The sequence below is a fragment of the Panthera uncia genome, chromosome A2 (genome assembly GCF_023721935.1).
Source record: "Panthera uncia isolate 11264 chromosome A2, Puncia_PCG_1.0, whole genome shotgun sequence".
NCBI classification, from domain to species: domain Eukaryota; kingdom Metazoa; phylum Chordata; class Mammalia; order Carnivora; family Felidae; genus Panthera; species Panthera uncia.
Window position 1 is genome coordinate 53627452 of NC_064816.1, and position 143379 is coordinate 53770830.

Genomic DNA, 143379 nt, shown 5'->3' on the forward strand with positions numbered 1-143379 from the left:
TAAACAAATAAAAAGAAATGAAACTGCTTAAAAACAAAGAAAAAAATCTTAAAAGCAGCCAGAAAGTAGACAAATTACAATAGACAAAAAATTGTAAGAATGAAAGACAATTTACTATCAGAAATAGTGCAACCAGAAGACAATAACCAATATCTGAAAAGCTAAAGAAATTTTTTCTACAGATTTCTATACCCACTGAAAATAATGGTTAATGATGATAACATTAGTGATATTTTTCCAGCTATAGTAAAACTGAGAGCATTAATCACCAGTAGAAATAAATAAAATATATAATAAAAGATTCTTCACAGAATAAGTGATTGAAATATGGATCTACAGGAAGAAATGAATAATAAAAAATGGTAGATATGTGAAAAAAACCAAAATTATGTTTTTTCTCCTTTCTTAATTTCTTAACTAAAGAAAAAATAATAATACAGTAATACATTGTGGGATTTATAACATTTGTACAACTAAAATATAGGACAAAGGACATAAATGGGATAAAAGGAAGTGTAATGCAAAAGTTTTACATTTTATATATATACGTATACACATACACTTACATTAAATATTAACTTAGAATATGGGATAGGTTAAGGATACATATTATAATCCCTAGAGTGGTAGTTTCTGAACTTTTTGGTCATAAGAACTCTTTCCACACTTATAACTTATTAATGATACCAAAGAGCTTTTGTTCGCATAGGTTATGTTAAAAACTTAATTTTTTAGAAATTAAACTGAGTGAGTCTAAAAATATTTTATGTTAATTCACTAAACAATAAAAGATTTTAGAAAACATGTTAATTAGAAGGTATTTTAATAAAGGTAGATATATTTTTCTAAACAGAAACGAATCTACTGAGAAGACGGCCTTATTTTACATATTTACCAATCTCCTTAATGTCTGACTTAAGAGAAAAGAGGTGGATTCCTTTGTATATTACTCTCTGCAATCTTTTACGGAATAGTATCATGGCTAAAGTATAAGGAGAAAATTTGTTATATAGATATGTCATGGGAAATGGAGGAGTATTTTTTTTTTCAACGTTTTTTTTTTTTTTTTTTTTTTGGGGGGGGGGGGGAGGGAGAGAGAGAGGAAGGGGGGGGGGGGGGGAGAGAGAGAGGGAGACACAGAATCGGAAACAGGCTCCAGGCTCCGAGCCATCAGCCCAGAGCCTGACGCGGGGCTCGAACTCACGGACCGCGAGATCGTGACCTGGCTGAAGTCGGACGCTTAACCGACTACGCCACCCAGGCGCCCCTGGAGGAGTATTTTTATGGCCTTTTCCGTGTACATTGTTTTTGAAACTGCATCAAAACTCACAGTGGTAGTTTGGCTCAGGTCATGATCTCACCATTCTGGTGATGGATTCCCAGGTCGGGCTCTGTGCTGACACCTCAGAGCCTGGAGCTTGTTTCAGATTCTATGTCTCCCTCTCTGTCTGCTGCTCCCTCGCTCTCTCTCTCTCTCTCTCCCTCTCAAAAATAAACATTAAAAAAACTAAAAAAACAAAAAACAAAAAACAACTGGCTGCTACATGGGAAAGAGACACCTTACAAATAGCAAGCATGATATGTCTGAGATGTTATTCCGTTTGCAGATAAAATGGGGTATTTCATAATGATAAAAGGGTTAAAACAATTCAAGAAGACACAGTAATACTATGTGTACAACTATTTACAGAACTCTAAAATACATAAAGAAATAATGACAACACAAAAGGAAGATGTTGACAAATCCAGAATTACAGATTTTTAAAGTTTCCAGTTATTCATAGAATTATTTAAGACCAAAAAAATTAGTAAGAAAAGCAAAGTTTTGAATGACACATTAGTCACCTTGACTTGGCTGATTTTTATAAAATACTCCAAGAAGACATAATGATCCTTAATGTATGTGTGGCTAACAACAGGGCGTCAATGTATATGATCCATAATTGGTAGAACTGAGAAGAGAAACAGATGAATCCATTATTATAACTGGAGACTTTGATGCCCTTCAATCAGAAATGGGCAAATCCAGCAAGCAGAAAATAAGAAAGGACACAGTTAAACTCAGCAACATCAACAATCAACTACATATAATTGATGTCTATAGACTACTTTATTCATCAAGGGCAGAGTATACATTCTCTCAAGTTCACATGGAACATTCACAAAGACAGACCACATCCTGGCCCATTAAACACATCTTAATCAATTTTTTTTTTTTTTTTTTTTGGGACAGAGAGAGACAGAGCATGAACGGGGGAGGGGCAGAGAGAGAGGGAGACACAGAATCGGAAACAGGCTCCAGGCTCCGAGCCATCAGCCCAGAGCCTGACGCGGGGCTCGAACTCACGGACCGCGAGATCGTGACCTGGCTGAAGTCGGACGCTTAACCGACTGCGCCACCCAGGCGCCCCCATCTTAATCAATTTTAACAAGAGATGTCATACAATACATGCTCCAGAGCTCTGATGTAATTAAACTAGAAGCCAATAGCAGAAAGATAGTGGGAAACTCCCAATTATTTGGAGATTAAACAACTACTTGTAAATAACACATTGTTCAAAATAGAAATCTCAAAAAGTTAAATAGGACTAAATAAAAATGAAAATACAACTCATCAAAATTTGTGGTATGCAGTGAAATAAGTGCCAACAGAGGAATTCAAAACACTGAAGGCATATATTGGAAAAGAAGAAAGATGTAAAAACCAATAATCTAAGGCTCCATCTTAAGGAATTTGAAAATAATGAGCCAATTAAACTCAAAGCAAGCAGAAGTACAGAAATAATAAGTTAGAGCATAAATCAAATGAAATTGAAATAGAAAAATCAATACAGAAAATCAATGTAACCAAAATCTGGTTTTTTGAAATGATCGATAAAATTGATAAATCTCTTACCATAAATGAAAGAGAAGTCATCGCTACTGATCTAGGTATATAAAAGAATATTATGAACAACTCTAAACTTGTAAATTTGATAACCGAAATGAAATGGACTAATTCCTTCAAAGACAGGAACCACCAAAACCCACACGAAGAGAAACATAATCTGAATGGGTCCACATCTATTAAATAAATTGAATCAATAACTAAAATGCTCCACAAAGAAGAAAGCGACAGGTCTGGATCATTTCACTGGTGAATTTTACCAAACACTTAAGGAAGAAATTATACCAGTATATACCAATTCTTCACAATATCTTCCAGAAAATAAAAGCAGAGGGAAGAGTTTCTAACTCATTCTATGAGACAGAATTACCCTAATACCAAAGCCAGATAAAGATATTATAAGAAAGGAAGCTACAGAACAATACGTCTTATAAATATAGATGCGAAAATCTTCAAGAAAAGATGAGCAAATCAAATCCAACAATGTGTAAAACGATTTATACACCATGACCAAATGGGATTCATTCCAAGTGTGCAAAGTTGGTTCACATTTGAAAATCACGAAACAGGGGGGATGGGCTAAATGGGTGATAGGCACTAAGGATAGCACTTGTTGGGATGAGCGCTGGGTGTCATACGTAAGTGATGAGTCACTAAATTCTACTCCTGAAACCATTAATACACTATATGTTAACTAACTTGGATTTAAATAAAATTTTTAAAAGAAAAGAAAATCAATAAACACAATCCATCATATCAACAGGCTAGAGGAAAACAACATATAATTGTATCAATGGATGCAGAAAAAGCATTTGACAAATTCCAACACCCATTCATGATAAAAGCTCTCAACAAAGTAGCAATAGAGGGATACTTCTTCCTTCTGATAAACAGCAGCTACAAAACACATACAGTTACCATCATAGTAATGGTGAGAAATTAGATGTCTTCCCTGTACAATCAGGAATAAGGTAAGATGTTCCTTTCACAACTTCTATTCAGCATCATGCTAGAAATCCTAACTAATGCAATAACACAAAATAACAAATACATGGAAAGGCAATAAAAGGTATACAGATTGGGAAGGAAGAAACTAAATTGTCTTTGCAGATGACAGAATTGTTTGAGTAGAACGTGCCACAGAATCAACAAAAAAACCTCCCATAACTAACAACTGATTCAAGCATGATTGCAGAATACAGGGTTAACAGACAAAAGTCAATGGTTTCCCTATATATCACCAATGAACAATGAAATTTGAAATTAAAGCCACATTACCTTGGCACACAAGAAAGAAATACTTAAGTATAAATCTAGAAAATATATGTACAGGATCTATTTGAGAAATTCTACAATACACTGATAAAAATAAATCAGAGAAGATCTCAATAAATGAAGAGTCCAGGTGGATGGATACGAAGACTCAATATCGCCAAGATGCCAATGGTTCCCAACTTGATGTTTCCATTCAAAATAAACCCAGTCAAAATCCCAGCTACGTACTTAGTGGATATTGACAAATTGATTCTAAAGCCTATATGGAAATTTTTAAAAGATCCAGAATAAACATAAAAATACTGTAGAGGAACTAAGGCTGACACTATCCAATTTCAAGTCTTACTATAAATCTAAATAATCATGATGGCATGGTGAAAGAATTGACAAATAGTTTCATGGGAAAGAATTGGGAGCCCAGAACGAGACCAACAAAAATACAGCCGACTGATTTTTTGACAAAGGAACAAGGCAATCCAATGAAGAAAGAACAGTGTTTTCAAAATTTGATACAGGAACAAGTGGACATTCATATGCCAAAAATTAATTTAGACACAGACCTTACACCTTCACAAAAGTTAACTGAAAATGGACCACAGACCTAAATATATAAGTAAAAAATACAGAGCTTTGGGAATGCAACACAGGGGAAAATGTGATGACCTTGGGTTTGGTGATGAGGTTTCAGATTCAACACCAAAAGTGTAATCCATAAAAGAAAAAAAAAATTAAGTTAGACTTTACCGAATTTAAACACTTATGATCTCTGAATGATACTGTTAAGTGAATGAAAAATAAGCCACACCATTTTCAAATAACATAAAAAGGGACTTGGAACCGAAACATATGAGAATCCTTAATACTCAACAAGAAGATAACACAGGACTGTATATAGTTGACTTCACAGGATTATATATATTTGCATACTTTAAAAGCTGCTGTCTGAGAGTCTGGCTCCCAGTCAGCCTTAAACTAGGTGCTAAATGAGATTCCTCTCCCTGGGACACTCGACATCACTCATCATCAGAGAAATGCCAATCAAAACCACAATAAAATATCCCCTCGCACCTGTTAGAATGGCTGTCATCAAGAAGATGAGAAGTAAGTGTTGTCGGGATGTGTAGAAAAGGGAACCTTTATACACTCTTAGTGGGGATGTAAATTGATTCAGCCACTATGAAAATCAATAAACTTCCTTTAAAGTGTTCTTTATTTTTTTTTAGTAATCTCTGCACCTAACATGGGGCTTGAACTCAAGACCCTGAGATCAAGAGTTGTGTGCTCTTCTGACTGAGCCAGCCAGGTGCCCCAATAAACTTGTTTTAAAAAACTAATTTAGAGACTAGCTGGAAAAATTTTATTGTGACAGATTTGACAACTTTAAAACAAACGGACAAATGTTTTTAAAGACACAAATTACCACAGGTCACTCGAGAAGAAATGTATAAGTTGACTAGCCCATGGCTATCAAAAGGAATTGAATTAACAATGAAAACATTCCCACGAAGGAAAATTCCTCTAAGATGCAGTTAGTGGTTAACCATACCAAATATTTAAGGAAGAAATAATGCAAATGTAATAAAATATCTTCCAGACAATAGAAGAGTAGGGCACATTCTCAACTTGTTTTATTTAAGGCAAGCATTACCTTGATACAAAACCAAGAACATTCCAAACAAACAAACAAACAAAAAAACAGAAACAAAATTCCTCATGACTATAGGCAAAAAAAATCGTAAAAATAATTTAGAACACAGAATCCAGCAATACATATAAAAAATCATAACCTTTGAAAGTGCCATTAAAGAAAGATGACATACTTAGGAATTATTTTAATGAAACCTGGAAAATCTATACACTGAAATCTATAAAACTTGTTTAGAGATATTTGAAAAGACCAAAATAAATGGTGAGATACACCATAGTCATATACCAGAAGACACAAAATTGCCTAAATTTTTGTTCTCAAATTAGTTTAGAGATTCGATGCAATCATAATCTTAGCAGTCTTTTCCACATACATTAATAAGCTTCATCTAAAATGTACATGGAGGGGCACCTGGGTGGCTCAGTCGGTTAAGCGTCCGACTTTGGCTCAGGTCATGATCTCACGGTTCGTGGGTTCGAGCCCCACGTTGGGCTCTGGGCTGACAGCTCAGAGCCTGGAGCCTGTTTCAGATTCTGTGTCTCCCTCTCTCTCTGCTCCTCCCCCACTTGTGTTCTCTCTCTCTCTCTCTCTCTCCCCCCCTCTTTCTCTCAAAAGTAAATAAACATTAACCAAAAATTTTTTTTTGAAAAAAAGAAAAATGAACGTTGACCAGAACCTTACACTACAGATGAAAATTAACTCAGGATAGTCACAGTCTTCAAAACTAAATCAGCTGAACTAAAAAGTCTTTTGGAGAAAACATCAGACCATATTTGCAATGTTGTGTAGGCAAAGATTTCTCAGGACACAGAAAGCAATTACTATAACAGAAAAAATGATAATTAGATTTTGCAAAGACTACTCTTATTTATCATAAGTCAAAATTTCAAGTATTAATAGGAAAGCCATATACTGAAAGAAAATATGTGAACAATATTTATCAGCCAAATACTTGTATCCAGATTCTTTAACAACTACAACTCGATAACAAAAAGATAAACAAACCATTAACACTGGCAAAAGACTTAAGCAGACATTTCACAAAGCAAGATGTCTGGACAATAAACACTAGACAACACAAAATAAACACAGGAAGAATTGCTCACTTCGTCTTTAGAGACCGCAGTAAGTACTCCAGTGATGTTCCACTACACATTCGCTGGGATATTTAAAGTTAAGAACCAAACAACAAAAATGTGGCAAGGATATTAATCAACTAGAAGTCTCACATATTTCTGGGAAGAACACAAAATGGTACAATGAGTGACACTTGGAAAGTTTTTGCAGTTTCTTGCTGAGTCAAACGAACACCCTTTTACTCAGCAATTCTATGTGCGGATTTATCCGAGAAAATTGAAAGCATGTCCACAAAAAAGCCGAACTTAGTTGGCGGATGTATTTGCTAGCTGATGCTCACCTGACATGGAGGAAAGACCTCGGTCGTTGGCATCTGTGATCACCACCCCCCCCCCCCCCCACAGCTTTCCACTCTTGCTTGGAATGTCTGCTTAGCAGTCACAGAGAACACTTCCCTATTTCATTAAAAAAATTTTTTTTTGAGAGAGAGCAAGCGAGAGAGTGCTTGAGATGGGGAGAGGGGTAGAGGGAGAGAGAAAGAGGGAAAAAAATCTTAAGCAGGCTCTACACTCAGTGCATAGCCTGCTGTGGGGCTCAATCCCACGAACCTGGGATCATGATCTGAACTGACATCAAGAGTTGGCCATTCAACTGACAGCCACCCAGGCGCCCCAAGTTTCCATATTTCTGATCAGGGCAGCAAATGCAGACCTGAGGATGGATCCTACATGGTCTGGATTAGTCCACATCCATGAAAGACCTGTTAACGTTTAGGGCACTTTTTAAACGAAACCTTGATTTACTAAATAGCAATGGTCTACATTTAGTCTGGGTAGGAATATATACTCCTCTCCCCCCCCCCCCCCAGAGCATCTTATTTTCCTCTCTTTAAACTTCTTTGAATGTACAGAAACTTTTGTCTTCTTTCTGATTCCCTTTCTAATGAATTTAATTGGGGGAAAAATGTGAGAATCACTCAAGATCATATTGTGTAAGGATTCTGCTTTTACAGGGATGTCCTTATGAAAAGTCTGCAATGGCTTTACTGCCAGAAAACCCTCTGGTCAGCACCACACTGTTCCATCATGATGTGTTTCTCACCGGTGGTCTCAGAGGGATCAGAACCTGGATTTCTCAGTACCTCAGTCACAGAATGCAGAAGGTTCCCAGCTCTTTGCAGGCACCTGTTCCATCCCCCCAAAAATCTGGGGTCACCAATATGCAGGGGATGCATGTTTATAACCCATTGTGGGGCCACTGCAGGGATTCCTGGAAAATGAAAACCAATCGGCTCCAAATGGGTTTTGCTGCCTTCACCTGTTGCCATGAGGGATATTTTTATACCTAGTTTAAGTTGAGGACTTGTATGAAGCATGGAAATCATGGGATGCATGAGCAATGCTACCTAGAAACCATGAGTTTCATCTGAGAATCGACCTAGGGACGAGGGTGTCCATCACACTGTAGAGACAGGATGCTCACAGCCACTCTGAACTCACGGGAGGTGCAAGGAATCTCTTACCAAAGTAGTGGTATTACAAAGTCTGACGTGAGACCGTACTAACTTGATTTTAAGATTGAAATGAGAAAACTTAGTAAGTTCTACCATGATTGTGTTCTCTTCTGATCTCTCCACGCAGATGTGGCAAGGGAAGTGATTCGGAAAGTTTTGAGCTCAGCTCTTCCCAGGAGAGAATCAAGTAGAGTTAAGAGACAGGTAAAATGTTTCCACTGGGGACCCCATGGTTCTGCCCTCCCCCATCCTGTCCCTGTCACCTTTCTATAGACACTGAGATGACAGGCCTGTAGAAAGATGAGCTAATGACATCCTTGCCTTTAAACTGTGCAGATTCTTGGGGCGCCTGGGTGGCTCAGTCGGTTGAGTGTCCAACTTCAGCTCAAGTCATGATCCCACGGATTGTGAGTTCGAGCCCCACATTGGGCCCTGCGCTGACAGCTCAGAGCCTGGAGCTTGTTTCAGATTCTGTCTCCCTCTCTCTCTGCCCTGACCCCGCTTGTGCTCTGTCTCTCTGTCTCTAAAATAAATAAACAGTAAAAAAAAATTACAAAAATATTTAAACTGTGCAGATTCTTCCGGTGTGCACAGGTCACCCTATGTGTCCACCCAGGTAAGTGTGAAAAACTTCCCCAGACTTAGAATCAGTGTCCGGGTAGGGTCCTAGGCAGGTGGTGGAAGCGGGAAAATTGGGTGTAATAGGAAGTTTCTGGTAGCCTCTGATGAGCCATCCAGCTCTAACCATCTCCCACAGCTCAGAGGACTATTTTCTTTGCTGTGCACTGCGACCATTCATTTCTCGGAATAAAATGGCTTTCATTTATTTCCTTTATCAGTTCAGAAGGTACATATTATTATATTATCGACTCATTTTAAACTAAAACCTTACTAATTCATATCCATACTCATCTTGAAAGGGCACATTTCAGGTCTGGTCTTTATTTATTTTTTTGGAATGTCAGAAATTTCTTTATTATTACTTGTTCTTCTTATTAAGCACCAATTCAATACTGCAGAAAATTTCCAATTACCCTTCGACAATCCATTCTTCCCTCCCCCACCCAAATTCTTGATAAAGAGCTCTTCAAGCGAAGACACACTCTCTTCTCTCTTCTGTAAAAAACTGTATCAAATAAAGGCAAAGAAATGTGTTCATCTTGCTGTAAAATGCTGCCCATGGCTGTGGAAAAGTGTCTGCCCAGGCTCCTTTTATTGTCCAGGTCCTGAAAGACTCTCGTTCATGAACTGTCTCTTCACAAGCAAATCCACCATGTGCTGAGGGTCCAAAACTTTCTCACAAAGTCTCAGTCAAGTCTCTTGTCTCAGCTGCCGTAATAGGCCCTCATCACCTCATCATCCTGTTTGTTTGCAGGTTTGGCATAAATTGCATTAAGTGGAAAACCAGGCTCTCCAGGAATGGGAAAATTAGTGAATCCCAGCATATATATTTCTTTCTCACTTTGGATTTTGGAATTGCACTTTTGGAGTTTCTTTAGACACTCAGAAATGCAGACAGTTATATATATCAAGGTTCTATCAGCTTCATTCTTAATCTCATAGTTTTGGAAGAAGACATTGGCCTTGAAGTAATAAATGGTTTCATCTACAGTATCTGTATCTTTTGTCTCTCTAGGGGCAGGTCCTTTGAACTGATTTCTGATAGGCAACAGTGCCATGTTTCCAATGAGTTTGGTGTCAGGGTCCACGAGAGAAGAGTGGTAAGCGGGCATCTGGGCACCGCCTGGGTTTCAACCTACAGGAGGAGGTTGGGCATCAGGTCTGGTTCTTAATTACTCAGTTGACGTCTCTCCATGAGTCAACTATAACTATTATTTAATAAGTGTCTTCTATAATTTGTGCAATCAAGAAAACTCAGATTCGTTATTGGGAAATAAGGTTCTTTGTTCAAAAAATTGTTTTACAAAGCAAGTTTAACCTCATAGTACTATATGATATCCACCAGTATTTTCTCACGAAAACCTTTCTTGCCCCAGTTTTAATTTCACAGATTTCAAATTAATGGCATCAGCACTTAAGCTTGTGCCTTAACAGTTAGGAAATTTCAGATCACAGGACACTGGAAGTAAGGTTGCAACTAATTAAAAATAAAGAAAACAAAGTGATGATGATAGATGTCTCTTCTGCTTGTTTAAGAACACTATCTCCCAGTAATTTGGGAGGAGAAAGACTATTTGGGTCCATTTATCTTTTCTCTAAAAATTAGTTCATATTCATTTAACAAATTCCTCTACCCCTTCCATTTATGGATATGCCAGAACACATTTCATTAGGAAGAAAATTTACGACTATGATCGCTATGTTTGGGTTTTAAGTTATTTTTTCAAACTTTATCTTCTCACGCATTTATTATGAAGAGGTAAATGTGAACTGATCTCCTTTCTTGTTACTGAAATACAAAGATTTTGGTGATAAATAAAAGTGAAATCAGTTTAGCAAAAAAGACATACTGCTCTTACTTCACCACTGTTTGGTTGATCAGGGAAACCAATTCTCATGTAGGACCATTTGAGTTCCTGAGGTTTGACAACTCTGTATTTGTGATGTAGTTGCCTCTGGGATTTTAATGTTTCTTTAATTTGGAGAAATAATTACCCTTCTCATGATTCTTCTTCTTTTTCTTTTCTTTTCTTTTTTTTGAGAGAGAGCGAGAGAACACACACATGAGTGGAGGAGGAGCAGAGGGAGAGGGAGAGAGAGAATCTCAAGCAGGCTCCATGCTGCACATAGAGCTCCGAGTTGGGGCTTGATCTCACAATTGTGAGATCATGACCTAAGCAGAGATCAAGAGTTGGCCGTTTAACCGAGTCACCCAGGTGCCCCCAGGATCCAGTGGTTTTAAAGCAATGACCACCTCAACCATAATTTCTTGAATATTAGTGCAAGTTCATGGCAACTACACACTCCTGCCTTTCCTTCCTTAATCATTTCTATTTGTAGGACTGTAGTCCCCTTAATAACACTGAAAATAATGGGAGCCCTTCACCCTAATGCATATGATTGAAACTTGCTACTTGATCACTTTTATAATGTTACCTATTTATAAAATTCTATATTTTCTTTTTTAAAAGTCTATTTATTTTTTGAGAAAGAGAGTGTACACAAGTGGGAGAGGGGCAGAGAAAGAGGGAGAGAGAGAATCCCAAGCAGGCTCCACACTCAGCACTGGGCCTGACAAGTAGCTCACGATGATGCTGAGATCATGACCTGAGCCAAAATCAAGAGTTGGAGGCTTAAATACAAAGATAAAGAGAGAATTCTGAAAACAGCTAGGGACAAATGGGCCATAACCTACAAAGGTAAACACATATGGGTAGTAGCAGACCTGTCTATTGAAACTTGGCAGGCCAGAAGGGAGTGGCAGGAAATATTCAATGTGCTGAATAGGAAAAATATGCAGCCAAGAATCCTTTTATCCAGCAAGGCTGTCATTCAAAATAGAAGGAGAGATTAAACGTTTCCCTGACAAACAAAAACTAAAGGAATGCATGACCACTGAACAAGCCCTGTGGGAGATCCCAAGGGGGATTCTGGGAGTGGAAAGCAGCAAAGACTACAAAGGACTAGAGATATCACCACAAGCATGAAACCTACAGATAACACAATGACACTAAATCCGTATCTTTCAATAATCACTCTGAATGTGAATGGACTAAATGCCCCAATCAAAAGCAATCTATATGCTGCCTACAAGAGGCTAATTTTAGACCTGAGGATACCTGCAGATTGAAAGTGAAGGGATGAAGAGCCATCTATCATGCTACTGGAAGTCAAAAGAAAGCTGGAGTAGCCATACTTATATCAGACAAACTAGATTTTAAAACAAAGACTGTAATAAGAGATGAAAAAGGGCATTATATCATAATTAAAGTGTCTATCCATCAAGAAGAGATAACAATTGTAAATTTTTATGCTCCTAACATGAAGGAACCCAAATATATGAATCAATTAATCACAAACATAAATAAATCTATACATAACAATACTATAATTGTAGGAAACTTTAATGCTCCACTTACAACAATGGACAGATCACCTAGTCAGAAAATCAGTAAGGAAATAATGGCTCTGAATGACACATTGGATCAGATGGACTTAACAGATATATTCAGGTCTTTTCATCCAAAAGCAGAATACACGTTCTTCTCAAATGCACATGGAATATTCTTCAAAATAGATCACATACTGGATCACAAAACAGCCTTCAACAAATATAAAAGGACTGAGATCATACCATGTATATTTTCAGATCGCAACCCTATGAAACTTGAAATCAACCACAAGAAAAAGTTTGGAAAGCCTCCAAATACATGGAAATTAACATCTTACTAAAGAATTAATGGGTCAACCAGGAAATTTTAAAATATATGGAAGCAAATGAAAACAAAAACATGACAGTCCAAACCACTTGGGATGCAGCAAAGGCAGTCCTAAGAGGAAAACACATTGTAATCCAGGAATCTCTCAAGAAGCAAGAAAAATACCAAATACAGGATCTAACCTCACACCTAAAGGAACTAGAAACAGAGCAGCAAAGAAACCCCAAAGCCAGCAGAAGAAGAGAAATAATAAAAATTAGAGCAGAAATAAACAATATAGAATCCCCCCCCCAAAAAAAACCCCAAAACCCAGTAAAACAGATCAATGAATCTAAGAGCTGGTTCTTTGAAAGAATTAACAAAATGGATAAACCCCTAGCAAGTCTGATCAAAAAGAAAAAGGAAAGGACCCAAATAAATAAAATCAAGAATGAAAGAGGAACGATTACAACCACCACTGCAGAAATACATACAATAATAAGAGAATATTATGAGCAATTATAAGCCAATAAATTGGGCAATCTGGAAGAAATGGACAAACTCCTAGAACTGTATAAACTACCAAAACTGAAACAGGAAGAAAATCTGAATAGACTCATAATGAGTAAAGAAATTGATTCAGTTATTAAAAATCTCCCAACAAACAAGAGTCCGGTGCCGGATGGCTTTCCAGGGGAATTCTACCAAACATTTAGCGAAGAGTTAACACCTATTCTTCTGAAGCTGTTCCAAAAAATAGAAACAGAAGGAAAACTTCCAAACTCATTCTATGAGGCCAGCATTGTCTTGATTCCAAAACCAGACAAAGACCCCACTAAAGAGGAGAACTACAGACCAATTTCCGTAATGAACATGGATGCAAAAATTCTCAATAAGGTACTAGCCAACCAGATCCAACAATACATTAAAAGAATTATTCACCACGATCAAGTGGGATTTATATCTGGGATGCAGGACTGGTTCAATATCCGCAAATCAATCAATGTGATACATCACATTAATAAAAGAAAGAATAAGAACCACACAATCCTCTCCATAGATGCAGAGAAAGCATTTGACAAAATATAGTGCCCTTTATTGATAAAAACCCTCAATAAAGTAGGGATAGAAGGATCATGCCTCCAGATCATAAAAGCCATATGCAAAAGACCCAACTTTAATATCATCCTCAATGGGGAAAACCTGAGAGCTTTCCCCCCAATGTCAGGAACAGAACAGGGATGTCCATTCTCACCACTCTTACTCAACATAGTATTAGAAGTCTTAGTCTCAGCCATCAGACAATACAAAGGAATAAAAGTCATCCAAACTGGCAAGGAGGAAGTCAAACTTTCACTCTTCACAGACAACATGATACTCTATATGGAAAACCCAAAAGATTGCACCAAAAAACTGCTAGAACTGATCCATAAATTCAGCAGAGTCACAGGATATAAAATCAATGCACAGAAATTGGTTGAATTTCCATACACTAATAATGAAGCAGCAGAAAGAGAAATCAAGGAATCGATCCCATTTACAATTGCACCAAACCCCGTAAAATACCTAGGAATAAACAAAACCAAAGAGGTGAAATATCTATATGTTGAAAACTATAGAAAACTTATGAAAGAAATTGAAGAAGACATAAACAAAAAGGAAAAATATTCCATGCTCATGGATTGGAAGAATACTGTTAACATGTCAATACTACCCAAGGCAATCTACGTGTTCAATGCAATCCCTAACAAAATAATACCAGCACTCTTCACAGAGCTAGAACAAACAACCCTAAAATGTGTATGGAATCAGAAAAGACGCCAAATACCCAAAGCAATCCTGAAAAAGAAAACCAAAGTAGGAGGCATCACAATCCTGGACTTCAAGCTATATTACAAAGCTCTAATCATCAAGACAGTATGGTACTGGCACAAAAACAGACATACAGGTCAACGGAACATGCGTTTTCGACTGAGCCTATCAGATGCCCCAGTAAGAAAGTCTCTTGAAAACAGTAAGAGATAAAAGATACATTCCATTATTGGGAAACAATGATTTGGATGACCATGGATTTCTCATCAGAAATAACAAATGTCAAAAAACAGTGGGAAAATATCTTTAAGTGGTGCCAACCCCCCCCCCCCCCCTTCAAAAAACCCTCCCAAACCTGTTCTATATCCAGAAAAAATTTTCCTTCAGGAATAAGAGTAAAATGAATTAATTCTCAATTGAAGTAAAACTCAAAGAAGTATGTGCCGGCCAATCTGCTCAACGAGAAAGGCTAACGTAGTTCATCCTGAAGGGAAATGATCCAGAGGGAAAGTCAGTACTTCAGAAATTAAAGTAAAGCCCAGAAATGGTAAATAGCAGGGTAAGTAGAAAATACGACCTCTTATTTCCTCCTAGATTTTCATTAAAATATACAAGGGCTGTTTAAAGCAAAATTTATAACACAGGTTAGTGGCTGTTTCACTCCGCGTATGTGTACCACATAAGACAGAAGTGGGGTCATAATGAACCCACACGGCGTCCCAGTTCTGAGAATTTACATAAAGTGGTACTTTATTAATTCTAAGTAGATTCTAAAAAGTCAGATACGTATATTATAATTCTCAGGGCAGCAAGAAATAAAAATGTTCAAAGACATATTGCCAAAATGCCGTGTGATAAGTTAGAATAGTGATATTATTAAACTGATTCAAAAGAAAGCAGGAGAAGAGAAGAATAAAAAACAGGAGAGACAAACAGACAACACATAAGAAAATGACAGCTCTCAATCCGACTGTATCCATAATTATATGAAATGTTACTAATATAAACAATCCAAAGGCAAAGATGGAGAGTGATTTAAGAAAAAGAAGTCCGTGACAATAAATTATATTCAGAAAAGAAAAAAAAGAAAAAAGACAAACAAGTCCATATTATATGTATTCCAAAATAGGAATACTTTAAAACAGGAATTAAGAGACATACCATGTAAAGAGTAAGGAGAGGAAGTCCCGGGCGGTTATTCTAATATCAGGTGAAACAGACATAAAGGCAAAGCAATTTTTTACCTCTTCAAAAGTGGGATAAAATACATAAAACATAAAATTTAACATCTTAAACGTGTTTAAGAGGCACTAAGCCCACGCACACTGCTGTGCAGCCATCACCACTGTCCACCTCTAGAACTTTTCTCATCTCGCATAGTTGAACTCTGTCCCCATGGAACACAACTCGCCATTGCCCCTCCCCCAGCCCCTGACGGCCACCATCCTATTTTCCATCTCTGAATTTCACTGTAGGGACCTCATGTAAGTGGAATTGTTCAGGATTCGTCCTTTCGTGATAGGCTCATTTCACTGGGCATAACGTCCTCAAGGTTCATCCATATCGTAGCCTGTGTCACAGTTTCCTTCTGACCCTCAGAAGTCCCCTTCCTCTGTTTCCTCTGGCCAGAACAACATGGTTTCTACTATTCACGAGAGAAAAGAAATGGGAAACTCATCCTCATGTAGGATGCATCTTCTGGTTTTGGCTCGCGCCACAATTGGCCTGCTTTTGTTGACTTTTCAGAGGCCTCGGACAGTTGCCTCTTACAGTTCCCCCAAAGATTTAGCTGTCGTTAGCAAAAACAGCAGGTTTCAATAGCAGAATTGGAACTCTTCCATCAAATTTCAATTTCAATTTCTTCCACATTATTTTTATAATTTTCATATGGATATGATGTAATGAAAGTTTTCCTTCGTATTAGTTTGGACTTCAAATTCTACGAATGTGAGTGATTCGGAATCTATACATTCTCTAGTTATTTCTCAAGAACAAGAAGGAAGCAAATAATAAGTCATTCATAAAATAGTCCCAAGAATAAGATAAGCTATATATGAGTGAAAAATCTAAATTTTCAGAACATTCAGAAACCTAATTTCTGGTGAAATTAAGTGTCCAGATACTGTGAAAACCAACAGTCCAGATATTGTAATAACCACATATGTAATATAAGTATGAAAATATTAAAGACATAAATATAAGACTTAAAACATGAACAAAGATCCAAAATACTCTAAAAATGAACCAGATTTTATGCAGGGGAGCAAGTTTCCCATTTCTTGGCTCCCATGCATTTTTTTTCTCCTGAATTGGCCTGGCAGTAGTAACTAACAGAAACCACATCCATCTGGCCCATGGATACAGAAAAAGGACCTTCGAGGACCAGAGAGTGTGGGAGGGAACTCCAGAGGAGAGAACCAGAAAAGGGGTCCTAGTTCCGTGTAGGCCTGGCAGTGTCCCAGCCAAACCCCTGACCACGTATGGCACACATACAGAATAACAGAGCAATGTGATCTAGTACACAGAATCTGAACTAGACATATAGGTTGATGGACCCAAACCAGGTTGATTGCCTTCTTCAGCAAAACAACATCTCAAAAGGCATCTACCAGGCCTGAGAACACAGCATAATACTCACAATGTCTAAATATAATTCAAAAGGACTCAATATACAAACAGGAAAATGTGACCAATTCAAAGGGATAAACACAATCAACAGATGCCAGACTTATATAGATGTTGAAAATATATTACTATTTAAGTCACTCTGTTTGTAGTCATTTGTTAGGGCAACTCTAGAAATCTACCAGGGGTTTTCTTCTAATGTGGAATAGAGTGTGACTTCTTGAAGAATGCTTTACCACATTCATTGCTTTTATAAGGATTATCATCTCTGCAGAACTTCGCTAAGGAGTTTTAACTCCTGGATCTATAGCTTCTCACTTTCATTAAAATCAGAGGGATTCTTTATAGTATGACTTGTTTGCTCTCTTCCCTAGTGAAGGCCTTCCTACTTTTATCACACTTACGGGAATCTCTCCACTTTATTAATCCCTTGAGATCTTATGAGGTTTGTTATGACTGAAGGTTTTCCCATACTGATTACATTTTAGAAGTTTTACTCCTGCATGGCTTGTGCAATAGCACAGAATAATTTCCCACATTCGCTGTGTCCGTAAGAATTTACTCATGCCAGCAGTTTCTCTCATCTTCGCCTAAACTACGTTTGAAATGCCCTCAAACAATTATGGGATATTTTTCTTAGAGGAATAAGCTCTGAGCTCAGATGCAGTTGGGTTTCCACTTTGACCATATTCATGTCCTTCCTGCACAGTCCAGTGCTTTCTTGAAAATGAATACAACTGGCTTGAAATCTCCTTTTCCATAAATGGTACAAATAACTCTTCTTTGTGAATACTCTTGTAATGTACCTCGGCATATGCTTGGTCAGAAGAGCCCTGTTGACTGTTTGATACTCTGGTTTCAGATCTACTTTTCCAGTACTAAAACTCTCAAGTGCAAACAGTCCCTTCCCTGTCTGAAAAAGTACCCATCCTAAGCCAATTGGTACAAAAATGGACAAAGCGGGGAAGAGAACATTTGAATTATTTCAGATATGATCTTCTATGATGCAGCAAACCCATAAAGCACACACAAGAAGTTAGCAGAAAACTGGAGAGCTACTAGAAACTAAGGAGCTTAGAGAGATGTCAGGGAGAATGGCAGAGTTAAGTACCTCCAATCCCTGCTTCATAAAAGCAACGAGGACATCAGCAAAAAATAGTCCAAATCAACCCTTTCAGACTCTTGAAATTAACCAAAAGCTTGTAATAAGAGAGCATTTATTCAAGAAAGGCGGCTGGATGTGGGTTAAGCACAGCACACTCTGGGGCATTTAAATTGCTCTATTCAGACCCTCTTCTCCTTGTCTCTGGGTATTTTTGAAAGTCAAGAGCCAGCAGTCATGGTGAAAATCCGCAGCCCAGCAGCCAATGGAGGGGAAAGAACAGGATGGAACACATTCAAAGCCCCATTCCAAGAGAATTATCTTTATTTCATCTGTCTGGAAGTTCCTGAGATAACCCCACTCGAAAGCTTTCTCTTTACTTTATCTTCCTCAGGATTACCCACAGTGAGAAGCCTCTGTAACAGGGCCCTGGGTCAAAAACAATCAGCAGCAGTTCAGCTACGTGAGGTGGTGATAACAGGAGGAGGTAAAAATCAAGCTAACCAAAACCTTCGAAAAAGTATAATCTGGAGAAAATCTGGAGAACAAGGGTCAATGGGGGGCTCCGAATTCCAGGGGAATCTAAAAATCACGAGCACATACAGGGTATTGTTCACACTCAGGGCTACAGGTATGCCAGGAAAGGCATGACGAGGCCGAGTTCTCTCGCCTGTGGCCGGTCATGATGCTTTGTGCAAGCAGGAAGCAAAGACTAAGACAGTATTATAAAGTGACTTGCAGTGTTGAAGCCAATGCCCCAACACACACAGTGCCACTCAGTCAACTCTGAGACATATTAGCTCCATGCTTTTAAGAAAGTCTCTCTCCAACCAATTACTAGCTGACCGATGTGGTCAAATAGCCAGTATTTCAGTGGCCACAATGAGAAAAAAAATATTATGGACTTTACAAATTCAGCCGAATCCCACGGCTCCAATATTAGCAATGTTAACATCCTGGGCAGGTATCCTTTTATCCTGTTTTCCTTAGAGAAATACTACCTATAGTTGCTGCCTCTAAACTTAAAAAAAATTTTTTTTAACGTTTATTTATTTTTGAGACAGAGAGAGACAGAGCACGAATGGGGGAGGGGCAGAGAGAGAGGGAGACACAGAATTGGAAGCAGGCTCCAGGCTCTGAGCCATCAGCCCAGAGCCTGACGCGGGGCTCGAACTCATAGACCGTGAGATCGCGACCTGAGCTGAAGTCAGACGCTTAACCGACTGAGCCACCCAGGCGCCCCTGCCTCTAAACTTTCTAAATAATGTTTATTAATGTTTGAGGCTGGGAGGGGCAAAAGGAGAGGGAGGGAGACACAGAATCCAAAAGAGGCTCCAGGCTTGAGCTGTCAGCACAGAACCTGACACAGGGCTCGAACCCATGAGCCATGAGATCATGACCTGAGACAAAGTGGGACGCTTAACCCCCGAGCCACCCAGACACCCCTGATTGTTGCCTCTAATTCCTTCACTCCCATTCTCCCAAATCTCATCGTCCCCCTTGGTGTCTCTGTTCACTGCCTCAGTGAACAGTGTCTCATTTTGAGCACAAGGTGGTGTCACCCTTCTTGAAATCACCTCTTCCCTGAAATCCCTATCATTACACTTACCTGGTTTGCCATCTGCCAGACTGAATGCCCTTTCTGTCTCCTTCACGCACTTCCCTCTCTCTCTAAAGTCGTTGTGCCCAGGACTCAGGGTGAGGTCTCTATGCTTCTGTCTGCATCTGCAGTCTCATGGCATTAAATATTATCCAACTCCCATGACCTCCTGTCTTCTTCCTACCTGGAGGGCTCTCCCCACAGATATCTAAGAGTATCTCATGCTAACAATGCAAACATGGAAGTCCTCCTGCCCTGGGGAAAATGTCTCTGTTTTTCCTGCCCCAAGTCTCTTTTCCTCTTTGTCCAGGAGCAGGTGACATGAGTCTTCTGTGTTGTTGTCACGAGCATGCTATGAAGGCGTACGCTCAGAAGACACACAAGTTGTGTCTTTCCACGAGGCCAGTTTAAGTTAGTCATCAAGCAGGGTTAACATAATTCTAAAGCAGGTTCAGGATTCCCAACCCAGTGACATTGCACCACGTGATTCACTTGGCTCCTTACATGGCACACAAAGGAGAACACTAGACAAGTCACACAACAAACGAGCTAACACACGGGGGGTAGTAAGCTAAGGAACCAAACGCGAAGTCAGTGTGTGGGCTCACAGCCGAGATGAGGCCTCGGTCTGGTCCAGGTCAGCTCTCGGCACTTACTGCTTATTATGTTCAAGCAGTGAGGGATCCCAGTTCTGTTTGGAGATCAGTCAGGCGGAGCCTTCGGCATCAGCTACCTTTCTGAAGTGGTCAGGCAGGGGTCAGTGTCTGAGGAGTCCGACAGCTTGCTGCCAAAATCCTCCCCCTTTAAAGGGATTTCATCAGTGATGGGCCCCTGCAGACTTCCGCTGCTTCTGCCTGCTCTCAGTTCTGGGGTGTCATCAGCTGGCGCTGGTCTCAGGGATATCTGGTAGCTGCGGTACGCTTGGCTGCTTGTGTCACTGCTTGACTCAGGGACCTGCTTGCTCTCTACAATTATCAGCAAGGGACCTGCTTGCTCTCTACAATCTTGCTCTCTACAGTTATCTAAGCCAAAAGCTCAGGAATCATCTTTAGATGCTTTTCTCCTGTATCTGTCATACCTATCCATCAGCAAACCCTGCCTTCTTTAGAGCCAAAATAATATACGGTAAAACCTTGGTTTGCGAGCATAACTCATTCTGGAAACGGGCTTGTAATCCAAAGCACTTGTATATCAAAGTGAATTTCCCTATAAGAAATAATGGAAACTCAGATGACTTGTCCCACAACCCAAAAATATTCATATAAAAATGACTACAGGGGCGCCTAGGTGGCTGAGTTCATTGAGCATCCAACTCTTAGTTTAGGCTCAGGTCATGATCTTGTGGTTTGTGAGATCGAGCCCTGTGGTGGGCACTGTGCTGACGGTACGGAGCCTGCTTGGGATTCTCTCTCTCTCCCTCTCTCTCTGCCCTTCCCCCACTCACGCTTGCTCTCTCTCAAAATAAACTTAAAAATTTTTTAATGATGATAATAGTGTAATATAATACAAAATAATAGAGAAACTATAAAATATAAAGAAAAATAAATTAACCTGCACTTACCTTTGAAAAATTTCATGAGTGGTGTGAGGGAGACAAGAGAGAGGAGGGTTATTGTGTAGGACAACTTTCACTACCACTAATGGAATCACTGCAATCTATTGACTCGATGGAATCTTTTTTTCTGCATGGGGGCCACTGTATACGCTTGCATGAATGTTGACTACAGTACAGTATTAATAAACTCCTGTCAGATGCTGTATTTAATGTAACTGGCAACAAGGCAGCAGAGGAAAGGGTCTATGTCTGCAGGCAGCCTGACCTAGAATGAAGCAAAGCATTCCTAAGCTTACTCTTGTATGGAAAAGCAAAGGACTGTCCATAGGTGCTTTGAAGTGACAAAAAATACACAAGTTCCAGTTGTGGGCACCTTCCAATGTTCTGAAAAATCACGGATTTCTACCAAACATCATGGTGTGAGACTGAGCATCTGAGCATGGGAGATGATCACCCACAATCCTGCAGGGAGAGAGAGGGAGAGAGAGAGAGAGAGAACCACTGGCTCAGTTGTGATCACATGACATTCAGCATCACGTACTACTCACATTACAAGACATTGCTCGTTTATCAATTTAAAAATTTGGGGTGCCTGGGTGGCTCAGTCGGTTGAGCGTCCAACTTCGGCTCAGGTCATGATCTCACAGTCCGTGAGTTCGAGCCCCGCGTCGGGCTCTGTGCTGACAGCTCAGAGCCTGGAGCCTGCTTCCGATTCTGTGTCTCCCTCTCTCTCTGCCCCTCCCCTGCTCATGCTCTGTCTCTCTCTGTCTCAAAAATAAATAAAAACATTAAAAAAATTAAAAAAAAAAAGATAAAAAAATAAAATTTATTAGAAATGTTTGCTCGTCTTACAGAACACTCCCAGAACAAGTTACTCGCAATCCAAGGTTTTACCATCTACCCCAAATCCAAGCACTTTTAGTCTATCATCTAGTCACGTGCCATGACACAATATACATTCTACTGATACCCATATCTATTGTGGCAAGATCTGCCAGGTGCTCACAAATCCTCACTTCCCAGACTCCTTGAACTTACTTCAGACCACATGACTGGGTTCATGCTGGTGGAAGAAGGAAACAGGTAGCATATGCTGCCCCCAGCTTCAAATGTCCCCCTAAGTATTCCTCTCACAGGCCAGAAGCAGGGGTCGAGGAGTTGGCAGAGCGACAAGCTGTTCCAGCCCAGACCCCAAACCACCTTCTGGGGTTACTGCCCAGAGTTGCCTCCCGAGCACATCACACCATGCAGTGTGAGGAATAAACTTTTTTATGTTAAGCAACTGACATTTGGGAGCTTTCTGGGCACTGCAGCCGGCATGTACCCTAATGGACAGACACGTATAAAAAGCACATGTAGAGACCGATCCACGTGGACCAGTAGCTACCTCTGGGATGGCGCTTGAACTGGGTGCATCAGACAAGGTGAACCTCAGCCTGATCTACAATGTTTTTATTTTCACAAGGATAATGAATGTATACATTTTAGGTGTTGATAACAAATTTAAAAGACAATCCCTGGGGGCACCTGGGTGGCTCAGTTGGTTGAGCATCTCACTCTTGATTTTGGCTCAGGTCATGACCCCAGGGTTGTGGGATTGAGCCCCGTGTTGGGCTCTATGCTGAGTGTAGAGCCTGCTTAGGATTCTCTCTTCCTCTCTCTCTCTCTCCCCCCTGTCTCTTAGCCCCTCTCCCCCACTTGCATGTTCTCTCTCTCTCTCTAAAAATAAAAAAATAATAAAAATTTAAAAAGACAATCCCTGAATTCCCCTCCTCTTGCTCCTGGAAAACTCTATTCCCGAACTGCCTTTCCCTTACTCAGCTCCATGGTTCCCTGGGCTCCATGCCTTGGCTCAGGGCTAGGGCAGGAAAGGATGAGATACAGTCAATGAATCAGTCAACAGACACCAGCACCAATCCCTTGGGCCCTGGACTGTCACAAACTGGACAGGACGAGGTAAATGAGTCATGTTCCCTGGCCCTGGGCAGCTTTCTCATCAGAGTGGCCACTCTGTTGAAAGAACTGTGCTGTATTACAAGCTCACATGCTGAAGATGGGACCTGTCTGGGACACAAGGGGGCCAACTCTCTGGGTCTGTCTCTTCATCAGTGTCCAAAGCTAGCAGGGAGGCAGAACAGAAAGGATAATTGCATCAGGGCGAGGACAGAATGTGTACTCAGATCAAGGAGAAAGGCCACAAAAGTAGAAGTGATCAAATCAGGAGCACCTAAAGAAGACGCGCCTAAGGTGGGTCTTCATGGCTGAGCACAAGCTCAATGAGACAGCAAGAGTAAGGGAAGGAGCATGCAAGGCGGCAGGATCCACATGTGCAAAGCATAAGAGGTGAAATGATCCTTTACAGTCAAGACACTGATGGCCTCACTCTGTTTTAAACTCAGGGTGTGTGCATGGGAGAGGCACTCTGGGCAGGCATCCCTGTGTGAATTTGGACTTGATCCACAGGGCTGCCACCACCACTGTGTAGATTGCATCCTTGGGTGTCTGGCCACAAGGGCAAATGCGGCTGAAATCCAATCAACTCAATCCACCAAGCAATGCACCCTGGCACTGGTTTGAGTCTACCCGGAGAAAGGGATGGCTTTTTCTCACTTCCCAAATATGCTGTGGAGTCTGACAGCAGCCTTCATTATCCTGCCCCCAACACCACAGCTTTCAAAGCCTTTTCACTTGTCAGATCTCACTGAATGAATTCTCACAACTCCGTGGAATAGGGATTATGAGCACGATTTCACAGATGAAGAAATAAGGCTGAGAGGTGGAGAAGGACAAAACTCTCCAAAGAGGCACTACTCAATTCCAGGGAGTTTACTCAGGTCAAAAGATCTTGGGAAATGGGGTGCCTGGGTGGCTCAGTTGGTTGAGCGTCCGAGTTTGGCTCAGGTCATGATCTTACAGTTTGTGGGTTCGAGCCCCTCGTCAGGCTCTGTGCTGACAGCTCAGAGCCTGGAGCCTGCTTCCAATTCTGTCTCTCCCTCTCTCTCTCTCTCTCTGCCCCTCCCCCACTTGCAGTCTTCCTCTCTCTCTCTCTCTCTCTCAAAAAAAAAAAATAAATAAAAATTTAAAAAAATTTAAAAAAAAGATCTTGGGACAAATTAGTGAGACTGTTGGCCATTTGCCCTGTGCAAAACACAGGCTTGACGAATACAACTAAAGTTCATTATACACATTGTGCAACATGACCAGAAATAGAAATCTGAACAAGGCAAAATAATAGCTAGTTTAATAATTCTCATATTTCCTTTCATTCTATTAGACTGTCCTTGGTGGAAACTCATCTATAAAAGGATGGACTATCCCCTCACTATCTGGCAGCAGAGACCAGGTCGTGACTGCTTCATGACATCAAGCAAAAATCCATTTTGTGGCCCCTCCTACGATGGGGAGGGACCTACAATTTCACACATCTGAAATGTTAGATATTTCACCAAGAAACCAAGGCAATTAACACTATCTGATTTTTACCTAATATTACTTGGGTGGAAGATAAATGGAACTTTGCAGGGAAAAAAATCCTTCTGATGGAATTCTTTTTCCTGGTTTATGAAAAAACAGCCTGACAAAGGGAAGGGGATGTTCCCAACCTTGGCCAAGGTCCCTGAAGCATCCAGGCACAAAGGTTGTATGAAGAAGCTATGAGTGAATTCGGACCCTGAACTAGCTTCTGAGTACCACTATGGGGCTTGTTGTCCAAGGATAGATGACGGTACCGAAACACTGGGTAGGTAAGCGTTCCTGTTTCTATCTGGAACATTAATGAGATACATAAAATTCATCGAGAGTTGTACTAGAAACACCTAACCTAAGTTTATAAAACAAGTTGTCGAGGGTCTTTCTAAAAGTTCCAACAACCAAGCCAAGTTTACAGGTAGCCAGTACTCAGGGGCTACTGGAGAAAGCTTTGAATACAGTTTCGGCGCCATCTTGTGTCAGTATCGAGATCAGCATTTCTAAACAAGAAAAAAAAAAAAAAAAACATACAGCAGAGGTATGAGGGAGTTGATAGACTCTGGCAGGGGTGAGTAGCCAGGCGTTCCTGAAAATTTAGGGACGGAAGGGAGATGCCAATGGAGAAACAGGCTGGGGCCAGCTCCTGAAGGAAGCCTGTGTTTCACAGGCACTGAAGGGCTGTTAGCACCTCAGTGAGGTGATCAGATGTGTGTTTTAGAACACTTCAGGTGCAGGCATATAGACATGGGCTTCAAGAAGGCATCAGGTAAAAAAAAACAAAACAAACAAAAAAAAAAAAAAAAGAAGGCATCAGGTGCTTATGGGGTCAGCATGTCCAAGCCTATGCTTACTATCGGAATTCTTGGGCCAGATCATAGGAATAGCTGCCTTCTACCGGAACACGAGCAGGGATTATCGGCTGACTTGCTCACATCTCTATCCACACTGCCTAGAACCTTAAGAGTTCTTCTTAAAAAATGAAAGGGGCACATTTCACAATAGAAAGACGCCATGATAATACTGTCAAAGTGCAGATCCCCTACCCCATCCATCCCCCCCAGCACCTTTGTGAGAATAAGGCATCTCACAAGCCTGACCAGCAGGCATCAGTCTCCTAACCTTACAGGTGAAAACAAGGAGGCTGAGCGAGGTTGCCCTGCTAAAAGCAAAGACCCTCTCCCCATCTGTGACTCCTTCACTGCTCAGGCCCCAGAGAGCTCCTGTTTCATGTAACCGTGTTGGACTTTGGGACCAGGCAAGGCTTAACCGTGCATCAGCGGTGTCACACATGTACCCTCTGGACCTCCAGGTTATGCATCTACCGCACGCCCGGAGAATGAGGCTTAATTATGGCTCCAGAAAAGCGGTCTTTCAAGTGACATTCCCCAGGACGAACCCCAATGAGAGAGGGAACATTCAATCCCACTAGAAAATATGAAAAGTCCGCATCATCCTCTGAGGGGGAGGGCTTAAGAAAGGCTGCGTCTTCTGCCTCCCTCCATCACCCTAATTGTACAAGGGGGGAAACTGAGGCCACCAAAGAAGAGAGTCTCTCTGAAGCTACTTCGCAGGCTCGGGAAACCGGAGCGCACGGCTTTCCCATTGGTCCTGGAAAGGAGGGGTCCAGAGACGATGTGCTACAGGATTTCCGGGGCAGCCTCACCTCTGCACGCTCCCATCGCCTCCGCTAGCCGTGACCCACTCAGCTTCGTTCCTGTCACCCGCTCGGCTCCACGTGACTCTCTGCGCTGACGCTCGCCTCCTCCTGGCACCACTCGGCTCCACCCGACTCGCTCCGGGCACCAGTCGGCTCCACTCGGCCTCTCTCGGCTCCGCTCGGCCCGCGTCCGACCCCTTTCGGCCCCACTCGAGGCTTCGCTCGGCTCACACATGCTTAGCCTCTGAGCCAGTGGAATCTCATAATTTCTCACCTTCGCCGTGGCTAGTCACGCAGCCGTCTGCTGGGTCGGGCCAGGCCCACCTCGGGTTGTGTCACGCACAGCTCGGCTCCACCCTCCACCGGGCACACCTCGTTCCCTTCTTCAGTCGCCTACGAAGCTCCCCCGCACGCCCGTGCACTTGCCAACTCCTCACTTACCGGTGGTCCGCTCTGGGGGAATTGGTCCCAGGTGACCCCGAAAGGGTCTCCCAGGGTTTACATCATCGCGGTGGCCTCGCGGATTGAGGGACGGTTCTGAGTTTGGCGGACTTGGCGTCGCGTCCAGGGCCTCCCATGTCACAACTGGATGAACTTGGGGCACCTCCCCTCCCTGAGTCTCCGTCTCTCTATCTGCACCAGGAAGCTGTTGAAAATTCCGCTCTCCTGAGGCTACTTGGAGGATTCGGGAGCCAGTGAGCACGTGTGAAAAGCCATCTATGTGCTGAGTGAGTGTGGACGCAGGATGATCTCCGGCCCAGCATCCTCCGGGAGCACTCAAGACCAGACTGGGCGTGTTTTAGAAGACCTGGCTCTCTGCTTTGCCCCAGTGGTTTGAGCACATCGCTTAGACGCGCTGAATCCGTTTCCTCTCCTTAAGGTAGGCATAGCTCCTTAGCGAGCAAGAACCGTCTGCGCTTGCCCTGCCCTCCAGCCCAAGACAGCTCAGAAAGAGGCTGCACAGGTGTCAGTCCCGTTTCCCATCCTTTAGAAAGTTGGCCTGGGGCAAGGATAGCCTCTTATAACAACTCTGTGTGTGACTGAGATAGATTCATTCCAGAAACATTTAGTAGCTTTGAACTTGGTGCCGGGAAAACGGCAACAGTTGGCGGCTTGAGTTGTAGGCTGCAGAAGCTGAATTTACTAATTTGCGTAAAAACAGTTGTTGGAAGGATACCGGCGAGAAAGTGGAATGAGGGGTGCTTGAAGACAAGGGTCGGTAAAGCAGGAGCGGGGCTGTCCCAGGTGGTTTAGGTGCCCCAAACTTCTGAGCAGTCACTCCTGGACACTGCTGCTTTTTGAAGGCACTCTAACCTTTTCTGCTGTCTGAGCTGTCCCTGCTCAGAGTCTGTGTGTCTGGAGAAGGAGTCTGATTAATGGGGCATAGGTGTCAGGACATGTTTCACATTGGAGTAGGTTTTGAAGGATGAGTAGAAAGTTACCAAAGGAAAGGGGACCTTCTAGGTAGGAGCTGTGTGTACAGGGCATGTCCAGCACAAGGCAGGAATCTTGGGGCGGTCTCAGAAAGCTGCTTCCCACACTGTGCCGCGTGCTTGCCTGGTTATCTTGAAAACCCTACAGAAGTAGGTATGATTAATTTTTTGGAAAGTGATTTTATTGTCTTATAAAAATACGAAATGCTTTGTAAAGAATCCACACTATACAGCAAAATACTGCCAAAATGGGAGGGGGGATCACATATATTCAAGTACCCCAGATATGCAGGAATAATATTAGGCAACATCATTCCAGATATCCTTCTAGGCATATATATTGCAGGAGGGAAGAAGGAGAGAAGGAAGGAGAAGGTTTGGGTGGAAGGAAGGTAGGGAGGGTAGAAGAAAGGAAAGAAGGAAACGAAAGAATTTTATGAAGTGGGATCACACTCTGTATGCTAATTTTTTTGTTGATTTCCATTTGTAATGTTTATTTTAACAATTACAAATATAAACTTGAGTCCTGAGTTTTTATTTAACTAATTATGAAATAATGAAATAATGTTATAATGAATAATGAAATAATGAAATAATGTTAAATAATGAAAATTTTCCAATTTTTTTTTTTAAATGTTTACTTATTTTTGAGAGAGAGACAGAGCATGAGTGGGAGAGGGGCAGAGAGAGAGGGACGCACAGAATCCGAAGCAGGCTCCAGGCTCCGAGCTGTCAGCACAGAGCCCACGCGTGGCTCAAACTCATGAACTGATAGATCATGACCTGAGCTGAAGTCAGACGCTTAAATGACTAGGCCACCCAGGCGCCACTCCAAGTCTTTAAATATGCTTTGGAAGCAACATTATAATGGCTGCATAATATTCTATCAAGTTCATGAATTATAAATCGTAACTTATTTACCTAAAGTTGGACATTTTGATTATTGCTAATTCTCACTGTTATAAATAACATTGCTGTAAACATCTTTGCATATGCATATATCTGTGAAACTATCTCTGATTATATCTTTAGAAGTAGGATTACTCATTTAAGGACTATGAATATTTTTGAGATGATTTTCAGTTTGCTTTCCTAAAATTAGTATTAATTTATAGACTCAAATAATGCATGAGTGCTTGTTTTTTTGTTTTGTTTTGTTTTTATTTTAGAGAGAGAGAGCAAGGGTGGGAGCACGTGGGGTGGAGGAGAGGGGCAGAGAGAGAGAGAGAGAGAGAGAGAGAGAGGGAGAATCTTAATCAGGCTCCATGCTCAGCAGGGAGCCCGATGCAGAGCTTGATCCCATGACCCTGGGATCATGACCTGAGCCAAATTCAAGAGTCAGATGCTTAATGGACTGAGCCACCCAGGTGCCCCTCATGAATACCTGTTTCAGTGGGTGCTGAAAATTCACATTTAAAGTATATTTGGTCAAGTGTACAGATTATAAATAGTATTTTATTGTGGCTCTATTGCCTATTTCTCTAGCAATGAGTTTGGTGATTTTTTATATATTTGTGGTAATTAATGTTTTTTCAATCAAGAATTGGCTATCCATGTTCTTCTTTACTAGAGTAATCGTGATTTTTAGAGCCTTTTATTATGTATCAAGGATAGCTACCTCTAGTCAAAATTATTTTTACCTAACTGAATATGTACTTGAATATTTTGCGTATAGTTTTGTGTTCGCTTTTTATAATGTACAGAAATTTTAACTTCATTACATCATTTTTTTCCTTTGTGATCTCTTTCATTGCCTTTATCTTATCTTAGAAAAGATACCTTTTTACCTTCATGCCAGTTAAAAGACACATCTGTTTTCACCTAGTGTTTTAGAGTTTTGTTGTTTACACTAAAATCTCTAATAAAGCCGTTACTATGGTGTAAGTTAAACACTTAGTTATTCTTCACTAAGTAGTTTTCCAAAAATCTTTGTTGAGTCAATCATCCATCTCTTTTCCATTTGCCCATGATGCTTCTTCACAGTACACCTATTTCTTATTCTGTATGCTAAATTTTAAAATAACATATGGAGCTTACTGATTTTTGAATTTAACGAAAGAAAAAGAATTTAATGGAAATAAAAGCAGTTCTAACTTTACTCGTTGGTTTGTTACCGTATTGGATATTATTTCCTACAAGACCTCCCAAGATTATGAAGAATATTAAGAAGTTGGGAGTCATGTATTTTTTTTTTAATTACACATTTCACTCCACTCTATTTTTCCCTACCATGAAGGATGAGAAAAGTAAGGCCCTCACACTCTCTTCCTTGCCCACGCCCAACATTCTGCTGCTGGGCTATTGTTTTTATAATGCCAAGGTCTGTGATAATCACATTTACTCTGCCACCTCCCTTCCCTAGGATGTTTAGACCTAGTGCTGAGTTTATTTGGAAGCACTGCTTACCTCTGGTCCTGTTACTTTGTCTTTTCCTTCCAAGTTCCCTGTCTAACTGTATCTCTTGGTTGACATAGTCCCACTGACAAATGTGACATCAGGCTTGTTCAAAGACACTTTGCCCGTGGCAAAACAGTGCAACAGTCAAGATTCTCATCTATATTCTCCTGACTGCAGAGACAGTGCTCAGGAGAGCAATGGGAGCCATGAGTTTTTAGGTTTAGGGGGCATGGGGGAGGCACGCCCTCTTTCTGAACCTTCTGAGGAGGCCAGAGGAGCGTGGATAGGAACGCATGGCTAGCTCTACTCCAAGGGATCACATTCAGGACTGGGATTTCTGTGGTACCAGGAAGTCCTCAGCCCTCTTAGTGGGTCCTCTTGGCATAGATTTATCTGGAGTCTGATGACTATGGACAGAAAGTAGAAAAATGAGTGTGCTCGCTTTGGGGGCACATATACTAAGGTTGGAACAGCACAGAAATTAGCATGGCCCTTGTGCAAGGGTGACACACGAATTCGTGAAGTGTTTCATATTAAAAGAAAAGATAAGAAAAGAAAAAAGACAGTAGAACAATGAGGTGGTCCAAAGCATCTGTTTTCCTTCTATCAGAAACAAAAGTTCCCCAGCCAGAGGCCTAAACAACAAGAAGTCTATCTTCTTTTCACTTGGGGGAAAAACGAAAGCCCAGAGTTGCCTTCTGGGCTGCAAGGGCAGCTCACCCAGGCCGGTGAGTCCAGGATCCTTCTAGTTTTTCATTCTGCTGTTCTCAAGATGGCAGCCTGAGGACCACAAAGAGGGGAAAACGCAAGGGACGAAGAACCTGTGACTTCCACCTACATCTCAGTGGCCGCCACAGAGCCATGGCCACTCCTAGCAGCAACAGATGCTGGGATCTGTACGTTTTTAAGTCTGTCAAAAGACAGAAGTTTTGTCTCATGATAACTGATGTTTCTTATTTTATTTTATTATTTATTTATTTTTTGTTCAAGTTAATTCTAGGTAACATAAGGTATTATATTAGTTTCAGGAGAATTCAGTGATCCATCACTTCCATAGAACACCCAGTGCTCATCACAACAAGTGCCCTTCTTAACACTCATCGCCCATCTAGCCCATGCCCCGCCCACCTCCCCTCCATCAACCCTCAGTTTGTTCTCTGTCGTGAAAAGTGTGTTTTATGGTTGCCTCTCTTCTCTTCCCCCCATGTTCATTTGTTTTCTTTCTTAAATTCCACATATGAGTGAAATCATATGGTATTTGTCTTTCCCTGACTGACTTATTTCACTTAGCATCATACATTCTAGGTCCATCCACATGGTTGCAAGTGGCAAGATGTCATTCCTTTTGATGGCTGAGTAATATTCCATTATGTATCTAGATAGATAGATAGATAGACAGACATATATATAATATATATATATATATTCCAATATTCCAATATATATATAATATATATATATATAATGGAAAAAATATATATATTATATATATATTTCTCTCTATTTAAAATTAACAAATATGTATACATATATATACCACATCTTTATCCGTTCATCAGCCAATGGACTTTTGGGCTCTCTCCCTAGTTTGGCTATTGTTGATGATATTACTATAAACACTGGGGTGCATGTGACCCTTCAAATCTGTCTTTTTGTAGCCTTTGGGTAAATAGCCAGTAGTGCAATTGCTGGATCATAGGGTAGTTCTATTTTTAACTTTTTAAGGAATCTCCACACGTACTTCAGAGCAGCTGCACCAGTTTGCATTCCCACCAACAGTGCAAGACGGTTCTCCTTTCTCCACATCCTCGCCAACATGTGTGGTTTCCTTGTTTTTAATTTTATTCATTCTGGCAGGTCATGATAAGTGATATTTCTTCATCGCTTTTTAACCTATGGTGATAACACTTACTCACGTTCATATATTTGTTTGAAATGCCAAATGTGACTCTGGCACAGAGCCAGCTGTAGTGGGTACAGTGGTGAAGTGACAAGGTGCTTGTCCTCACATGGGTCGCTTGGGGTGCTCACATGTGCAAAGCGCATAATATGTGTTACTCCTTTTAGTTCTCATAACAGCACTGGGAAGTAAGTACTGTCATCCCGATCTTATGGGCAGGTAAACAGAGGCTAATAATCTATTCAAGGGTCCATACTTATATAACATGGCCAGAATCCAAACTCATGTTGGTCTCCTCCAAAGCTTTGGCTCTTAACAATATTCCACACTAGCGGTTTCCATCACTGGCTGCATCCAATGCCTGGGACCTATCCCTCAGATTCCGATTTAATTGGTTAGAGGTGAAGCACAGACATCAGTAAGACTGTATTATCTTATTTAAAGTGTACAACAACTGGAGATGGAGGTATTTTTCTCTCTACTTAAAATTAGGTAAACTAAGATCCGGAGAGGTAGATTCATTTGTCCAAAGTTACATAGCAGGTTCACAGTGGAGCTGGGATGTGGGTCCACATCTCCTCACCTTCTCCAAAGAGCTGTCTTTGGCTCCAGAAAAGGGTGACTTCCATTAAGTTGTGAGGCACACTGGCCAACCCCTCTGCTCCAGCCAGCCCAGAATCCTTCCTGGGAATGTGTGTGCCTGAGGGGCAGGGCACCACGTGGGAACTGGGTGATAAACAGGTCAGGTTAGGCCAGGATGTGCGGCGGAAGCCCAGCCTGCTGAAGGCAGAGGTGTGGCTGGGCCAGGGTGAGGGCCGGACGTGGGGAATGCACTTTTTCCCCAGCACAACAAGCTGTGGGCTTCCTCCGCCCTAGCTGAGCCCTGCCTGATATGTCAGGCCCAGAATGGGTCACTAGCCGGGGACTGGAGGGCTGGCAGGCAGGCAGGAGCCCAGGGCCAGTCCCCAGAGGAAGTCACATGGCAGGGGTCACAGGCCTGACCCAGGAATGGTGAAGGGAGGGAGATATTTCAGGCCTGAGAGGAAGGGCCCAGCCCACGAGATGAATCACCCGGGACAGATTATCCTGAGGAAGACCTTGGGGGTGGAATTGTGATAAGCACCGTCCTCCCAAGGTGACCAGGAGCCTGTGGTCAGCTGGCCAGTGATCAGCCAGGCCTCGTGTGGCTGGAGCACTCGTGTATCTAAGAAGGCCCACTAGCTCCAGATGCATTGCCAAAGTGACTTCTCAGAGACCTTATGCCGTGAGGAGGAGCATCTCTACCTTCAGGATGAGAAAACAGAACCTCAGAGCTAAGCTGCTCACTCAAGGTCATATGCCGAGATGGGATTTGAAATGGGAGCCTGCCAACTGGCCTCTCCAAAGCAGGGAGCTCAGATGGCGACCGTCTTCCCTCTCCACATGCTCCCTGTGTGGATCCGAAGTCTCACCAGCAAAACCACCAGGCTCTAGACGTATAACGGCAAGCCAGGCCTCGGGTCTTATGCTTGCTTCTGGATGAGGCGCTTGACTTGCCCAAACTGCTGAAGGTACAGAAGGAAAGGATGGATCTCAGAGAGGGCAGAGGGCTTGCCCAGGATTCCAGAGTAAGTCTGTCAGAGGCCGACTCAATCTGACTTCTGCCTCCCAACCCATGGGTCTGTGCACTGCACTAGTATTTGGATCCTCAACAGACTCTGCTCCGATGAAGCCAGACATGGTCGGTAGCTGGGGAGCTCCTTAGAAGCAGAAGAACGACTCCTACCTCTGCCAGGAGGCCCTGCTTGATCTGGAGGGGACCTGGGCATCTGTATTTGTAACCAAGTCATTCTGATGGATGAAGAAGTTTGAGAAACACTGGCACAGATGACCTTTAAGATTCCTTCTGGTCCTAAGGGCCGGGTTCCAATACATGTCATGACCATTGTCATCGTCATCATCATCATCATCAAATACCTGTCATATGTTGAGTGCATGATATATGCCAGATACTCTGATAAATGCTTTACGTGCATGATTTCATGTGACTCAGAGGTAGCACCATTATCCTCCCCGTTTTACAGAGGAGGTAACTGAGGCTGAGAGAGGCTAATTATTTTCCTAAGATCACAAAGCAAGTGGCTGAGCCGAGGCTCAAGGCTGGGTCTGCCCCAGCAGCCTCAGCGGCCTTTCACATCTGACTCTTCCCCTAACTGGCCATGTCTTGGGAGCCTCTAGTACCTGCTTTTGGATTCAGTCTCGCCATCTATGGGACGGACAGTCTCTTTGCACTCTTCGGGCTCTGCCTCAAATTTGCAAACTGGCCTTTGGGTTTGCCGCCCAGCCGAGCAGCTAACGGGACTCTGGCAGCAGGAGGAGTGAGGTGCTGCTTTTCCAGCCTGCATGCCCATGTTCCAGCTCCTCCCAGTCGGGGTGCTTCAGCCCTATTTATCCTGGCCCCCCTGTGTTAAGCACTGAATCACTGACCTGGGGTGAATGGACTTAGTGCGTAGCAGTGGGAGGGCTGGGATGGAGATGAAACCAGAGTAGAGGCCCCCGTTGTTAGCAGGGTGGGGAGACGTGGAGACAGAAAGGAAATTGACGGTTAACTTTTATTAAGCACTCACTGGGTGCCAGACACTCAGCGAGTTGCTGGACAACCGACTGAACCTCTCAACATCTCAGCTTTCTCTTCTGGAGAATGAGGTGGTTACAAGGGGTAAATGACACCCGTTCGATTATTCATTTATCCAACAATCATCCATCGAGGGCCGATTATTTGCCAGCCATCTTTCTCGGAAATGCAGCAGTGAAGCGACAAATACCTCCCTCGTAGGGCTAACAGGGCAGCCAGGAAAACAGGTAGAAATGAGTCAGCAAAGAAATACATCCTGTAAAATTGGAGAGTGGCAAGAAATGCTAGGAAGCTAAGTAAAGCCAGGGTAAGATGTGTGCGGAGTGCTGAGAAGGGACAGGATGAATGGGCAGGGGCTGCTCTCATGAAGTAAGCAACCACTGATAAAACTACCTGGGAGAAGAGTGTTTCCAGGGGGCAAAGAAATGGAGCCTGGCACATGGCGGGTGCTCAGTAAATGGTGAATGCTGTCATAGCTCAGAGGGAGGGACCCTGTCCTTACTGTAACAGGTGGGCGGTCTCTGTGTTGGGGCTGCTTCCTGGCCATGGGAATGTGGCCTGCGAGCGCCCCCCTTCTCGTCCCGCTTGCCCCCATCCTGGGAGAGTGGGCCTGGAGGTGGGCAGCCCCAAGCAGGTGGAGGAGGCGGAGCTTCCGTGGGAAAGGCTGCAGCACATCCACCAGCCTGACGCACAGCGGGAGCCCCCCCAAGTGGAGCCGGGGTGACAGTCACGAGAGGGCTGGACGCTGGGCAGCTACAAGACAACAGAGGCCCGCCTCACTCTCGAACACCCACACTGGGTCACCACCCTGCTCAGACACAGGGGACGTGGGCGTTTTCCCACATCTACATCTTCCCTCCACCTCTTCCCCCGACCCGGGGCTCCACAGGGGCTGGTCGGCCCTGGGTCCCGGGAGCTTCGCTGGAGCGCAGCCTCTGTGCACCCTCTTCTGGAAGTGCTCGCGCCAGGTGAGGGGGGCACACCAGCATACAGGCGAAGGTGATAGAGCAAGCTGGCTGCTGTGATGGGGGCCAGCGCGGGGCCCATGACGAATAATGGTCCTGGTGGAGGAATGTACCAGGGATGGCTTCTGGAGGAGGGGACTGCATCTCAAAGCGTGTCATTCGGTTCTCAGCGGAGAGGTCTGCTCTGGCTGCACTTGCTGAGAGGCCCCACCAAGCCACTTTCTCTCACACTCCTTATTAGGAGTGCACTGTGGGGGCACCTGCGTGGCTCAGTCGGTTGAGCATCTGACTTGGCTCAGGTCATGTTCTCATGGTTCGTGAATTCGAGCCCCGCATTGGGCTCTGTGCTGACAGCTTGGAGCCTGGAGCCTGCTTCACATTCTGTCTCTCTCTCTCTGCTCCTCCCCTGCTTGCGCACTCTCTGTCTCTCTCTCAAATGTAAATAAACATTAAAAAAAAAAAAAGGACTGCACTATGATGGTGAACAGGACCCTACACTGGCCCCTAACCTCGTGGAAACCCCTCCCTCCCCAGCATGAGGAGACAGACAAGAAAGAAACAGTGAGAATAAAAGCAGGGTCCATGAAGTGGCCAGTGCTGTGAAGGGAGGAGATAGGTGAAGGGAGGGCAGGAGGCTGAAGGTGAGGCTACTTTAGAGTGGGTCTGGGAAGGTGAGGAGTGACATTTCAGGGACTTTCTCAAAGCCACACAGGGTAGTGACAAAACCGAGGGAGAACCTCATTCTCTTGGCTTCCATAGAAGAGCTGCCTCATGCCCCATGCTCCCAGTATTCCCTCATGCTAAAAACCCACACACTTTTCCAACAGCCTTTCCCAGATGCCGATCACTGGGGGCCTGCTTCACGGGAATCACTGCTGCTCCCAGTTGCTCCCAACAGCTCCAGGCCTTTTCTCTGGTTTCTGTTGCTGAGGTTTTCTTAGAAGCACAAACAAAGAAACAAAAGAAACAAATACGAATGGGAAGACTCTACTATCCCAACCCTGGGAATCCGATGATGGAGACTGTTTTAAACGTGGACATCCTATCTGGATCGGTGGTGGCACCAAGCGGTGGTTGTGGCCTTTCCATTAGTTTAACGTTACAGCTGCACACGTGGTACTCGCTGTGTTCCAGGCAGCATCATAAGCACTTGACGTGTAGCGTCTCAAACCTCACAATAACCCTACGAGGCAGAAACTGTTAATAATCCCCAGTTTACAGATGAGGGAACTGAAGCAAGGAGAATTTAAGTAACTTGCCTAAGGTCATGGAGATAACAGAGTGGAGCCAGATTTGAACCAGTCCAGAACTAGCAGTGCTCCATGCATGTTCCTAATAATGCGGTCCTGGGGACCCAAGCAGCCTCTCCTTCTGCATCCAGCAGGGGGAGCCAAAGGCCAAGGCCCTCTGTGCCCCTGCCCCAGGCATGCTTGGCAGGCTAAAAAAGGTGCAGCATCTGCTGTAGAGACACCCTTTTCCCTTGATCCAGGCAGAAAGCGCCAAATAGGGAGAAAACCTCGTGGTTAGCATAGCTCTGTCAAAGAAGAACTTTCTGCAGTAGGTCTCACTGAGTCATGAAGCAGTTAGTCACAGCTGGTCTGGGGTCTTGCAATGAATCAGATACAGTTCCCTCTGGGGAAGCTGTCAGTCGAATGAAAGATTTTTAGCCTCAGTGAAAGCCCAACAACTCTTAGAATACACTTTTAAAGAAACTGCCCTGGATTTTGCAGCTATTAAGTGGCAGAGCTGGTATTCAGACCCAGGCCTTCTCGATCCCAAAGTCTGTGGTCTTTTTTATCAAGCCATGGTCCTCAATCAATGCTGGGGATACAGAGATGCAGGAGAGAGGGGCCTGTCTGCTAAGATCTCAGGGTCTAATGGAAAAGGAAGGCACGTGAGCCCAGCCATCCTTCTGGGAGGAAGGATTCTGCCAGGATCAGCTCAGGGGCCATGGAGCTCAAAGAGAAAAAATGTGTTTCCTGCTGTATCCCATACCCAGCATGGGGCCTGGCACACTTTAATCTTCAGTGAATGTTTGGTGGATGGATGGATGGATGGATGGATGAATGAGAAAGGGACTAAATGCCTAGGACAGAGGCAAAGTTAACCAGGGAAGGCTCTTCAGATGAGTTCACTTTGGGAGGGTCTTGAAGGATGAGAGGAATCAGCCAGGTTGGAAAAGGAGGGGGAAAGGCATTCCAGACATATAAAAGGGGATAACAGGATGGAGTAACAATCTCAACTTTTTTTTTTTTATTACAACCTACGATACACACACACACAATCGGAGCCTTATTATGTACAGTGCCCTATTATTTTCTGGTCTGTTTCCATTTTGTAAACATTAGTGGCAACCTGCTAATTTTTTGTGATACGGTCACAGGGGATTTGGGAAAAGTAGGGGCTGGAAACGTGATTTTCAGCCAGACTGTAAAGATCTTTGGATGTTCGAGTTGAGTTTGGACCCTTTTCAGTCCTTGCTTCTCCTACAAGCTCTGATCCTGAAAACTACTTGCTCCTTCTCTAGCTCTTTGAGTAATTTCCTGCCCACTCCGGCAGTCTTCTTCACTTGCTTCTGGCTGCTTTTCTCCCTACGCCCCCGCCCAGTTGGTTCTTTAAATCGTGCTGAACTGGGGCTCTGTGCTGGGCTGTCCTCACTCAGCCTTCTTGGCCTCTCTGACGTCTCACCCATGCCTTGGTTTGAAGGACTGCCCACTTCCAACTCTGGAGACCATCACCCTCAAAAGTCCACACGCTCCCTCCTGAGTGCCCAGCACACTCACTCAACTGCCCCTTCAGTGACCTACAGGCACATCAAACTCAGCACCTCCAAAACCAAGGTCATCACCTGTTCCTCCCTGTCCCATCTCTGTGTTGTCCTCACCAGCCACAGTGCCTCCAGGGCAGACTCTTGTCCTTGGAGATGCATCATTCTGTCTATTCTGCCTTCAGACCAGCTCTCAAATCCATCCGCTTGTCTCCTTACCATCTGCCACCACCCTTGTGTGGGCTGGACCTCTTCTGCCCTGCATGTCTGTGACACCTCCTGTCCCCATGCCCTGCCCCCTTCTCTCAATACCGCGTAACAGCTGCCATGAACCTTCTGAAGCATAAATATGACCGTATGACACCCCTGCCCAAACTTATTAATATGCTCTGTGTCCCCAGACTCCCTCTCTACCCCCATTCCCTCTGATGCTCCATTCATTCACCAGACCTTAGTGAGCCCTGCTTCCTCTGGCTTCAAAAACTCTGCCCGGTGAACCCCAACTCATTCTTTCTGGATCCCGGTTTAGGAACACTTCATCCAGGAAGCCTTCCCTGACCCACCCATTTGGAGCCCCCTTCTCTGTGTTCCCACAGTCCTTGCATTCCCCATCTTGATGCCTAATACCTTTTTTTTTCCTATTGCAGTGGCCCACGTCTCTCTTTTCCATTAGATGGGAGGCATAATTGAAGGATTAAGAGCAGATGCTGAAGTCAAAACTCCGTAAATTCAAATCCCAATTCTGCCACGTGGTAGCTGTGGAGTTTGGGATTTTATTTCATCCCTCCATGACTCATTTTACCCATACTATAAAATGATGATAATTATGATTATAACAAAAATATTAACAAATAAGAATAGTACCTACCTCATAGTATTATAAGAGGATTAAATGAGTCAATGTGCTACAGTTCTTGGTGACAGTGCCTGGTACATAGTAAGTGCCACCAGTGTGACTGATAATCAAATCAGCCCTCAGAAGAGTTGCTCCAGGAGGGCAGACACTGGATGTATTTGATCCACTGCTATGTCCGCAGCACTTACCCCAACATCCTGATCATGAGTGTCCCCCAACACTTGTGACACGAGTGAATCTTTTGTCTAAGAGAATGACAATGCATATAGAAAAGAAAGGACACATTTAGGTGATGCTTTGGAGGAAGACTGCTCAGAGCTCATCACTGACTGCATCTGAGGGTAGGAGAGGAGGAGGAGGAGTACAGGAGGAAAAACATGGCCAGGACAGACTTTGTGACTTTCCTCCCGAGCCCTTAGCTACTCCAATCCCCCTCCCCCACTATCACTCATGACTGCCTTCATCCATCCAGGACTCCAGCCATCCTAGGGGCTCACTGTTCATCCCTCTCTCCACTCTGTCCCTTCCCTGCCCCTCTCTCGGCCAGGCCCTTCCAAGTCCTGTCAGACCTTCTTGTGGCCCAGGCCCAGCATCCTCCATTCTCCCTGCACACCCCCCTTCCACCTTAGTTGTTTCAGTTACAATTGCTGTGTAACAAGCACCCTACCCCAAAGAATGGCATAAAACAATCATTTTATTCTACTCCCAAATTATGGGGCTTGGAGATTTAGACAGGGCACATCAGGGATGACCACAGAAGCCCCTGTCCACGGTGCCTCAGCCGGAAAGACTCAAAGGCAGGGATGACTTGGTGGCTGCAGGTTGGAATCATCCACATGTCTGGCACCTGGGCTGGGAGGACTCCGATGCTGAACACAGCTGGGACTGTGGACTAGAACACCCACATGTGGCCTCTATCGATGCCTGAGCTTCCTCACATCATGGCAGCCTCCAGACCCCTTCCATGGTGGCTCAGGGCTCTGGCAGGAGTGTTCCAGCCAACAAGCAGAAGCTACACTGCCTCTTATGACCTAGCCTGTGGCAAGTCTTGTGGCATCACTTCTGCCACACATACGGCCACCCAGATTTAAGCAGGGAGAGCACAGACAGCCCACCTCTCAATGGGAGGCACATGGAATAATTGTGTGGTCATGTTTTAAAACCACCAGTGTCTCATACCTGGACCATGGGGTAGTCTTCTCTCCGGTCTGCCTGGCTTCACTTTGCCCAGCCCTACCCTTCCCCCACTAGTGGATTTTCCACAGGGCAGCCAAGGGGAGCTTTTGAACACACAAATGAGATGAGTCATCCTTCTTCATATCCCTCCAATGTCTTCCCACTGAACTTCCCCTTAAAATCTAAGCTCCTTGACATGCCTACACAGCTCTGTGGGATCTGTGTACCCCCATCTCCTCCCTTCCATCCCACTGGCCGCCTTTCTCTTTCTTGAGCAGAGCCCCACTTCCCCTCCTGGTGCTCATGCCCACCTCCAACCTTCTGCACTGCTGTCCTCCTTCTTGAAGTGCTGGGACCCCAGATCCTGCATCCTTCAGCTCTCAACTCAAACACCACCTGCTCAGATCTCAAATAATCCCTAGGCACCCAGTGTTGTCTCCCTCATCATTCTGTTTTATATTATCTTCACATCACAGGAAGCTGTGATGTCTGAAATTATGTGTTTACCTCTCTCTGGTCTGTCTCCCTCACTAGCTCCAAGAAAGAAGGTCCCTTGTCCTTCGTGTTCCTTGTGTCCACGGGCCTGCCATGATGCCTGGCATAGACATTTGCGGAATGTGAATGAATGCATGAACAGCGGTTTTCAGGGAAGATTTAGAAAAGCAATTCTGAACGATAGGCAGGTCTGGCGTTGTGGTGGTTAGAGTGGGGGGTGGGGGGCGGTGTTTCCAATCTGCCTCTCCCACTCACTAGCTGCTGACTTTGGGAAAAAACCTTCGCGTCTCCGAGCCTCAATTTCTTCAGCTAAAACGTGAGTCCACCAGCCCCTAGCTCAACTGGACTCTGGGGTGTACATCATAGGAGGGGATCAGCATTTCTGCTCAGCTGGAAGGCTCTGAGCACCCCGTTTCAGGGAACTAGGAGGAGCTAACAGCGCCCACCGCGCCCGCCAGGTGTCGCCGCGAGCACGTGCTGAGCGGCCAGCGGAGCCTGGCGCCCTCGGGCGGCTCCGGAGGCCCACGCCCGGGTCTCGTGCCGGGCATCCTGGCCTCCGCCCGACTCCGACAGTCCGCTAGGAGCGGCATTCCAGAAGAGGCTGCCCTACCTGGGCACCCACCTGCCGCACCCCCTCTAATAGACAGGGGTCGGGGAGGAATATGCTGAATCAGTTATCCCCGCTCCGCGGAAGGGGGCGCCCTCCCCTGAAGCTGGGCTCGGAAGCCTGGGGAAAGGGGGAACCGGGGTGCCACCTAACACCCCGCCCCCCAGCTCTGAGCGTTCCACAGGGCGGGGAGGACGAGGAGGCGAGCCAGGGTGCGGGGGTTTTCGGTCGCGCTCGATCCTCTCAACCCGAGGGGCAGTCCCAGGGCGCCAGCTCGACCCGCAACTTGCGAAGTAGCGACGCGTGGGGGTCGAACTGACTTCCACCGCCCCCTGCCCGGCTCGGCGCCCCGGAGCCGGGAGGGGGCGCCGCGGGAGCGCGTGGGGCAAGGCGTGAGCGCGCGCTTGGAGCTGGCGGCCCTGTCCCGCGGGCTCTGGGGTGCGGGGCGGGCGCTCCGGGGAGGCGGGCGGGGGAGGGGGTGGAGGAGGGACAGGAGAAAGGAGGGAGGGAGGGGCGGGGGCGGGCGGCAGCAGCGCCCCCGCACTCCCCGCGCCTCACACACTTGCACCGGCCGCTCGCGCGCAGCCCGGCGTCGCCCCGCGCTGCGCTCGCTCCTCCCTCCCTCCTCCCGCTCCGTGGCTCCCGCGCTCCCGGCGAGGCTCAGGCGCCGAGCGCGCGGACGGGCGCACGGACAGACGGCCCCGGGGACGCCTCGGCCCGCGCCTCCCGGGCGGGCTATGTTGATAGCCCCGCCGGGGCCGGCCCGCGGGATCAGCACTGCCCGGCCCGCGGCTCCGGCGGCCAGCGGGGACTATGAACCGGAAAGCGCGGCGCTGCCTGGGCCACCTCTTTCTCAGCCTGGGCATGGTCTACCTCCGGATCGGGTAAGGGCCGCTCGCATCTCCTGCACGCTGTCCCGGCAAAGTTGGTGTGGCCTGGGGAGGGGGTCGGCCGCCGGCCACCAACTTCTTCGGCCCCTCGGGGAGGCTGGGTGGGCGCGGTGTGGGAGCCGTGGGCGCACAAAGGCCCCCCGCAGGCGGGCGCCCCAGGGGCGCGCACAGCCCTAGAGACTCCGGCAGAGGTTCGGCCATCCTGAGGATGTCTGAGTCTGGAAGCCCCAAGAACCAGAGACAACCAGCAGGGACGGTCCGGCCTGGGGGACTCTGAGCTATAGCTGCTGCAAAGGGTCAGCCCCTCCTAGGGACACTTCTGACCCAGGCATAGGAACAGCAGGTCCTTCAGGAGCTCCGGAGCCGGGAGCCGGAACGACAGCCGCTCCCAAGGAACTCAGCCCCCGGAGCCCGAGAAGAACTCTGTACACAGAGGCGCGGGCACAGCCACTCCTGGAGTCAGGGCAGTCACGGGGTGGCAGGTGGGGCTAGTCCGTGCAACAGGGAACAGGTACCTAAAGGGAGGGACCTTCGATGGCAAAAGCACAAACCCGCTGCTCAGAGCCCTGACACCACCGATTTCCGAGGACCCTCGTACTCCTGGAGCCCTTTCCTAGGCCAAGGGGACAGCTCCTCCCATCCCCACGAACACACACAAAGGTAGGACGAGAGATGGCCCTAGACACCCAGAGAGACAAGCTCGCAGAGCCAGCGCCAGAGAGACGCGGGCCACCCCGCCCCCTAAAACTGGGCACCCGAGTCCGCTGGCGCGCCTGCGGAGCAGCCCTCCCCGCTTCACTCCAGCATTTCTGTGGAGGTGGGGCCTGGGGCGGCGCTCTGGCTGGAAAGTGGGAGGGGGTGGCTCGGGACGCGTCTCGGAGCTGCAATTGCAGGGCCAGTCACCCTTTGTACTTCGGAGATAATGCGTGTGAAGCACGGAGGGGCGGGAGTGGGGGCTTTAGGGATTGGTAGAGGTTCTGACGCTAAAGGAAGGGCCACCTTGGCAGGTTTCACACAAGCTGCTTTCCCACCTCCAGCGGTGACCACCGCCCCCCCCACCCCCCCTCCCCCGACCCCGACCATTCGGCTTGGGGAGAGGGCGGACTGCGGGGGTTGCTGCGAGGGGGTGTGTGTGGCAGAGCCTTTGTGTTTTGCCACAACCACTCCTCCCCTCTCCCCACCCCGCGTCTCCGGAGCGAGCGGGCATTTCGCAAGTTGAACAGCCGCCGGTGCGAGCAGGTGCGCACAGAGCGGACGAGGCGGCCGCCAGCCGCTACCGCGGACCGAGAGGCGACCGCAGGCGGAGAGGCGGCTGCGGGGCTCGCGCTCTGTCTGCCTGCGGGTGTGTTTTAAGTGTTATTGATTCATCCGCGTCTGGGTGGCTTTTCTTTCTCTCCCTGCTTTAATCTTCATCTTGGCCCGCGCCCCGCCGCCCCGCGCGCATCCAGCATCCAGGAAGCCGGTCGGGCTGATTGGCGCTGGCCGCGTGAGGCTTTATCTTCTTTTTAATTAGAAACGGGGCGGAGGGACCAGGGAAGGGAGAGAGAAAGGGAAAACAACAGAAAATAACCTCCCCTAGCTGCCCCGCCCGCCAGACCTCCCGCCGGCCGGGAGACCTCACTGGCCCCGAGGGGGCCCAGCTGCCCTGCAGGGAGGGAGGGAGCTAGGAGGGCGCTGGCCTTCAGCACCGACGTCGCCCTTTGGGGCAGGGAGAGGTCCAGGTCAGGAGAAGAAGTTGCAGGGTGAATTTGGCCCGGCCCCACTGCTCCCTGAGCCTCGGGTTATCCATCTGTAAAATGGATATGAGGAGTAAAGTCCCAAGGTCCTTCAGAAGCCTTCCAGCTCCCAGGATGTGACTGGTTCCTCCCTGCTCAGGACTGATGCTAGGGCAAGTGTCTCAAGCACTATCCCCTTGTGACAGCAAATCCAGTAATAATCAAAACCACGAGAGCAGCATACTTACCGAGTACATACTATGTGCCTGGCACTTTCTATGTTTTAATTTTCACAGCCACTCTGAGAGATGAGGACTAATTATCAATATCCTCATTTTAGTGATGGAGAAGCGGAAGTACAGAGAGGGGATGTAACTTGCCCAAGGCCACAGAGCTAGTAGGTGAAGGAAGCTTGGATGGCACCCTAGGCCTGACCTCTTAGCTGCTAGATTATTGTTCCTATGAATTTTTGACCCTAATAAATCATTACAGTCTGCTGGTGTAGGAATTCTCTGGGGGTCACAGGTGTTCACAGGTTCCTCCCGACTTGGGGCCAAAACGTCTCCACTTGCCACCTCTTCCTCAAACATCTCAAATAGTCTGGCTCTAGGTGTCTTAGACTCTCTCTTAGTGCCTCGGGTGAATGAATGAGAGCTCTACTGAGTCTCCTATTTCAGATCTGTGACGCACTGGCCCCCAGATCTCAATCTCTGTGAGCCTCAGTTTTCAGATATGCGAAATGGATATGGTGATTCCTGGCGGCCAGGGCTGTTTAGGAAGGTCCCAGGTATCTAATGTTTGCAGCAGCACCGGCCACACTGCCTTGGCATATGGTAGGGATGTTGCCAAAGTTCACTGCTTCATTCAGCACGTATTTGGGGGGCACCTGCTGTGTTGAACACAGGTACTTATTCTGAGTGATATTTTTGAAGCTCCATAATTCATTCATTCAGTAGCCATTTAGTGAACCAGCAGACGGCCTCCATGCCCCTCCGAAGAGCTCATAGTCTAATAAGACAAGTGGGAACAAAGTGGGCACGCAAAACCAAACACATTTTAAAACATTTCAGAAGACCGTAAGTCATAAAGAGAATTAAGTAAACAAAACAGAGACTGTGATAGAAAGTTATAAGGGGCGGGATGTGGAGGCAGGTTCCCTTAGCTGCGGTGGTCAAAGAAGGTGTCCTTTGAAGTCACATGAATGATGGCAAGAAGCCAAGCCTGGACATCTCAGGGGACCAGAGAGATTCCAGGGAAGGGGACGGGTAAGGACCTGAGGGAGGAAGAGCCTGAGGCAGGAAGAGGGCTGGTGTAAGGAAGGAATGAAGGGAAAGAGGGCAGGAGTGGTCTGTTATGTGCTTGGAGAGGAGTGGGATCACCTCATCTCCTGGGCCACTGGTACACAGAGCCTCGCTTTAAGAAATTCCAATTCCAGAACAACTTCCTGTAGCTGAGCCCCAGGATGGAAAGTGTGAGGCACTTTGCCCAGGGCTGGCAGTGACCTTCAATAAATGGAAGCTCTTATTATTATAACCAGAGTGAGGCATCAGGGGTGAGGTCTTCTCTTTAAAAGCTCCAGAGTGCGGACCATCTTTGTGTAAAGGGAGGGCTACCTGCACCATCGCAGGGTTACCACTGGAGCTTGTCTGGGGTTATCTTGATATTAGGAAATGGCCCCACTCTCAGGCCAGACACCCAAGAGTCACACTGACGCCTGTCTTTCCCTCAGACCCTACCCCATCCCTCCCCTCAGCTCTGCCTTCAATCAGTCCATCAGCAAGTTTGGTCAGCCCCATCTGCAGCCTCCCCCACTGCTGCCAAGGCTAAGCCACCACCCCTCTTACCCGTCCATCTGTTCTCCCTTCTCCTGCCCTGGCATCCTGCATTCCTCCCCACCCCCGCCCCCGTGGGGCTGGAGGGAGGGGATCCTGTGGGTTTCCCTGCTTTCAGCCTTTCAGTGCGTCCTGATGCACCTGAGAAAATTCTACTCTCTACCAGATCCTCTCCCCAGACCCTCCCCTTCCCTGAGCCTGAGGCAACAGCCTCTGTGGGTTCTTTCTGTTCATTAGCCATCCCAACAAGCTTGCTCCCCTCCCAGAACTTTGTGTTTGCCATTCCCTCTGCCCAGATTACTCTTCCATGGCTGGCTTCTGGCCATTCAGGCCCTGCTGCTCTGCTCCTCCCCAGGGAGGCCCTCCTTGACCACCCCAGCTAAAGTGGGCCCTCTCTCTTCCCTCCCAACCACCCCCCAAATGCCATCACAGTGTCTTCATTTACTTTCCTCATAGTGCCCACCACTGTCTGCAATGGTCTGTTTTATTCATTTGTGAAATGGGTGTAGTCCCTTCCATAGCTCCTGGAGGGCAGGCTATTGCCTCTGTCCCAGCATGGTGCCTGGCACTTGATAGGGGTCCAAGACGTATCTGTGTAGAGAATGAGTCAGGAACGTAGGAACTGTAGACGGTTCTGTCATAGGCATCCTCTAGGTGGGTCATGCCTAGAATGGGATACACATGCTCTGTTGGCATGAAGTTCTATGTAAATAGAACTTCTATTTACAATTACTTTTTAAAGATTTTGTTTGTAATAGAACACATACATACATACCAGAGAGTATATATAACATGTACAAGCAGTTGGGTGGGGTTTTTTTAATTAAAAAACATTTTTTTAATGTTTATTTATTTTTGAGAGAGAGAGAGAGAGAGGGAAGGGAAGGGGCAGAGAGAGAGGGAGACACAGAATCCAAAGCAGGCTCCAGGCTCTGAGCTGTCAGCACAGAGCCTGACACGGGGCTTGAACCCACGGACCATGAAATCATGACCTGAGCTGAAGTTGGATGCTTAACTGACTGAGCCACCCAGGCGCCCCATTTTTTAAATGAATGTCTGTGTATGGACAACCTGCTGCCTGAAACTTTATAGTTACCATTCCCTGGCTTGACTTTGCAGTTTTACCACATAGAGATGATTCCTAGACAATATTAGGTTGTATTTTGCATGATTTTAAATTTCATCTCAATTGAACCCAACCATAAATACAAGGGCAACTTCTTTTGTGCACATTATGTTTGTGACATACATCGTCTTTGTGTGTGTATATCTTAAAAGGAAATCAAGCCTCACTGATATTGTGTATATATATATATATATATATATATATATATATATTTCAAAAGTGCCAATAGGGAATAAAAAAATGAATAAATGTGGGTTGGGGGTGCAGTGTCAAAAAGTTGGGACCCTTGCTGGGAGCAGTGGGAGGCGGTGGCCAGGGCCAGACACACTGGGAGGGCTTGCAAGCCGTGCCCTCCACCTTGCTGGCCTAACACTTCTTCTCTCTGTGTCCCCTGTTCCAGTGGCTTCTCCTCGGTGGTAGCTCTGGGCGCGAGCATCATCTGTAACAAGATCCCAGGCCTGGCTCCCAGACAGCGGGCGATCTGCCAGAGTCGTCCCGACGCCATCATCGTCATAGGAGAAGGCTCACAAATGGGCCTGGACGAGTGTCAGTTTCAGTTCCGCAATGGCCGCTGGAACTGCTCTGCACTGGGAGAGCGCACCGTCTTCGGGAAGGAGCTCAAAGTGGGTATGTGCTCACCCAGACACCTCAGGCAAGGTCTCACAGGCTGTGGGAGACCACAATCCCTCCGGGAGCCCTCTAGGACCTTCTCACCTGCCCCGTGTGGGAATGCTCCCTAATATGGGATCATGACTTGAATTCAGATCTCCTCGTGAGGGTTGGCTTCCTAATTTGAATCCAGATCACCCCAATCATTTATGGCAAAGTTGAAAAACAGCAACCAGTGGCCTGAATGCTAACTGGCTGATATAGCACTCTGCTGTTTCGTTAAATTGAAGACCAATTAAAAAAAAAAAAAAAACTGTTTTGCCTAGAAATATGAATTTCTGTCTTCTTTTAAAAAATCAGCAGATCTGATGACTTATACATGTGTGTACATAGTTATAATGGGGTCAGACTGAGAATGCAGCTTCTTCAAGTGGAGCCGGGGCAGGCCAGTCACTGCCACGGTCCCTACCACTCCCTATTACCACCCAGTCCCCTTACGTGACCCACCAGGCCACTGTGTGCATTTGCATTGGTAACCTACGATTTGTGGGGATTGTGAGTTGCTTGGACATGCACACACGGGCGTGCACGTGCACCTGCACACGTATACAGACAGACACGCACAAAGCGTCAGGCCATACATTTGGTTTTCAAAGCAACTGTGACAAAAACCTGGTAGAAAGGGGTTTGGTCATAGCACTTGTGGAAAATGTCATGGTGTGTGTCTTGCTTGGGGGCCAGGAATTCTGCAGGCTCGCTGCTAAGCTGTGAACTTCCCTGAAAATAAGTCAGCCTCAAGTGTCTTTGGGCTGGAGTGGTTCAGCTGACCTGCCGGGCTGCTCTAAAGGCACCCCTGAGTTCTCTCTCTCCCTCAGCCCCAACACCAGCAAATTCAGTGGACACTGATGAGATCCATCCCAAATCCAGCCATTTTTCTGTGTCCTGACATCCTCCCTCTCAGGTCACAAAGCTGGGCTCCCGGGCACCCACATCATCCTGTTGCCCCCTGACTATCCTGCAGACCTTCCTGCAGGCAGGGTCCTCCTCTGTAAATGAAAATCAGATCACATCATTTCTCTGCTCAACACTCCATGGAGGCTTCCTCTTGTTTCAAAACGCCCCCATCTGCCCCCATCTGCCCCTCCCCCCTTGCCCACCCAGCCTTGTTCTGTTTCCCAAACATACCACGCCGGGTCCTGTGCTGGAGCCCCAGCACCACGCATTCCTTCTGCCTCAGATGCCTTCTCACAGGCAGCACCGGGGCCCCTTTTCTCTGTGCATCTCTCCCTCCCGGCATCTGGGCCACCCGGGGCCTCCCTTGATCACAGGTGTCTAAAGTCCCCTCTCACTACGAAGCTGCAGCCCATCGGCCAAGCACTCGGCACCGTCTGAATCATTCCTCACCCACTGAGATCGCCGGCTCCATGAGGCTTGGGGCTCCCCTGTCACATCCACCGCTGGATGTTTCGTTCCTCCTTCTTGGAAGGAAGAACAGTATCATCTTGGTCCTAAGCAGGTCTTGTGTCACAATCTTCTGTAGGCCCTTGCTACTCTCATACCTGAGAGGGAAAGAGCTCAGCATCATGGTGAGGTTGGCAGGGGGGCATGTCGGCCCCCTCTTGCAGAGCCTCTCTCCACCTGTGTGCCCTTCTGACATCTTCATGGTTAGACTTTTGCCTTGCAACACTTGCCCTTCCTTCTCCCTCTTCCCTACCTCAGGGCTGACTTTTCAGGTGGAGAACTAAGGCCCAGAGAGAGTGTGGGCTGCCCCCTGCTCACACGAAATTGGGACTCCGATTCAGGTCGCTGAAATCCCTGTCTTGTTGGCACCTGTGGTTTTTCTGCCATCTCCTGCTCACATCTCCAGCCCCCTGTTCCTGGGAACCAGGCCTGGACTCCGGCATTATTTTAAACTCGCGTTTCGCTGACATATGAGATGCTACAGATGAGGAAACAGGCTCAGAAGGGACTTGTCCAAGGCCAACAAAAGTGAAGGACACGGTCTCCTGGGACTGGGTTTAGGCCAGCACAGCCTGTAGCCTTGGAATAGCCAGCCCTTAGCCTGCCATTATAGTAGTGCCTGCTGGGGTGCATTGGAGGGCTGTGGTACACGGAGCCCCTACTGTCCAGCAGCCCCCCGCTGGCTAGAATTGTAGAATTGAGGGAATTCATTGCACGTTGGGTGGTCTCAGGGAATTCAAACAATAAGAAGAGCCCAAGAAAACCCCATGATAGTATAGCAATGCTAGGGCAACAGGTTCACAGGCTTGGAAGGGGAGTGGGAGCCAGGGCCAGGAGGTGTGTGGCATCCATCTCAGAAGTTTGGATTTCTAGGCAGTGGGAGCAATTGGAGAATTTTGAACAATGACATAGCTGCCAAAGTAAGGTCATACTGTATGAAATAGCCACTATTCAATGATTTTTGGCCTGCAAAATGGCAACATCATATGATCCAGCCTAACAGCAATCCTGGAAGATTCATTAACGGGTGGCTATAAAATTCATTCATTTATTATGTCATTCATTAGCTCATACACTCACCAAATTATTTATTGAGTGCCCACTATGGCTGGAGGCTGCTGTTCCAGCCTGTTTGGTCAAAGAAGGCCTCTAGATTCATGAGGGAGTTGAGCTATGGCAGTTCTGGGTAATGGCATGCTAGGCAACGTGAATGGCATGTGCAAAGGCCCTGAGGCAGGAATGTGTTTGGCAGTTTGAAGAACAGTGAGGGGCCTGGTATAGCTGGAGTACGGCAACAAGGGGGAAAGAGGATGTCTCAGAGGTCAGAGAAGGAGCCAGAACCTGGACAGTGTGACATTTCTCAGGCCACATCAGGGGTTTGGGTCTTACTCCAGTGAATGGAGGGCAAGAGAATGACAGGATCCGACTTTGAATTTAGCAGCATTGCTGTAGCTGCTGGGAACAGAATGAACCGTGGAGGCGCCACTGGGAGTTAGGAGTCTGGTCTAGTCTTCCAGACAGGAGGTGACAGTGGCTCTGGCCTGAGTGATAGCTGTGGGGATCTGCTTTGGAAGTGAGTTGCAGAGGATGGAGGGAGGCCAACGACTCAAGGGCCACTTAGAAAGGCATTACCCTGGCCAGGAAGTTGTAAGGTGGTGGCAGTGGAGGAGAGGAAAAGGAGGCCAAGATGAGACCCTCCCTTGGGTCTGAGAAGTCACATCCCTTCTGAGCCTTGGTTTCCTCACGTATAAACATATCCTGCTTAAAGACACCAAGCAGTAAGCCTCAGATTTCATCTTTCTGGGCTCTTCATCAGTGCTCTTACCCTCATGGGGTTGCCTCTTCCTGTCAATGGCCAGCCAACAGGCTGCTTGTAGGTGAGGCATCAAGCGTGTAGTCTTTGATTTTGGGAGCTCTGGCCATGAAGACCGCACTCTGGATTGCAGGAAACGTTGTCTTTGAAGAGACTTCCCAGAAGCCTCCTGGCCTACCCCCTTCATACTTCTTCTGCTTACATCTCATTGGCCAGCACTCAGTCACATAACCACACCTAGCTGCATGGGAAGCTGGGAAGTATAGTCTTTTATTCAGAGTAGCTATGAGACCAGCTAAGGATCTGTGACTGAGGAGGAAGAGGAACATTGACGTTGGGGTGGGCAGCCACCCCCTGGCATAGTTATCCATCCCATGCTGAGACCGGGACCAAAAGGCTCGCCTTCCACTGCCTCCTCAGCCTCCATTCTGGTCCCCAGCTCTGCGTTTCATGGCTCTGTCTCCCCTTCTAAATGTTCCAGATTTTACTGTATAGATCTCAGGAGAGGGCCAGGGATGTGAACCAGACAAAGGCCACTGGGATGCTAGAAACTGAACCCCAGTTCAAGCCGCCTCAAGGTGAAAAGGGGAATTTATGTCTGCCTAAGTCACTGGAAAGTCAGGGATGGTGCTAATTTTTGAATGGCTTGAACCAGAGATGGTGTTGGCCTCTACCAACCCCACAGCTGCTTCTTGGGGAGGCAAGATAGCTGTTCAAGTGCCAGCACTGCAGCTTCCAGGTTCTAGAACTGCAAGGAAGAGCCTTAGCCTTTCTCTGGCTGCACCTACAAAAGTCCTAGGGTTCATCCTGACTGGATCAGCTAACAGGGCTTGACTTTTGGTCATGTGTCCATCCCAAACCAGTCATAGTGGCCGAGGGCGGCAGTGATTTTGTTGGCCAGACGTGGGAGCCCCACCTAGACCGTCTCTTGGGGGAGAGGCACCGCTCACGGGTCCATCAGCCAGCTGGGGCTGCTGTAACAAAGAACCACAGGCTGCGCAGCTTAGACACAGATGCTCCTTTTCTCACAGTTCTGCAGCCTGGAAGTCTAAGATCAAGGTGTCAGCAGGTTTGATTTCTTCCGAGGCCTCTCTCCTTGGCTTGCAGATGGCTGTCGTCTTACTGTGTCCTCACATGATCTTTCCCCCGTGCGCAGGCCCTTGATGTCTCTATGTCCTAATCTCCTCTGCCTACAAGGACACCTGTCAGATTGGATTAAGACCCACCATGATGGTCTCATTTTAACTTAATCACTGATTTAACGGTCATACCTCCAAATACATCTTGCCCCTTGCCATATTCTGAAATACTGGCGGTTAGAGCTGCAACATATTACTTTTGGGGAGGACATAAATCAGCCCATAACAATGAGCAAGCAGATTGTGGAATGGTTCGTGCTTTAGGGAAAGGCACAGATGGTGTGGTGGGTGCTCAGAGGTGAGACTGGACAGTGAAAGGTGAGACAAGTGAACTGGACAGTGAAGATGGCCCTTGCTCTGGGTCTTCAAGGGTAAGAAGAATTTCACCAGTGAATGCGATCCCTGGTGGAGAGAACCGTGGGGCAAAGATGTGGACATTGGATTGCTAAGAGGATCTTGGACAAGGCCCTGCAGCCTCAAGATGCAGGGGGTCAGAAGTCTCGGATGAGATTGCAGGCCAGCTATTCAGGGGTCTTGAATGCCAGGGATTCTTGGAATCTACACTATTGGAAGCCACAATAGTGGTTCCACATTGGTTTTATCAATTGCTACCCAGTGTGGCCTTTGGGGGCTTAAGAAGGCATTCACCTCTCCCCCTTCAGCCTTTTCCTTTTTTGAAATAATACAGTGAACCCCCCCTTGAATCCAGCACCCAACACAACATCTAGAACAAGAATGGGTAATTTACATCCACCCCTGTGAGCATCCCTGTGCGCCCCCTGCTCTCCCCACCCCCTGCTCTCCCCACCAAGCCATACGTTCTCTATTCTGAACCGTGGGTTTCCCATTCCTTGCTTGTTTGTGTCTGTTTTATCATATTGATATAGTCCCCAGAAGTAAATTATTTGGTTTTAGTTCTATTTAATTTTATAAAGAAAAGACATCATCCTATACGCAATCTTTTGGAATTTATTTTTTTCACTCACTAGTAATAAAACCCATCCACGTTGTTCCTTTAGCTGTTGCTGATTCATTTTAGCTGGGGTAATAGACTCTAATCTATGCTCCTGTGCTTTTGGTTGTGGGACATCTGGGTTGCCTCTAAGCATTTATTGTCACATTGCCACCACACGCCTCCCTGTTCACGCCTCCCGGGGCCCATGTGCATGTGTTTCTCTTGGGTGCATACAGAGGAATGGAATTGCTAGTCACAGGTATGAATGTCAACCTGATTTCCACAGTGATTGCGCCAGGTGCCACTCCTGCCAGCCAGCAGTGTTGATCCACAGCCTCTGCAACACTTGGAATTATCCAGACTTCATTTTTGCCTAGGGATTGGGTATAAAATGCTTTCTCACCGTCGTCTTGATTTGCATTCTCCTGAGAAGTAATTCGGGTGAACCCTCTTCCTATATTTACTGACTCTACATGTTTACTCTTCTGTGAGTTGCCTGTTCATGCTTTTTACCCATTTTTCCATCCAGTTGTGTGTTCTTGCCTCAGGTTTGACTGTCGTGGTAGTAGTACTGAGTCATGGTGCAGGGGAGTAAGGCTGGATCAGATAGCACCCCAGGCTATGGTGGCTCATGTGGGGCTCACTCTTTTGTCTTTTCATTGAGGATCTGTGAGGGCCAAGCACTGCGATAGCCCTTCCTCATGTATGGCCTCATCTGCCCCCCAACAGGAGGTCTGTCTACCTTCATCTCAGGCTCTGAGTGAGGCGGAGGCTGACCAAAGTCACATGGCTGTTTTGTGGCAGAGCTGAGATGGGTAGAGAGTTCCCTGATGCTGGGATATTCTTCTCCTTGTGTGAGCCTGCCAGATTTGAGATTCTCGAAGATGCCACGTATTTGAGAACCTTGTCTTGCTGGGCCATGTGGCAACCAAGTGAGCACTGGGATCAAAGTCACATGGCCAGGTTTCCATTCCAGCCCCACCACTACCTTGCTGAGGACTCTGAGAGAGTACCTCACCTCTCCTATCTCAGTCTTCCCATCTGCAGAATGAGGGAGTTGCGTGGCAACGTTGTGCAGGATTTAAAATCCTGGCACCTGTAAATTAGGGCCATCAGAAGGTATCCCTTTGTCCCTCCCAGGAGGCTCACATGCCCATCTCAGATGAAGATGAGCTCAACGAATTGGGGATGCATGCACTGGGTTTTTTTTCTTGGTGCAACAGAGTGAGGAGATGCAGAGAAGAATAGGGAGAGGCTACCGGTGCAATTGCTAATCTAAGCTCGCCATTTTGACTCTACCTGTGAATTGTGTCTGCCAGTCTGTCCACCTCTCACCAGCTCCACCACCACCTCCTGGTTCAAAACCTCCATCTTTAGAGACTTGTTGCCCAGACAGCTACATCAGCCTCCTCATGTACCCCCGCCTCCCCAGCTGCACAGCCATCCGGCGTAGCATCTTCCCAGCATTGCTCTGATCATGGCAGCCACCCCCCACTCACTGTGCAAAACCCAGTAGTGGTTTACTGTTCCTCCAGGAATAAAATACCAGCAGGCCCCCTGGTTCTTTACAGACCCCTGTGACCTGCACCCAGACCCCCTCTCCCCTCCATCTCCAGCCCCTCTGCCTTTCTTTCCACCCTCAAGCATACCAAAGCCCCTCTCACCTCAACGCCTTTGCCCTGCCTTGTCCCCTCTGCTGGGATGCTCTTTTTCCTTCCGTTGAGGACACCCATGGGTAGCGTCGACCACCTGTCCCTATCTGCCCCTTACCTTGCCAGATTTTTCGTATCACTTCACTACTCCAGGGCATATTCCCTATTTGCTCATTTGTGCAGCACTGTATAACAGTTCAGCCCCTAGACTGCCCGCTTGGTTCTTTTCCTGGCTTCCCCATTTACTAGCTGTGGACCTTGACCCCACAGCAGTGATAATAGTGTCTGCTCCATAGGTTGTGTCCCATGGGCTGAGATCATTTAGTCCCCATGAAGCATTCAGAACTGCGCCTGGCACATAGGATGTGCTCCGGAAATCATAGTTGTGATGTTGCTATCATCTCTGCCTTGGGCCAGAAGGCAGCTCTGTGAGGAAGCAGACGGAGGCCTCTGACATGGCGCCTGGTACATGGAAGGCATGGTGACCACAGACAGGCACCAGAGGATGTGGGGACCTCCCTGGGTACTGGTGCAGACACCCGCCCTCAGCTCCCTCTGGAGAGGAGGCAGAGGAGAAGGGTGAAAGGGAGCAGCTGCCAAGAGATGGCAGGTAACCTGCTTGCTCCAGCATCATGCAGGTCTCCACCCAAATGCCATCTCTTCCAGGAGGCCTTCCTGGACTGTCCAGCCTGAGATTGGTCAATCTGTTCTGATGTCTTTACAGCACTTACCACCTTCAGAAGGGACATTGCTTACTTTTGCAAAGATGTGTCCAATATCAATCTTCTCCCTGACTGTGGGGGTGTCCATGGAACCCAGACCTGTCAAGCATCTTCTCCTGGGATGCCCCACCCAGGGCCTGGCACACAGTAGGTGCTCAGGGCACACATGAAGAAACACATGACCCCGGAGCTCCTCTCTATCTTATGTGCCAGCAGCTGCTCTGAGCCCTTGAGGACAAGGCCCAGGTCTTATTTATCTTCTGACTCCCAGGTCGGTGGTACCTTGCACACAGGAAGCACTCTGTTCCCTCTGTTGTGTGAGTGGATGCTTTTCATTCTGACCTCAATACAAGGCTGAACATTCATTCCCGCACATTTTCATTTTAATCCGTTTTAGCCCGGCATTCTGTTGGCTCTCCCTTCCACCTTTGCATTGGCTTCAAATGGGGTAAACATGCTAATTAGGTCAAGGCCTAGGGAAGACCCCTTCTCCATGGCATGATTCAAAAAGACGCGTTCCCAGTATCTGTTCAGCAGAATGATACTGTCCACCTGCTCCCTTCCTCCACCAGCGTCTCTGGAGAAACATCCTGGATGACAAACTGGGGAGCTCCCTACTTGGGGGAGCCAGAATGCCCACCAGCATATTAAAGGCCCTGAAAAGTCTTACAGACAAGAGAGCAGCTTGAGCAGGCTTTTTCTGGAGGACCCACTCATCTCTGACCTTGGACTCACTGACCATCTGGTAGAATGCTCTGCAGAGGCACCCCCTGCCCCCCACCCCACAAGAAACACCACTCATATATATATATATATATATATATATATATACACACATGTATATGTGTGTGTGTGCACATATATGCATATATATATATCCCATTTATATATCACATTTTATGTATATATCATAAAATACACACACACACACACACACACACACACACACACATATGACGTTTTCTTTGTCCATTCATCCATTGATGGACCCTGAAGTTGTTTCCACATCTTGACTATTGAAAGGAATGCTGCAGTGAACACAGGGTGCAGGTATCTTTCCAAGAGAGTGATTTTGTTTCCTTTGGATATGTATCCAGAAGTGGGATTGCTGGATCATATGATCATTCTATTTTTAATTTTTTGAGGAACCTCCATACTCTTTTCCATAGTGGCTACACCAATTTACGTTCCCACGCATACAGTGCTTTTATTTATTTTTCCCTTAGGTGCTTTTGGTTGAATTTCTAGAATTTAAATGCTCATGGGATCCCACACCACAAGCTCCCCCTGCCCCACCGTGTGTCCGCCGTTCATTCATTTATCGGTTCCACAGATATTTACTAGAATCTTCTGTGTGGTAGACTGATGAAATGGCTCTGCCTTCAGTGTGTTCACAGTTTGGTGGGGACAGACAGCAACATCAGAGCAGAAAATGTGCTCTGGGATCTCATAGGAGAGGAGAGGGCACCAGGCAGGTAGACTGTAGCACAGAAGGCTGCCTGCAGGGGTCATCTGTGATGGGCTGGTCCACACTAGAGGGGGGAAGGCTGTGGCAGGGGAGAAGCCATCAGGAGAGGCTTGCAGGTGTGACCCAGCCCAGAGCCAGGGGGTCCGGAGTGTGATCCAGGCACCCTGGACTCTAGGGTGTGGGGGAGGGAGGGCAGAAAGAGGCTGGAGAGAGAGGTGGGCATGAATCAGTCCGCCAGTGCTTTGCCTGGGAGGGGAGCTGTCAGAAGAATTTCTTTCCCTTGTGTCAGGGGAGAGACAGGATGTGGGAAGATAATCACATTCTTAGCACATATAGAAATTTGCTCTGTCCCCAGCATTATTGTCAACAAAGAAATGGTGATTTCCCGACATGCGGGACGGCTGCATTCTTTTCCAGATACTCACGACCTCCTGTTTGGTACTCCCCTGCCGGAATTTTTCCAGGGATGGGCACAGATGACCTAGGATCCAGGCCCTGGGAGGGGAGTACCACCCTCCTGTGTCTGCACACCGGCTGACTTTAATGCATTTCTAGGCTTTTGCTCCTGTGGCACTCTTTAGAGCAGGGTGACCCGCTGGTCTGGGAATCCGTGCCTCACACAAATGGCTCCGTCTTTTTACCCATTTCAGGCTGTGAAAACAGCCAAAGCACATGTCTGGTGAGCTAATGACTGCTTGGAAGGATGGATTCGAAGGCCTTTCCAGTGAGTGAGAGAGACAGAAGCAAGGGGCGGGCCAGCTCCACTTTCTCTCTGCCATTTCTTAACAATGCGCCATCTTGCCTGAGCGAAAGACCTATTCTTTCCCTATTCTTGCTTAGAACGCAGCTAACAAAGGACTTTTTGTCTCCTTTGCATTTTTTTTTTTTTTTTGCAAGCCTCAGTTCATCCTGGGTTTTAGCTCTCCTGACACTATTCTTTGAGATGAGTCTTTTGTTATAATGTTCTCTTTCCAGCTTTCATATGGTAGACAGACAGACAGACACACACACACTCACATGCTTACACGCTTTTACACACACTGTCATTCACTCATTCAACTATGGAGGCTACGCAGATAAATAATCCAGCTCCCCACAATCTAGTGGGAAGAGACAGAATTCAATTCAACACCAAGTAAGGAGAGCTAAGGTGCTGGGCCACAAGCAGAAGGAGGGGCATATCAGGAAGGTCCCTCAGAGAGGGGGCACTGGAGCTGGTTAACCAACAGTGCATCTTGTAAGAGCTACTGGTTATTGATCCCTTACCAGGTGTGGATAAGGGATTGACAGATTCTGTCATGTGCTTTGGTTTTTTAACCACCCAAGCGACCTTAAGAAGGTGACTATATTCCCAGTTTACAAAGGAGGACACTGAGGCCTTGAGAGGTCAATGAACTATCTAAGGTCCTGCCACTGGGAAGTGGAACCAGAATGTGAAACCAGATTTATCGCCTCCAGGGCCCTGCTTTGAAAACACCTGCCTCTCACCAGGCAGATGGGAAGAAGACCATGTCCAGGCTGACGGAACAGCACGTGCAAAGGCATGGAGGCAGGAAGGGGCAGATGTTGACCCTTCGTGGACGGTCAGCAGGATGCACTGGCTTTGCCCAGTGAGAAGAGAGACCCTGAGGTGAAACTGAGGCAGGAGAGAAGGGTGGAGACTGGGGGCCTGCGCATGCCCCTCCCCCAGTTTCCAGCTCTAAGGGCCTATTATCTTAGCCAGGCTCAGCCCAGACATGTACTCCCAGCACCCCCAGTTCTTCCAGTTGTTCACCGAGAAGCTCTCTAGTTCCTCTGGATGGAGACAGCCAGATATGGCATTCTGAGCCCAGAAGGGCTGTGAGCTGCCATGCCACGGGACTGGCAAAAGCAACCTTTTTCCATCTGTATATTTTCCAAATCATCATATATTTCAGCCCGTGTCACTGCAGATTGCTCACTCTCTGACCCATTGGCTTTAAATAGCAAAAGAAAAAAAAATACAATGCACTTTGTGGTTTCCAGTAAGATACCGTAAATACACCCAGATAATATTCCGGTGCAAACCATTTACGGTGGCTGCACAGGGCGGTGGAATGGAATCTTTCGGGCAGGCTTGGTCATCAGTTTATTTCCTCTGTACCCACCGGGATCGTTATGGAGCTGGGCTGTGTGGAGGGCACCATTCGGGCTCCCCATGTTCACCTCAGTGATAACACTTGCCTGAGCACCTCCTAGGGCCTGGGCTCTTTACACAGAGGGTGCACTACTCTTCATGGCAACTTGGCAGTGTCCTCCTGGTGGTTCTCGTTTCACAGATGGGAAAGTTGAGATTCGGGGAGGCAGAGCCCTTGCTCAGGGTCCCCCCAGCCGAATAAGGAGTAGAGAGGAGGAAGGATGGATAAGCTCCATCGTATCCAAGTTCTGAGCTAAAGCCAGTTACCTGGGCTTCTGGATGGAAAGTTTACCAGGAGATGTGGGTGTCTTGAGAGTTAAAGAGGATGTGGTGGAGGTGAGAGTGGGGACCCCATGCTGGGAGCCAGGAGAAGAGCCTCGTTCTAGTCCCCCTAGTCTCGCTGACTCACTGGTGACCTTGGGCAAGTCTCCTGGACTCCATGAACCTATCATTCCAGGAGGAATTTACGTCTGCGGCTCTGGGAGTCTGTTCTCTGATTCTGAGGATGCCTCTGTGCAGGGCAGGATGGTGGAGCCAGCAGAACCTGCCACCGCCCTTGAGAGCTTCGGCTCCCCTGTGCCCCCCGCTCTCCTGCTTCTGCCAACGGCTCTTCTGTGTCAGGGTCATCACACGGGCTTCTCACAGAGAGAGCTGCGTAGCTGGCTCCTCTGAGCTCTAAAGGCACCACCCCCGGTGCACCCGGCTAGCAACACTGCCCTGTTTTATGTTCTTCAGAGTCCTCAGCTGCCACTGAATGATGTGATCGTGCTGTCTGTTCCCCTATGAAGGCAAGGCCATGTCTGAGTCTCTCCTGTCGGTATCCCCAGGCCCCAGCACGTGACAGGTGCTTAAGAAATATCTGTGGAGTGATGGCACAGGGCACATGGCTTGGTCCAGGAGATTTGATGGAGGTTCTTCCTCAGCTCAGGGGTAGGAGAGACAGGTAGACTCTCCAGGCAGAGGGGGGTGGGTCTGTTCTTGGAGGGCGCGTGGTCAGCAGTGGCCAAGCCCAGCGTGTGCTGCTCAGTGACTCCATGTGGAAGATCTGGGAAAGTGCCTGGGTCGGGGTCAGGAGGACTGAGTGGGTGTCATGACCTGGAGGCAGGAGAGTGGGTCCGACTCTGGAGCTGAGCCAAGTTTAAGTCCTGGCAGGTTGCATCACCTCTCCAGGCCTCAGTTTCCCCATATGTAAAATGGAGATAGTAATGGTCCATACCTCATAGGGCAGTTGCCAGGATTGAGTTGATCTATATTGAGTGCTTAGGAAAGAGCCTCTCAAATAATAAACATTTTATGACTTTGCCATGCTTATGATGAACTATGCCATTGGGCATAGGATGTCATAAACAGACACCCTAAATGCACTCTTGCAGATGCCTCATAAGAGACAAACAAGGTGGCCTTCAGGAAATCACCCAAGCAGCTGAGACACGGGCTGTCCTGGGAGCCCTGAGAATGGCCAGGGTATAGGGCATTGCCCTGGAGTGGTTGGAGATAGCATGTGACCTCGAAGTTTGCATCCTGGCTCTGTCTGGGCAAGTCATTCTTCTGAGCCTCAGTTTCCCCACTGATAAATCAAGGCATTACTCACATGGGATGGGTGCAGGAAGATCCCACGGATGGATGCAGTGTAACATGGCCTCTCACCTTGAGAGCCTGAGATTTTAAGATTCTGGAATCCCTTTCTACCTTCTCCCTGCCATCAAAACCGGCTCTTAGCTTAGCAAGCCATCTCACTTGAATGGGTCTTATAAATTATTTGTTGATAGGTTTTAACTGGTAACCTAATGGCATCTCTTGACAGAAATAAAGGCATTTTGATAAGCATCCATGCCTTAAGCCAAAAGAATCTCTCTTAACCGTGGGCTTCCAGATGCAACGAGGAGCCAGGAAGAGAGGTGGGTGGGGCTGAGAAAGGACACTTGGGTCCAGTTGTGGCCAGTTTGTAGGTGGGTGGCCTCAGTGAATCACTTTTACCTCTCAGAGCGTCGGTTTCCTCATCTGTAAAATTGTGGACAGTGACGTCTACCGATAGGGCAGTTGGGAAACACGACACAGAGAGCCAGGTGTGGGTCTAGCACATAGTAAGTGCTCAACAAATGTTACTTTCAGGCCTTCTCCCTGAACCCAAACCCCCCCTCAAAAACCCCATCTTCTGGCTAGCTCTGTGCTGGTACCTTGGAGGAAGTAGGCTGAATGGGCTGAGTTCACCACTGCTCCCCACCCTCCTGTCAGACCTTCTCTGAACCTTTCAGTCGGGGTTGTTTTCCTAAGGAATAGGTGAGCAGACTTTCCCAAATTGCCTAGCCGGGAGCCTGGCAAATAAGCCCTAAATAAAAGTTGTTGGCCACCGTTTGAAGCTTTCATTCATTCATTCATTCATTCATGCAATGAAATTCACCAAGTACCTACTATGTGTCAGGCCCTGGGGACCCAATGGGGAACATGACAGAGTGCTTACCTTCAAGGAAATTATATTCCAGTGGGGGGATGGGAGTGGTAGGTGTGTGAGGAACAGACAATAAGCAAATCAATCTAAAAAGGCAGGAGGGCTATGTAAAAAAACTAAATGGGGGGGAGGGGAGTTTTCTTTCTGTATCTCCCAACAGTGTGCCTGTAATTTCATCAATTATAATCTCTGCAATACTCACTGCAGTTTATTTAAGCACCAGCTTTGTGCTAGGTGAGACATATTTCTTCCTACAGAGTAGGTGACGCGAACAGGTATGGAAATGGTGACGCAGAGAGGTTAAGTGACTCGTGCAAGGTCATCCAGCTCCTGGCGGGGTTGAAATTGGAAACAGACCTGCTCCTTCATTCATCCCTCACGCATTATTGGGGGGGGGGGGAGTTGTAAACAATGGAAGCAAGACAGATGTGGTCACTGTCGCCTTGTGAACCTGCAGTTTGGCTGGGCAGGCAGACATGGCTGGCTCAACCCCACCCACTTGCCTCTGGGTGAGGCTGTCTTGTCCTTCGGGGCATTATGGAGCACAGTGAGGCAAAATGGGACCTGGGGGTAATAATAACAAAAACAACAACGATGCTTGGCATTTACTGAACACTTACTACATGCCTGGCTCTGTACTCAGCCCCTTCCCCTCACTCTGTGGTTCAGTCTGCTCAGTAGCCCATGATACATAGATGCTGTCATTATGCCCATTTCACAGAAGAAACAACAGAGGCTTAAAGCCGTTAACAGGCCTGACGTTAGGTACGCAGGTAGCCTGATGCACAGGCCAGTTTCCTCAGTGGTCAGGTGGGGGGTGGGGGAGAAAGGGAGGGGGGATCAGGCAGTGCCAGTCTAATGTAGGTGGGCAAGGCCCACATCAAGGTCAATGGCAGGGCTCACAGTGACCCTTTAGCACCCAGAGGCATTGGACTTGAGCAGCCAGTACTTGGGTCCCTGGGAACTCTTAAGCCACAATTTTCACTTTTCAGGGGCAGTGGGTGCTGAGGTAAGGGCCAGCTTGGCGGGGAGGGGAAGGCCATGGCCCATGATGGGACTTCACTGTGGAGCGGGGAGGGGGGTGGGGTCCACCTTGAACTTAGGGTAGTTAACTGTGTGGGGGTTCAACTGCGCTTCCCCGACCTAAGTGTATGTACCTGGGAACAGAAGCCGTGTTTAGTTCGTTGTCTGCCCCTCACCACCTGCACTGGTGTGTGCTGCTAAGGGGGCTCAGAGGGACCAGGGGCAGGTCACCTGCACTGAACACAAAATTACCACAAAGGACGCTGGTCCCACCCCTCCCCACCCTGCCCCCGGCCCCGCCTCCAGGGAGGAGTCTGGGAGAAGGGCATGTCTCAGATGACGGGCCTGGCTCCCCGCCCCCTCCTCAATTTGCATACTCCATTCTTGGTCTGATAAAGGGGACACAGTCTCCTTTCAGCTGCTGCCGCACCTCCGGCCATTTAATCCCTGGGGACAGACTTGATCTATATGGGGTGTCTGGAGGCCAAGTCGGCAGCTCAGCTCTGTTGCCCACCCGTTGGGTGGCCCCAGGGCAAGCCAGACCTTTCTCTTGGCCTCGTTTTCTTCAACCATAAATGAAGATCAACGTTGCCTCCTACTCTTTACCTCCTCAACCTCTCATAAAGAACTGTTACTTGGGTATGGGGCATTAAGGAATCTGAAATCATTGTTGCACTATTTGCTAACTAACTTGGATGTAAATTTAAAAAAAAAATAAATTAAAAACTGTTACTACCGTCATGAATAGAAATTGTAATAAATCTAGTATCTGGGGCCCCTTTCTCATACCAGGCTCTGTGCTAAATGTTTTATCTTTGTTAGTGTTTCTAATCCTCTCAGCTACCCTAAGAAAGTGGGTGGTTGCCGTCCCTATTTTATAGTGGAGGAACTGGAGCACAGAGAGGTTAGGTGACTCACCTGAGGTCACACAGCTGGGAAGTGGTGGAACGGGAATGACCCCCATCCTGTTCTCTTTATGCTCTCCATCTCATTACTCTTTCCTTTGGTGTCACTGAGGGTCTATTCTCACTGTTGGCTGAATCTAGTATATTATTTCCTCGTGTGTTTCATACTCTCCTGTGAGCTGGTGCCTGGCAGCTTTATCTTTGCTTCTCGAGGGGTCTTAGGGAATGACTGGCCTGGGGCCAGTCTTCCCCCTTGACTTGGGAACCCCTGAGCATGCAGAAGGACAAGTCTGAGCCATATCTCGAAGGTAGGGACAAGGCTCCCAGTTTCCAGGATTCTGATGTCCTCACCCCTTACCTTCCCACCTCCTGTGCTGCCTCAGGTAGCTTGTTTATTGTCCTGCTTTGCTGGGTGTGTGTGCATGAGCAGTGACTTTCCCAGCGTGCCCTCTCTGCAATTCTGTCCATCAAGTAGTAGCTCCTTTCCAATGTCCTGCCCCTCTGGGACCCAGGGCCTGATCATCAGGCCTTGAGGCCTTAATTCATGAGCTCCCTTTTCTGCAGAGCCCAGCAACACAAGATGGCCACATCCCATGCCTACTCACCCTGCTAGTGATCAGTTCTGTCCTCAACACACGGCCCCCACGGGTTCCCTTGCCTTCCTGTGAGCCCGGCCGCGCAGCAGACGATCTTATGCAGCATTTCTTAATTTCACAGAATGAAAGCGTTGTCAGGAATCCAGCCTGCCCGAGGTCCAGCCTGTGCATGTGCCCACACTGTGGCTGTCCCCTGTCCACGCTGGGGCTGTCCCCTGTCGATGCTCCCTTGTGCTCAGCGCTCTGCAGGGCACGTGTTACACACACACGGTTTCTAATACTAATGTGATCAATAATGTGTGCAGGGTCAGGAACCTGGTAGGTGCTGAAATAATGCCTTTTCCCAGGTTCGAGCTTGAGGTACAGTGAAAAGGAGAGAGTGCCCAGTTTAGGGGTGTTTGGTGAGCCAGGCACTGGGCTAAGCAGGTCACCGCCACTCCTTTTCCTTCTGAGCAGCTCCTGTCAGGTAGGCACTGGCATCATCTGCATTTCACAAGCAGGGAGACTGAGGCTCAGAGAGGACAAGGAGCTTGCCTAAGTCACAGTCCGGAAGTGGTGGGGCTGGGATTGGAGGCGCTGTGTGAACAGGGGTGCCACGGACGGCTGGCACAGGATGGTGGAGCAAAGCGCCCTGGTAGAGTGAATCCATCTGACGGGTGGGCAGGCCGACGTCAGTCAGACAGTGGGAGAGCAGTGGCCGGGGATGGGGTGGGAGGCAGGCTGTTTGTGTCTCAGCAGCCCGGGTGGGCGAGGCCAGGAGGTGGATGAGGGGTGGATGGGGGAGGCATCTACCTGAGTGTGCATCAGTGTGACCTGAGGCCCAAAGGAGCTTGGAGGTTGCCTCACCCACTGCTAAGGTCACGTGCATCACAGCACCCTGGAACCCTCTCCCTGCCCCTTCATGACTGGACAGCCCTGCCTCATCTGCCTGCTCTGGGTGTGGGGCCTCTTCCTCCAGGGAGCCCTCCCTGAACCACCCCACCCCACTGTGACAGTGGACTTGCTGAAGGCTCACTGGGGCTTCCCAGAGAGTGCCTGGGTTCATCTTCATTCCATACAGCAGACGCTGCTCTCGGACCCATTTTACAGATGGAAAGACTGAGGCTCAGAGAGGTTAAGGGGCAGGATGGCAGCGCTGCTGTGCCCCAGCTACTCAGGACCCTTTTACTCCCACTTAAAGCCCTAGCACCATCCTGCAGAGCCTTTGTAAATCCTTACAGGATTTACGCCATCTCCACGCAGCTGGGAAGACCTGTGGGAAAGGTGCCCCCAAACGCCCTCCCTCCACTGAACCTTCCTGTCCATCCTGCCCCTTTCCACCCTGACTGTGGGCAGTCCCCATCCCTTCCCTACACCTTGCCTTCTCTATCAGACTGATGATGCCTGAGGACACAGACACGAAGGGGCCAGGTCCCAGCCTTCTCGGAGAGGCTCACAGTCTAGTGAGAGGACCATGGGGAAGAGGAGGGGATGGGGCTTATAGGCGACACACAGCCATGATAATAGGGACCACAAAAGCAAGACCTGCTGTGTCAGGCAGGTGCCATGAGCCGGGCACGGAGTCGAGAGCTTGACACGGACAAACTCTTAACGTTCTCTGTCATTGCTCTGAGAAAGGCACGATGGCCACGTCCCCATTTTACAGCTGAGGAGACTGAGACACGGGGAGGAGTCGTCATTGGCTGAAAGTCCCAGAGCCAGGGATTGACGGTCCTGGGATCTGAGCCCAGGCCTCTGGCTCCAGGGCCTGTGCACACTGGAGGTGTTTTAAGAAATGCCGCTTTGTAGTGTGTTGCCGTTAGTGTGCACACAGTTTACACGGCCACATCAAGTGTGGCGGGGAGTGGGTGGGAATCGACAGAGAGGTCCCCTCATCCAACCCTCCGGAAGCCGGACAACCCCTGCGCTGCCCAGCTGACACCCCAAGGGCATTCAGTGACAGGACTGAATGGGTGTGTGCATGCTGGCGGGTGTCGGGCATTGTCATCGGCCCCAGACGGAGCTTTCTCGGGGGGTGAGGAACGGTAGGCACTCAGTCCGTCTTTGCAGAGCATTACAGTGAGCTCGGCTCCCCTTCTTATCCAGGCTGGCCTTCTCCCAGGGTGCCCTGGACTTGACCCCAGTCTCTCCACTCTTCTCCCTGCAGGGAGCCGGGAGGCTGCCTTCACGTACGCCATCATTGCCGCCGGTGTGGCCCACGCCATCACAGCTGCCTGTACCCAAGGCAACCTGAGTGACTGTGGCTGCGACAAGGAGAAGCAAGGCCAGTACCACCGGGACGAGGGCTGGAAGTGGGGTGGCTGTTCTGCCGACATCCGCTACGGCATCGGCTTCGCCAAGGTCTTTGTGGATGCCCGGGAGATCAAGCAGAATGCCCGGACTCTCATGAACTTACACAATAACGAGGCGGGCCGAAAGGTAGGCAGCCAGGGAGGGGAGCCGGGAGGCTCTGGCAGATGTGCTGTGAAACAGCTTATTCCTAACGGCTGGTGTTGGGTGTCTGGTGGTGAGCCCCAGGGCTCTGCCCTCAGCCTCATTCGGCTGGACTCTGTCGTCGATTTGCTGCTGGTCAGGATCTGGGTATGGCGTGAAGCGCGTCAGTTACTGGAGAGATTGAATAACCGAGTCTCTGTTAAAACTGGATGGAACTCGGCAAGATGGAACGAGGGACGGATGTGATGTCTTATCCTTGGGCCCACAAAATCAGCTATACAGATCTCTGATTGTGGGGAGGAGGTGAAGTGAGTTCAGTAAGAATCATCCCTGTGGAGCAGCTGCCGGGGCCGCTGAAATGTCCTTGCTCACCTTAGTCAAGATATGGGTGACTGTTCTGTCTTTATTGCCTCCTGAGATCCTCCTGGATTCTGGGCTCAGCTTAGAAGAGAGTCAGGGATGTTTAGGAATGTTTCTAGTGGAGGTGCTGGGATCGAAAGGGGGCTGGACATCTCTTCCCATGAGGAGCTGGCTGTCCCAAGGCAAGGGAGCACATCGGTCTTCAGGCCCAGAGTACAGAGTGAGGGCCCATGGGTGGGGGGTGTCACAGAGAGGCAGGTCCTACCGGTGTGAGGACAAGCCACGGCCATTGAGAAACAGATTGAGTTACCAAGAAAGTGAGGCCCCCATCCCAAGAAGTATTCAAGCACAAGCAGCTTGACCAGGTGTCTCGGGGCTCCCAAGTCAGTGCTGCCTGGCTTGGGTGCTGTCCCAGACAGAGGCCTGAGGTTGGGAGTGGTCTCTGTAAGTGCCTGTGAAGGCCACGGTGCTGGGAGCCCACGCTGGAGCCCCCAGGCCCAGGAGGTGCTGGGAGAGGAAAGTCTCTGGGGGCCGCTTGCAGCTCGATAGAGAAGCCTCTGTGAGCCAGGGCAGATTGGGAGTGAGGGCTCCGTGCCACCTGGGTGGGGGATAGACCACCGCAGTGACAGGACATGTGCGGGCACTACAGGAGCTGGGCAGGAACAGGAGTGACAACAACGAGGGAAACCGTGCACAGGACTATGGCGGACCAAGGAGCCCAGTGTGGTTCCTGCCTGGTGTGGCTCTGTGGGAATGCGGCCTACTGTGGCCAGACCTTTTGATTTTACACTCAGATTTTTCTGTGCAGTCCCTTCGTTTTTAAGTGTGGGTGTTTAGAACTGGTAGTCACCGGTAGCTCTTAAAAAATACAGAAAAAGGTGAAAAGGAAGATGACCAGAGGCTCCAACACATACATCTCCTGGCAAAGTGTGGGCCGCAAGCTGCCCATTCAGGTGACAGATGGTTAAGGGGCACCAATCTTGTTCTGCCAGAGCCTGTCCATCGGTCAGGTAGTCTTCTAGCTTTGGAGGCATCCGCTCACTTCATCCTCAAGGCATTCCTATGAATGGTCTTATCGTGATCCCCATTTCCCAGGTTAGGTAACAAGCCGAGGTTCCCACAGCTGATGAGCAAGGTCAGAATTCGAACCCAGTGCTTCTAGCTCTCGAGCTGGCCACGCGCTGCCACGGCGTGATGGTCGCAGCACAGGCTGGCAGCAGGCTGCCTGGGTTTGCGTTCTGGCTCTGTCGCTCCTTCCTTCACGAGAAGGAAGCAGAGCTGGCAGGAGTGTCCTCGGGGCTGAGGTGGAGAGGGAAGGAGACGGGGCAGGGGAGCACTTACCCCAGGGCCTGGCACCTAGGTGGTCCTCAGCACAGGCTGGGCATAACTACAAGTCGTGCGAGCATGTGTCGGGGGAGAGGGAGTCTGTCTGGCAAGTGGCGGGGGGTCACGCATGCACACCTTAGAGGGGAGCGAGCCCCCCTGGTGTGCAGAGGAGTGACACAGGCCAGCCGGGCCCTTCCTGCTGCTTTCAGGCCTCCCACTCTCTTCCTTCTCCTCTCCAGCCTCTTGCCACATCCTGTGTGTCAGAGCCTCCCAGGCTGCCAGGGTGAGTCACACAGTCCGAGCTGCTCACCTGGCCTGCCCCAGGGTGATGTCCTGGGGTAAAGCGTAAGGCCCTGCCTATCCAGTCCTGTGGCTGGGAGTGCCTACCTATAGCCAGCACACCCCTCCAGGGTCCCCAGCTGCCCATTCCTCTGTATTCCTGTGGTCAGGAATGGGTTATGGCTGGGGTTGCAGATCATAGGCTCCCTCCCGCCCTGGAAGCTGTCACTCCCTGGGGGTGGACAGAAGGAAGGCAAGTGGCTTCCCTCTCCCGGCCTCAGTTTCTTTACCTGTGCCTACCAGGTTGGGCCCCTGTGAGAACTGAAGGAGAGAAGTCCTAGCCTGGGGTAAGAAAGGATCTGTGTATATCACATGGGAGAGGGTTTTAGGAGCCATGTCACTGCAGCAGGTGTGAGGGCCATGGTTGCCGTTCCAGGCAGCTCTTGGGGGAAGCAGATGCTGGGAGCTGTCAGAGATCAGAAAACCAACCTCGGTGGGCTTCCTGGAGGATACGGGCCCCCCAAATGAGTGAGGTTTGACTAAGCAAAGAAGAGAGATGAAGGTAACCCAGGTCTGCTGTATGGAGGGGGTGGCCAAAGGCCAGAGGTGGGGACTTGGGGTCAGTTTGGGGGTCATGGGTCCCTGAAGGGGTAACAGCCACTGTTACCTGCAAGGTCACCTGCCACGTTAAGGAGTGAGAAGGGCCTTGCATTCTCCCCTCAGATCTTCCTGGGGCTGCCTTCTTCTTACTGGTCACCTTTCAGCTCAGATGTCCCCTCCTCAGAGAAGCTTCCCTTTCAATTCCTTCTTGCCCTTTACTCAGATGCTGCCTTGTTCTGGAGCTTGCTCCCCTCCCTAGACCATAAGCTTGATGAGGACAGAGACCCTGTGTGTCTCATTCACGGCCACACACCAGAGCCTGGCATACAGAGACCTTCTGCATACATACAGAGTGAATGGTTGAGCACCTCATGGTCACTGGGGAGCCACTGATGGTTCTGGAGCAGAGGAGGTACGAAAATCATAGAAACTGACTCCAGGGACGCAGAGTACAGCTTTGGGCAGCGTCTGGGAAGAGTGCAGGCTGGGTCCTACTTGATGTTTCTGAGCAGGAACAACTCTCACGGCTCAGGGAAACCCAGCTGAGGGGCTACTCCCCATACCTACCAACTCCACTCTAGTTTGGGAGGACCCTTGAGGGTACCCTTCCTGGAACAGCCATTGACCCTGACGCCATGTATTTTCCAGAGCCCGGAAGTAGAATTCAGGACTTCCCGTTGTACACGGGAATAGACCTGAGCACCCCTTTGTAGGGTGCAAAGGGAGGCCACCCAGGGCAGTGGCCATACTACTCAGGCAGAGCACAGAGGGAAGGCAGCTTTCCAGCCCAGCCCTGCGGTGGCCAGACTGTCACTCCCTGCTACAGGGCCTGCCAAGGGTCCAGGCACATATCTAAGTGGTCAGGAGCAAGGACAGCCACTTAGCCTGGGGTTAGTAAGGCTCAGTGTATATCAGCTCAGGGTCCCATCTCTGTTTGAAGCCTCCGTTTCCCCATCTGTTAAATGGGGCCCTGATCCTCAATTTGTTCTGGACCCTCAGGTGCTGGTCAGGGCCTGGTGAGAGCCCCAGTGGGGAGATGCCCGCGGGATCCTGCAGGGTGCTATTTGTTATTCAAAGACATGGGGTCCCACCACAGGACCTCCCCCACAGTAGGCTTCCGTGGGCCCCACACACAGCAGAGGTAGGGAGCTGACAGCAGAAAAGGGGCCAGCCCGCAGCCGCTCCTGACGGAGCATCTTGGAAAGGATCACAGATGTGTTTATCGCTGGCTCCCTTGCCCCTGCTGTGAGAAGACAAGACTCAACCCGACCACAGGCTCTGGGCTTGTTGGCAGCTGGTGAGAAGCAAAAGGAGGAGGAAGTCAGGGAAGGGTTATGTGTCCTAAGGGGCAGAGGTGGGGTGGCAGGCCCCGTGACGGGGAACCCAGGGCAGCCCACCGCCTCACCTGGCAGATGAGGGAGAATAAACGCCATGGGGCACTTGCCTGCCCTTACGGGTCTCCAGTTTGGGTCTGAGCCCGGGCAAAGCCAGTCACTCACCTGCAGATGTGGGCCTTGGGCCTGGGGAGGCGGGGGTACCACTGCAGGCCGGCGGGGCTCCCCCCCCCCCCCGCACTGTCTCATGCAGTTGTGCGGTCCTCGAATCAGAATGGTCAGGGGAGAAGATAGAAATGGGGGTGCCAACAGCTCTTTTGGGAAGGTGATTTTAGAATTATAGTCTCTCCCTATTGGAAAATCAGGGGCATGATATTTTTGGAATGAAATCACAGACCGCTCAGGTTGGGATTGTAGAACGTGAGGTTCACATGCTCACGTGTGGAGTTTGGAATCATAGGATCTTTGGTTGGGAGGGAGAGAGGCATCAGAAGCGCTGGGCTGACATCTTTGGATGGCAGGATTTTTGTGGCTTTGCATGATTTCTTCCCAGCCTTTTGGGGAGATGAACTAACCACAGTTCTCGCCCTCAAGATGCTCAGTCTTGTGAGAGCGTCAGATAAGAGGAACAAAAAATAGGATTCCAGGCTACCCTCCACAGGAGAAATGCAATGCAGAAAGAAGAGGGAGTGGCTTCTTCTTGGAGAAGTCCGGAGACCTCTGGGAAGAAGAAGGGACTCCTTAGCAGGGCTTTGAAGGTTAAGTAGGAGTCCTCCAGGTGGACAAGGCAGGTGGGAAGAAGGAGGATAGTTCAGGCAGTGCAGGTGGCTGGTGAGGTGTTCTGTGTGTCCAGGGAGAGAGGGGTAATAGGCGATGAGGCTGCACAGGGGTGAGGACCAAATGCAGGGCCTTGAATGCCAGTTCAAGGAGTGAGACTTTCCCCTTCTGCAGGAGGTTGCTGAAGAGGCTTTGGTGGAGAAGTGTGTAGGCAGGTTTCTGGTCCTCTCTGGGACATAGTGTACAACAGAGTAAAGGGGGCAGGGCAGCAGCATGTGCCCAAACTCAGCAGGGGCCTCGGGAGAGTGGGGAAGGACAGCTGTTCAGGAAGCAGAATAGATAAGACACACCTTGAGTTGTGTTTGGGATGGATGGGTGGACGCCTCTTCTCACTGGGATCAGGACCTGGGGCAGGGGGAGACCAGTGTCAGGGGAAATGATCAGGGTACCTTTGGGTGCTTTTGGGACTGGGAGACCCTGTGGCCTGCAAGTGGGGGTGCCCAGGGGTATCCTGGATGCCTAGATCTTAATTCTGGAGAGAGATCTTGTCTGGAGCCACTTCCCGGCAGCCACCAGCAGGAGGCAGTAACAGAAGCCCTGGCCTTTGGTAGGATTGCCCAGAGGGAGGATTCGAGTGGGGAAGCAGGAGAGCTGGGCATTTGCCTTTGGGAAGTGGGCACGGGACAGGAGGACTATGGGGAGCCAAAGAGCAGTCCTGGAGGTGGAAGGAGAGCCAGGTGCGGGGGCCCTTCCAGAGACATTCCGCTGCACATGTAGAATGCCCCTGTGGGGTTCAGAAAAGCCCAGCCTCTGCCAGGTGCCAGCTCTGGAACCCCAGCCAGGGGGATAGGGGACCGGCCTCTTGGAGCCTCCACAAACACATTGCACCTGGCGGGGCAGGCTGGCGAGGTCTTGCTGTGCACAGAGAGGGAAGTGTGCTGCAGCTCTGGGGCCTGGAGGGAGGGAGGGGCCCTCAGAGATCCCTTCCTGGGAGTGTGGTGACTGAGCCCCAGAGAGGCAGCCCCCAGGGATGGGGGCCCAGCTGGGATGGGGCTGGCCCTGCTGGAATGTGCTGCTTGCTCCGAGGGAGGTGAGCTCAGGGGGATGGAATGCCACTGGAGTGAGAAGTCACCTTCCAGTCCCTGCCCAGCCTCTCGCTCACGGGAGTGGTGGTGGTGGGGGGGTCGGTCTTGTCCCTTCCTGCCCTGCCCCGTCTGGTCTGGGTGCTCCTGGGAGCTGGATTCCCACCCTGCCCTGGCTGCAGGCAGGCCTGTGAGTCAAGGGACACCAGAGACCTGGCCCCTGGCAGCTGGGCGGGGCCCAGATAAGGCTTACTCAGCTATGCTCCTCTCCACAGTGCAGAGGGCCACTTGCATATTTGACCAGATAGAGTGCTCAGCAGTGGCACGTTGAGGGCCAGAGGAGGAGCCAAGCCCTACCTGGTGTGAAGCCGGCTGCCCAGGCAAGGCTGAGTCCTCCTGGGGCCACCATGCCCTCCATTTCTGCCCCAGATTCAGGAGCAGCTATGGGTTCTCACCTTCCCAGATGGAAAGGCTTCTATTCAGAATTGAGGCACATGGGCCAGTGGCAGCTTTCGGCCAATCTTGACCTCTAGAGCTTCGGTTTCTTCCATGGTGGGACCACATGGTCTCAGGAAGGTCTTCCAGATCTGACATGTGGGGAAGGGGAAGACACAGGGTTCTTAGGACCAGTGGATACCAATTTTGTCTGAGGCCATGCATTCCTGGAATTTGCCAGTCTTGTTCCTGCCTCAGGGCCTTTGCACATGCTCTTTCCTCTGTCTAGAATGCTCTTCCCTCAATCTTTGCATAACTAGCTCCTTCTATTCCTTCAGGCCTCTGCTTAGATGTCCCCTTCTCAGGGAGTCCCTCCCTGACTTTCCTCCCCTACATCTACTTCAGCTCTCTCTGGATACTACTCTGCTTTATTTTCGATGGAACACTTACCCCCATATGAAATTATCTTATTTACATAGCTCATTATGTCTTTATTGCCTGTCTTCTTCCACTTCAATGCCAGCACCACAAGGTAGGGATGAGGTAAGTGCACAGGTGGGTTCTCTGTGCCTAGGACAGTGCCTGGCACATATTAAGTCCTCGAGAGATCTTTGCTGAGTGAATGAATGAAATGACAAGTATCTGCTCTTACCTTGGGGAATTTCCCAGGAGTAAGATTGCCAGATAAAATACAAGACTCCCAGTTAAATTTGAATTTGAGATAACAAATAGTTTCTTGGTATGAGTATGTCCCAAATATTATGTGGGACATACTTATACCCAGAAACTATTGCTGTTTAACTCAAATTCAACTTTTACCGTGTTTCTTGTACTTTTAAGTACAAGTTTTTTATGCCAACATATTATAAATACACGTGCAGTTGCCCCAACACAGAAAGATACCACGTACCTTTCCCCGGTTTTCCCTAGCAGCTTGCAAAACTATGGTACAATATCACAAGCAGGATGCTGGCATCGATACAGTCATGGCATGGAACATTTCTCTGAGATAAATGCCCCAGAGTGCAAACGCTGGGGTGGATGGTAGTTGTCTGGTTAGCTTTGTAAGAAAGTGCATCCCCACGGGCGATGTACAGGGATCCAGTTTCCCCGCGTCCTCACCAGCATTTGGCATTGTCGCTGGTGTTTACTGTTGCCATTCTGGTAGGCGTGATAGTGGTAAGGCCACCGACACACTGTGGCCTTAATGAGCATTTCCCTAATAGCTAATGATGCTGCACATCTTTCCGTGTGTTTGTTTGCCATCCATATATCTTCTTCAGTGGAACGTTTTCATGTCTTTTGCCCGTTTATTTTTATTTTTGAGTCAAAAAAAATTTTTTTAATATTTGTTTATTTTTGAGGGGGGAGCAGGGGAGGGGCAGAGAGAGAGGGAGACACAGAATCCAAAGCAGGCTCCAGGCTCCGAGCTGTCAGCACAGAGCCCGACGCGGGGCTCGAACCCACGAACCGTGAGATCATGACCTGAGTTGAAGTCGGACGCTCAACCGACTGAGCCACCCAGGCGCCCCTCTTGTGCCCATTTTCTAATTAGGCTGTTTATATTTGTACTGTTGAGTTCTGAGGTTTCTTTATACATTCTAGATGCTAGTCTTTTGTCAGACACATGTTTTGCAAATAGTTTTTTTCTCAGTGTCTGGCTTGTCTATCTGTCCTTGTCACAGGGTCTTTTCAGAGCAGTAAGCTTTTAACTTTGATCAGGTCCAATTTATCAGTTTTTCCTTTTGTGGATAGTGCTTTTGGTAATGGGCTAAGAACTTACTGACCCCCGTCCCAAAGTCTGTGATTTGTTTTTTTAATGAGCTAGTTATTTTGAAATCAACAAAAGGCTTCTTTGTTATTTTAAAAAAATGTATTTATTTATAATTGTAGTAAAATACACATAACATCACACTTACCATCCTAATCATTTTGAAATGTACAATTTGGCAGTGTAAGTCCAACAGCACGGAGCCCGACACAGGGCTCGAACTCATGAACCACGTGAGATCATGACCTGAACGGAAATCAAGAGTCAGCCGCTTAAGGAACAGAGCCACCCAGGGGCCCCTCTCTGTGGCTATTTAACTTTAAATTAATTACAAACAAATAAAAGTAAACGTTCAGTTCCTCAGTCCACATTTCAAGTGCTGGGGGGCCACATGTGTCTCATGGCTGCCGTCTCAGACGGTTTCATCTTTTCAGGGAGGTCTGTTGGACAGCACCCATCAGCTTGGGGGAGCAGTGGGCGCAGACATTGGTGTTGTTATTAAGGGGACTTGGGAAGGTCTTGGCAGCAGTGGGAGCGAATCCGTTCACCTCCTGGCCCCTAGCCAGCCCAAGGGGTTCTCAAATAGTGGCCATCTGATTTCTCTTGGAAGGAATTCTCAGTGTGGCTGCTGGCCCTTCAGCCAGGGGGCTCATTTGAAACCGAAGTGAGGTGGGGAGGGGGCCCTGAGGGGCCTCCCAAGTGGGGTGAAGCCGAGGGGGCTCAATTTCACCGTGGTGAGACCTAGTCAGAAGGCGCCCACCAGGGACAATCGCTGCCTTTGTCCTCAGGAGGGGGACTGGGGTTCCTGGGTGTTATCAAATCTGCTGGGATGAAGGGAGGGGGAGCCAAGTGCTGGTGGGGGAGACAGGGAGGGGAGGGGCAGGAGTGGTCTTAGAGGGGAGGAGGGAGGAGTGGGGTGGGGCCCAGCGAGATGGGGGAGCAGGCGGGTCACTTTCCCTAATTCTGAAAGCTTGCATGTCCTTTGAGGAGAAACCCAGGTGCCTGTGTGTTCTGAAAAAGGGCTCTTTGCCTGAGAAATGGGCTTCTTTAAATCATGACCTTGCAGCGTGCCGTAGAGTTGCAAATAACCAACACTGCTCACAGCGGCCAGTGCTTGCTGTGTCCCAGCGCTCTGTCTAAGGGAGTTAATCTGTTTCACTGGCCTAACAACCTTGGGAGATGGGGGGGGATCCTTGTTAACTCCATTCCACAGTAGGGCAGCTGAGGTCCAGGCAATGACTTGAGCAGCATCTCAGGCTCCTGGGAAGTCCCAAAGGTAGCAGAATGAGTTACCTCATCTCAGGGTCTCCCTGGATGTTGCGGGTGGGACCAGGCTCTGGGCCAGGAGGGTGCAGGCAGTGTGAGCCCAGCACTCAGCTGCTCTGTGCACCCCTCTCAAGGCCTGACGTAACACGTGCCCTCCCATTCCAGGTGCTCTCCGTAAATGATCTCACAGGGAAGGGCCTGTGTTGTCACTCCCATTTCACAGATGTGGAAAACTGAGGCACAGATCAGTTAAGCGGTACACTGAGGTTGCTGAGGTAGAAAGCATCTGAGTCAGGATTCCCTCCCGGCCATCTGCCTTTGTAGCCTGTGCTCTATGCAGCCTCTTCTCATCCTGCAGTAATGTATATATATAGTTGTGTGTGTGTACTGTATATGTATACACACACATACGTGTTTATATATACATAATATGTGTGTGTATGTGTATGTATTTGAGGGAAGGGGAGCCTAGAGGATTGGTTGTATTACAAAGTAATAATTCTAACAAGAACATTGGTAAAACACTTTATAATTTGCAAAACCTTTCTTTGACACTTTGATGGCCAAGGCTTGAAACGCTCTTCCAAGGGAGTGGTGAAAATGTGCCCATTTTGCAGGCAAGGCGATTGAGGCTCTGGCTGGGTGCCACGCAATTTGCTGGGAGGGTTGCTCTGTGGGGAGCTATTCTCTCCTGGGCTTTGAGGTTCCTGGCAGGGTGCAGGGAGGCAGGTCAGAGGGCTCCTGGCCACACTGTGCTCTTGACTCATGAAGGGATGTTGGACTTTTGTTCCACTCTGGGAGCTGTGAATGACACAGCTGGGGAAAGAGCTACAATAAAAACCCCAACTTTGCAACTTGTATACGGCATGACCTTGGGCAGTTTTCCCCCTCTGAGCCTCAGTTTCCTCACTGGGAGAAAAGTGATGATTTGTACTCCCCAGAGCCGCTGTGTAGACTGAATGGGACAATGCTCAAGAGTGCTAGGTTCTGTGCTCTCTTGCTTGATGAGTGCTCAGAAAACAGTAGCTACTATTGTGAATATTGTTATTATTAGTAGCAATGCTAGTCATTTTAAAGCTACGATTAGGTTTTAATCCCTATATTCTATTCCTAAGGGTCTTTCTAGCTCCATTTAAAGCTCCCTTTTTCCCCACATAGCAGACAGGTAGCATGCTGGAAGGACTGGGGAGCAGATGTGTGAGAGGTCATCGGGATTGTCACTTTACTGGACAGGAGACCAAGCCCTTGCAATGCCACACTGGTCCTCCCGGCTCTGAGACAGAGGAGGTCTGTCTGGGTCTGTCAGTCATGTCTGAGCAGCCACCTCCAAAGAGGGCCCTGCCCTTGCCCTTTCTGGCCCCATGCCACAGGTACCCAAGTTCATGCCACATTCCGGGACCTGCAGGTTGTCCAGTCCCGTCTCCTGCCCAGATTTCCCACCCAAAGGCAAGCCTCACACATCCAGCTGCCTGCCACTCTCCGCTCCAGGATATCTGCTGGAAAACTCCACCTGCCCCAAACCTCCCTGCTCATCTCGCTCCCGCCAACGGGCTCCTGCTTCATTCCTCCCAACCCCCAGCTCCATCCTTCCAGTTGTCCAGGCCCAAAAGCTTGACTTGGTCCTTGACACTTTCCTTCACACCCCACATCCAATTTGTTGATTCTACCTGTGACATCTTTCCGGAATCTTCCCCCTTCTAACAGCCCATACCCCTGATCCTCTGGTCCACACTGCTGTCATCTCTTCCCTGAAATAGTACAACAGCCTCCTAACTTGTTTCGCTTCTCCCACCTTGGCCCCTGTGGTCTTATCCAGCATAAGTGAAACCATGTCTCCTCTGCTCATGACTTTGTAGTGGCTCCCAACTCACTCAGAGTAAACATCAAGTCTTCACCATGCCCGACATGGCTCTTCATGACCTGGGCCCCCATGACCCTTTGACCTCATCTCCTTCTACTTCCTCTTTGCTCTCTCTGTTCCACCTGTTCCTTAAACACACTGGGTCTATCCCTACCTCAGGACCTTTGCACTTGCTATTTCCTCTGCCTGGAATGCTCACCCTCCAGACATTCACCCCTTCACCTCCTCAAGTCTTGGCTCATGTACTACCTTCCTAAGGAGGCCTTTCCTGACCACTCTATTTGCAACTGCTGCCCCGTCAGCCTCACCACTTCCTGTCCCCTTCCATGTTTTCTTTTTCTACATAGTACTTATGACCACCTGACATAATATTGGTAGTTTGCCAAATGATCCCAGTGTGGCTGGGAAAAGTTAAAAGTGTTTGCTGTAGGAGCCCTCCTATGGGAACAGTGCAGGCTCAGACAGACGCTTCCTTCCCGCCTTTTAAACTCAAGTCTGTGCCTTCAATATTGGTTCCTATGGACCAGCTTTACATTGGGATTTCATTCTTAAACTCCTATGTAGCCTTTGTCTTACTCTGGGCACTATTCTAAGTACTTCATATCTATGAACTCATAAAAATCTCAACCTAGTGAGATAAGTACTGTTGTCAGCTGCCTTTTATGAATGAGAACCCTGAAGCACATAGAAGTTCATTGACTCACCCAAGGTCACACGGCTAAGGAAGAGAGATCCAGGATCTGAATCCAGGCAGTCTGGCTCCAGAGCCTATACTTTGGCTATATTCCTTTTTTCTGCACTCATTCAGTCATTATGTATTTATAGACTGTCTTCTTTGTGTCAAACACAAGATTTTAGAGACCCACAGATGACAGAAAACATGGTCCTTTCCATCAGAGAGCTCACAGTCTTATAGGAAGTGAAGAGTAAGTAAATAAGGGGAAAGGGAACAAATATTCATCCAGTGAACATCCACTAACACCTACTAAGTGTTAGGCACTGGAAAGCAAGAGATAATATTTCCGCTTTTGAGATTCTTACATTGTAATAACAGAAGGAAATGGTGAATCACTGCATATATTCATGATGGCATAAGCTGGATTTGGTAAAAGACAGCGTAGGGGACTGTGGGACCCCAGGATATGAGGTCTAACCATCTGGGGGTTGGTTTGGATGGGTGGGTGGTGGATGGCTGAATGGTTGGACAGATGGTTGGATGGTTATGCAGATGGATAGATGGATACTTGAATGGATAGATGTTAGAAGATGGATGGATGGATGGATGGATGGATGGATAGTATTTGGAAGGATCATTGGATGAATGGTTATATGGGTGGACAGGTGGATGAATGGATGGATGGATGAATGGATAGTTATTTGGAAGGATGGCTGGTTGAATGGATGGGTGAAAAGCTGAGCTCATTGCTGGCAAGCTGGACATTTTCCCAGTGAGATCAGCAGACCAGCTGAAAGAAAGGGATGGAAATCCATGCATTCATTAATTCAGCAAATGTTTATTAAGCACCTATTTATGTGTCTGGTACTGTTTTAGGTTCTGGGATTAGAGGGTGCTTGCCTTTATGGAGCTGACATTCCAGAGGGAAAGCAGAGGACAAACAAATAATCAAACAGAGAGAATCTACTGTGAGAGAGCAATAAAGCCATGATTAAAAAAGGAAAGCACAGTGAGAAGAGGGGATGACAGGGGCAGGGGTGGGGGGCGTTTTATATTGGGTAGTCAGGAGGAGTCTCTCTGAGAAGGTGAGTTCTGAGCAGGAAGTGAGGAAGGGGCCCCTGTGGGGAATAGCATTGGAGACAGAGGGAACCACAGGCACAAGAGCCTGAGGCCCAGAGGCCAGTGTGTTTCTCACTGAGGGAGAGAGGGGAAGGTAGGAGGTGAAGTCACATGGGTGTGTTTGGGAGTGGGGCTGGGAGCCGGGAGGGCACATCACCTCCCAACCCCTGTGAGTTTGGTTGTGTCCTGGAAAGCCAATGGTGGATTTTGAACCTGGGCCGATGTGCCTTTGGAAATGCACCACCCTCCCTGTTCCCCTCTTGTGGGTTCCCAGCCCTGCTCCCTCCTGGCCTGCTCACAGTTGGGAGGCTGTCAGCATTTTAATTACAGCTCCCAGCTCTCAATGGTTTACAACTCAACCGTAAAACAGGCCCTGGGCAACCCGTGGCACCTCTGAGTGATTTACTTGCTTACCATTTCTATATTTAGTGCCATTTAATGCCTGTGGGCCAAGTTTTCAGAGAGAAAAAGAAGGAGGAATTTAGGGGGAGTTGGTCACATTGGTTTTTGTTTTTTTTGTTTTTGTTTTTTTTGTTGTTGTTGTTGTTTTAACACACAGCTCTGTTTTCCAGTTATTTTCTGAGATTATTTCCCAGCCTTTAAAAAGTTACAAGGTGCCAACCAATGGTGTATTCTGTGTTCATTTCTAAGAGAGACTGGTCCCTCGCGAAGCTGCCCTTTTTTCTTGAAAGTATGTTTGCTTCCTGGTGCGAGAGAGCAGGGTTTGAAGGACGGCATGGACCAAGTGTATGACTCTGGGACAATGGCATCCATTAGGATTTCATGTAATGCAGGCTGGACTTGGGGCCATTGGCTCCCACTCCATGTCGGAAACGGGGATCCCCCAGACCTCCAGTCGAGGCATCCACAAGACATCTCAAATTTACACGTGCACACAGATCACCTAGGGAGTGTGTGGAAAAGCAGATTCCGGAATCTGTACTTCCAATGAGCCCCCACGAGGCCATGCTGTTGGTCCTGGGGCCATGCTTTGGGCAACAAGGAATTGACCAGCTGTCCGATAGAAATTAACACAAGCTGTGTAGGTAATTTAAATTTTCTAGTAGCCACATCAAAAAAGTTAAAAAGGGGATACTAAACTTAATAATGTATTTTATTTAATCTAAAACACCCAAAATGTTATCATTTCAATATGTAATCAACATGAAAATACTGAGATGTTTTATGTTATTTTTTTTTTCCATAACAAGTCTTTGAGATCTGGTATTTGCTTTACACTTAAAGCTCATCTCCATGCAGACTGGCCACAGTCTGAGTGCTCGTGTGGCCGGCGGCTCCCATTTTGGACAGTGCAGATCTAAATCTGGCTTGCACACCTCTGGTGCTGGAGAGCCCACTCCCTCTGCAAAGTCCACTCCCATCCTGCAGGCTCAGTTGGGAGTTGCACCCTAAAACAACTAGGAAGAGCCACCTTTGCTCCCCAGGTCCTCCAGCTCATTGGCATCCTCTGCAGAAAAGAGTCCTGCAAAAATCTGGAAGCACCGACCAGGCCCCCTTGAAGCCCTGTCCTCTAGCTCCCTCCTGTGAGGCAGGCACGTCACATACTCTGCCTCGGTTAGCAACCCTGAGCCAGTTTCTGTTGTTGTTCTCAACCCCCAGTTTTCTTGCTGAAGAATCAGGCTCAGAGAGGTGAAGTGATATTCCTGTGATCACCCAGCCAGGAGTTGCCAGAGCTAGGACTCCCAGCGGGGACGCTGAAAACTCCTCTCTCTGCTCTAAGATGCTCCAGTTCCCTTGGTGTGATCTGGCTTCCGAGGACCTTCCAGGCCCACTCGCACTCCACCAAGTTCGCAGGGCCAGCCCACGTGGCACTGACAGAGCCTCAGAGATGGCCGGGAGAGTGGGGCCAGAAGCGACGCAGCTCTTAGTGGCTGGGCTGGGACAAAAGCCCAGGTGCCTCTGAGCCCTTGGGTCTCAGCTCCTGAAGCAGTTCCCTGTAGCTTCAGAGCAGTAAGAAATCAGTTATTCCTCCATCGTGGCCCCCCTCCGCTGCGGGGCGAGGCCCCACCCCACCTCTCTGGAAACTGGCCTGGCATAGAGATAACCCAGGGTGTTTTTCCCAGTTGCCTGACTGGAAAAAACCTGACTCCATCGGGGGCAGGAAAAGGCATATCTCAGGGGACGTGTGCCTGCGCCCATGTCCTCTGGGACATGTGGGGCAACAAGGAACCTGAGGCCAGACCGGCCCACCCTCCTGGATACCAGCTCCTATGCCCAGACACCGACACAAAGAGAACTTTTGTCCTGGGATGGGGGTTCAAAGGGCTTCATTAGTACTGGTCGCCCAGGCAGGGCCTTGTTGGGATCAGGGAAGTTCATCTGGGGGTGGCCAGGGGCACAGAGAATGACCTCATTCTTGAGTCTTCCCTCCATGCACTGGAGCGTCCATCCCTTATGTCCCCTGTTATTAGGCCCTTCCCTGGAGTGTCAGCCTTCCTCTGTGGACTAAGTCAGGGCCTCTTTACAAGATCTCACCGGGAAGGAAATGGCCAGCTAGGCTCCTGAGCCGGGATGAATTCATTCATTTGTTCACTAACTCACTCCTTGATTGCATCCAAATGCTGGCTGAGCACCTCCCATGAGGTAAGCCTCTTCTAGATGCCTCCTGAGCAAGAGATAAGGGCAGTGCTTTTTTGGAGCTGACATTTAGGCAGGGAGGGGGGAGGAAAATGAGTTATCTCCAGGGGCCCTGAGTCTTGGAAGATGTAAGTGGAGATACGACAGCTGGGGGAGAATGCATGGGCCACCATGGAGAGTTGCTTTGAGGAGCGGAACTGTAGCTGAGGGACCAGAGGAAGGGTGTCACAGGCAGAGGGAATAGCAGCTGCAAAGGCCCTGAGGCAGCGTGGGCTTCGTGTGGTTCAGAAAGACCTGACATTAAGTGTTTACAGAAGGGATTTCCAGGGCTGCGCAACCAGCCCTGTAAAAATTTTAGAATGTTTTCATCCCCACCGAAAGAAAGCACGTGCCTATTAGCAGTTGCTCCCCACTCCTGATTCCCCCAGCCCCGGGCAACCATTAATCTGCTTTCTCTCTCTGGATTTGCCAGTTCTAGACATCCATATAAACAGAATCGTACAATATGTGACCATTCACATATTGTGAAGGTAGATGGCTTATTTCACTCAGCTTAATGGTTTCAAGGTCCATCCGTGTTGAGCCTGTGTCAGTATTTCATCCCTTTTTATGGCTGCGTAATACTCCATCATATGAATATGCCACATTCTGTCTATCTGCTCGTCAGCAGGTGGGTGCGTGGGTCGTTTCATGTTTGGGCTCCCGCGAATAGTGCTGCCGTGAACATTCTCGTCCGAGTCTTGTGTGGATGCGTGTTTCTGGTCTGACTGTTGCACTGTCCTTGTGGTCAAATACCACAGGCCTTTGAAGTTTCACCTTCAGCATTGTCCTTGAAGGCGCACAGGTCTCTGGGTCAAGAGAGGAGGGTCTGGACATAGGCACCGGCCTGCTGGGCAGCACGGGCCGGCCGTGCCCTGGGCGCTGGGGCTCTGATCCCCATAGGGCTGGCAGGGTGTGGCTGATTCACCACCGAAGCAGGTTCATAGGGGCCTTCCTCTGGAAAATGGCCAAGCTCTCTTCCAGCTTCTGTGAGCTTCCTTGCTGTTCATCTGCAGTTCTGCCCGGCTGAGCCCCCGTCTTATTGCTTCCCACACCTGCTCAGCCCCCCGGTCTGTCATCCATGCGACCACACGAGGGGGCTTCCCAAATGCCAAGTCCCTCTCTGTCCCATGCGAAGGCCGGGCTGGCCCTCTCCTCATGTCTTGACTGCTTCCTGCTCCCTTGTGCTCTGGGGCCTTTGCCCATGCTCTTTTCTCTGCCTGGTCTGTCCTTGCCTCCTTTTTGTCCGGCCAGGTCCTTCTCGACATCCTGGTCTTGACTCAGGAGGACATTTCCTCTCTTCACTCCAGTCAGTTTCCTCTGTTACTGCTCTCAGTCGTTCATTTAGTGAGTATTTTCCGGCACCAACTATGGTCCTGGCACCAATCTAGGTGCTGGGGACCCAGCAGGGAGCAGACAGACAAGTCCCTATCCTTGAACAACATACATTCTAGTGGGAGACAAGAGCAACCGAACAAAGAAAATGCATGCTATGTCACTTACTGACACAAGGGAGCAAAATGAATCAGGGCAGGGGTCAGGGAAAGTGTTCTTGGAAAGGAGAGATTTGAGCAAGGGTCAAGTGAGGGACGGAGCCCTATGGAGTGTGGGGAAGAGTGTTCCAGGCAGAGGGATAGCAAGTGTAAAGGCCCTGAGGCAGGAGCACGCCTGGTGTGTGGGAAAAACAGAAAGGAACCTATTGTAACTTGAGCGCAGTGGACAAGACATCCGAGGTGAGGTCAGAGGTAGCAGGGGATGATAGGGGGAGATGGAGACAGAACTGTATAGTGAGCCCCACGTACCCAACGCCGAACTACAACAACCCCAACATTTGGCCAAGAGCCATCAACATTGTTTTAGTCTCCACCCCAGTTCCTCTAAACTGGAACCGCTTAGGGCAGACATCATGTTACTCCACTAATCAATAAGGATTTTTTAAAAACATAATAATGGTACTGTTATTACCTGGAACAACACAAAGAATTCGTCAATGCTCTATGATACCCCATCTGATTCAGATTCCTCCATTGGCTCAAAAACGTCTTCCAGTCGGGTTGCAGGAGGCAAACTGCTGGGGGCTATGACCGCGGGAGGGGCAGGTGTGTGCTTCCCTTCAGAGCTATCGCTGGGAGAGGCTGGCCTCAGCCTGCGTGACACTTGGGTGCATGGTCACCTTCCCTGCAGAGCATAAGCTTCCAGAGAGCAGGGGGCTTGCCTCTTCCTGCCCACCTGGCCATCAACCTCAGGGCCCAGCCTAGGGCAGGGGTTAAATGAACACGTGGTGGAAAGGTGAATAGTAAAAGAATGAATGAATGAATGAATGCTCCGGAAGTCGGGGGGAACGTGTGGGTTAGTGGCTCCACCTCGCTCCTGCCGGCCTCCCTGCCCCTCATGCTATAGTGGGGTCACCTGACTACCATCCGGGCCACGGTCCACATTCCCCACCTAGACCCCGTCTCTAGGGCTGACCCCGTCGGAGGCAGCCCCTGCCCCTTAGTCATCCCAGCTCCTCCCAGTGAGTCCGCTCATGAGAAAGAAGCAGACAGAGCATGTCTGCGAGAGATGGGCTGGGGCTAGGAGGCGGCTCCTGGAGCCACCACTGGCCACCTTGGGCCTGTCCGTTCCACCTCGAAAATGGGGTTTCTACCTTCCATGCCCTAAACAGCCCTTTCAAAGGGTTGTGCTAGAATCAGCTGATAGGTGAGCAAAGCTGAGGCCTGGCCTAGGGCCCCTGGCAGGAAGCACAGTGAAGCCCGTCTGCTGCTCCCAGCTGGGCTCGCTCACCTCCAAGGGTGTGTGTAGGGTGTGTGTGAGCATGTGTGATGTGTGCAAGCCTGTGAGGAGTGTATGTGTGTATGATGTGTGAGCATGGGGGCGCTCTATGTGTGTATGTATGTGTTGGAGCACAGGAGGTTATGTGGTGTGTCGGGGTGGGTGAGGGACTACCTGAGTATGTGCCGTGCAGGGCTGACTGGCGTGTGGTGGTGTGTGAGAGTGTGCACACGTGTGTGTGACTGGGAGTGGGGCAGCAGGCGAGCCCAAGCACCCGTGCGACTGTGTGGTGAGGACCGCGAGGGTGTGAACAGGGTGGGGGCCGCTGGGGCCATGCATACGTGGAGGGTGCGTGTGCATGTGTATGTGGCGCGAGGGGTGTGTCTGGGTGTGTGTGCCTGTGTGCAGGAGTGTACAGGTGTACTGGGGGGAGCGGAAACCTAGAAGGAGACAGGTCTAGGGGTGGGGGTGGGGTCTGTCCCTGAGACGTGGCTCCCTACGAGTCCCCAAGGTTGGGCAGGGGCCAGTCCGTGGAGGCCTCGAGAGCCGGGCAGACTGGGCTCGAACCCCAACGACAGGGAGCCAGGGTGGCCTCTGAGCAGTTGTAACCTGGCCAGCGCTGAGTTTCAGAAGGTCCCAGTCTAGACCAGGAAACTTCTCTCTCCGCTTTGGGTTGACACTCCTTTTCCTGAGGCCCGGGCCGGACGCTGGGCCTGCCTCACTGTCAGGGCTAACCCGGCTGCCCTCCACTACCTCTGTCCTGTGGGGTGTGACTTTCCCCCTGCCATTCCCACCTGAGGCAGACGGGGATATTTGCTTGAGGTCAGTGCATCCAATATGACTTAAAGAATGTGGCTGAGAAGAAAATACTCCAAATGTTTACTGAAAAAAAGCTGCCTTTTCCTCTCTTTCATCTGAGTTGCCCAGAGGAATACAGCTGCAGCTGGGTGATATGCAGCTTTCTGCTCATGATGGATTGACACGCGGGGCGGGGGGTGGGGGGGTGGGGGGGTGGGAGGGAAGGAGGATGAGGAGCAGAGGGGGAGGGGCAGTAGGAGGGAGAGGAGCAGCTGGAGGGGGAGGAGCAGCTGGAAGGGGAGGAGCAGGAGGAGTAAGAAAGAGGAGTAGCAGGGAGAGGAGGAGGAGCTGTAGGAGGAGGAAGAACAGGAGGAGGAGGAGCAGGAGGAGGAGGAGGAGCAGGAGGAGGAGGAGGAGCAAGAGGAGGAGGAAGAACAGGGAGAGGAGGAGCAAGAGGAGGAGGAAGAACAGGAGGAGGAGGAGCGGGAGGAGGAGGAACAAGAGGAGGAGGAAGAACAGGAGGAGGAGGAGGAGCAGGAGGAGGAGGAGCAGGAGAAGGAGGAAGAACAGGAGGATGAGGAGCAAGAGGAGGAAGGAGGAGGAGGAGTAGGAAGACAAGGAGGAGGAGCAGGAGGAGGAGGAGCAGGAGGAGGAGGAAGAACAGGAAGAGGAGGAGCAGGAGGAGGAGGAGGAGGAGCAGGGAAAGATAAGGAGGAGCAGCAGAAGCAGGGGCAAGTGGTGTGGACTCTGGGCTGTCAGCCTGCAGCCCCTCCTCCCAGGGTAGTGCTCTGGCCTGTGGTCGCCTGGGGGCACGGTCCACGTCCAGCGGCCCACTGAGTTCCACACGGTCTTTGGTCAGGGCCCCTGGAAAGGGCCTCCGACGTGGAAATTCACACGCAGGGCATTTCCAGGAAGGGCTCCGGGGAGATACGCCCGGAAGGAGGTGAGGGGGAGAAGGTGGGCTACGATGCGGCCACAGCGGAGTCTTCGGCTGGTCCCGTGAGACACTCTGGGCTGGAATGGCCCTTTAGAGTTGTCCCCAGCGGAGACAGGGAGACCGGGCCTTTGCAGCCAGTACCAGCCGATCACCGGCTGGGGTTGCCCCGAGGAGGGTCATGACCTTGTGTGAGGTGGCTCCCATGATGGGAGAGCGGCTCCCAGGACGAACTGGCCTTCGAGCATCAGCAGCCATGGCCCGGGCAGCCGGGCGGTGAGCGTGAGTCCTGGAGGGGGACCTGGGTGGGCACCACAGGGTCCGCCACGCACACTAGCCCTGGGGACCACAGCCTGAGGGAACAAGGCCTTCCTGGCCCCCGGCCTTCCTTCTGTTCAGCTGTACTCTCCTTCCTCGGCCGCAGAACGGGGATGAGGATAATCCTGCCTGAGATGGTTGCTGTGCAGATTCAAAGAGTTGCTCCCGCCCTGGTGGGAGGAGCAGGTGAAGCTTAGGTGCGAGGCCAGCACGGAACCCTTTCCTGAGAAAGTGTCCCCGCTCTTATCTGAGCCCAACATAAAGATTTCACACAACACCAGAAATAAATAAGTCCTAGGAGCAGCAGCTGTGTTTCCTCACAGCCTCCTCCGGGCCCAGCACCGTGCCTTTGGTCATTCGGTGTTGGCCCTCCCGCCGGCCAGTGTGTTCCCTTGACTGAGGGGGCAAAACCAAGGCGCACAGAGGTGGTGGGACTCACCAAGTGGCCCAGCCAGGGTCTTGCAGATGGCACAGTTGGGGTCCCGGAAGAGGGTCTGCCGAAGGGATTACTTACAGGGGTGTGGGCAGCATCGGGTGAGTCCCATGAGGCCTGTTGCTGGCCCGGTGTTGGTAACCCCAGCAGCTCTTACTGCCCGGAGGCCTGAAGGGGCAGTGAAGAGAACCGTGTCACTGAGAAAGTATAGCTGGAGGAGAGGGACCAGCTGGCAGGAGCCACCTTTATGGGTAGGGGAATGCGGTGACAGCCACCAAATGGCCCCACAGAGAGGGAATCGGGGGAAGAAGTGTCCCAGCCTCTTTTTCTTCCTGCGCTTCCGTCCTCTGTGGGGTCTCCCACTGGCCAGATCTGTCATGAGGCTGGGGGACAGGGGGTCTGTGGGTGTGGGGTACACAGGTGAGCCTCCGGGCTGGAGAAGGGGGCAAACAGACTGCCCGGCACAACCAGGCTCTCATGGGAGGTGAGCAAGGGAGCAGGCCTGACTCCAGCAGGGCCCCGATCTTGTCAGGCTCCTTGGGATGTGTCTGTGAGGCACTGAGCACAGAAAGTGGCACATGCACAGTCAGGGACACCGTGATCACACACAGAGGATGAGGGACAGGGTTCATCTCGGTTGGTGCAGGTGGTTTGGGTCACATGCGGCTGCGGGCAGTGAGGGCATGGAGGCCTGGGAGAAGCCAGCAGGACTCGGTGACCATGTCCTAGCCCAGGTCACCTCCCTTCGGTGGAAACCACGCGCCAGCCCTAGGGAGATGAGGCCTCCATGCCCAGCAGACCCACCACCTGCTTTCTGGGCCTCTCCTTGACCAGTGGCCAGCTTTTCCTGGTGGCCCAGCTCACTCGGGGTTTGTCCAGAGAAGGTTCTGGGACCAGGTGTCCTACTAGGGAGAGGGTGGTCAGGATCTCAGGGTGGGAGCAAGCACCGGCGATGACACTGATGGGAGGGGACACCACAGGCACCGGGAACGGGCGCCACACGGGGAGAAGACGTGGCCTTCTCGGGGGCTTCATGAAGATGCCCTGGGCTCCTGTGCCATGTGGCAGCTGCACCGACAAGCCTCGGGAGCTGTGCTCGGGGTGTTCACAACAGGATGGGTTTTGGGGTGAGTCGGCCTGGCTGTGGGAGGAGGCGGGAGGGAGGATGAAGACCCAGAACCTCCTCAGCAGGGTACGCTCGACACGCGCAATGACCTCCGTGTCCGCGTGGCTGCTGTACCATGCTGAAATTAACACACACCCCGGGAACGCCTGGGAGGATGCGGCCAGCTGCTCTTCTCACGTTCCTGCCCTCCTTGCCCCTCTGCGTCCCTGTCTTCTCTCTTGGAGATCCCTCTCTAGCTCCTTCATTGTACAGGTGGGGGAAACTGAGGCCCAGAGAAGGAGAAGGACTGGCCTGCAGCCACACAGCAGTGTAGAGGACCTCCAGCCGATTGCTCCTACAGCCCACAACGCTGCTCCTCTGCCCCTGCCCTTGGAGGGCTGTGCCCATGCATCTCAGTATTCGTAAAGGAAACTGGAAAACTCCTATAGGCCAGGGCTGCTAGGTGAGGTGCTCTGCACCAAGTCCCCATCGCCCTTCTCCCATTCAATCCGCACTGTTCCTTCTGAGGAACAGCTTGCTCCTACTTTACAAGAAGAAGTGAATTACCGAGGATGCATTTGGTTACAAGTAACAAAACATCCTACTAGAAGTGGTTGAAGTGATAGGAGGTGGCTGTTTCTTACAAATGAAGTCTGGATGTAGGTGGTCTTTTGTTGTTGTTTGTTTTTGTTGTTTGTTTGTTTTTTCAGAGGCTCTCTTCCAGGGCCCAGGTTATTTCCATCCTTCTGGTCTGCCATTGTCATCTTGTCAGCCTCTGGTTCTCTTGACTTTCGGTCACAAGATGGCTGCCTAAGCTCCAGGAATCTCACTGTCACACCACAGCATCCGAAGATAGGAAACGAAAAGTTACTCTCTCAGGTCTCTCTTTTTATCAAGTGGTGTCTTGGGTTTTCCACCTCTGTGGTCAGAGGCAGGCTGGTTGTGATGAGGAAATGGAGAGCGAGACAGGGAGTGTGCCCTGCTCCCTTTGGTCATTTCTGTCATCGCTGGCATGTGGCAACTAGAGGTCGCATTTGAACCAGGGTTCTTGGGCTACCTAGGTAGCTTTAGGCTGCCTTTCATCACAACATGCTGTCATGTAAGGACCAATTCTGATTGCTTGAGTCACTGCTCCTTACCTGGGGTGCAAATGGCCCAGAACTGACCCCTCCTGCAGAGGAACCAGGCTGGCCAACAGTGGAGGGGATTAAAGGGGCGGAAGCAGCAGACCACAGTCTCCAGCCCTCGAGGCCCTGGCCTCTTCAAGGCCCTTAAAAAAACCCCACAGTCCTTCCCCCACCCCCTCCCAGATCTGCTCCATGCTGTGACTTGAAACTCATGGACTGGCTATTAGCTTTACAAAGGGCACCTCTCCTACAGATAAGGGAGCTGTGTATCACTTAGGATATTTTAGGATGTGAGGGACAGAAACCCAACTCAAGTCAGCTTTGAAACGAAGGAAATTCATCAGTTCATGGAACTGAATGGTCCTGGGGGAATGAATTCAGGTCCAGCTTGATCCAGGATGCAGATGCAGAGATATTCTAGGAATCAGTTGCACACACCCATCACTGTCTCTTTTTTCTCAATTCTGCTTTCTTAGTTAACTCCATTCTCAGACTCACATGACTGACTGCAAGATGCCTATCCATAGCCCTGGCCCCTGAATTTCTTCTTCACATATGGTGGGAAATAACTAACAGTTCTTGTCTTTTCCTCACATGGAATCCCCAGGACTTGTTCTGATGGCCTGGGTTATGAGCCTGTCCTTAGGAATGACTAGTGGGAACGGGGAGTGATGAGCAGTGGGAACCATGAACAATGATCAGTGGGATATGGGAACAAGGAGTAATGACTAGTGGAATCTGGGAGTGATGAGCAGTAGGATCTGGGAGCCATGATTGGCGGGAACTGGGAGGGATGAGCGTTGGGAGCTGGGAGCCATGACTGGTGGGAGCTGGGAGCCATCACTGACAGGATTACTCTAGTCTGGGCAAGCCTCACTGAGGAGCCAGGATTTGCAGAGCTCTGAAGGCCATGCCAGGCTTGCTGTGAAACACGGCACAAGGAGAAGGGCATTGGGATGGGGAGAAGGCCATGCTGGCGGAGTCCTGCCAGCATACAGTGGGCAGGGCAGGACTCTGAGAAAGAGGGCCATTTTTGGAGGCCCTTGAAGGGTTGGTTGGGTCAGGCCATGGGGGGATGAGGGAGCTGCACACCCGGGGGAGGGCATGGCAGGAGCGACGGAGCTCCACGAGGTAGGATTTCCTCCCAGACTGTGTAGGGCTTCCCGTTCCTCCCGGTGGCCTCAGTGTTGGAGGGTTTGTGAAAGGGAGTGGTGGAATTCAACGCTGGGAAATGGCTTTTGGGTTTTAAAAATTAGATGCCCTCAGGACGCTTTGGAGAGTCAGGACGCTCAGAAGCTTCCAGTCACAGGAGCACCATGTGGCATGGACTGTGTGGGAACCAGAGGTCACTGTCTGACCTCCCTCCCTTCAGAACCCCTTCCTCCTCCAGGAAGTTCACCCCCAGATCCTCTGGGAAGCCCTAAGAGTCTGCAACAGGAGGCCAACTTTGATAGTATCTATTCGGTGCTATGAATCAAGGAATTTTCTGGAGCCAAGTTTCTCCCAAGGCCCCTCCCAGGCCTAAGAATCCTGCCCTGGGTAATTCTGGGCTCCGGGCAGCACCTGGTACATTGTTGGCACTTCCTGGGGGACCTGTCGGAAAGAGATTGATTTTTCTCCCTCCAGCGGTGCAGAAAATCCTTCCTACTCTCCAGGCAGGTTTGGGGCCAGAGAAGCAGTTTGAGAACAGCCCCACCCTACCCTGTGCAGGAATCCCCACTGCAGACCCCAGCTGCTGCTGCCACTTTCTCCAGGACAAGGAGCTCATTACCTCCCCAGCAGCCCCCATCCAGTTCTGGTCAGCTTGGTGGGGAGGGCTGGCCTCTCACCGAGCAGGCATCTGCTGTCCTGTGACTCCCCTCCACCTGGAGTTGCAGTTCTACCCTCTGGATGGACACACAGTCCCTCCCACTCACCCTGCCCCAGGACAGGCCTGCACAGCCGGTGAGACAGTGACCAGGGACATCATAAACTGCCTTCTCTAGGCTAAGCAGCTCCAGCTCCTTCGGTTTGGGGTCTCCAGCCCCTTCCCCTACACATGCTCTATCTCTGTCTGTCTCTGTCCATCTGCCAGGGCATAGTTCAGTTCTGAAAATCACATAGCAATCTCCTCCCTTACTGTGGGCACCCGACCTCCATTAATGTGACCTCAGGCCATTGGCTTTTTAGTAGCTTATTATCTCATGTTGAACTTGTGGTCGTCTAAAGCTTTCAGTCTTTCTCAGAGTTTCATGTCTTGTACTCTTGTAATCTTTTTTTTAATACCCCAAATTATAGGCGCTTACCCCGCTTCTGGCTGGTGTCAACCACATGTTCTAGTTCGTGGAAGTGACTGAACCCTGACTGGGACTCCAGTCGCATGATGTCCTGTGGGCACCCATGCTGACGGGGGCCAGACTTCAGTGGCCCTGAAGGCTCCCCAGATGCCCCTCTTCTGGGCTACTCCCTGGGCCTGGGATTTCCTCATTATGCACTCAGTGCGTGTTCTTTCTCTAGCCGAGTCCTCCTTCGGGTTCCTTGTTTTAGTGCATGGTCTCCGTCCCCATTAGAGGCCTGTGAGTTGCCCCGGGCCCCCCACAAACTCCCCACGGATCACCCAGCACCAAGTATTGCCGATGTGGCTCCCCCTCTCCCCTCCGCCGCCACCGTTTTGTCAGAGCCGCTGGCATCTCTGGATGGGGACAGTTTCCTTCCATCCTGCCACTCTGGCCTTCCCTAACCTCATTTCTGCCCCATCTGGAATGATCTTTAAAGGTGTCATTCGGACCTCACCACTCCCCTGTGTGAAAGGCCCTCGGTGGCACCCCTTGGCGTGCAGCTAACCGGGTTCCTCCCTGCCCCGAGTGGCCAGCCCCGCTGCCCCTTCCCATTCACCTCCTGGGCAGGCCACATCCCTCCCACCCCCGGGTCTTGGCATGTACTGTTTCCAGGTCTGAAATACCCTTTCCCCATCCTGCAAGTTTGGCTGATCCTATTTTATCCTTCCTGTTATCTGGCTGCCAGCTCTGCCTTTGCCTTCTTGAGGGAAGCTTCCTGGATGTGCACGTAAGAGCAGCTTCTCTTGGGCCAGAAGTTTTCTTTGCGTTCTGTTCCACTCCTTCATGGAACTCACAAATTTATAATCAGATGCAGGTGGATTATTATAACTGCTCCAGGCTCGGATCTGCAGGCCTGAAGAAGGCAGGAAGAGCATCACCTTGTATCACGGTCCTCCCAGGGCCTGTGCCGCAGGGGTGAGGCCCCGTAGCACACAGTAGGTGCTCAATGCACAATGATGGAGTGAGTGAATACGAATAGACACACGCTAGGTCCGTCTTTCTGCTTCCTACTGGCCAGTACCTTCTCCACACCAGGCTTTCTCTGCCAGAGGCTGGGGTGGTGAAGGTGAATGTCCTGGCCCCAGCCTCCAAGGAATGGCACAGGTGGGGTTCTCCAGAAGCAGAGGCTGAGCTGGAGTTCTGGGTCCAAGCTGTTCATTAGGGATCAGCAAAGGGAAAGGGGAGGAGCAGGACTGGGCTGGAGTGGAGCTGCGTCGCTGGCTGGACAAAGCTGTAGGGGGAACTCCGGAGGAGGTATCGCCCATCGAAGTGGCCAGACCTCTTACTCTGGCCTCTTTCAGCCCCTGGCTGCAGCCTACCCGGGGAAAACTGTGGTTCTGCGGCTGGGACAGGCCCTGAAGGATCTGACAGCTGGCGGCCGTATGTGGATCCCACCCCCCCGTCCCGTGACGCGCTGGAGCCGGCTCCCGTGAGCTCACAAGACCCAGTGTTAAAGATTCGGGGATTTGTGAGCCAATTGTCAAATCGTTTGCAGCCTAAAATCAGCTGCGGTAGGAACATTTATCGCAAAGAAATTAGCAAACACTACAAAACAGTCTGTACGGGTTTTTTGTTTGTTTTTTGTTTGTTTGTTTTTTTGTTTGGGGTTTTTGGTTTTTGGGTTTTTTTGAGGGCCAGTCTACTAGCACATCACTAGCTGTAGCTTTGAAGCAAGACTTTCCTTGAAGGGGCATCTGAATAGTATATCCCCACGTCCACCAAAAAGATCTGCTGGCTTGATGGGAGATGCTGACAGGGAGATAGTCGTCACAGGGCCAAGGTGACAGATACTCCACAGCCCAGGACAGCCATGGAAACCATGAGGGAGTCACTGACTGCCTTGGCAATCAAGGAGGGCTTTGTGGATGAGGTGACTTTTTTTCTGACGTAATAGAATATTCGAAAGCTACAATACCATGAGAGGTAAAGCTCGTGTCCCTCCAGTCCCCCGGCACTGGGTGACCTCCCCGGAAGTAGCCACTCTTACTGATTTCCCATGTATCCTTCCAGAGATATTCTGTGCTCTTACTAACACACATGCACAGATCTTTTCTTTCTCCCACAAGTGAGCTCATGCTCTGCATACTTTTCCACGCCTCGCTGTGTTCTCTTAACCATGTATCTTATGGATCAGCCTTCATTAGGAAGTACAGAACTGCCTCATTCTCTTTAACCGCTACAGGACATTCCAGTTATTAGAAGTGTTATCATTTCTACAACCAGTCCCCCTTGGTGGATCTCTAGATTCTCTCGGCCTCTCAACATTTCAGATAATGCACCCGGTCATTTGGCACATGTGTCAGCCTCCGCAGAGGGTACACATCCAGCGGTGGAAATGTTGGGTTGAGCCTCTGGGGTGGCAGTAAAGATTAGCCAGACAAGGAACAGGGGTCAGAGCCAAGAGGTGGACGAGGAGGGAGAGCAAGGACGGACCTGGGAGTCAAGAGGTAGGGGCCCATTGTCAGCTCGCCGCAGAGGAACGACGTGCAGCCTGTGTGGCCTCTGGGTCATGGCCGGTATACTGGGTGCACTCAGACTAGGACATTAAGGGCAGTTTTAAAAGGGGGCTGGGGCACCTGGGTGGCTCAGTTGGTTAAGTGTCCAACTCCTGGGTTTGGCTCAGGTCATGATCTCATGGTTTATGAGTTCGGGCCTTGCATTGGGCTCTGTGCTGACAGCACGGAGCCTGCTTGGGATTCTCTCTCTCCCTCTTTCTCTACCCCTCCCTTGCTTGTGCATGCATGCTCTCTCTCTCTCTCTCTCTCTCTCTCTCGAAAAATAAATAAATAAACCTAAAAATATATATCATAAAGGGGACACAACAACTGATGAATGGGACAGAGTGTGGCATATCTGGACAACGGAGTATTATTCAGCCATGAAAAGGACCTTGAAAACATGCTGAATGAAGGAAACTAGACACACAAAAGGCCACCTGTTGTATAATGCCATTTCTATGAAATGTCTAGAAGGGGCCAATCATAAGACAGGATGCTGTTTCGTAGTTGCCTAGGACTGAGGGGAAAGGAGACATAGGGAATGACTTCTAATGGGTATGGTGTTTCTTTCTAGGGAGATGGAAAATGTGAGGCCCTGTAGGGAGCAAGTAGGAGCGGGACTTGTCAGGACTTTCCTCCTTCCCTCCAGTCTCCCTCTAGTGCCTTCCACTGGTCAGGCCCAGGTAGAAGTCACAGCTGCATTCAAACTGTCCTATGACTGATATGCAGCCGGCCCAACCAACCAATCACCAATAGCAACGGTCAGAGGCCATTTCGTCCCCTGGGGCAAGGTCAACAAGGGATGGAAGTGTGGGGAGCGGTCTGGAGACACATATGGACACACACTCTGTGAACCTGCTGAAGTCCCTCCCTTTCTCTGAGCCTCCCTTTCTTTACCTGTGAAATGGGAGTTTAATGTCCATCTGTCAGGGAGTGTCAGGAAAATCAGATGTCATCAGGGTCTGAAAACACTCTGTATAGGTTAAAAGCAGTATGGATACAGAGCCAAGACAGACAGAGTCAGAAGACAGAGAGACTGTGGCAGAAGCGGCCTTGGAGATCATCTAGTTCAGACCCTTGAGTTCAAAATGGGGAAACTGAGGGCCAGCGAAGGTACACAGCCAGTTAGCATCAGAGATGGCCCAATCTCCACGCCAGAGACCATCCCCGCATACAGCTTCTCTTCTGAGATCTTCTTCTTTTTAAATTTTTTTTTTATTTTTATTTATTTTTGAGGGAGAGAGAGAGACAGAGTGCAAGCAGGGGAGGGGCAGAGAGGGAGGGAGACACAGAATCCAAAGCAGGCTCCAGGCTCCGAGCTGTCAGCACAGAGCCCGACGATGGGCTCAAACCCACAGACCTCGAGATCATGACCCTAGCTGAAGTCGGACGCTCAGCCGACTGAGCCACCCAGGCGCCCCTGAGATCTTCTTCTTAAAAATAGACTTTGTTTCTCAGACCAGTTTTAGGTTCACAGCAAAGCTGAGCAGCAGGTACAGGCATCTCCCACACACACGCCCGGCCCCGGCACGCACAGTCTCTCTGCGCGAATGTGGTACGTTTTTTACAACGGCTACGCAAGCTTTATAAATCCTGACTCGTGGTCCTGGCCTCCACTGGCTTCCCTGTCCACTCATGATAAAGTCCCATCTCCTAGCCGAGCAGCAGCGACAGGTGGGGAAGAGAAGGGAACTCCGCCCCTTCGTCAGGTAAAACTTGAACCCTGCAGCAGGAACTTCTTGTTGCCCCCAAAGTCCTCCCACCCCACTAACCTGAGGCCCCTTGCGGTGTTCAGACCCCAGGGCACTGGCGGGAGGTGGGAGGAGTCCCATGTTCTCCCGAGACACCGTGAGGCACCAGACTCCAGGCCTCGCAGCTTTATTTTCTCCTTCACTTTCCTTTTGCACTGAGGCATGTCTGCATCACAGACTGGTGAAATGGCAGACCCCAACCAGTCTTATGTGGCTGCTCTGTAAGCTGGGACCCAGCAGTGCCACCAGGGACATAAAATACTGACACGTGTCCATACCGGGTGCTCCAAGCGCTGTGATTGCCCCTCCCCGAATCATGGTTGCCCCGGGGGTCCTCCCCACTTCCCCTCGGCCCAGCGACGCAGGGTTGATGCCTGGCCAGGCAAGGCCTCCCGGACCCTGAACATTCAGGGTGCCCCTTGCTGGTCATGGAACAGTTTGAGCGCACCCTGATGGTGAGTTTACCTTTGGACATTTCCTGAGCACCTGCTGCGTGCCAGGCACTGGGAGGGTACACCGGGTTGTGTCATCTTAGAGCCTGCAAACCTTCTGACTCCGTGTCACTGCATCACAGTCCAGACTCTTCAAGTGTAAAGGGAGTCCTGGAAGTCCCCCTGGACAGCCGAGAAGCCCGTAGCCAGCCTGGCCTCGGGGGGTGGGGGCAGGGGCCGCAAAGAATGTGGCTTTGTCCCACACTTGTTTCCTCTGCTGTTGTCCCCTGCCTCGGGCAGAGGGCTGGGTGCCCATCCGGATGCCCGTCTGGGTGGCCAGTTCTGGCAAGGGCGGCTGCGATTATGCCCGGCTTAGTGCGGATATAATGCAATCACTAAGTCTCTCAAAATGCAGAGTTTGCAGGGTTAACGGGCTGGACATCATCTGATTAGGGGCCCACACAAATACTGCCATGGCCCCAGGCCAGCTGTGGCCTCACAGGAAGAGGGAGGCGATGTGCGGGAGTGGCAGCTGCACCCAACCTGACCCGGGAGCCTGACCCTTGCCACTGGGGTTCAGGGCCCAGCATCCGCCACAGCGAAAACATTGGGTGTCACAACCTCACAAATACAACCTATTGCTTTTTCACTAAAACCTTCCAGGGACTTAAAAAAAAAAAACAGCTTGGGGCGCCTCGGTGGCTTAGTCGGTTAAATGTCCGACTCTTGATCTCAGCTCAGGTTGTGATCTCATAGTTAGTGAGTTCGAGCCCCGCGTCGGGCTCCACGCTGACGGCAGGAAGCCTGCTTCAGATTCTCTCTCTCTCTGCTCCTCCCCAGCATGTGTGCGCTCTCTCTCTCTCTCAAAATAAATAAATGAACTAAAAAAAAGAAAGAAAGAAATTTCTATTAAAAAAAGACAGCTCTATTGAGGTATAATTTGCATACCATATAGCGCACTCATTTAAAGTAAACAGTCCAACAGTTTTTAACACATTCTCAGATATGCTCAACCATGATCACAATTTTAGAATATTTTCGTTACCTCAGAAAGAAGCCTGTGCCTCCTTTCCCCCAGTCTCTTCCCAAACCACACTAATCTACCTTCTGTCTCTCGGACTTGCCTATTCTGGACAATGCACATAAATGCAGTCATACCGTTTATGTCTTTTGTGTCTGGCTTCTGTCCCTGAGCACAATGCTTTCAAGGTCCATCCATGTTGTAGCATGTGTCAGCACTTCATTCCTTTTCGTTCCATTGTGTGGATCCGCCACATTTTGTTTATCCATTCATCAGGTGATGGACAGTCGGGTTGTTTCCACACTTTGGCAATTATGAAGAATGCTGCTGTTCACTTTGGTTTACAAGTTGTCGTATGGGCATATGTTTTCATTTCTCCTGAGTGTATCTGTAGGAGCGGAATTGCTGGGCGGACTCGGTCTGTTCAGGCTGCTGTCACAAAATACCACAGACCCTATAAACAGACACTTACTTCTCACAGTTCTGGAGGCTGCAAGTCCAAGCTCAAGGCGCCAGCACGGTTGCCTTCTGGTGAGGGCCCTCCTTCTGGCTCAAAGCCAGTGCCTTCTCGCTGTGTCCTCACACGGTAGAAGGGGCCAGGGGTCTCTCTGGAGCCTCCTTTAACAAGGCATTTAAGTCTTCATGACTTAAGAACCTCCAAAGTCCCCACTTACTCCTTGGGGGTTAGGAGTTCAACACATGAATATGGTGGTTGGGGGCTGTAAGACTCAAGGGAGGTCATAGCACTGGGCCATGTGACAACCCTGTTTAACATTTTGAGGAACTACTGGATAGTTTTCCACAGGGCTGCTCCATTTCTCATTCCCACCAGCGTCACGTGAAGGTTTCCATTTCTCCACCCCCTTGCCAACACTTGCTATGTCTGTATTTCTTCTGTCAGCCATCCTAGATGGTGGGAAGGGGTATCTCACTGTGATTTTGATTTGCATTTGCCTGATGCCTAATGATGTTGAGCATCCTTTCCTGTGCTTAGTAGCTATTGTACCCATTGCATTTTTTTAAATGTTTATTTATTTTTGAGAGAGAGAGAGACAGAGTGCAAGTGAGGAGGGGCAGAGAGAGAGGGAGACACAGAATCCCAAGCAGGCTCCAGGGTCCGACCTGTCAGCACAGAGCCTGACGCGGGGCTTGAACCCACGAACCTGAGATCGTGACCTGAGCCCAAGTCGGATGCTTAACCGACTGAGCCACTCAGGTGTCCCGTGTTGCATTTTTATAAATTGTGAGATAAAGCATTTGTGCAAAAAAGCACAGAGAACACCTACATTGGTTTAAAAGAATAATTATAAAGCATCCATATCAAGGAACAGACATTGCCAGCACCCCAGAAGTGCCCCAGGTGACCCTTGTCAACCACAAACCCTCGTGCCCAACTCCAGGTACAGCCACTGTCTTGATATTTGTGACCCTCACTTCTTTGCCTTTTATTGTAATTTTCCCCTCTATATGTGCCCTTGAACAATACAACCCAGTTTTGCCCACTTTTGAACTTGGTATAGATGAAATCATTCTGTGGAAGTCTTTTATGATTGCTGTTTTCCCTCTCCCCTGTGTTTCTGACCTTGACCTCTGTTGGTGTGGTTTGCTGTGGCTGTTCATTGTCACTATCCTGTAATGTCCCATTGACTGCACCCCTCAGCTTACCCATTCCATCATGGATGGACGTATGGAGAGTGCCCAGAGTGGAGAGAGATCATGAGTCCACACTGGGCACTCTCCGTGTGTCCATGAATGCTGTGCCGATGAACGTCCTTGAACCTGTTTCCTGTGCACACAAACATTTGATTCTCTCAGGTATATACATTGGAAGTGAAATTTCTGAGCGTCTTCAGCTTTATTAGATGCGTGCTGTGTGTGCACACCCACCAGCCGTGAAGAGGGCTCCAGGTGCCCTAATGTCCTCAGTGTTGTCAGAATCCGCTCTGAGTGTCCCCAGCATGTCTGGGCTGAAATCTCTGACTGCACTGAAATCTCAGTGGGCCGGAAGCTGCTGCCTCACCTGGCCCCCAAAGCGCATTGCCACACCCCTGAGCTTTGCTCTTTCTCTGTGCTTCTCAGGCCAAGGCCAGAAGGAGGGTCAGACGCTTGGGAACTATCTCCTCACTGACAACCAAAAGGGACATTATTTGTGTTATTTGGGGGCTGCTCATCAGTACCAGCTGTATGTGTGTGCAGGTCATACGAGGCTGCCTGCATGCAGTAGGTGCTCTATCACACTAGGTGTCCTGGAATCAGAGCATTCAGCCAACTTGATTCTCTGTCCCTGAACATTCTGGATGCTTGTGGCGTTGCTGGCTCATTCGATTGCCGATACCGTGGTTGAAACAGGGTGGCCCTCCCTTCCTGTTGAGTCCATTGACTCGAGCACTGGTCACCTCCTCCTGGATGCAGAGCTCTTAGAAATGGGAGGACCCTGAACAGGAGCCCTTCCTTGGAGACAGGGACCTTAACTTGTCACCTCTGTGTCCCCAGCACCCACACAGGCCCAGGCCCAGAGGCAGAACTAATGACTATTTTTTTTGAATGTCTGATTCTGTTCCAGCACCCTGACTTTTGTCAGAAAAGATAGAATTGCTTTCATTGCATGTTTCAGCAAAGGCAACTGAGGCCCAGAGAGGGGGTGTGATAATTCCAAGGTCACAAAGCAAGTGAGCAGCCACCAAGCAGCTGATGCACAACCCTCAGCAATAAGACCCTTTCCTCTGAATGCCTCATAGGCCAGCTCTAGGACATAGTGAGCCTCAGTTTTGACCCCTGTAAAATGGAATCATACTAACCTCATGGAGTTAACTAATGCCATATATAAAAGCATGGGCCCAGTGTGTATACAGGTGACTAATATTCAGTCATTTACTCACTAATGCACTTTTTTCCCACTATACAACAGGCAAAATTAATTTGGGAGTCCAGATGAAGACCATGAAAATGCTCATATACACTATGACCCAGAAACTGTGCTCACTAGCACATGCCCCTCCCAGGGCCTGGTACACAGTAGGAGCTTCAAAAATGTCTGTTGGGATAAATCAGGCAAAAGATGATAAGGAGGGAAGAGAAGCTTTAGTTCCAAAGATACTCCCTTCTATAATACAGTTTAAAAAAAAAGAAAGAACAAAGGGGAAGGAAAGAAAAAAATAAAATAAAAACAGAGGGAGGCAAACCATAAGAGACTCTTAAATACAGAGAACAAACTGAGGGTTGGTGGAGGGGGAGGGACTGGGGGGATGGGCTAAATGGGTGATGGGCATTAAGGAGGGCACTTGTTGGGACGAGCACTGGGTGTTATATGTAAGTGATGAATCACTGGGTTCTACTCCTGAAACCAAGACCACACTGTATATAAACTAACTTGAATTTAAATTTAGAAAAAAAAAAAAAAAAAAAAAGGAAGAAGAAGAAGAAAGAAGGGAGGGAAAGAAAAGATTTTTTAAAAAAATCCACAGCCTGAAAACAACCTAAATATCTAGTACCATGGGGAGTTGCGTAAATGTTGCCTTCTTTTCCTGCTGGGATATTCCAAAGCAGGTGTCGGGAAAATGCAGCTCACAGGCCATCTGTGGCCCACTGCCCGTGTATGCAAATAAAGACCAAGTGAAACCTAGCCTTTAGTTTTGCCTGATCTTGAACTTCATATCAGTGGAATCGTACAGTATGTTTCTTTTTTGCATCCAATTTCTTTCGCTCAGCATCACATCTTAGAGATCTGTTTTTCTTGTGTGTATAAGTTCATTCCTTTTTGTTGCTGTCAGGTAATTTGTTGCGTGATTACAATTAATTACAGTTATCATCCCTGTTTTGCATATGGGGAAACTGCAGCACAGAGGACTCAAGTAAGTTGCCCGAGGGCACACAGCAGGTTTATGTTAGATCTGGGATTTAAACCCAGGCTCCAGAATCTGTGCTTTTTGTTCCCTATACAGTGCTGCTTCTCAGTGCCATGGCGATGGGAGCCCAAAGGTATTGGCAACTCAGAAGAAGAGGCACATCATCTTAGCCTGGAGGTCAGGGAAGGTTAGATCAGAGCCAGGGTTCCCAATCACTGTGCCTGGCAGATGTCATAAGTGGTCAAAGCAGATGACCTCTGAAAATACATACTTGAGGTTAGGGAGGCAGTAGGGAGTGGTGGGACTGTGGCAAATTGGGGGTTGCCAGCCCGTGAAGGAGGCAGCTGGAGGTACAGCTCCAGGCGCTGTTGCATGTGGCAGTGTGGCAGAGATCGTGGAGAGCAGGACTGCCATGCTGGCATTTTTGGCCAGCTTCCATGCGCAAACGTCAGCACTCAGCTGTACCAGTTATTAAATAATTTGAGTCTCACTCTAGAATCGCCAGATGCCCTTTCTATTTGTCAAAAAAAAAAAAAAAAAAAAACACCTGGAAGTCTAGCTCCCGGTTTTCAAGTGTTGGTTCAAAATGATTTTAAGCCTGTGCCGGCCAAAGAGAACCTCCGTGTGCTCTGGACTGGCCTGATCTGAGCACCAGTCTAAGGACCAGATAGGAGTTGGGAGGCCAGGAGAAGAGGTGAGTTCCAGGTAGAAGCACAGCCCACAGCCCGGAGGTGAGAGGGACTTGACACCAGGTGTGAGTTTCCCCCACCTACAAGGAAGGAAGCCCAGGCGGGGCGGAAGGGCGGGGGTGGGCGGGGCTGGAGGCCACCCGTGGCCGGCGTGCAGTGACGTGTGCGCTGTGCTCTTCCCCGCCCGCCCCTGCAGATCCTGGAGGAGAACATGAAGCTGGAGTGTAAGTGCCACGGCGTGTCGGGCTCCTGCACCACCAAGACGTGCTGGACCACGCTGCCGCAGTTCCGGGAGCTGGGCTACGTGCTCAAGGACAAGTACAACGAGGCCGTTCACGTGGAGCCCGTGCGCGCCAGCCGCAACAAGCGGCCCACCTTCCTGAAGATCAAGAAGCCGCTGTCGTACCGCAAGCCCATGGACACCGACCTGGTGTACATCGAGAAGTCGCCCAACTACTGCGAGGAGGACCCGGTGACAGGAAGCGTGGGCACGCAGGGCCGCGCCTGCAACAAGACGGCCCCGCAGGCCAGCGGCTGCGACCTCATGTGCTGCGGCCGCGGCTACAACACCCACCAGTACGCCCGCGTGTGGCAGTGCAACTGCAAGTTCCACTGGTGCTGTTACGTCAAGTGCAACACCTGCAGCGAGCGCACCGAGGTGTACACGTGCAAGTGAGCCCCGCACGCCGCCGCGCCGCCCTCCGGCCGGGTGGGCGCCTCCAGCCGCAAGTCAGACTGCGGGGAGGACCGGACAGCTTCCAAGTTGGAGTCACCCTGGCGGGTCTCCTCCCGGATCTGCACGGGGAACCGCAGGAATGCTGAGCTTGTCTTTTCTGCTGTAGGGACACCTCTTGCGGGGTTTCCGGCGGGCGCCGGTCGGAAAGATCTCTCCAGAGCCCTTGCCTGTTCTCTTCCTCACCCACTGCTGCTGCACCCAACCCCAGACACCGCCGGCGGGTGGGGGGCCCTCCTTGGCAGGAGCAGAGCCTCTTTGCACCAGGAGCTCTGGACCCTTGGGCCTCAACATAGCAATATTTAACAATTTATTCTGATAAAAAAAATAATATTAATTTATTTAATTAAAAAGAATCCTTCCACCTCGTCGGGATCCGTTTTCTGCAATCAAAGTGGACCGCTTGCTTTCCTTGCGGGATAATTTTGTCACTAGGGCAAGGAGCCGAGTAGAACTGTACATAATTATTCTTTATGCAGATATTTCTACTAGTTGATTTTGCAGGTACCCCCTTACAGCACTAGATGTTTAAGAGCAGATGTCCTTTATACATATATAGATATATATACACACACATTTATATTTTTTTGCTGTTTGCTGCTACTTATCCAGAAATTTAAGCTGGTCCAGATTTGGAGACGTTTCCCACCCTCGAGTCCTTCCCAGCTCAAACTGACACCAGTAGAAAAATCCAGTTTGGAATACAGAGAGAGAGGAAAGATAATAATAAAACTCCCAGCAGTTTCCATCTTTTGGAAAGTGAGCCACTGGATAAGAGAGAATATTTTGTTAAGAGACTATTTTTATATGAATATTTTATTTATATCGAGTCTGCCTGTATCATTCCATGGCCTGTGCTTCTTCTTAATTCCGGTACTCACTTTGGGGTAAGGAGGAACGAGGCCTGGTCCCCATGGGGACCCTCACATAGCTGGGTTCTCGAGTTCTGTTGGCCAAGTGGGCAAAAGTGGCCCCTGGATGGCTGGACTGAGTGTCATCGGTATTACCTGGGAAAGGAATCAGATCCCCAGCCTCATCTGTGAAGCTCAGGCCTTTTGAGCAGGGTCGCTGAGCAGTGACCTCGTAATGAGCCATGTGGAAGGCAGGCCCGTGCCCTTGGCATTGGGTGACCATCACAGGGCTTGATCGCCACTCAGCAGAAACCAGCTCAGGGAGGCTGCTTCTCGCCAGGATGTCCCTCCCATTGCCGTGTGTCCCGAGAGGTGAGGCCAAGTCCTCGGTTACGGGGCAGAAAAGCTGGGGTGAGGGGTCCCAAGGACGGCAGGGCTTCCTACGGATGTCACAGTCCTGGGGCAGACTGGCAGAGAGGTGTAGACGAGGCCTCTCTGCTCCGGCTCCACCTACATCCAGTGCCTCTCGACCTGGAAAGCTCTCCTCCAAGAGGCTGTGGGTGTCCTAACATGTGTCCGTTTGCATTTCCGTGTGCACGTGTGTGTGTGTGTGTGTGTGTGAGACCTTCGGGAGACTTGGGGTCGTTGTGTGACTTTGCACCTTCACACCCCTCTGGGGTCCTGATGTGCGTACATCTTGTGTGCCCCCGCATATGCCCGGCTGTGTGTGTCTCTCTCTCCATGTGCCTGAGAGATTCAGGGTGACATGTGCATGCAGGCGTGCGCCTGGGCAGATGCTGGTCCCCTGGTGTCTCCGCTTGTGGGTGAGGTGTGGTGTGCAGGGACCTTTGGCAATTGTGTTGAGCCATCGAGATGGCTCCTCTGGGCTCTGTGCCCACAGACACTGGTGAAACTCAGATACCTCTGAGACCACAGCCTGATGGCCCCACGTGCTGGGAGCCCCTCGGTGTCTGGGCTCTGTTGGACTCCCCAATGTCAGCACTGGGCCCGGATCGCAGCATGGACAAATAAAATGGCTGGATGGTTGGTTGATTTCTTCCCTTGGACCATTTATTTCTTCTTTACTTGGGTGTCAGGGTGGGAAGGGATGTGAAGGAATGAGTGGACGGATGGGTGGCTGGCTGGCTGGGCGCGTGGCTGGGGGGCTGGGGGGCTAGGTAAGGGAGGAGAAGATGTACAACAGTTTCTTGCAGATCCCACGTCACAGTTTCTCTCTGCCTTAGAAAACCAGAGTCTGCCATGAGCAAGAAGAGTTTCCAAGCCTGCATCCCTCTGTTCCCGGCCTCATGGCGCCTGAGAAGGGGGAAGGTTCTGACCAGCCTCCCCAGATACCAGAAGTCCCTCACTATCCAGATGAAGAGTACACGTGGCGTGAGGGAAGCCAGGCCAACGAGAAGAGTGGCCGGGTCGGCTGCCAATCTGTCACCTGGCCCCTTGGCACACTGTTGGTCCCCGACCCTGGGGCCTGCTCCCTCTCCGAGGCCCCCAGCTCAGGTGAGCTCTGAGCCTCAGTTTCTCCATCTGTAAAAGTAGGAAAATAATACCTACGTCACGGGGCTGCTGTGAGGATCCTCCTGCTAATGATTAGAGTTTCAGAGCAGTAGATGAATGATACATATTATTATTAGTATTATTACTCTTCTTTCCATAATGATAAGGTTCTTCAAACCCAGCTTATGGCAATAAATATTTGACTCTGCTGGGCAAAGGTATTTTCCCCCTCTTTGGCTTATTCCTGAAGTGGCTTTTCAACAAAACGGACATTAACAAGGCCAAAATCTTAAGAGACTGAAGCAAGATGTTAAGTAAAATCTCCCACTTTTTGGGTATTTTGACAAACACCATGAGGGTGGTGCAGGCAGCAAGCTGAACTTGGCCTTTCTGCCACCAGCATGCGGCCTCTGATTTGCTCCAAACCTCTGGTTTCAGAGATGGAGAAACTGAGGCCCAGAGAGGGGCAGGGCTTTACGCAAGACCACGCAGCAAGTCTAGCGGGAAGAAGACTGAGGCCGGCACTTGTGTCTCCTGGGGAAGGCCTTTCACCAACACAGTGCACCCCAGCAGCAGCAAAGTAGTTCGGAGGGGTGTTGGGAGGGATAAAGTTCCTATTTGTTGTTCAGACATACATATGCACGCATGCAGGGGCACACACACCCACATGCCTTCTGGACTTCTGTTTAAACCTAGCGCAAGGCTCCACAGGGCAGGATCTGGGCCTTCCCAAGGGCCCTAAAGGGATAGGCCTGGAGGGAGTACCCTGGCAGCTGTCCAAGGGAACGCCAAATCTTCCCATTCTCCCCCCACCCCAGAACTTGCGTTTCTTCACCTCTGTCGGCTGCCTGGTCTTAGAGGCAGTCTTGGGTCTTGTCTTCCTCCACCTCCCATCCGCCAACAAATCCCATGCGTCTAAGTCAAAATATACCCAAATCTGATCCCTCTGTCGGCACACTCAGCGGCCACTCGCTGGAGGAGTCCGGCTGGGTTCCTGCCATGCCCCGGTCTTCTTCTTCTGGGTCACATTGCTGGAGCAATTTGGCCGAGGGGGCTAGGTTCTGGATGACAAAGCACTCCATTCCCAGCCCGTCAACACTTCCTTCCCTTCCGTGCTTCTTCCCTTCCACTAGCTTGACACAGCCACCCAGGGGCCATAGGGTATGGACAGTGGAACCACAGAAAGTAGGGCCCTGAATGGTCCCTGAATGGCCACTCAGAGGACAGCCCCCTGCTGGTCAGGAACACCCACAGGCAAGAAATAGAGGTCATTATGTGGAAGCCACTTCGATTTGGAAGTTCATCTGTTATAGCACAGAGCCCCTCCCTCATTAGGCTCCAGCCTAATGTTCTTCCAACAGGCCGTGTTCCAGTCCTGCCTCTGGGCCTTGACACATGCTGTTTCCCCTGACCTCTGCATGGCTGGCTCTCTTTGGCTAATAAGACTCAACTCAGATGCCAACTTGTCAGTGGTATAACCTCAGCGACCCTGGGGTCCAGCACCCTTCATCCACTATTTTTGTTTCTTTGTGGTATTTACCACTATCTGAAATGATATTTCAGATAGTGGTAATTTATTATTACTTATTTATTAGAGGCTCTAATTATTTATTAGAGGCTATGCAGTATAGTGGTTAAGAGCATGGAGCCAGATGCCCTGTATTCAAACCTGCCTCCCTTGCCGTGTGGTTTAGAGCAAGCAATTTAACCTCTCTGTGCCTGCATTTCCCCCTTTGTAAAACAGAATTATTGCAGTCCTTACATGAACTGACACATATAAATTGCAAAACAGTGCCTGGCACACTGTAAGGGCCAAGGAAGTGTGAGGTTTGGGTATTAATATGTTTCTTAAGTTTGCCGAGTGTAGGACTTCGTCTGTCTTTGGTGCCACTGGGTTTCCAGTGCCCAGCACACGGTTGGGGTTAATAAATATTTGCTGAATGGGAACGACTGAAGACCTGAAGCCTGCTCCCAGATTCACCGGGCCCCTGCTGGGGCCCAGGCAGAGGGTGGGGGGGGGGCAGTGGGCTCAGGCGGGCTTCTAGAGCTAAGGAGCTAGGGGACAAGAGTTGGCCTGTCCTGAGTGCTGCCTGCCTGCTCGGGGGCCAGATGGGAACGCAGAGACAGATCAAGCTCTCTTAACGTGGTCACAGACACATCTCCATTGACAAGGTGGCCACCGGTTGCCACAACAACACTCCTAGCCCCAGAAGAATGTGCTGGAGACAACAGGAAAACTCTGCAGCCATCCTCCAGCTTAGCCCCCACGATGGTGAGCTGCTCTGACCCAGAGAAAGTGTCATGCCACACGCTTGTGTGGCGTGCACACGGACCCGCGGTCGCACACAGACACTGAGCGAGAGACCCAGAGGGACTGGCACACGGCCAAGGGAGGGACCAGACACTCACCAAGGGGAAACACCGGGGCGTCTGGGTGGCTCAAATGGTCGAACGTCCGACTCTTACTTTCGGCTCGGGTCATGATCTCATAGCATGTGCGTCCGAGCCCTGTATCGGGTTCTGCGCAGCCACTATGGAGCCTGCTTGGGAGTCTCTCTCTCTCCCCCTCTCTCCCTGCCCCTCGTGCACACTCTCTCTTTCTCTCAAAAATAAACTCATACAAAATTAAAAAAACAAGACAAAGGGGAAGTACAGACACACATCCTCCATGACCAGAGCCCCAGACAGACCCCGTTGACGGGACCTGAGACACATACAGGCCACCCCAAGGGGTACAGGGTCACACTCATATACACCCAGAGGCCACCCACAGACTGAGCAACCTTTATTACCTGGAAGGCCCTGGCTTGACCCTCACCTCTTGCCTATGGTCCCTGGCCACGTGTGTGCGTGTGTGTGTGTGTGTGTGCTGCGTGCAGGTGCAGGTGGGAATCAGGGTATGCAGGCTGGAGGACATCTAGGGCCTTCTCCCTCAGGAGAGCACACCCAGGCAGGAGATCACAGTATGAAGAGAGACGACTCCTGAGGCCCAGGACAGCACCCTCTGAGGCTCTGCTCCGGCCTCACATAAGCAGCGCGCCCCACGGCAAAGCCCCGCTCTAACCAAGCTCAAGATGCTGGGCTCAGATCACAGCTCTGCCCCCTCTCGCTCTGGACGGACGGGGCAAGGAAGGTCCTTCCCCTGGCGGAACCTCAGCGACGTCGCCGTACAGTGCATGCGGATCCCAGGCGGGCTCCCCGTGGCTCTCGGCACAGGCCACAGCTGTGAACACCCACCGTGGAGGAGCCCAGGCCAGCGCGGCCGCACAGCCAGCCTAGATCCTGTCCCCACCGCCAGCGCGCCAGCGCGCCAGCGGGTGCGGCCAGGGCTGCGAGGGGCCTCAGGGCTTCTCAACACATGATCCCCGTGATCTGGGAACCTCTGTCGGGATTAGCAGATCAAAAGGTCACAACTATTTTTATGGTAATACTAAGATACTCACCTTTTTCACACTCACGGGCTCCTAGGTGTGCAGGGGAATTTCCCAGAGGCCAGATGACAAGGGGCAGCATAGGGCACGGGATGCAGCCACAGACGCGAGAGGCCGGCTGACTTCGATGAAGCCACACATTGGAAAGATGGGCAAAAATGTAAAGCGATGCCACTTTTTCCACGGGCCTTAAAACACAGAGCCATTTCCATTTAAAATATGTCATTTATGGGGGTGCCCAGGTGGCTCAGTCGGTTAAGCGTCCGACTTAACCTCAGGTCATGATCTCACGGTCTTAAGCTCAGGTCATGATCTCACGGTTTGTGGGTTTGAGCCTTGCGTCAGGCTCTGTGCTGACAGCTCAGAACCTGGAGCCTGCTTTGGATTCTGTGTCTCCCTCTCTCTCTGCCCCTCCCCCACTCACTCTCTCTCTCTCTCTCTCTCTCTCAAAGAAATAGCATTAAAATTTTTTTTTAAATGTTTCAATCTGTTATTTATGTAAAAGTAGTGGGCTAATTATCATTTAAGAGGAATACATAAATATTTACATTTTTTTCAAAGCTTTAATTTCTATTATCATAACTATTGATAGATCAAGCACACACACGCCACACACAACACCTCTGTGTTTGCAGTAATTTCTTTAAATGTTAAGGGGCCCTGAGACCCCAAGGTTTGAAAACTGCTGCCTTACATGCATGGCTGGCAATTGATCAGCCAAATTCAGTAAATAATAAGGATAGGGAGTACACATTGAGTCTAGACTGCATGCCAGGCCGCGTGCTAAGGGCTTTGGAAGGATCTCATGGAGTCCTCACGTCAGTCTCATGAGGCAGGTACCCTGAAGATGGAGGAGAAAACCCAGGCTGAATTTCCAGTGCGTCCGACTTGAAAGCTCCCTCCCCAAACCCAGCCATCTCCTGCCTCTCTCTGTGTCCGGAGTTGTCAGATGAAATACAAGATGCCCCGTTAACTCTGAACTTCAGATAAGCAATGACAGAAACTTTAGTACAAGTATGTACCAAATATTACATGGGGCATATGTATACTAAGAATTCATTGTTTATTTGAAATTCAAGTTAACTAGCATCCTATATTTTTATTTGCTAAAATAAATATAAATACATAAAATATCTGGTGGCCCAAACTGTGCCCAGGCCCCTGGGTGCTGAGGGCCCCTGCCTCCTGGACATCTTGGGGTGCTGTCCCCAGGCAGCATGGCCCAGCCACTTTGTGGCTGTACATCCTGAGACAATGCCTTCCCTCTCTGGTCTGCATTATGGTTCCTCTCCCCAGGGCAGAGATGAGGGGGGGGGGGGGCGGTGCTGAGCTGCGATGATTATAGGCACTTTTCATTCTGCTAACATTTCCCCTCAAATTCAGACCCTGGGGGAGTTTTCTCAATACCCAGCTAACTGCCCCCTTCACACACCCCCACACCACACCCCCGCACCCCACAGCCCATCAGGACGACTTTGAGAGGTTGTCCCCGAGCTGTACAATCTGCTCACCCCACCCCTCTGCTATCCCCCAAAGGCCACCTGTCTTCCTTCTGCCTCCCCACCACACCCAACTGCACCCCTCCCCCATCGGGTGACCAGAGAGGACTATTCTCTGCAGCCTCACCCCGACCCTCTCTGGCCTCCAGCAGGTTCAGCAACAGGTTCTTGAAAACCCCCAGGTCCTGGGTCTCCCTGACCACAGTGGCACCCATTCTACAGACTAGGAAACTGAGGCTCGGCTCTCAGGGCCCGTCATTTAGCCCTTCATTAGGCATCGAGCTGCTCCATCCTGAAACACCAGGCCCTCCTCTCCACAGGAACGTCTTCTTCTGCCCTGCACACCCTCCCGCCCACCTGCCAGCCCCACCTGCTAGCCAGCACACCTGGACGGCGGTGGAGACGTGACTTACGGCAGACACTCTGACACGGCTCCTGCCACTGGAAGGCGTCCAGGGCTGCACATCCATCAGGGACTCGGCGGTGCTGATCAGTGAGCACGCCCACAGGACTTTTTCACTTAATATGTAATTACTTCCTTGAGTTAGATCCTTTCTCTGCCAGCCTGGCCCTCTTCTCTGTTGTTTCATTTTTCCCCCCTTTGACCTCCGAAAGGATCATCGATTCATGCGGTGAAGCACCAGCTACGGGCAAAGAAGTCACAGGGTGTCGGGAGGTCCAGCAAAGCGCACTCAGGAGAGAACTCAGATTGGAGTTAAAGCAGGACAGCAGAATCATGAGGAGTGTAGGTGTGAGCTGTGTGACCCTAGGAAGGTCGCTTCACCTCTCTGGGCCTCAGCTTCCTCATCAATCACTAAGCATTTGCGTGCCAGGCCCTTTTCCAAGCACGTTGCACACCCTCTGTCGTGTAATCCTCACAGGAGGAGATGGGTGTTCTTACCAGCTTTCGTACAGGAGTTTGCGGGGGCCGCTGGAACATGGGCCCATAAACTGGGCGGGCTTAAACAACAGAAGCTGATCCCCTGACAGTCCTTCCTGGAGGCTCGAGTGCACAATCAAGGCATGCGCTGGGTTGGTTCCTACTCAGGGCTGTAAGGGAGAGTCTGTTCCTAGCCTCTCTCCTTGGCTCATAGATGGCCTCCTTCTCCCTGAGCCTCTCCACATTGTCTTGCCTCGATGTTCTCTGGGTCCAAATGTCCCCTTTTAATAAGGACACTTGTCATACTGGATTAAGGCCATCTGAATGGTCTCATTTCCACTTGATCACCTCTTTAAAGACACTATGTCCAAATAAGGTCATGTTCTGAGGGACTGGATATTAGGACCCCAACATATGAATTTGGGGGAGGGACACAATTTGACTTATAACATCTGGTTTAGGTAAGGACACTTAGGCAAAGAGTTTAAGCAATGGATCCAAGATCACACACACTTTTTAAAAAAATTTTTTAGGGGCGCCTGGGTGGCTCAGTGGGTTGGGCGTCCAACTTCAGCTCAGGTCATGATCTCGCGGTCCGTGAGTTCGAGCCCCGCGTCGGGCTCTGTGCTGACAGCTAGGAGCCTGGGAGCCTGCTTCGGATTCTGTGTCTCCCCCTCTCTCTGACCTTCCCCCGTTCATGCTCTGTCTTTCTCTGTCTCAAAAATAAATAAACGTTAAAAATTTTTTTTTTAATGTTCCATTTATTTTTGAGAGAGAGATTGAGAGAGTCAGAGCATGAGCAGGGGAGGGGCAGGGAGAGAGAGGGAGGGAGACCCAGAATCCGAAGCAGGCTCCAGGCTCCGAGCTGTCAGCACAGAGCCCGACGCGGGGCTCGAACTCACAAACTATGAGATCATGACCTGAGCACAAGTTGGACGCTGAACCGACTGAACCACGCAGGCGCCCCCCCACACGCTTTAAAAGCTAGACCTGGGGGGTGCCTAGGTGGCCGGTCGGTTCAGCGTCCAACTTCAGCTCAGGCCACGATCTCACAGTTTGTGAGTTGGAACCCCACGTTGGGCTCCACGCTGACAGCGTGGAGCCTGCTTGGGATTCTCTCTCTCTCTCTCTCTCTCTCTCTCTCTCTGCTCCTCCCCTGCTTGTGCTTTCTCTCTCTCTCTCTTAAAAAGATAAAAGAAAAAAAAAATCTAGAAGTGGGATTCAATCCCCATTCCAGAGCCCCACTACCTTGAAACCCTGTTGGAAACTGAAGTAGGCATTCCTGCTTGATGGGGCTGTGCCAGGGATTGTACAGCCTAGCCACAGAAGTGTTTAGAACTGTGCCCAGCGCAGAAAAGGTACTGAACAAATGTTAGCTATGAATATCATGGTCTGCCAGGCCTGGGTTCAAATCCTGCTCTGACGTCTTGTGCTGTGTGACCTTAGGAGAGGCTTCGCCTCTCTGGACCTCAGTTTTGTCATCTGCGAAAGGCAGGGAGGATGGCAGTCCTTCCCAAGAGGTCACAGCGAGCTTCCTCTGGGCTCCCAGGTTTCCTCTGAGTACACGCTGGCCAGAGCTACAATGGGAACCCCTCCTTCTCCTCCCCAGGCTCTGGGCCCTCTCTGACCACCATGTGGCCTCCCTCAGGGCACAGTGAAGGGTCTGACCCAGAGCACACATCAGCCTGAGCTGGAAGAAGGGAAGGAGAGAGAAGAGAGAATAATCTGGTTTAATTCAGGTGAGGGGGGCATAGAATTACTGGGGTTGTCCACTTCTAGCCAAAATGGAGTCACAGGGACCAATTTACCTTCCTGCCTAAAACCGACAAAAACAGACAAAAGACACAAAATAGTAATTCTCGAAACACTGGGTTTCAGGCCACAGAGGACAATGTACTGTCCCTGTATTGCAGGGCACAAATGAAGTAAGCCCTATGGTTGCTAAGCTTGCTGCCTTGAGGGTTTCCAGGCTGGGGCGTGGGGACAGGGAGCCACAGCACCTAGAGTCTGCTGGGGTCCATGGAGACTGAGGCAGCCATGCTTCACAGGCCAGACCAAGAGGACAGAGTTGCCCGGATCTGCAGGGGCCCCGAGGACCCAACTACACGATCAGTGCATGCACATGAGGCCAGTACTTGAGGCCAGGGAGGAGCCATCTGAAAGGGACAGAGACAGGGTCACCTGGTGACCAGACTGAAAGTACCTGGGAATAGTACCAGACCCCTACTCACAATTCTCAGGACAGCAGGTGGAGCATTCTGGAAGGCCTTGCTTGCCTCGGTACTGAAGAATGGTTAGCTCCAGACTGAGCACTGCTCCAGACCCACCTACTGGATCACAAAAGCAAGACCCATGAGAAGCACACCGTTTCCAAGGGATGTGAGGGCATCTCTGAATAAAGCTTGAGAAGATTCACAGGAACATGCAAAAAAATCTGCACCCGACAAGCTCAAATTCACAATGTCTGGCCCCTAACCAAAGATCACCCCCACTGTTGCTGCCTGCTCAGGCCTCAGGACTGTGGCCCTCGCCTCCTGGCTCTCTGGGCCTCCTTGGGCTCCTGTGACCACTGTGCTTTTCTCTCTCACACTGGAAAGTAGCTGTCTGTGCCTGCCTCCCTCCGCCAGACAGGGTGCAACTCAAGACAGAGACAGCGTCTGATCCTGCACTGAGGCCCCAGCAGGGCAGGGCACTCCGTGGGCACTACATAAATGCTTAGTGGGTAGACAGGTGGATGGATGAACGGTAAATTCATTAATGACAAGGCTTTTCCTTTCTTCCCTATCACATTCTGAAGTTCACAGTTAGGGATTACTTCATTCTTCTCTGTGTGCCAAGGTTTTCAGCACCTGCCTAACCTGAGTAGGCCCTAATAAACAAATGCTTGTTGACTGAGTAACAAAATGGGCCTTTGTGCATGCTGCTGCTTCTGTCTGGAATGCTCTTTCCCAGATATCCCCATGGCTCACCCCTTCATCTCCCTCCAGTCATTGTTTATGTGACACCTTCTCAACGAGGCCTGACCACCCTATTTAAGACTGAAAGGGACTTCTTCCTTCCAGGATCCCAACCTTTCTGCCCTTGCTCTTGTTTCTGCCTTCTTGCTTACACTATCATTCACTTATTTATTATGTTGACTGTTTCTTTGTCTGTGTTCCCACTACCACCTGCAAAATAAAATAAAATAAAAGATAGAACACAGAGCTTTTTGACTCTCTTTTTGTATAATTTCCCCACTGCCGAAGACAGTGTCTGGCACATAGTAGCTGTTCAGTAAACCCTTGTCGAATAAGGGAATGGCTTTTGTTCTGCCAATGACAGCTCTCTGTGGTCTGGAGCTGACTCCTTGCTCCCTCTGAGCCCCATACTTAAAATAATAACGGCCAACATCGTAGTAATAATAATAATAAAAAAAAAGTCGGATGGCATGCTACTCATGGGCACTGCTTGCAAAGATTCTGTCCCTCCATCCTCCGGGCACATAGTAGGGTCGTGCTCGTTGCCCTCTTAGGGTCGCCCTGTGACCTGCATCGGCCAGCCTGAATGGAAGGGCAGTGATGAGTTTCACTTCCAGGTGGACGCTTTAAGAGCCAGTAGCCTCCCATCTCCCTTCTCCCCTGTGCCAGAGCGATGGGCTGTGTTCCCCACGGTGGCTGCTACTCTGTTATGCCACAGAACAAAGCCACAGCTGACCCATTTGGGACATTTTGCAGGAGTGAGAAATAAGCTTTTGTTGTTTTAAGCCAGTGGGATTTGGGACTTTTGTTATAGCAGCATAACTTAGCCTCTCCTGACTGAGGGTCCTGACAAATGGGATTCTGTAGCCCAAGGGCTACCCTGGGGGCTCAGTCCCCTTTGCACCAGGAGGGGTGGGACTTAGAAGAGTAACAATGACTGTGGCTTTATCAGGGTTGCGTGCTTAATGCCCCTTGATTGCCCCATTGTATGGTCACAACAACCCCATGAGTAGGCACTGCTGTGGTCCCCATGGAGGTACAGAGAGGTGAGATGTGAGCCCAGGTTGCTGAGAGGGGGCGGGGCCAAAACATGAGGCCTCAGGTAGTTCTTGTTCCTGCCTCTGTCAGTCTTCAGGTACCAGCTGCTGTCATCCCGATGCCAGCTTGCTTCATGAGGAGGGTTTGTACCTCCATGCCTGGCCTCTTTGGTATGTTTGGGTCCAGGCTGATGGTAGGGGAGGCCGGACTCCAAGGATCTTTGCTAAGATGGTTTCCTGGAAGAGGGTCTGCTGGTCAGAGAAGGGCTGGGGGGCTAGCAGGCACCTGCACACAGCCTCTGGCTGCTGTGAACCCCTCACCATGACCCCATATCGGTGTAGATTCATCTACACTCCTTGGGGGCCCGCCCTCTTCCCCACACTGGGCTCTTTCATAAAGAGCCCCCAGAGCTCCTGGGCCCTGACCAAGTAGCAGTGCTTGGGTCAGAGTGCCTGCTCACCGGGACCAGCGAGTTTCACAATGGGGGAGACGGAGGCCCCAAGAGGGACAGGCATGAAGCGAAGGCCACACAGCTGGAAGAAGAGCTCAGTTTGCCTGGATCTAACTATCATAAAGCCAGTTTCCATGATCAGATACACCCCCTCCGAGAAGCCTTCCTTATTTACATTGGGCGTGGTGATGAGAGATTTCCCTTATGCACCCGGGGAATGGGGAGAACGGAAGCAAACATTGATTGTGCCCGGAGCTGGACTGGAGCAACCTCACGAAGGCCTCTGATGCCTTAGTGTGTGAAATGTGTCCATTTCACAGGTGCAAAGCCTGAGGATGACTTGTCTGAAGTCACGGGGCTGTTAAGCAGCAGAGCCAAGGCTCCGGGCTCCTACCCGGGCTCCTACAGTAGCCAGGTTGTGTCCCACGAGACCTGGTACTGCCCAGCCCTGTGGCCACCCTCCGTGCAGGAGCTGCCCCTTCAATAGGGAGCTGAGCGAAACCACCCAGGACAGCTGACTCTGGGGGACACAAAGTCACACAGACCTCAGTTCCTAACTCTGAGCTTCAGCCTCCACAGCAGAACACAGGGATATAAGGACTCTTTCTGCAGTCAAATAATGAGGTCAAGTGCACCCCATAGTGCCCAGAAAATAGTATCGTGCTCAGGACATGGCCATCAACTCTCTAGTGGTGGGCATCCGGTGCCTACAATGCCCACTGCCCTGAATAGCACTGTAGGGCACATCCTTACACACGAACGTCACCTAAGGGACTTGTGTGAGAAGGTCGGGGGTAAGCATCCAGGAGCAGAATTGCTGTGCCCCAGCTAGGATAGGTGTGACTTCCTTTGCATGAGCCCTGGGAGGTGGCTCCCTTGACTGGCTCCACCCCTGCCATTCTCACGAAGGGCATCGGGTGTCCTCTGTGCCCCACCCACTCCAGCACTTGGCAGTCCCCAGCTTTCCAATTCTTGCCAGTCTAATGGACGCAAAGTGGCACCTTGTGCCTCTCTGCTTACTCCTCATGAGTTTGCTCATCTCCTCATGGGCCACTTGGCCTTTTCTGTCTTCTCTTCTGTAAATGGCTTGCTTACACCTTAGTCCACTACCTGGGAAAGCTTTGGTAAGCTTGCTACCCGGTCAAACTCTCCTACTCCCCAGGCATCTTGTCCTTAGGCAGGCTGCACTGGCCACACGCCCATGGGCTCCCAGGACTCCTTCAGCTCCCCGCACGGGGCCTCTCTGTGCCACATTCTTACCTCTGTTACTCACCCACGCCATGCATTCATCCATTAGTTTCCCAGCACAGCTGGAGTAAGATTCAAACACCACGGCCAACCCAAGGGTCCACACGGTCTGGCCCCCGCCTGCACCTACCTCTCCTGCTGTCCTTGCTTGCTCACTAGCTTAGGCCAGGACTTCCTGGCCGGGTCTGGACGGCCACGCTCATCCCCAACCTCGGGGACACCACACGGCTCCTTCCCCACAGTCAGGTCCTCGTTCAGAAGTCACCTCCTCACGGAGGCCACCCCTGACGGCCCTGCCTAAAACACCAGCGCCTGTTACCTGTTTCCCCGTAACCCCCAGCCCAGCTTTGTGTTCCTTCTCGGCAGTTGCCCACACCGCACACTATGCCGTGCAGGTTTTTGTTTGGCAGTGTTGAGAGGCAAGGAAGCTGATGAATGCACAGAGCAGCCCCTGGCAGGAGCCCCCAAACGGACCCCATGCACCTTCCTCAGCACCGCTCAGACACGGTCCCTGGGGCAGCTTTAATCCCAGATCCACCTGGGGCAGATTAAGCATTAGCTCAGCTCTAATTCAGGTGAACCCACTTAATTTCTCTTCTGAGACCCACTGCCTGCTTCTACATCAAGGCACTTAATCCGCACAAGAAAGGCTGCTGGTAGTGAAGGCAGGGAGGCCCAGAGCATTTGTGCAGGAGCAGAGCCACTTCCCGGGGGGGCCCAGCCCTCTAGGAGATGGCTCGGTAGGACCACTTCTCCTGCAATGATCCGGGAGCAGCAGTGGATATGCATCATACCCAGACCCTGATGGGAAAGAAGCAGGTGGGCTTTGCTACCTCTCTCCCCTCACAGCCTCCTTGACAAAGGAGCCACAAGGTGGCAGGAGCCTGGGACTGCCTCCTGCTGTGCGGCCTCCTGCCACATGCCTACTCCAGACTGCTGACACCAAAGGAGTCACCTCGATGGCACTAAGTCACCGAGATGCCCAGGTTTCACTAGCAGACCAGCTGTAGTTACCAAGTAGAACAGCAGGACTGGAGCCGTGTCCACGTCGGTAGTTAGAGGCAAGTACCCGGCCCACAGTCGCAGCAAACGAGCGGATAGATGGGAGTCAGTGAGCCAGCCCTTCCCCTTGGTGCTCTCGCCAGGCAGACTGCCTCAGGATAAGGAACATCTTCTTCCTTTATATCTTTTAATAACAGAAAGTAATGCACGCTCCCTGGTTTAAAAATATACAGAAGTGTCAGGGGTGAGTCCCTGGGTGGCTCAGTCAGTTAAGCGTCCGACTTCGGCTCAGGTCATGATCTCGCGGTCTGTAAGTTCGAGCCCCGCATCAGGCTCTGTGCTGACAGCTCAGAGCCTGGAGCCTGCTTCGGATTCTGTGTCTTCCTCTCTCTCTGCCCCTCCCTGTTCACGCTCTGTCTCTCTCAAAAATGAATACACGTTAAAAAATTTAAAAATATATATATATATAGAGGTGTCTATAGTAAAAGGTGAAAATGTGTTCCAAAATCCTGCTACCCAGAGGGAGCCAGGCCACACTTTGTGTGAATACAAATGTGGACTTATATGTCCCCTTGTGGAACATGCCTGTTCCTCAAGGTATTTTCTCCACCTTCACATTCCACATGAGTAGATCCCCCTTATTCTTTTTTTTAACGGCGTGGAAGCACCCACATTTATTTCCTCAACCCCCTGTTGAATGACATTGACAAGGATTCCATTGGTTTTTTTTCCACCGTCATCAACAACATGGTAACAAAGATTCTTGAACATGTATCTTTCGGCACCGGTGTGAGTCTTGCCGCAAAGTCTCCTTGTCTCCTAGAAGGGGGGGTTCTGGGTCAAACAGTGGCAGCTTTTACATTTTAAGGGATTCCCCCAAAACGAGGGCCGATCATCCCAGAGGATGACCTTGGAGAAACCCTGGAAAACCTGTGAGGTAATGGGCTTTCCTTTGCTGGAGGAATTCAAGGGACTTGAAACAACCACCCACTGGGGTGCTGCAGAGGAGGCTTCTCCATCAAGTTCTGGGTTGCCCTGGACAACCCTGATTCGTTCCCACTAGCAGATGTGATTTCCGAACAAAGGTTCTGGGGCTGCTCCTGGCCGAGAATTGTATGAGGTTCCTTCATGACCACAATCTCCCTCTCCTGGGGGCCTGCTGGGGTCGCTAGAGCAGCCTCCCACTGACACCCAGCTTGAGGATGCAACTCCCCCATCCTCCCTGGGGACGCCCCTGTGAAATCCACACAAGAAACGCAAGGCCCTTGTAATCAGTGCCACTTTGTCACCAGATGTTCAGAGGCAGGGGTGCTAATTGATGCAGGCAAGTAGGAGGGAGAGGAGGGGATGGAAGCCGGTGGGAGGATGGGTGGGCTGGGGGGGGCAAGAGAACCCCACACTGGGTGGGGGGGCGGTGCAAGAAAATGCATCCTAGGAGGGACTGAGCAGGAGAAGGGGTGTAAGACGTTTAGGGTCTCCTGACAATGAGATGTAATGAGCCTGAGAATAAGGATCTCTGATTTTCTTAAAAGATCCTGTACTACTGTTGAGAATTTCCATCATCCGGTTCCCGGATTCTATGACTCTGTTTTAAAATGCTCCCATCTTGTGATTCTGAGCTTCTGATTCTTTGATAAAGCTCCCAGGGGTGCACGGGGCGCGTGGCTTTGGAGCGGGGCTCCTGGAGACCCAATTCAACTCATGAGTGTTGAGGACTTGGGCACACTGCCCGCCAGCTCCATGCCTGGGTTTCCCAGCAGGTAGATGGGGACAGCAAGGCACGGGCTCCTGGTGCCTCAGGGAGGGTTCAAGGAGCACCTGATACACATGGGTACATGTGGGCCTGGCACACACTGGGCGCTCAGCATGTGCTGGCTTTGGTTGCTCTTGAATTAGTTTCTAGGGCAGGGAGTCCGAGAGAGGATTCTGGGAGCTGAGGCCAGGGACTGAGCTATTGTTCCGAGCTGCTTCTCTGGGTCTGGAAGTGTCCGGGGCTCTAGGACCTGGGTCCAGTGGGCGGCCAGCCCTCCACAGCAGGCAGCTGCTGGAAAGCAAAGCAAACACGCAGAGGGAAGGAAGCTCCTGGAGCTGCAGGAAAGCAAACAAGGGCCGCTTCCTCCAGCCGCATGCTGCGGACGGCCAACCTTTCCCAGGGCTGTTCCTTGGGAGTCCTCCTCGGGCGCCCGGCCCGTGTTTGGACAGCTTGAGGGGCGCGGGGGACAGAGAAAGTGGACCAACAGAGAGCCAGGCCTGTCCAGGCCAGTCGCAGGCCCAGGCTGCCTGTCCCGTTGGCAGGGCACTGCCATGCAGCCTACCTGACCACATCCTCGGCTCTGGCCCCCGGGGCCTGGCTGTTGGGGGCCCGTGCCTGGAGGGCGGTCCCCAGGATGGGGCAGTGGGGCTGGGGATACCATAAAATCAATAATAATAATTAGTGTTGATTACATGCTTCCCAGGAGGCAGGCACCAATCTTCAGAACAGCCCCCTTACTACTGCAATTTTACAGATAAACAAACTGAGGCAGGACGGAGTCATTCTATAGTCCAGATGGTCTGGGCCAGGTCACTACACTCTCAGTAAGCCACATACTTCCTTTCACGAGGTAATGATCGTGATGCCAACACACAGCACTTTTCTGAATGATGACCCTTTGTGACGCTATTGGGTGGGTGTGGTTATGAGCCCCACGTTTCAGCTAAGGTAAACTGAGGCACCACCATTTAGAAAAGGTAGTAGCTGGGATTCAAACCAATTTCAGTCCAGCGCCAAACCTCGTGCTGTTAACCACTGTGCCAGTCTATTCGTTTCCTGTGGCTGCTGTAACAAATCACCACAAACTTGGTGGCTTAACACAACACAGATTCGTTCTCTTTACAGTTCTGGAGGTCAGAAGTCTGAAAGGAGCTTCACTGGGCTAACGTCGAGGTGTGGGCAAGGGCTCGTTCTTTCTGGAAACTCTGAGAGGTCAATTCCTTTCCTTGACTTTTCAGTGTCTATGGCCACCTGTGTTTCTTGGGTCACGGACCCTCCCTCTGCTTTCGGAGCACCTCATTCCACATCACCCCAATATCTGCTTCTGTTATCACACCTCCCCCTCCCACCCACCACTGCCTCCTCACTCATATAAGAAAGACCATTACGATTACATTAGGTCCTTCTGGATAATCCAGAATAATCTCCGCATCTCCAGATCCTTCATTCACTCACGAGTTCAAAGTCCTTTTTGCCATATAGGTAACATACTGACAGGTTCCAGGGATTAGGACGTGAACATATCTGGGGGCCCATTATCCCACCTGTGACAACGAGGTTAGGCTGAGTCTTGCTAAAGTGGAGGAAATGAGCTCCCCATTCCTGGACGTATGAAAGCACATCTTATCAAAACCTTGGCAGTGGAAGTCATGGGTGCTTAACTCAGAACTTAAAGACCTGGCAGTTCATTCTCAGACCATCTGGCACGTTGCCAGGTGGAGAAACAGGGGGACTTCTCCACCACCAGGGCCTTTGGCACAGCTCTCAGGGGACCTTTCACACCTGGGTTTGGGTGTGATATGCACCCAAGCCTTCGCCCCACGCTGCCTGCTGTGAGCTGGCCCAGGGCAGAGCTTGGGTGCCCCTCCCGCCAGCATGCAGCACGCACCCAATGAGCACGTGTGGGAAGGGCAAGCCAAGGAAGCCCAGAGGCCTCCCAAGACCGGCAGGTTTGTGGCTGGCCCAGGCCGGTCCTGGTGCCCAGCAGGTGCCCAGCAGGTGTGCTCGGAATGAAGTCACCCGCCAATAGCACATCCCAGAGAGTGTTGGGCCCAGCGTGCAGTGGCCACTCGTGGCTACTGAGTCCTTCAAAGATGGGCTAGTGTGACTTCACTTAGGCTGAATTCTCTCTCATGAACCCCAAGGCCTGGCCTGAAACTGGGCTTCTGCGGCCTACCCTGCCCACCCCTCTCCGTGGGGTCCATCGTGAAGGTCCCACCCTGATGGGCTGAGCGCGGCCCTCCTCCCCGTCCCCCCACCCTGCTGAGCTCTCACAGGTCAGCCGCCACCAGCACCAGCAGTCCCAAAGACCCACTACATGCTGTAAACACACAGTCCTTGCAACAGCACAGGGAGGTGGGTCTCATCATGAGACCTTACCCTGCAGGTAAGGAAGAGAGGGCTTAGCGAGGGCCCGGGGCTTCCCTGATTCACCCAGGAAGGCAGGGCCGAACGAGACCACTGGCCCAGGCCTCCGCGTGCTCCCGCGGAGAACCCTCGAGAGCAAAGGAGGCCAGCATTCTGAGGCAGGAAAGAGGCAATATCGGGGCTACCCGAGGCAAAAGCGGGACACCCCTCACCCTGGCCACCGTCCCCAGTCTGCTCCCCAAGCCTGGACGTCCCACCGAGAGCCGGTCAGGGGCCTGCGGGGCTGCCCACGGGCAGATGGCTACACTGGCAGAAACGGGACAGCCCCTCACCGTGCCAGACCCAGTTTCGACCAGGGCGGAGGAACAAAGGGCTTTCACAGGGTGTAATTCAGGCCGAGGGGAGAAGAATGGTCAGGTGTATCGAGAGGCAGGTTCACATGGAGGGAGAGGGTGAGCCGCGCGGGCCTGGCTGGCACGGGGGCCCGGGTTCCGGCCCACACTCCCAGGGCAGCAGACGGTCGCTGGCAGGGAGTGAAGGCCCCGTTTGTGCGATATGTCAGCAGGGAGGGCAGGCCTTTTAAGGGGGGAGATCGTGTGGCCCGATAGCACAGCGGGGCCTCTCCCTGGGGGGGGCCCGGGCCCCCTGTGAGGACTGTCGGCCATTGTTACCTGCGCCCCGAGTGAAGGAAAACGGGACACAGGCGGTCAGCCGATACCTGTGCGATCTGGCCGCCGGGACCAGCTCCACTGGTTGGGGCTCCAGTTACACAGCCAGGACAGGTGAGGGGGGCGCGCCGGCCCTGGGAGGGGCCCGTGGAGCTGCCGGCTTGGCTGCAGGCTCCCCCCCCCCCCCCCCCCCCCGCCACACCCCTGCCCCGGCACGCCTACGGCAGGCAGGATGGAGTGATCCACCCAGAGTGAAAGGGTGGGGACTGTGAGGCCACAGGGGTGGGCGCCAGGTGTGAAGAAGGGGCCACAGAGCCCCCGTTATACGAGACTGCTCACTCAGTAAGGAGAGGACGCGAACATGCTGTCCAGGGCTGCTGGACCACATCGGTCCAACTGTCAACATGGAAGAAGTCCAGGAGAATGTGGCAAAATTGAACTGCGTGCCAGGATCGGAGGAGACTCCCATCTGTAGCGTTTGCCAGTTACCCCGGTGTAAACGCTAGAGGTGCCCGCTGGGCCCCCCACCACTAACATTTAACTTCTAGCCAGCACACATGGGGATTCTGTGGCCGCTAGGTAGTGGCAGTCACAGCGCTTGCTGTTTGGGGCATTCAGAGTTAATATGTGATCGACGTTACGGTAACTACCGCCCCCGTTTTACAGGGGAGGCACAGAGAGGCTGAGGAATTTGCACAAGGTCACACAGCTGTGATGTGGTAGAGCTGGGATTTGAACCCGGACCGTCTACCCGACTGCAGAGTCCCTGCTACTCTACCTTGCTCCCCTCCCCTGCCCTTATAGCATGTTCAAGTAACAGCCATTTCCTGTGCAATAGCAATGAGCTGGCCATGCTGCCCGGAGGGATTCTCTCACGTAACCTGTTCGACCACCCTGCATGCTGGCTACTCCCGTTTTACAGAAGCCAAGACTCAACTCTAAGAAGTGACCTGCCTGGAAAACGACGCAGGGTCCTAGCAGGGAACAGGGAGCACAGTCAAATAATTAACGAAGGGGCTGGTTACAGAGGCGTGGGCAGCGTGACAGAAACCAGCAAGGGACAGTGAGGCACACAGGGGCTGCCGGAAGGGGGGGGCTGCTCCTTCCTGAGGCCTGGGACACAGAACAGCCCCTCCTGGGACCTGCTGCGGGCAGCTGCGGCTGGAGGAGTGGCCACCCACAGGAGCCACAGTCATTGGGGGATGCAGCCACAGCCACCTGCCGCCCTGAAGGAGAGTCCAGGGAACCCCACTTAGCCTCTGACCTCCTATCAGGCCAGGTGAAGCCAATGGGCTGGGAGGCCACGGACGCGGCCCCAGAGGCAGCCCCCAGGGCACAGAGCAGGGCCGAGCATGGGTCTGGAGGGGCTCATGCAGAAGAGCCAGGCTGCGTCTCCACAAAGCTGGTGAATGCCAGAGCCTGGGCTCCCGTACAGTGCACGCACCTGCCCACGCACACACTTCCCACGGTCCACTAGCTCGCCACGCTGCCTGGGGACCAGACCCAGCACTCAGGCCTGGCACCGGCCACAGAAATGACACCGAGTCCCAAAGATATCGTGCCTCTGCCAAGCAAGCGCTTGTCCATCGATTTACCGAACGTTTCCTCATATGCTAGATGCTTTGCTGGACAGAGTGAACCAGATAAGCTGTGGAGGCTGTTGTGAGTGTCCTATCCTCCAGGTGTCCAGCTGGCATCTGCAGGGCACGGAGTTGCCAGGGAGTCTGACACTTACTTGGCATTTTTAAATCGTTTTACAAATTGAAGATGTCCTTGACAACATTTTATATATATATGTGTATATATATATATATACATACACACACATACATATGTATATGTGTGTGTATGCATGTGAATGTGCATATGTGTGTATGTTTTGTGCACGCATATACTCACGCATATATGTGTACATGCACTAGGTACATGTATGTGAGGTTATGTGTGCCTGTACATATATGTATCACACGTGTGTGTTTGTGTATATATGCATACATATGTATGCATATGCGTGCACTTGCAAAAATGTATATGTGCACTAGATACATGCGTGTGTATGTATGTGTGCCTATACATATATGTGTCACACACACACACAACACATACATGTGTCCATCTTTGTTTCCAGACTGTGGATATTCTGTATGACTTCATTCACTCAGTCATTGAACAACACGCACTGGGGTCTCCTGAGTGCCAGGCCCTGGGATAAAGGAGATGGGGGAAGAATTGGACACAGAGCCCTATCTCCAGAAGCCCCTGAGCTGGGTCAGGGACCCTGTCACTGAGTGATAATGAGCTGTAGGCCTTGAGTGAGGCCAGGACCCAGCGAGGAGGCCGAGACCCACAGGAACTGCCAACTGTGAGAGGAAGCAGAGAGTGGAGCAAACTGGTTGTAAGGGGGTGGCTGCAGGGCCAGGGACACTGAACGGGGGCTGCCATAGCTACATATCACTCGGAGCCAGAGTTAGCGTCTGGCCGAGCTCCGGCCATGCGTGAGCCACAGGTAGATTCATGCAGGTGCAGGCAGGACAAAGATGTCCCCTCAGCAGGTGCCTAAAGAGCGCCGGATGGAGGCATTACTTACAGGGATGTGAACAGAACTCAGGGGGCCCTGAAGGCCAGAGCAGCAGCCAGGGCTGGGCACAGTGGAGTGCCATCACCACCCTGGGCTTAGGACCAGGGCAGGGGGCGATCCCCAGAAAAGGGCTGGAGCCACGGGAGGGGGCCTTGTGTGGGAGCCACAACTACAGCAGAGGAAGGCAGCCACGGTGACCCTGGACAGAGAAAGATGGAGAAGCAGAAGGGCAACAGAGCCTGGATGAGGGGGTCCTCAGGGGTCAGCCTCCGGGTGCCGATCATAGTAGAGAAGGGCAAGGGGTGTATGGGGTAGGGTAAGAAGAAGAGCCGGCCTACTGGGGCAGTCAGGGTGCTTAAGAACAAGATCTTGGGAGCCATTTAGACTGAGTCTGGGCGGCAGCCTCACCCTGGGGTGGGCTGTGGCTCTCCTGCTCCCTCCCTCCCCTACAGTCTTACGGCTGCAGAAAGTTTGGACCAAACACACTCACCGAGTGAGTTGTACAAGCTGCCCGGGGCTGTGCCTGTGTGGGGCCGGGTGACCTCTGTGTAGCCCGTGGCACCTGAGTGTCGGATCCACCTGGATGAAGCGGTGACGCCAGAGTTTCAGGACGATGCACCGAGAAGGGGGTAAAGTCTTGGTGATGAACCCGTCAGGGCTTACCACGACCTGACACCCTATTGGACGGCACCTGGCCATTGCTACCGACCTGAATGCCTGCCATGAGAAGCGGAACCACCCGCTCCACCCGGCCATGACATCTCCTGGTCTCTGCCTTAAACACCACGACCGTCGGCTCGATTTTCTAGAGCCTCTGATGGAGCCTGGGGTCTCCACAACCACCCCAGCAGTGTGCCCTCACACAAGGGGCTCCCTTCCCCAAGCCTCTTGTTTCTCCCCACCAAACAGGAATACTAACAGAACAGCATGTGGGTTTTGTCGGGATGAAATGAGTCACCGAGCTCCATCCACAGCGGCTGCGATCGTCATAGCTGCTCTGCATTCACACATGTTTGCTGCACGTCGTCGTCCCCAACAGAAATATACTGCGAGGCACGGAGGTCATTTAAATCTTTCTCAAAAGTGAAAATAAGCTGGCGTGATTAATTTTAATGTTATTTAAGCCAATATATCTCAAATATTTCATTGCACGGCGCCGGCCACGTTTCAAGGGCTCAGTAGTCACTGGCGGCCGCTGCCGCCCTGGAAGGCGCAAGCTGCCGAATGCGTGCAAATGCGCTTCAGGCTGGGGAAATCGAGAGACTTCCTGCCAGAGGCAGTACCAGCACTGTCTATCCAAGGGTGAGCTGGATTTGCATATGTGGGGACGGGTAGGGTCATCCAGGCTCGTGTCCTTCCTGTTCTGCACATGGCGAAACCAAGGCGCGGAGACGTTGTGGGCAAGAAGCTTGCCGTGAGTTACAAGGAGGAGGCCCAGTACTGAGAAGGCGAATAAGGAACGTATGCTCCCTAATGCCAAGTACAGGGTGGGTGGCAGGGAGGGAGGGAGAGAACAGTGTGAAGAAGACAGGAGGGCAAGGGAAAGCAGAGGATGAGGCAGCGAAGAAAGAAAGTGAACCCTGAAGGGAACCCACGTACGGCTTTAAAAGAGCCGGCTGCATCCTGCCGCTGCTTAAGATGCTCAGCCTGCTGTCGCCCTGGTAACGGGAGAAAAATCACAGAGCAATTTGTAATCAGCAGCGGTTCCTGCTGCTCCCTGGGAACATTGTTCCCCGTCGGAAGCCGCGTCTCTGAGCAGGAGGGGCCCTGCCGATCCTGGAGTCCAGCCCCCACCCGGTACCAGAGACCATCTGCATCGCCCTCCATGAGAGGCTGTCCATTCCTAACTCACATAGCTTCCCGAACACAGAGCCCCCTCCTTGTTGGCCAGCCTGCCCCATGCCTGTGGAGGCCATCTGGGAGGAAACTCTCCCTCGCGCCACACTGGAGCCTGCCTCTCTGGGCTCTGGCCACTGGAGCCATAGCGCCACCTCCTCCCCCTGCCTGGGGCAGCCTGCAGTGACTCAAGATGGAGAGCAGAATGTCCTCAGCCCCACTTATCAAATGGTGTCTACAGACTCCTCCTGATCCTGGTTAGTTCCTCCCAACCAGTCCCAGGCACAGGATCCAGGAAGACTCTGAACAGCATAAAGCACAAATGTCACCTCCTTCTTTCTAGGTATAGACCTTCCTTAATGGGACCTAAGCTCAAGTTGGCCGTAGGCCCATCCTCCTTACTTTCTCTGTGTCTGTCTCCAGGTGACCTCATCCACTGGTATGAAATATCGACCTCAGTGAGATCAGGCATCCCACTGCCTGTGTCTTGTCCATCTGAAGGTCTCACAGGCAACTCTGTGAGCCCAACATGAAACTCCTGATTCTCCCCCCGGATCTTCCTGCTCAGACCACAAACTTCAGCATCATTCCTCACTTGTCTTCCATCTTCACCACCTCCCATGTCTGATCCTTGAGCCTACCGTCTCCCACTCCTTAACAGCCATGGCGTCCATCTACTGCTCTCCTGCTCATCCAATGCCCCCCCTGGACCTGTCACCATCAGCTCTCATCCAGGTGGCTGCAAGAGCCTCCTAGCGAGTCTCCTGGCTTCTCTTTCCAGCAAGCAATCAGAAATGTGGCTATCTTGTCTAGAACAGCCCAGTGCTCCCCACCCCAGCGGGAAGGAAGTCCGGCTCCTCACCTTGGCCTCAAATGAGTCTCCAGAGCCGCTCCTGCCCTTCCCCTCACCCCTGCACCGTAGCCACACAGGTTCCCAAAAGCTTCTTACCACTTTGGGATCGTGGCACTTGCTGCTTTCCCTGCCCAGGACGCGCTCCTCCCAACTATGCTGTCCTGAGTCAGCTCTAGGCTCCCTTCAGAGGGGTCTCCTTAAGCCCCCCGCCCCCCGCCAAGCTCAGTGATTTTCTACCCCTGCATGGTTTTCAATTCCTCTATCACTGATGCAGCTTTCCTCTGGCCTTTTCCACCTGGTCGATGAGGTCCCCACTGGGCTGGGTGTCTCTGGACTGAGACTGTTTCGCTGGGTCTACCCCAAAACCTGGTGCTCAGTACACAGCAAATGCTCAGTAAATGCTCTGAGAATGTGTGTGTGGCTCCCACACCCTCACTGTGTGCTGCGGGCAGGTGCAAGGCCAGAAGCATCAGGACGGGGGGATGCACCCACACTCTGCCTGAGCTGCTCACCCGCCCTGTGACCCCGGGCAGGCCACTCTGCCCCTCCTGGGATCAGTGTCCCCCCTCCCCTCTGAGGCTCCCTTCACAGCCTGGTGATGAAGAGGAACAAAATAATTCCTGGAGACCCGACTTGGCGCTCTCTGTCAGGGCCTCTCTTGGGACCACTGGAGCATTGTGTACCCCCACCAAGAGCCTCTCCCCCATACTGTAGCTGGAGTGGCCTTTCCTCCCTTCAGGCACAGTAGAGCCCACAAAAGTTCTGTAGTCAGAGGCAACTCTGTGGTCTGGGCCCAGAGGTTGGGGGAGGACACAGGTTCATCCTTCTCTGGGCTAGCCCAGGGCTCATCAGGACCCCTAGTCTGAATCTGGGCTCCAGGATATAGGAGGCCCCAGTGTCAGGGCTCAGACAAGCATGTCTTGAAGGGCCAAGGCCCTAACAATTATTCTCACATTGTTTCCAACTGCTCTGAGAGCAGGTGCAAAAATCCCCCTCCCCATTTTTGTGGATGAGGAAATTGAGATTCAATGAGAAGTGACTTGGCCAAAGTCACACATCACGTAAGGTGGGAAATAACCAGCATCCTAAATCAGGCAGATGCAACCCAAGGCCAGGGAGAAAGCAGACTTGGGGGCCTCAAGGCTGGACCCTAAAGATGGGAGGACTCACAGCACAGGAGGCCGGGAGGGTCCCCACACACCTCTGGACTAGGAGAAGAAGGTCCTGGGACTCTGGAGTTCGCTTATTGTGTCACTTTGGACAAACCCCTTCTCTTCCCCTGGCCTCAGTCTCCAATTCCGGAAAATGGAGCTGCCGCGCCAACTAGGGAGGGCTGGAGGGAGGCTCAGGGGAGGATGAGAAGTGGGGGAGGAGCCAGGGGGAAGTGGGGGACAGGAGCACACCATCCCTTAGCTGCACAGAGGCCCGACAGCCCTGTCCTCTGCCACCCCAGCCCCCATTTCCTCCCAGTCTGCTCCCAGGGCTCCATCACTCACTCTGTGGTCCATTACTGCCTGTCCCAACTCCGGCCCTGGAAGTTGTCCAGTCGTAAATGGAAAGGAGCTGGGGGTTGGCAGAGCTGGTGGGCCTGCGGTTCTGAGGACAGGAGCCTCCTCTGATCAATGGGGTCTGGGGAGAGTGGTGTAGGGAGAGAGAAAGAAGCTGCGTCCATGCCCGCTCCCTGTGCCCTTCCACCTCGGACCTGGAACAGCTTGCACATGGCCACCTTCCTTGTCCTTGAGGCAGAGAGACACCCTGGACTTGGCCGTGAGCAAACCGAGTGGAGAGGACAAGCACTTGACCTCGAGTTGCTCATCACCCAGGGCCAGCGGGAGCTAAGTTCATGCAGCCCAGTTCCTGACCACAGGCTCTTCCCAGCTGCCTGTCCATGGCTTTCACCCTGGGGAGTGGCATTTTCGTCTGTCAGTGAAGGAGTCTCCTAGATCTTTGAAGAAATTGGCGAGGGGAGGACTCTCCTAGATAAACTCCTGCAAGAGGCAGGTGAACATGCAGCTCAGCCACTGCTTCCCCGGGTTTTTGCATAAGTGGGCCTTCGTCTCCATGTCTGCAAAATGGGCTCAGCATGTGGAGGTTGGGAAAAGGAAACCAGGCTTAGGACTCCCCCCCCTCTCAGCTCACCTCCCACCTACCATACCCCACAGCCTCCACCCCCGCACTCCACAGAAGCTGCGTGGGCTCTGCTGTGGCTGAGAGGAGGGGCAGCCCCGGCCAGGGTCTGGGGGAAAGACCCCCGGGGAGGGCTGCCGAATGATCCAAGGCCCCTGAGCCAGGGCTCTGAGGATCACTTTGTTTCTCTCCATCATCTGGGCTGTCATGGGAGCTTCAGTGGGGGAAACAGATTCCTCTGCCTGAGGTCTCGAGCAGGTGAGCAGCCCAGGCTGAGTAGGAGCGCATCGGCTGGTCCCCTTTAGAGCTGTGCTGTCCAGCACGATGGCCACCAGCCACGTGTGGCCCCTGAGCACTTGAAATGCTCAATCCAAGTCTGGACTGAGGTGTGCTGTGAGTGTCCACTATTCACCCGACTCCAAAGGCTTAATTAGAAGGAAAGTAATGTAAAATGTCTTACTGATAGTATTTTAAATGTAGATTACATGCTGAAACAATAATACTTTGGGTAGAGTTACATAAATTATATTGTTAAAATTCATTTCACTTGTTTCTTTTTATATTTTTTAATTAAAAAAATGTTTAATGTGTATTTATTTTTGACAGAGAGAGAGAGAGAGAGAGAGAGAGAGACAGAGCATGAGCAGGGGAAGGACAGAAAGAGACGGAGACACAGAATGAGAAGCAGGCTCCAGGCTCGGAGCTGTCAGCCCAGAGGCTGACACGGGGCTCGAACTCACAAACCATGAGATCATGACCTGAGCCCAAGTCGGACACCCAACCGACAGAGCCACCCAGGCACCCCTCTTTTTATATTTTTTAACGTGGCCACCGGAAAGTCTGAGATTGTAACACACGCGGCTTGCACTGTATTTCTACCATGCCATGCTGGCATTCCACAGCCTGGAAGGCCACCCGCCAAAGCAGGCTGTGGCCCTCCAGGCTAGGTTCCTTCTCCGGAGGTGTCTCCTCTGCACGCCGGGGGTGCTAAAATCTCCACCCCAAGATGACTGTGAGAATTCATGGAGAGAATGCATGTCAGGTGCTTCCAGAAAACACTCAGCAATGTCCACAGTTGTGTGGCTATTGTCATTGTTGCTGCTATTGTTACCCGCTGAGGCCCAGAGAGGGAAGCGCCTGTCCTGGGGTCACGCAGCAGGGCAGCGGGACCAGCGGCCTCCCCAAGGTGGGGTCTAGGAGCCCCTCCACCCACATCCCAGACGTCCAGGCCTCGGTGGCAGGAGGTAGAGGGAGGGAGGCAGCTGGGGGATGCTCTCGATTGCTCAGGTCCAAGCGCCTGACACAATGGAATTACTGACCAGGCCAAGGCCGGGTGGCCCAAGGCGGGCCTGGCCTCTGTCTGCTTAGCATACTAGGCGGGGGCCCCTGCCCCTTCCCGGAGAGGGTTCCAGGAGCAACCATAATGTCCCGATTGTCGGACAATGCCGTGATGGAGGGCCCTGTCACATTTTTGTCCCCGTTACTGGGGTCCCCATTCACGGCCACTGTCACCACACTCAGAACAAGCCAGGCCTGGCAGCCTCCTTTGCATTAAAATGGGATGAAAATAAGCCTTGTCCACTGTTCAGCTGGGCAGAAAACGGGATTAGGCCAAGGGACAGGGCTGAAGGCCCCTGACAGGGGCCCCTGGGGAAGGCGGGTGTTGGCTGCTCCCTGCCCCGGCCAAGGCAAGGTCTCACACCCACAAAGCACCTCTCCCCAGGCCTCAGTTTCCTTGGATCTAAAACATGGAGGGCGAAGGGGGTCCCTGACTAAATAAATGCCTTTGGACATGGTTTTGTAGCTGAGAAACTCCATATCCACGATAAAAAATCCACCTAAAACTGGGCAAAGCAGAAATGCCACAGTTGGTTGGTGGTGATGAGGGGTGGGGGAATGGCCAGAGGGATGTGCCTGTCCGTCTGTGCTCTCACTCTCAGTGCTGGTTCCCATCAAAACCTTGCGGCTCCTGAACCGTGGCAGGACGTCACTGGGATAAGGCTATCTCTAAAGCAGTCTAGAATGGGTACTCAGCACCCAAAGGGTGAGTGAAATGCCAAAGGACCAAAAGCAACCAAAAGGTCCAGGGGTGGGGGTCTGGCCTAGTCAGGGAACTCGTCACCCCTGAACGTGTCACCACTCGTAGAATGCAAATGCCAAGGTGTATGTGACAAAGAGGTTTGTTCAGCTGGCGTGGGCTGGAGAAAAGTTAGAAACAGCCCCAGTGACGGGGCGCCTGGGTGGCTCCGTCGGTTGAGTGTCCGACTTTGGCTCAGGTCATGATCTCGAGGTTTGTGAGTTCGAGCCCCGCGTCGGGCTCTGTGCTGACGGCTCAGAGCCTGGAGCCTGCTTCGGATTCTGTGTCTCCCCGTCTCTCTGCCTCTCCCCTGCTCATGCTCTCTCTCTGTCTCTCAATAATAAATAAACATTAAAAAATTAAAAACAAACACAAAAAGGAACAGCCCCAGTGCGTCTAAATGGGGACCAGCTAAATAAATCATGAGGCAGTCACACCTTGGAACACCAGGTGCCAGTACCATGAATGGGGAAGGTCTGTGAAATTTGAAAGAGAAGGATGTTCAAGAAGCATTGGCAAGTGAAAGAAAGAGATGCAGACCACGGGGTCCATTTGGAGAGAAAATATATACTGTGTGTAGAGGCAGGAAACAGTCTGCAGTGCAGCACAAGGAACTATTAACATTGGCTACCTCGAGAAAATTCAGGACGTTGAGAAGGAAAGGTTTACTTTCGCCCCGTGTACTTTTTTTTTTTTTTTACCATTGTATATAGTTTTCCTTATGACACGTATTTCCTTTTCCAACAGGTTCATTAAAAGGCACCCGCCCTGGCATAGAAGTTCTCTGAGGGTCCTCCTTGCCTGCCGATCCAACAGGGTCAGTTCAACCAACACTTGGCAAGCTGTTCTGAGTGCCGTGCCCAGTGTGGTTATGACGCCAGCCACCAAAACACCCCCAAACACCCCCGCTCAGAGACAGAGACAAGCCAGTGGCCTCCTAAGCTGGATGCCACAAGGGCAGCTAGCACCCAACAGATATCGCCAGCTGGGTTTTGAAGGATGAGTAAGAGTTCCCCAGACGGATCAGCAAGGGAGAGTTTCCAAGGGAGACGGAGAGGAGAAAGAGGAGGGCATGTGTGTGTGCACAGAGTAGAGGACAATATAGCCCCAGTTCCTGCACACGCACACGCACGTGCACACACACGTGCATGCATGTATATGCATGTGTGTGTGCGTGTACCCCCGCGTGTGGGGGTGTGCAGGAACTGGGGCTATATTGTCCTCCACCCTATCCGCAGTTCCTCAGCACGTGGCACGCACGCGTGGCTAACATTTCGTGAGTGCCTACTGCTGCGTGCCAGGCGTTATTCTCAGCACGTCAGTGAATTCGTGGCATAAACTCTCTGACGTAGGTGGCACTCGTGACAATTATCCCCATTTTGCAGATGGAGAAACACGGACTCTAAGTGGTCAAGTAATGTATGCAAGTTCGGGAAGATCACAGGTACCGGGCCTGAGCCGGGAAGCTGGGCGGTAGGCACCAAAGCCCACTCTCTTAACCGGTACACTTCGCTGCCCCTTGCAGCTGGAGAATCTGTCGACCCAACCCTGCAAGCCAGGCATACTGCACATGTGCATAGTCTCTCTGGCACACGGAGAGGCTCAGAGAGACCCTTTTCTTTGCCCAAGGCCACTCAGCTGGCAAGGGACAGAGGGCAGATTTCAACCATTGGGTGTCTGGCCCCAAAGCCCGTGTTGCTCTCACCCGTGGACACCCCATCTGGAAAGGGGCAGGCAACTCAGTGCCAATAGCACCCAGGCGGTAAAGGTGCAAGGGAAGGTGAAAGAAAGTGGGCTTCAGGGGAGGTGATAGGGAGCGGTGGGGAGTATGGTTACGCGAGAGTATATGCCCCGTCTGAGGCTCTCAGGTGCGTCCTTCCAGAGCACTGTGCAGCCCAGACAAAACATAGCAGGGGGCACCAGTTTCCGACCTCTAGTTCGGTCCAACCCTACTGGTAGAGGGGAAGCCAAACCGGCCATGGCCCTGTCTCTGGGCTCCCCACCTGCCCCCAGCCAACCAGGAGGCCGACCGTCCCCTTCCACCCCCCAAAGCTTTCCCGAGTCAATAACCTAAATTCCCCTTGCTGCAGTTTAAACTGGGGCTTACGAGGAAGCCACCGTTCTTGGGCGGGGTAGGAGGGCGGGTAGAGATTCATGCCAGCTGGCGTTTGTAGCCCAGCTTCACGCGATTCACCTCATTGTGGCACGTCAAGCCAAATGGAGGAGGTCCCCAGCACCCTGCCTTTGCCTGAGCCCCAGAGACTCTGGCTGGGGAGCTCCATGTTAGATTAAATGGCATTTACAGCAGCTGTAAGCACGTTTGAGTTGATCACCCTATAATTTGTATGCAGTTGCAGTCATTACCTAAATGACAATTAAACACTGGCACCCTGTAATTAGATGTTTTTATGAATTAGGTCCTGAGGTATTAATGTCAAATTTCTAAGTTCCGCCCCTCCCCCAATTCCTCTGCCCTTCTCCTGCCAGCCTAGGGCCCATGACCCGCTTTGGCTTTTCCAGGGCCCTGGGCTGGCTTCAACCAGAGGTTCTGCCACTTCCCACACGGGGGTCACCAGTGTGGGCATCTGCTGTCACCCACAAGGTCTTTGAGGACAGAGATGGCTTCTCTCACATCCAATCTAAGCACATAGCGTGCCTCATCCCATGCACGTTTATGGAGAAACTTCCACATGCAAGGCACTCACTAGGTGCTGAATGTATCGGACAAAAACCCCCATTCTGGTGGCACCGATAGTCATATAACAGTAACCACAAAAATGAGTAATATTTGTGATGTCTTAGAGCACAATAAAGGTTCAAGAGAAATAACGAAACTAAGGATGGCAGGTGCAACACGCTGCCCGGAAGAGGGTGTTGAAATCTTGGAGAAGGTAGGCAGAGAAGGTCTCCCTGAGAAATGAAAGTCTTCGGAAATGAGGCGGTGAGCCAAAGGGACAGCCGGGGGAAGTGCTTTCCAGGACGGAGAACAGCGGGTGCAAATACCCTGGGGCACAAGTGTGCCAGGTAAGGCCAGGAAGCGGCCAGGCAGACTGTGTGGCCTGAGTCCAGGGGATGAGGTGGGAGAAGTCACAGTTTCCAGATCACAGGGACTCGTAGGCCCCGGGAGACTTGGGCAGGCGTTTGGAAAAGCATTGGTTGAAGGAATTTATGGATAAACTGGAAGGACCCTGAGAGGCAGTGTAACTCGAGAAAGGCTTTTTAAACATTTCTTTTCTTTTCTTTCATCGCAAACTCTCATTCCCTGAGTGCTCGGCTCTGTGCTGAGAGGTCAGCCCGGCACTGTGTGGATGCTGTCCCATGCCCCACGGGGAAGATGCTGCTATCCCCAAATCACGAGAAAAGCAAGTCTTAGAGGGGACCAGCCTGGCCCAGCACCATTAATGGAGCCAAAACTTGTGCCTTATGGCCTCAGAAGGCACAGCAGTTTTGGGGTGAAGAGCATGAACTCAAACAGCCTGCTCGGGTTTAAACCCCAGCTTAGCCACACACCGGCTGTGCAGCTTAGGCAGATTCACTAAGAAACTGCCCGGGTTTCCTCACCTGTGCAAAGGGGGTAAAACAGCACCTCCCTTAGAGGGCTGCTCTAAAAGAGACTGGCCCAATGCCTGGCACATAGTAAATAGTTACAAAGCATGAGTTAGGGGCGCCCAAGTGGCTCAGTCTGTTAAGCGCCTGACTCAGGCTTACATCATGATCTCATGGTTCGTGAGTTTGAGCCCCGCATCAGGCTCTGTGCTGACAGCTCAGAGCCTGGAGCCTGCTTTGGATTCTGTCTCCCTCTCTCTCTGCCCCTCCCCTGCTCATATTCTCTCTCTCTCTCTCTCTCTCTCTCTCTCTCAAAAATAGATAAACATTTTAAAACTTTTTTAAAAAAAGCGTGAGTTAGATTTACCATTAGCTCTGCCCCTCTCTGACCATGTGACCTTGGGGAGTCCCTCCATGTGTCTGAGCCTTATTTTTCCCCCAATGTAAGTGGTTGCAGGGTGCTAATGAGATACCAGTCAGAAAAGCAGGTGTTGGTGTTGGTCATTGCTATGGTGAGGACCTTAGAGTCAGGCCCCCCAGAGATGCCCTTCTAATGCCCTTGAGCATGATGGGGCTTAAAAGAGGTGAAAGTAAAATTCTCAAAACTTGGGAGTCATAATTATATCAAGTGAAAAGTATTTTAAGGCCTCCTTGAGAACTAATTGAAATCATCAGTGGGATAGTGCCTGTAAAGAAGGAAGTGCCTACCTCAGGTCATATCAACTAAGATCTATACCCAGCACAAGGGAGGTGATTATTCAATTCTGTTCTGCACTATTCAGAGTCTCCCTGGAAGGAACGAGTCCTACTCTGAAGGTGAAGCAGGAATATCCAGAGTATGTTCAGAAAAGAGGAGGATGTGGGCTGGAGACCCCAGCCGGGGAGGAGCCAGAATTTTACAGGAAGTCACAGGGAGTCAGACTCTAGCTCCCTGCAAGAAAGCACATCCTCAGTGTTAGAGCTACGTAGGGACTGAATGGGCTGCCTAAGGTGTGTGTGTCAGTGGTGGCGGGGAATGTAAGCTGGAGTAGAGGGAAGCCTACGAGGGCTGTGGGGGAGCGAATTCCAGCCCAGGACTGGAGTTTGGGCCATTGGTCCACCGTTCACTTCTCCAGGAGATCCACATTTATGGAGGCAGCACAGAAAGTTGGTCAGACTTGTGGATTTTAGAGCCTGACTTCACGGATTTGCATCCTGGCTTCTCCGGGCCTCAGTTTCCCCGTGTCTAATAGTTCCCACCTCACAGGGTCTTATGAAGATTCAGTGACTAAATACAGGTGAAGTGTTGAAAGCAGTGCCTGACACTAGTTTGGGGAGGGGGCTTAGGCTGCAGGCTCTGTGCGTGAGAGCCTTGGAGGGGAGGTTCGAGGAGTCTCACTCCACCGGAGATGTCATGCTGCATGGGCACAAAGCTGTCTCCCGGGAACTGGCTTCCCCAAACCCCCAGGCTGCTGAGGGATTCCCCTGAGAGTCGCCACTGCCCTGGGAGACAGTGAATGGGCGCTTTGTGTCTCCACCACGGCCTGTTGCTGCACGCCCGGGCCCCTGCGCTGCCTGCAGCCTGTGCTCGCGCCCTGGCTCCTTCCCGACCCCACGGCACATGCCTTCTTCATGCCCAAGACACAGCACCTCCTGTGGGCCCCGCCAGGCAGCCCTCCCCACACACTCCGGGTCCGGAATTGGCCCAGTTTCCTGGGTGGCATGCGGGCAGGGTTCAGAGGGAGGATGAGGCCCAGCCCACCTCCTCAAGCCCCTGGAGCAGCTGGGTTCCAACCTTGTACAGGCGGGGTCTGCTGGGCTGCGGTCAGCGCTCCCCAGAAAACGCCCCATCTTCTGCTCCCCGCACGACCCCTTCCAGGTCGGGCTGGTCCCTGCCCTTGGGCCGGGTGGGACGGCAGCTTGGGATCCCTAAAGCAGAGGTTTCGAGGGCTTCCTGGGGTGTTGACAGCAGGCCCCTAGAGATCAGGGGTTCTCTGGCCACCCCCCTGGGTACACCGTGTCCTGTGGTGAACAGAAAACTACAGCAGCCTGTATAGGTGGGACCACCAATGGCACAGCCACCCCCCCCGCCCCGGGAAGGCAGCCACCAGGCCAGACGGCTCAGGGGAGGGCCAAGGGGAAATGGGACCAGGAGGGGAAGAAGGAATTGTAAATGTACCTACTGCCACGTAACTAACTGCAGAAATGAAGACTAGAATTTATGCGTATTTTCCTCTGCTTCCATACAAATATACTCGTATATATTAACCCATTATTTTTCTCTTCCTCCTCTCCCATCTCCGCCCTGTCAAGCCATAAGGTGCAACGATGGTGGTAACATCACAAACATCACGTGCGAGTCACAGACGTGGAAGAGGCATGTGGCTCAGCTGGAAGACACCAGGCGACATAAGAGACGTTGCGTCCTCCCTGGGGGACAGGCAGAGCGCGCCTTCAGTGGGTCGGAGGGCAGTTGCACCCGGTTAGGTAGAAACACAGTGTTGTCATGATCTCATGCAAAAGTTAATACAGTTAAGCTGCGTCCGTGGAATGTCGACTGGACATAACATGGCTGCGTTGGGCTGCCCGTTGCTGGGCTTGGCAGGCCACAGAGTCTGGGAACGGTGTTTCCCGGGATCCCTTCCCGTCTGGTGCGGTGAAGAGTCTCCAGGGAGTGGTATTCCTACAGGATGGGGAGCGCAGTGGCTGTGGCTGGGACACGGCAGGGGCAGGTGCAGTGGTGGCTCCCGTTTTGTGCTGTACTTTTGGGAGCCAGACTCCATAACTTCCCAGACTTCACTGCTTTCCTTTTTTTTTTTTTTTTAGCTTATTTATTTTTGACAGAGAAAGAGCAAGCATGCATGTGTGAGCAGAGGAGGGCAGAGAGAGAGAAAGAGAGAGAGAATCTCAAGTAGGCGCCACACTGTCTGTGCAGAGCCTGATGAAGGGCTCGAACTCACAAATGGTGACATCATGACCCAAGCCGAAATCAAGAGTCAAAAGCTTGATTGACTGAGCCACCCAGGGGCCCCTTCTCTGCTTTTCCTATATGGAGGTTTATATATCACGTGAAGTGTGGCAAATCCCTCTGCAGGACACTGAAGGGACAGGGGTTTGACAGGCGAAGAGTTCTGATGGTTCTGATGACTCCCTTGATGAAAATAATAAAAACCGAATCAAAGATCAGTTGCACAGTTTCAAAGATCCTGCACAATCTAAAGCGGTACACAAAGCCCTGGAGGCCATTGAGATGAGTTTAGGTGATTTTCCATTTCAATACCTATAGCATCAAGCCCATCATAATTGGGGGATATCGTTTCTGGTGGTTGGATAAAAGCAGGTAGTACTTTAAAAAGGGAGGGATCAGTTTAGATAAAAACACAAATGGGGGCACCTGGGTGGCTCAGTTGGTTGAGCACCTGACTTCGGCTCAGGTCATGATCTCACGGTTCGTGAGTCTGAGCCCCGTTGTCGGGCTCTGGGCTGACAGCTCGGAGCCTGGAGCTGCTTTCGGATTCTGTGTCTCCCTCTCGCTCTCTGCCCCTCCCCCACTTACACTCTGTGTGTGTCTCTCTCTCTTAAGAATAAATAAACATTAAAAAATAAAAAAACGCAAACGACAGCGGACGCAGATGGTAGGAAGACACCCCGTGGAATCCCCTGATATGATGCCCTGAGAAGCACTTCTGTGGCCCTCTGGCCCAAAATGCACAACCTCCATCTAATCACGAGAAAGCAAACACCAGACAGATCCCAAACTGAAGGCCATTTGACAAAATAACCGGTCAGCATCGTGTCCAAGCATTAAGACAAAACATAAATGAGACAAGACTGGAGCTGTCCCAGATTGGTGGAGAGGAAGGAGGCATCACCCCTACGGGCCATATGGGACTCTCGATCGGATTCGGGATCAGAAAAGGGGCACTGGTGTGAAAATAGCAAAATTCACGTAAGGTCCTCAGAATGGTTAGTGGCATTTTTATCCGTGTTCATGTCCTGGTTTGAACAATTGCACTCATGGCTCAAAATGGTCAGTATCAGGGGAAGCTGGGTGAAGGCTACAGGGGAAATCTTTGTACTCTCTTTATAAGTCTAAAGTTATTCCAAAATAAGTTTAAGAGAAATAAAAGAAGAGAAATGGTACCTGACTGAATACAAAGGAAAAAATATAATAGGCTTGATGGGAGGGCAAAAGTTTTCAAGAGGTATAGGAGTATTTGACATGTGCAAAGCCCTACTCTAAGGCATCTGAACATTCTAGGCTTTGAATGGTTCCTTAAAAATGAAAACACCTAAAAGTTGTAACAATTCTAAACATTCTCCCTTCCCCCTAAGATCAGACTATTCCAGACTTCTAAGGATATTGAACAGCCCAAAGAATCTGACCGCTGTAAAGTTCCCAAACCACCAAAGATTCTGCAGGGCTAAAATGAGGCGGTTCAAAATTTAGGATGCAGATGAGTTGTTGGGTCACCTCTATTAGGAAGTTAAAAATCAGGATTGCCAAAAATGAAGATTCGTGAACTTTGTCCCCCCGGGGCTCTGGATGGGGTCTGCCAGGGATGGGGCCCAGGAATCTGCATTGTGAATGTCCCATCCATGATCCTGCTGTCAGCACCCCAAGAGACCCTCAGCACCCCTATGTTTCTCTGAGACACGCTCAGATACATGCACACCTGTGCACACATGCTCAGATACGCACAGACGCATGCCCTGCTCAGATATATCCCCAACCTAGGTTCCATCACATACCCAGTCCTTCCCATACTGTGTCACCCCCACTGTGTGTGTCTCTCCTTCTCACACACACTTAGACACACACACATATAGACACACACACACACACACACACACACACACACATTCTCCCAGCAGTACAGGGCTCCCACCTTCCCCAGGTGAGCTGCAGGCCCCAGAGCCACTGGACATCCTCTCGCGCTGGCCAAGGCAAGCCCCAGTGCCAGGTGCCCTGACTGGACAATAGTGAGGGGCGGTAACCTCCAGGGACCCCAGCAGCTCCCTGTTGCCCTTTCCCTAGGCTTTGCAGGTCCCTCTCTCCTTTTATTTGGAACCAAATAAAAGATTAAGATAAAAATAATTCCCAGAAGGCGGATCATTTGATAATTATGTGCAGGTGTTAAATCACTCCTAGCTCCTCAGCTGCCCCCCTTTTACCTCCCTGCCTGCCCCCCCCAACTCCGCACCCCCGTGGGGGGTGTGATAATTCCAGAGCCAGCCACCCCTGACGCCCCCCCTCCACCCCCCGGCCACGGGCCAGGCCTGTCTGCCTGCCTACCCACCTGGCAGCTCAGCCTCAGAGCCCGGCTCCCCGGGAAAGAGGGGAACCCCATGAGTCACCACCGGGGCCAGGCCTCACCATTACCCTGCGAGGCAAGCTCTGTGACCCATTCTCAGGTTCCAGAGGAGGAAACTGAGGCCGAGAGAGGGGTCACATGCACAAGGTCGCAGACGAATCAGGGGCATACGCACTCCCTCTGGCCCTGCAGGGCAGGGGTTCACCCTCCCTGTGCCTCTCCCAGCACAGAGACAGGCTGGAGATGGGGCTGTGAGAAGCCACAAAGGATTCGGGTGGAACTGTCCGGAGAGGAGCCGCCTCCATCCGGGACCCTGTCACCGTCCCCAGGCTCTGCAGGGCACTCCAGGACAGTCAGAGCAGGAGAATTTCTATCCTTGCGGATGGAGCCCAGACCTGGGGTGGGGGCATGGTTACAGGAGGGGTAAAGTCAGCTCTGCCTGAGGAGACGGTTTATCAGCCACAAGCTGCCTGGAAGGAGTGGGGACCTTGTGAGGGAGGTGAACTGGACCGGCCTCCAGGTTACTTGGCATGACTGGTGGCTGCTTACAGACTTCTCAGCATCCTTCCAGCAGGGATGCCCAAGGTCCTCTGGCCACAGAGCCCCCAGGGCCAGCGGGCTCTGCCAGTCCCCTGGCCCAGCTCCTACTACCAGCAGGGGCTCCATCGTCCCAGCTTCACCACCTCCTTGCCCGCCCCACACTCCTCTGTACCCTTGCACAGCCTTCCCCTCCCAGGGAAGAGGGGAAGTGCTGGCACTTCCTCTGGGAATCCTTCCCCCATCAACCCAGGCAGGGGCCACCCTGGCCTCTGGAATCCCATGCCCCTCTCTGACCAACTCTGCCATTTTGCCTCACTTCATTGGAATTCTCTGAGATCCCTATCAAGGACACAGACCGTGCCACATCCGCCTGTGATCCCCAGGGCCCTCTGGCCCCTGCCTCCTCCCCATGAGGCACTGGGACCTCCTGCCCAAGCCAGTCCCGGCTTCTCCGTTTTCACTGCGTCCTTAGGGCCATGGTGAACATGGTGGTCTCCCTCTAGAGCAGCGTTCATTCAATGACATTGTCCAGCTCAGGTGTGGGTCAGCCATGGAGACAGGTTCCCCAGCCTCTCCCACCTGCTGGAGCTCACAGGACAACCTCCAAGAACCCGTCAGACCCTCTCGGCAGAGGGTGAGATCCTTATAGGACAGGCAGTAAAACATAGAGGGACAAAGTGAGTCAGAGGCAGTGTTTCGACCCAAGTCCAAACTTCACTCATTCTGTAATGCTCTGCCCCCCACCACCGGGGACCCCAACATTCCTCCCCTGACTCCCCACCCCTAGTCCAAGTTCAGACGCTCAGGAACAAAGCCTAGCGCAATGGTGGACACAGGGCAGGCACTTTGCTCACTCGACAGCTGCCACTGTGTGTGCTGGGAACACCGGTGGGACCCAGGTGTGCCTGTCCTGCTGGGGAGACCCAGGTGATGCACACAGAGACAAACGAATCTGCAGCAGGGCAGATGGGGTGAGTGGTGGGAAGAAAGAGACTGGGGTGAAGGGGCCACCCACGTAATTCTATATATTCTCCTCATCACTTTGAAAAAAGTAAAAAGAAACAGATAAAATCAATAAATAACATATTTCATCGAATCCAATAGATCCAATCGATCTATCCAGTATTTTATCTTGGAAACATGTAATCAATACAAAAAATTATTAATGAGGTATTTTATATTTTTTTAAATACTAGCTATTGGACATCTGGTGCATATTCAACACTCACAGCACATCTCAATTCTGATTTGCGACATGTCGAGTGCCCAGGAGCCACATGTGGCTGGTGGCTGCCGCACTAGCCAGAGTGGTCTAGAGGGTACGGGCCATACAAGGGTGGTCAGGAAAGGCTTCTTGGAGGAGGTGATTTCTGAGCAGGGACCTGGAGGCCAAGGAGTGAGCCAAGACTCTAAATAGAGGGAGAGTATCCCAGGTTGTGGGGATGGCAAGTGCAAAGGCCCTGAGGCGAACATGAGCCTGCAGCTGGAGCAGAGTGAGCCAGAGGTGAGGGTGGAAGGAGACAGGCAAGAGAGGCACTGGCTCAGTTGACACTACGGCCACCGTGAGGACTTTGGCTTTTCCCCCGAGTAGGTAGGAGCCATGCAGGGTGCTGGGCAGATAGCAGAGCCCCGCCTGGCTTGGGTGCTGACAGGAACACTCTACATCAGTGTGCTAACTCTAGCCCCAGACTGAAGGGTATGAATCCTGGCTCTGTCTGTCCCCAGTGGGGTGACCTTGGGACAGCACCTACTGCTGTGAGGGTCACCGCACTGTCTGGCAGGCACTGGGCGCTCCCTAAAAGCCAACGTTATCCAATGCTCTGTGAGGGTGAGTTTTCAGGAGAGACTCACGCCTTCCCAGATGCCAAGGGTCTGGGTTCTCTG

At 50.5% G+C, this 143379-nt stretch overlaps 1 protein-coding gene, 1 non-coding gene and 1 pseudogene across 3 annotated transcripts; 2 read left to right on the forward strand and 1 right to left on the reverse strand.

Annotated features, from left to right (window-relative positions):
* Positions 1–9099: 9099 nt before the first annotated feature.
* LOC125929665 (actin-related protein 2/3 complex subunit 3-like) lies at positions 9100–10145 on the reverse strand (annotated as a pseudogene).
* A 16641-nt stretch (positions 10146–26786) lies between these two features.
* On the forward strand, positions 26787–104876 carry WNT7A (Wnt family member 7A). Of its 2 annotated transcripts, none has more exons than XM_049641067.1 (4): positions 26787–27418; positions 47712–47938; positions 66405–66676; positions 102451–104876. In XM_049641067.1, the coding sequence occupies exons 2-4, from the start codon at positions 47842–47844 to the stop codon at positions 102928–102930; spliced, it is 849 nt and encodes a 282-aa protein (XP_049497024.1). In that variant the 5' UTR covers positions 26787–27418; positions 47712–47841; the 3' UTR covers positions 102931–104876. The 2 variants fall into 2 exon arrangements, with proteins under 2 accessions (XP_049497024.1, XP_049497023.1); XM_049641066.1 differs by lacking the exon at positions 26787–27418 and adding an exon at positions 42265–42632.
* LOC125931121 (U6 spliceosomal RNA) lies at positions 30803–30906 on the forward strand. Its single transcript, XR_007460377.1, has one exon. It is a non-coding gene; the product is annotated as a U6 spliceosomal RNA (small nuclear RNA).
* Positions 104877–143379: the final 38503 nt, after the last annotated feature.

Bases quoted from the DNA above. Each gene is read 5' to 3' on its own strand.
- WNT7A (XM_049641066.1), top strand. From the start codon at position 42,562: ATGAACCGGAAAGCGCGGCGCTGCCTGGGCCACCTCTTTCTCAGCCTG. The intron at 42,633-47,711 runs GTAAGGGCCGCT...CCCCTGTTCCAG, and splicing joins ATGGTCTACCTCCGGATCGG to TGGCTTCTCCTCGGTGGTAG. The intron at 66,677-102,450 runs GTAGGCAGCCAG...CCGCCCCTGCAG, and splicing joins ATAACGAGGCGGGCCGAAAG to ATCCTGGAGGAGAACATGAA.